Raw genomic sequence first — 121,896 nt, 5'->3', positions numbered from 1 at the left:
ATCAGAAATCACACATGCTCCAGGCACGAGTTCAGGTCGGTCACAGATAGGCTGACAGATCCAGATCACGAGGGATAGTCTAGCCCAGCAGGCAGCCCACGCATGCAACCTCACTGCGCATGCTCGAGCAAGGCAGTAAACATGTGGGGTTCACGGGGCCTGGCAATGGACCAGGGCACCATCTTGGCCCATGCAGCTGCACCCACTTCCCACATGTGTATATTCACATGTGTGTAAGTTCTGAGTATGGTCATATATCAGAACATATATACACATTAATACATTTGCAGTTTGACATATGGTCATATGTCATGTGCATGTTCACATATGTTCAGGTTCTAAGTGTTACTGCCTGTGTGCAATGTGCATATATTTATAGGTATTCAGTTCCAAGTATGGTTACATTTTGGTGCATATACTCATGTTCACACGCATGCAATTTCCAAGCTCAGTAAATTCTTAGCACATATATTTATGATCATACACATATAGTTCCCAATCTTAGTCATGTCAGTGCATATGTGCATGTCACCTGTGTGCAGTTCTGAGTGTGCTCAGGTGTCAGCATATATGTGCATATTCATATATGCAGTTCCAAGAGTGGTCACATGTTGGCACAAATACACACATCACAAGCATACAAGTTCCAAGCTGAGACAAATGTACATGCATACTCATGTGTTTACACAGTGCATTTCTCAAGGGTGGTTATATATAGGCTCATATGCATGGGTTCACATATGTGTAGTTCCTGAGCATGGTTACATGTCATCACCTGCAGGTATGCTCACATACATACAATTCCCTAGCATGTAGTTAGTGCATATGCATAAGTTCACACAGGTGCATTTTCTGAGCTTAGTCACATATTGCCACACATGTACATGTTCACATGTGTACAGTCCCAATAACAGTCCCATGTTAGTGCCTATGCATGTGTCATACACATGCAAGTTTCACACTGTTTCATCTAAGCATATATAATGTGTTAACATATGAGTTTCCCCATGTATTGGCACATATTAGGGCATATGCATGTGTTCACATGAATGGAATTTCTGAATGAGGTCACATTTTGGCACATATGCACATGTTTCACACATGTTCAATTTCTGAACAGAGTAACATGTTGGGACATATTCACATGTTCACACATGCAGTTTTGTTTGGGGATACATGTTAGCATGTATATGCATGCTCACAAATGGAGTTCTGAGCTCAGTCACATGTCACTACATACACATAGGTTTATATGTATGCATATCCCAAATGCATCACCTGTCTGCCCACACAATGAGGTTGACAGGTATACAACTCCTATCAAATGTAGGCATATATCCATATGTCCATATGAATCTAATTCTGAATCCAGACCATATGTTCACACACATGCAGTTCTAATCACAACTAAATATCAGCAAATATGCACACATTCACATGTGTGTGTTAATTTTGAACACAGTCATATTGGCACAGATATTCAAGTCCGATGACATGCAATTTCTGAGGCTGGTGACATAGTGATACACTTGTGCATATTCACATGAACAAATTTTGAATCCAGTCACTTGTTGGCATGTATGCCCTTCACCTACATGCAGTGTTTGAGTACAGTCACATATCAGAACATATATGAGTGTTGAGCTGCATCTAAGTTCTGAGCACAGTCACAAGCCAATGCATATGCTCATATTCACACATATACAGTTCCAAGTGTGATAACATAGCAGAGCATATGTATGTGTTTATATGCATTCAGTTTCAAATGTGTTCACATGTTGGTGTCCACAAATATGTAATATCTGAACTCAGTCAGTTGTTGACACATATGTGCACATCTACATATAGGCAACTCCTAGAATGGTCAAACATCAGCACATCGATGTGTTCACCTATTTGCAATTCCAAGCACAATCACATATCAGCACAAATGCATATGTTGTCAAACATAGTTTTTAACTTAGTCACATGTTAGTTTATATGTTCATGTCACCTTTACTTGTCCATTCATGGTCAAGTATCTGCACATATGCCTGTGTTCATACATTTCCAGTTTCAAGGGCAGTCACATGTTGTACATATGCCTGTGTCACAGGTGCACAGGCACTGCTCTTAGTCATACATAGTTACTCATGCATGAGTTTACATATGTTCAGTTCCCAAGTATAGTCACATGTCAGCGTAAATACATATTTACAAAGATGTAGTTCCCTAGAATGATCAGATGTTGGCACATGTGTGTCATCTGCTAATCAGGTGAGCAATGTGAACCTAGGAGAATGGGGCCTAAAAAATGAGCCAGATTAAAGTCTGATGCAATAGCCAACTTTATTTGGAGCATCAGACAGTTTATACTAGGAGGGCTAAAGGGTCACCTGAGTGAAGTATTCAATCACAAGGACAAGACACACATGGCAAAAAAATAATTTTCCATATAAGCATAGTAACAAGTAATAGCCAGCTGTAATGAGCAGTCTGAAGTAAACTCACTCCTATCCTCTGACCTTGGGGTGGGCATGAAAACACATTCCAAGAATAATTCCATGTTTTTGTAGAAACTGAGGCCACAAGATTCTTATCTTGGTCTTGTTGTTGTTGGTGGTGGTGGTGGTTGGTTGGTTTTGCTTTTGGTTTTGATTTTTTTTTGGATTTTTCTCACAAGCATTTAGAAATCCTCTCACAGGACTCCATTCAATAATGTTATGTGTCACAAGTGTGCAAGTTCTGAACCTGGTCATTTGTTGTCATATACAAGCTTGTTCACATATATAAAGTTCCTAAATATGATCATATGTCTTCCAAATGTCACAAAAGTCACACATATGCAGTTCCTATCAGAGTCACATGTTGGTGTATATGTGCATGTTTACACATGAGCAAGTTTCACATGGTCACATGTTGAAATATGTACATTTGTTCACACACATGAAATTTCAGAACAAAGTCACACTTCAGTCTTATGTGCATGTGTGATGGTTTGCATATGCTCAGCCCAGGGAATGGCACTATTAGAAGGTGTGGCCCTGTTGGAGTAGGTGTGGCCTTGTTGGAGTAGATGTGTCACTGTTGGTGTAAGCTATCAGACCCACTTCCTAGCTGCCTAGAAATCAATCTTCTTCTAGAGGCGAGCAGATGAAGATGTAGAACACTCAGCTCCATGGATGCTGCCATACTCCTGTCTTGATGATAATGCACTGAACCTCTGAAATTGTAACTCAGTCCCAACTAAATATTGTCCTTATAATGTTGCCTTGGTCATGGTGTTTGTTCACAGTAGTAAAACCCTAAGACAGCATGTCCAGGTGCATTTAATTTCCAACATTGTCATATATCAGGGCATATCAACATGTTCACATACAGGTAGTTCAAACAATAGTCACATCTGAGCATATACACTAAGGTTCACATATGTGCAGTTCCTAAGCATGATTACATTTTAACACATGTGAACCTTTTCACACATGTTCAAATTCTAAGTGTGGTCACATGTCAACACAAATGTTTGTATTTGTATGTTTGAAGTTCTTGATCATGTTCATATATTGGACTCAACACGCATGTTCATGTATGTGCTATTACAAGCATAGTCACATATGTGAGCATTCACAAACATGCAGTTCCTGAGCATGCTCACATATCAGCACATATGCACATGTTCACCACTGTATAGGTCCAAGCATAGTCATATGATGTATATCCACATGTTTACACACATATAATTTCTGAGAAGAGTTGGCTGTTAGTGAATATTCACATGTCCACATATATGCAATTTCTAAGACTGCCAGGTATTGGCCCATATGCATGTGTTCACACATGCATTTCAGAGGATTATCATATATCAGTGCATATGCATAAGTTGACACATGTGCATTTGCCAAGCTTAACCAATGCCAGTGCATATATACTTCACCTATATGCAGTGATCATGTGTTGGTACTTACTATGCATGTACATGCTTGAAGTTCCTGAGTGTGGTCACATATTGGTGCTTATGCCCATGTTCACATGTGTCCTGTCACATATGTATATGTTCACATGCATGCAAATTCTGAATGCAGTCACAGGTTAGCACATATATGTATGTTCACGCACTTGTAGTTCCTGAACATGGTCCTGTGTTTATGCACATGCATATGTTCACACACATGCATTTCCCATACACATTTGGACAAACATGTATATGTTCACACGTGTGCAAGTTTAGATCAGGGTCACATGGAGGCACATAAGCACATGCTTATACATGTGTAGATCTGGGTGCAATGTAAATGAATATGTAGGTGCATATGCATTTGTTTATATGTGTATTAGCTCTGGATGTGGTCAATCACCAGTATAGTTCAAAACATGGACACATGTCAGCACCTGTGAATTTCTCAAGGATGGACACATATTGATGCATATGTGCATGTTCACACACATGCTTTCCAGAGCATAGTCATGGTTGGCATATATATACATGTGCACATTGGTGCAGTTCCTAAGCACAGCCACATTTCAGCACACAGGAACCTCTTCACATGTGCAGTTCCTAAATGTGACCACATTGTGGTGTCCATGCATATGTTTACATTCATGTGCATTTTGAGATTAGTCACATGATCACACATATGCATGTGTTCACATATGTGCAGACCCAAATGTGGGTGCATATGTACATGCTCACATTTATAAAAGTTCTAAGCATAGTTACATGTGTACACAAAGGAGTATACTCCCATGTGTACAAGTTCCAAGCACAGTCACATATTCGTGTATATTCTGATTTGCAAATGTTCCAACCAAGGTCACTGTGATGGTTTGAATGAGGATGGGCCCCACAGGTTCATGTGTTTGAACACTTGGCCCCCAGTTGGTGGAACTGTTTGGGAAGGATTGGGGTGTGGCCTCACTGGAGGAGGAGTCACCAGGAGTAGGCTTTGGTGTTTCAAAGACCCATGCCAGGCTCTGCTACTGCTCCAGCTCCATGTCTGCTTGCCTGCTACCATGTTCTCCACCATGATGGTCATGGACTCACACTCTGAAACTCTAAGCAAGCCCTCAGTTAAATGTTTTGTTTTATAAGTTGACTTACATCCCCATGGTTGTCTCTTCACAGCAACAGAAAAGTAACTGAGATGGTCATCTTTCAACATGTGTGTGCATTCTCACATGCATGAAATTTCTGTGTGTTATCACATATATATTCAATCACACACAAATACATAGTAAGTTTTGAGTTTAATCATGTGTTGAAGCATCACATGTGAAACGTTTTATATGGTTGCATGTTTTCTCATATGTACATAACCACATGCTTGAAAGTTTTGATTATGGTCAGATGTATTCCATATACATGTGTTCATAGGTGTTCAACTCAATAGCATTATCATGTGTTATATAACATATTGAAGTTCCTGAGCATGGACATGTATTTGCTCATATTCATGTGTTCACATGAGTACAGTTTCCTGAGCATGGACATAAGCATGTGTTGACATGTGTACAAATTCTGAGTTCAGTTATGTGTCAGTACATATGCATGTGTTCATACACCAAAGTTCCAAGCACAATCACTTCTTAGCATATATGTCCATGTTTACACAAATGCAAGCACTGGGTGCAGTCTCATGTTAGCCCAAACATGTACATTCACATACATGCAGTCTTGAGTATAGTCACATTTTACTGTTTCCAAGCACAGTCACATATCAACATATATGTGCATGTTCACACACATGCAGTTTACAAGAACAATCACATGTTGGCAAATATACACATTTTCACACATATGAAGTTTTCATTTACTGAGATATATCATCATGATGCACATATTCCCATGCATGCAGTTTCTAAGTATTATCATATGAGAGCTTCATATAGGTGATTATATGCATATAACCTCTGGGCACAGATGTCAATGTATGCACACATGTTCACACGCATATAGTTTTGAACATAATCAAATGCATGCACATTTTCTCACAAACCAGCTTCTATGTGAAGTCCTAAATCTTTGTGTACATGTATGATCATATGCATGCAGTTTTCAAAAACAATCACATTTTGCCATGTATGTGCATTTTCACATGTATATAGTTTCAACAAGGCATACATATACATTTCAAATACATGCAGTTTCTGAGATAAGACAAATATAGGTATGTATTTGTATGTTCACACATGTGCAGTTTCAGAGCACAATGCATGTTGGCCTGTTCATGCATGTGTAGATACATCAAAATTTTGACTGTGGTCACATGTCACAGGATATGCATATGTTCATAAGAATGCAGCTATAGAGCAAAGTCACATGGTGTTGTATATGCACATGCTGACACTCATGCATGTACTAACTGCAATTGCATATAATCATGTACCCACATGTTTTCACACATAAAATCTCTGAGCCTTATCATATGTCAATGTGCATGTGCCTGTTCACACACATGCAATTTCCAAGTACTCTGTTATGCTGGCATGTAGTGATTTATTGACATCTGAGTAATTTTCAATAACTAACATATATCATTGTATGCATGCCCATTCATATGCATGAAGTTTCTGTGTGTTGTCAAATGTCATCATTCATATGCATATTCACACACATAAAAATTCTGAGCACTGTCATATGTCAGTATTTATGCATGTGTTTACACACATGCATTTTACAAGTGTAGTCACATGTCAGATTGTGTGTGTGTGTGTGTGTGTGTGTGTGTGTGTGTGTGTGCATTTCACATGCATACAATTTTCAAGTATGGTTATATTTTGGCATATATACACATGATCACATGCAATTTCCAAGAATGGCCATATTTTGGTATGTATTCACATTTTCACAGACATGAAAGTTTTAATGTATGATCATATATTAGCATGTTCACACATGTTCAAAAACATGCTATTTCTAAGCATGTTCATCTTCTAGTATGTCTGCACACATATACACATACATGCAGTTTTTTGGTTTTGGGATTTTGGGGGGTTTTTTTTGTTGTTTTTTCGAGACAAGGTTTCTCTGTGTAGCCCTGGCTGTCCTGGCACTCACTTCGTAGACCAAGCTGGCCTCGAACTCAGAAATCTGCCTGCCTCTGTCTCCCGAGTGCTGGGATTAAAGGCATGCACCACCACACCCAGCTATACATGCAGTTTTAATGTGGTAATATGTTGACATCTATGGGCATGTTCACATATACAAAGATACTAAGTGCTATCATATGTAAGTGTGTACATGCATATGCACACATGCAACTTCCTATCTGGATACTGTCATGCTTCCCACTATGATGATAATGGAATGAACCTCTAAAACATCATGATGATAATTGACTGAACTTCTGAAACTGTAAGCCAGCGCCCAGTTAAATATTTTCTTTTATAAGAATTGCCTTGGTCATGGTATCTCTTCACAGCAATAAAACCATAACTAAGACACCCCCATATGACCTGCTCAGAAACTACATGTAGGCAAAATTACACAATCATGCCACAATGTGACCAGGTTCAGAAACAGCATGTGGGTGAACATGGCCATACAGTTTCATGTGTGAACAGGATGAAAATAGGCATGTGGGCTAACAAACCCATACACCTCACTATATGACCAGGCTTGGAAATGACCTGAAGAAAAACATGCCGATACATTATTCCATTTGACCCACCTCAGAAATGGCTTGTGAGCCAAAATGCCCATACAGTCCTGCATAGAAATGTCTCAGAAATAGCACATGGGCCAGATTTCTCACATACTTGTTACAAATGGCACATGGACAAATGGCACCCACCCACAGGATAGGTCTCATAAATGGCTTTTGAGCCAGCATGCTTGTACAACTCCCATAGGACTAGTCAAAAAAAAATGGCATGTGGCTCAACATGAACATACACCCTTCCCATGTAACCAGGTTCAGAAACGACATGTAGTCCAATGTGCCCATACAACCACCACTGCCCCCATAGCATCAGTCCAGAAATGTCATGCAGGCCAACATGTACATACACACTCCCATCTGACAAATGTCAGAAATGGCACATGCTCCAAAATACCCACAAATCCCCATATGATCTGCTCAATAATCACATGTGGGAGGAATTGCACAATTATTTGTTGTGGATAGCCCTGGGGTTGCTTGTTATTTGATGCTAATTCACTCTCCTGAGAGGGGCTTAGAACGAGGAATGAGTCACTCACTGTATTCAGGTGACTTCTTGTGAACCATCCCCTAATGAATAAAGGAGCCAATCACTGGGCAAGTAGGGGGGACTTCAGGGTTGGATAGGGGAAGAGAGAAAGGAGCAGAGAGAGAGGGTCTTTTTGGACGGGGATAGCATGAGGACAAGATGTGGCTACTAGTGTCTCCCAGTTTCAATGGCAGATCCATCAGGATTCACCACCAAAGCATTTAGATTGAATAAGTCTTACAAGATTAGGATTTTAGTTGCTGTGCCCAACTATTGAATTACCATTGTTTCTGAACAAAGTTTGTGTTGTATTTTCCTTTATGAGGCGGCTCATCTGAGTTCAAGGGAGAAAAGTACCGTGGCAAAGCATGGGTTTGCCTGATGTGCACCACAAAGGTTGTGGGGGATTTGAAGCATGGGGCTGGCATGGTAGCAACCCATCAGTGGGAACTTAGCAAGCTGGATGGAGAGAATTTGGAGCTCTGAGTCAGAAAGTCCCCACAAGATAAGAACTGGCTGTAGAGACCACTGAGGCTGAGAGTAGCAGGGTGTAGCATGGGAACCTGCCAGTTCTTTTTATTATTTCCCTCAACAATTATTCCTCAATGTGACTAGTTCCGGAAATGGAATGTGGGCCAAAATGTTCAAATCCTCCCCCAAGTCTTAGTTAGGCTTTTACTGCTGTGAACAGACACCTTGACCAAAGCAAGTCTTATAAGGACAGCATTTATTTGGGACTGGCTTACAGGTTCAGAGGTTCAGCCCATTATCATTAAGGCAAGAACATGGCAGCAACAAGGCAGGCATGGTGCAGGAGGAGCTGGGAGCTCTACATCTTCATCTGCAGGCCATATATGACCATCACACCCCCATATATGACCAGCTTGGAAATGGCATGTGAGCCAAATGGTCCATATACAACCCCAAGTGATAGGGTCAGATATGATGTGTGGGCCTATAGAATATAGTTCCACATATCACAGGGCTCAAAACTGGCATCCAAATCAACATGTCCACACATTCCCCCATGTGACCAGACTAGTAAGTGGCATGTGGGCCAAAAGTCTACACACATTCTCATAGGACTGGGCTTGGAGCTAGTGTGTGGGACAACATATCCATATACTGCCCCCATATGGCCAGCCTCAGAAAGTTATGTGGGCCCACTGACCCATTCACTTCACATACTACAGGCTTGGAATTCACATATGATCCAACATCTCCATGCATTCCCCCCATGTGATAGCCCTCAAAACTGACATGTGAGAAAGCATGCAAATATACCCTTTCATAGGAAAATAACATGTGTGTCAAAATGCCTGTACATGCTCCTATATGACCTGCTTGTTGATGGTATGTGGGCAAAATTGCCCATACATGCCACAATGTGATCAGTTTCAGAAATAGCCTGTGAGCCAACATGCACATAACTATATGACTAGTCCTAGAAATGGAATGTGATTCAAAATGCCTATACATCACTCCATGCAAAGAGCTTCAAAATTGGCATGTGGACCAACATGCACATACAGACTCCCCCAAAGTGACCAAGCTTGAAAATGGCAAGTGACCTAACACACTCATACACCCCATATATGATCAGGCTCATAAATAGCATGTGAACCAGCAGAACCACACCCCTCCATATGGATGGTCTCAGAAATGACTTATAGGCCAAAATACCCATATATCACTGTATATGAAAGCTTTGGGAATGACATGTGCACCAAAATGCCCACACCCATCCCCATGTAACTGGATTAGATCTTCTTCCATGTCGGCCAAATACATATATACCCACCCACAGGATAAGGCTCAGAAATGGCTTATGATCCAACATATTCATTCAGCTTCCATAGGATCAAACTCGAAATCGCTTGTGGGTCAACATGACCATACCCCTCCCATGTGAACAGACTGGGCCAGCACACTCATAGAAGACATGATCATAGCCCACCAAATGAATAGGCCAATATGTCCATTCACCCACCAATATAACAATTCTAAAAAATTGGATGTGGTCCAGTACATTCATATTCTCTTCCATATGATCGAATGCCCTCTTCTGGCTTCCACAGGCACCCACACACATGTGTGCACAGACACACATATATGAATAAAATATAAAACATCTTTTTAAAAAGTAATGAATTTGAGGCTAGCCTGGGATACATGAGACTCTGTCTTAAAAATAAAAGTCAAGGGTAGAAAGATGACTGGCTGCTCTTCCAAAGATTTCCCACCACTACTTCTGGCCTATGGGGGAACTAGGCATGTATGTGGTGCACAGATATAAATGCATGCAGGCGAAACACATACCCATACCCATAATAGAAATCAGGTTTTAAAACTAGAAACTGCACAAAGTCTAAAGAACTGACAAACACCTGCATCTGACTTTCCTATGAATAACTGCACTTTACAAGTTTATTTTAATATATGCTGAATACATAAATATGTAAGTATTTTTTAAATAGATTTTGCCATAGATTACCATAATGTATTATATTTTCAATGTTGTTAATGCTAGGCAGAAAATAAAATTTTATATTCAGTCTGTTCCAATTATGAAACATGCTTGGATACAAGGCATGGTGGTACACACCTTTAATCCCAACCCTCAGGGGCAGTAGAGGCAGACAGTGCTTTTAGCCTCTGGGCCTTTCTCCAGTGCCTTCTTGATGTTTTCTATCTGAAATGTTTAGAGTAACATTTCTCTTCTCAAGGCTATTAAAGTACTCACACATTTTTTTCATGTTTTCCCATTTAAATCCCTGATCTGCAATATAATTTATTTCAGTGAAAGTGTGAAGAATACATTTGCTATTTAAAAAAAAAAATGCTAGCCAATCACATTGACATCATTTCTGAATTAATTATATATTTTCTACAGATTTTAAATACAACTTGTATCAGGTACTAAATTATCGTATCCCTGGGAAACAACTTGGAAGCTATTGTAGCAGTTCTATTTCTGGACTATTTTCTTTGGGCAAGAGCTAGGGTTAATAAAGATTCTTTAATGTAGGCTTAGGCTCAAGAGTAAAGCTAAAGAGTAAAGAGCTTTGAGAAAGAAAGACAATCCTGAGCGTAGGGTTACGGCTTCTCTAAAAGAATCACATGTTCTCTTGTTGTGGTACCAAGGTCAAAATATTTTAACTTTGTCATTTAACATCTAATAAGACATTTTATCTTCACTTTCTTTAAAATTTTCTTATTTATTACTCTTATTATTCATAGTTCAAATATTACTCATTGAACACCGACTCCTACGACACAGGAGACTCCCTCTCAAGTGCTGGAACAGGAGAAGTATGGGTCATGCCGGCAGAGTGCTTGAGTAGTCTGGAGGAGGATGTTGGCCATGAAACAATTTTAATGAAGGTTGTGATAAATTTGAAGAAAGAAAGAGGTAGGATGATGCAATAGAAGGCAATCCTGTAGGATGCTAATCAAAGAGCATCCTTCTGAGGAGGGGACATTTACCCTGCAGAGGAGCATGACCAACAGAAGGAAGAACAAGACATTTGAGGTGATAGAGGTGTGATGATACAATCCCATAATCCTCCACTCAAGAGACTGGCACAGAGCATCAGGAGTCAAGGTCCTTCTCAGCTATGTAGCAAGCTGAAGAGCATAAAACATACACTACATACAACCCACATGCATGCACACACACACACACCAAAGGAAGGAGAAGATTGACAGGCCCAAGTTTGCATAAAAGAAAGGGTCATGAGGTTGCTGCAGCATGGAAACCAAAGGTGAACATCTTTGATTTCCTTCTTGCCCACACTCACTGTCTATCTCTCTCTGTGCTACAAAGGTTCACTACTGGGGCTGCATAGATACCCTTCAGTTTCCCATTGAGTCCTGTCACCTTGCACCACCAGTAGAAGCTGAGAAGACAAGTGGAGAGTGGAATTGGGTTTCTTCAAAGCCCTCCCTGAGGGTTGCAACATCTACTGAAGGCTATAGCTCTGCCTACTGTGTGGATCTGTCACTATGCTCGGGCCTTAACTGGTAATGTCTCCACCCTTGGTGGCTGTAACTTCTCACATTTTTTGATCTAAAATACACCCTTACCTTTAAACAAACTTCTGTCTTTGAAACACATATTCTTTGAGATATTTGAAGTTTCGGTGTTTTGATTCTTTGATTGTTTCATTCTGTGGTGCTGGGGTGGAGCCGAAGACCCTGAGCAGTCTAGGCTGCACTTTACCCAGAGCCATATCCCCAGGACTTCAGGGTTTTGTTTTAAAGATCAAACTGGTTGCTGTGAACTATAAAATGAAGGTCACACAGAGAGAGAGAGAGAGATCTTGCTAGCAATGAGCTTGAATCCAGGGCTGACCTGGAGGAAACATGAACGATTGGACACAGGGAATCACATGTCTGAGCTTCATTCATTTGCTCATTAATGTTTTCAGCAAGTATTTATATAACCAGTATTATTATTATTATTATTGGAATAATACTATTCTTCTAGGAACTCTGGAGAGACAGATAAATTATACAATATGCTTAAAAGAGACAAAGGGCAAGGTAAAAAGATAAAGAGTTAAGGAACAGGGTAGAAAAGAGGGCAGAATTTTAACTGACCCATCACTGAGGTGAGATTTGACTTTATGTTTGGAGAAAGAAACAGATGAGACATTGGAGACTCTTTCAAGCAGTAAACTCGACCTCAGTGACAGCTTCTATGTGTGGCCATGGCAAACACATCAGAGGCTGATAGGGCTGGAGCTCTGGAGCCTGGGAAGAGTGGGAGAGAGTGAGGCCAGAGAGCCCACAGAAGCACTCACAGAAGCTCCTCTTGACCAATTGCTCTTTGTCACAGGGGTGGGAAGAAACAATAGGCATTAGTTCTACCTAATTACACCTAGGCACTGTCTAGAAAGGAAAGATGGGCTAATTTCCCAAGTGCTTTGGAAATTACAGGGAGTTGGCAGCTAAAATACTTTGGGTCATCACGGGAATGGATGAAGGATGGGCTTTGAATCATCAAAGCAAAGACATTGATTTCCATTTCCACTAAGGGAAATGTTTAATTGTCTTCTCAGAACACCTCTGGGAGAACAAAAGAGAAAGAAAAGTTATCCCTCTCTCTCCACCCATGAGCAGTTGTCCTAAAACTGCCTGATGTATCTGTGGCATGAACACTGCACACATACACACAAAATATAAATAAGTGTAATTTTTAACAGAACTTGGATTTTTCTTACAATGAACAGAGGACTTAAAAACTTCATAAGAAGGGAGCTGGAGAGATGATTCAGTTGACAAAGTGCTTGCTTACACAAGTGAGAGGACCCAAGTTCAAACCTTAGCAACTATGTTTTTAAAAGATAAGCAGGGCTGAGCATGCTAGTGCATGCCTTTAATCCCAGCACTCAGGATGCAGAGAGACAACTCACAGATGGACCGCTGAGTCCAAGGCCAGTCTGGTCTCTAAATCAGGCCCAGGTCAGCTAGGGCTCTGCTAAACAAAGAAGCCCTGTGTTTAAAAACTAGAGATGGGGAGAAGGAAAGAAGGAAGGAAAAAGAAACAAAAACAAAGAAACAAAGGAAAATAAGAGAAAGAAAAACAAGAGAGAGAAGGGAGGGGAGGGGAGGGGAGGGGAGGGGAGGGGAGGGGAGGGGAGGGGAGGGGAGGGGAGGGGAGGGGAGGGAAGGGGAGGGGAGGGGAGGGGAGGGGAGGGAAAGAGGGCAGGCACTTGTAATCCCAGCACTGGAAAGAATACAGGTTGATCTACAGATCTTACTGGCCCAGCAGCTTAGCCTCTTGGTGAGATCTTGGTCCCAGTGAGAGACACTATCTCAAAAAACAATGTGGACAACACCTGAGGAACATCTGAAGTTGGATCCTGACCTCCATATATATGTACATACACACCCATACATTGAACAAGCACACACACAGCTGTATATGCACAGACATGTACGTGTGTGAATATAGACACACATACAAAGAAAGAGGCGGGGGGGGGATGGGAGAGAGAAAGAGAAAGATAATTTCCTGAAAGATTGCTGCTATCCCCTTTGCTCTCCAAATGGCCTCAGCACCTTAGACAAGGTCTCCAGGTGTTCTCCAGTTCCTTCCAGTTCCTGAAGGCAGTAAATGGATGAAATCCACATGTAACAGGAAGAGCTCAGACCAAAGTTGAAAGGCTCCTAATCTACCACTGCCAGCCACTGAGGAGCTCAGCTCTAGGCAACCCTCTAATTCTGCTGGGTCAGGGTCTCATCCACCTCCACAGGATCATTTTTCTTTGAAAGAAGATTCGGGAGGCCACCTCCAGGGTAACCAAACATGGAACTAAGCAAAGAACTACCTGTTACTTTGGTCTGCTGGAGGCTCTCTGTGCCTGAACACTGGCCCTTCAGTCCCTAGTTTGGTTCATTGTCAAATAAGGCAGATGTAATTAGATTGGAGTTGCCACCTGCTGTCTGTGCTTTGGTTGACCTCAAAAGAGATGTGTTCTTTGAGTCACTTCCTGAATCTGACTTAGAGGATATTTCTCCCCTAGAGTCAAAACATTAGAAACTTTAGACCCTTTCAAGAACCATAGATTTGAACGTAAACCGAGAACCCTGTGGACACTTTCATCCTAAATAAAAGAAGCAAGTGAAATGTTCTTCTTGGGGTATGGCCACTGCACCCATGAATACAGTGCAGCTCGGATAACCTACATAAGATCAGTCAACAATATCATTCAACATCCAACAGGCAGCACTAATCGGATTCAGTGGGTTATTAACAAAAAGAGAGATAAGAGAAGAAGTAGGGAGGGGGAGGTTTAGGGGGTTTCTAGTAGGAATGGCAAAGAGAAGTTGGAAGTTCCTGAGGCGGTTGAGGCTGCGTATGATCAAGATGCATACTTTACATATATGTAACTGTCAAAGGATAAATAAAATATATTCTCTCTGCTCCTCCCTGTTCCAGAGACAGCCGAATCTTCTTGTGCAGTGCCAGCCTCTTCTCATAGACAAAATGGTGAAGGTCGGTGTGAACAGATTTGGCTGTATTGGGCGCCTGGTCACCAGGGCTGCCTTCTGCTCTCCACATGGCAAAGTGGAGATTGTTGCCATCAACGACCCCTTCATTGACCTCAACTACATGGTCTACATGTTCCAGTATGCCACCCACGGCAAATTCAACGGCACAGTCAAGGCCGAGAATGGGGAGCTTGTCATCAACGGGAAGCCCATCACCATCTTCCAGGAGCGAGGCCCTGCTAACATCAAATGGGGTGAGGCCGGTGCTGAGTATGTCGTGGGGTCTACTGGTGTCTTCACCACCATGGAGAAGGCCGGGGCCCACTTGAAGGGTGGAGCCAAAAGGGTCATCTCTGCCCCTTCTGCCGATGCCCCCATGTTTGTGATGGGTGTGAACCACGAGAAATATGACAACTCACTCAAGATTGTCAGCAATGCATCCTGCACCACCAACTGCTTAGCCCCCCTGGCCAAGGTCATCCATGACAACTTTGGCATTGTGGAAGGGCTCATGACCACAGTTCATGCCATCACTGCCACCCAGAAGACTCTGGATGGCCCCTCTGGAAAGCTGTGGTGTGATGGTCGTGGGGCTGCCCAGAACATCATCCCTGCATCCACTGGTGCTGCCAAGGCTGTGGGCAAGGTCATCCCATAGCTGAATGGGAAGCTCACTGGCATGGCCTTCCGTGTTCCTACCCCAATGTGTCCACCGTGGATCTGATGTGCTGCCTGGAGAAACCTGCCAAGTATGATGGCATCAAAAAGGTGGTGAAACAGGCATCTGAGGGCCCACAGAAGGGCATCTTGGGCTACACTGAGGACCAGGTTGTCTCCTGCTACTTCAACAGTAACTCCCACTCTTCCACCTTGGATGCCGGGGCTGTCATTGCTCTCAATGACAACTTTGTCAAGCTCATTTCCTGGTATAACAATGAATACGGCTACAGCAACAGGGTGGTGGACCTCATGGCCTACATGGCCTCCAAGGAGTAAGAAACCCTGGACCACCCACCCCAGCAAGGACACTTAGAGCAAGAGAGAGGCCCTCTGGTTGCTGAGGAGTCCCTATCCCAACTTGGCCCCCAACACTGAGCATCTCCCTCACAATTTCCATCCCAGACCCCCATAATAACAGAAGGGGCCTAGGGAGCCCTCCCTACTCTCTTGAATACCATCAATAAAGTTCGCTGCACCCACAAAAAAAATAAAATAAAATAAACTATATTCTCTTAAAAACTGAAATAGAGCCGGGCGATGGTGGTGCACACCTTTAATCCCAGCACTTGGGAGGCAGAGGCAGGCAGATTTCTGAGTTCGAGGCCAGCCTGGTCTACAAAGTGAGTTCCAGGACAGCCAGGGCTATACAGAGAAACCCTGTCTCAAAAAAACAAAAAACAAACAAAACAAAACAAAAAAAAAAAAAAACCTGAAATAGAAGAGAAGCAGATTAAGATCTGGCAGACATGCTGATATATGTCTGTAATCCTACTACTTGGGCGGCTGAGGCAGGAAGATCATGAGTTTGAAGTTAGCCTGGGCTACATATCCAGACCCTTTATCAAAAATGGATAAGGAAAGGGTGAGGAAGAGGGACAGAGGAAGAGAGGCAGAGGGGTAAGCAGCTAAGATCTGCCATGAGTTTTGTGAGCATTTAAAGACTCATGCCTATTTCTATGTATCCCTGACTACTCCATTTCCATCCCATTGATTAGGTGAGGCCCAATCAGGCAGACTAGAAGAACTGTGTAAAGAGCCATTGCAGATGTCTACATAACACATCAGAAACTCTTCTAGACTGGCCTCCATTCTGGTTCTCAGAGTTTCCCTTCCCTTTCAATTCTAAACTCTAATTCTTAGTTTTAGACTCCTGATAGCTAGTTACTGTAAATCTAGGCATGCTCATCTTTGGATTTTGATAATTGCTACTTGTCAATCACTCCAACTCATTGTAACCATGAATTAGAAATGACCCATGTTCCACAACTGTGTCACCTGGATCATGTCACATGAGGCCCAGAAAACAATGTTTTCTTTGGGCTCTTACATTTAGTTAGTTAGTTAGTTAGTTAGTTATGTGTGTCTGAGATGAAAACTCATGTAGAGTCTCTCTCTCTCTCTCTCTCTCTCTCTCTCTCTCTCTCTCTCTCTCTCTCTCTCTCTCTCTCTCTCTCTCTCCCATGTGGATCTGAGGAATTAAACTCAGGTCATTAGTCTTGGTGGCAAGTGCCTTTACCTACTGAGACATTTTGATGGCTCTCTAAAGCCCTTATTTGGGATAAACTGTTAGCCTTGTCACACTCTAGGGTTACTAACCAATCCACCTGGACATGAATAATCTGTGTGTATCCATCTCTACCTTGTCCTCTGCTTGACCTCAGATGAGGAAGTAGGCTTAGGAAAGATGACCTCAGTGTAGCAGCTATTCTTTCAGTTTTTCACAGACCTGAGTGTAGTGCTTTCCTGCCAAGTCCTGCTTAGCCATGTAAGGGACAAAATGACATGGTTCCCGCCCCCAGAACAGAGCAAGCAAGGCTTGGGCCTCCATGAGTGCTGGCAGTTGCTATGGCTAGAAGGCTTGTTTGTATAATAAATCATGTACATATTTTCATGCTCCTCCTTCGAGGAAGGTCCTCTCCACCAAGGTTAACGACTCCATGATAATCAGAGACAGCAGGAGTCTAGGGTGCAAGGGCATGTCTAATGTCTCAACAAAATGGTAGAGCAGTGTGACCTTCAGGACAGGACTTAAGGCTTTGGGAATGAACTCTGAAAACATGAGTTCAAAAATATATAATTTCTCAACTATGCAAAATATAAGGATGTAATATTAATTGTATAAGGAGGGTCACAGATCTAAAAGAACAGAGGCAGTTGCACTATGAGTCAGCTTGTCAGGAAAGTACTAAGGAAGGAGATAAAGGGACTTAGGATTTGGTGATCACAAGTCAAGATCCCACCCAGCTAAGGTTTTTTATTTATGCTTACAAAGGCAGGCAGGTTCCTGAGCTCAAGGTCAACCTGGGACAGTTTAGGTTCAGGCCCATGTGTAGTAATAATGGTAATTTCAGGGTGAGGTCCCACCCATCTGACCTATTGTCTGTGTTTGTGCTTGCTGTCTCTTTCTAAGAATCAAGGGGCTGGGGTCATGAGATGCTGATTCATGGGATAATCAAAAGTGAACTTGGGGGAATGACTGAATTGACAATTGACGTAAATAAAAGACTGGGCTTTTGATCTGCAAAAGATGGACTATCCAGAAAGGTTTTAGAATGTCAAGAAAAAATCTGCTAGAACAGAACACAGAGACAGCATTCTGGAAAGCTGTCATGAGCAGAACATAAATCGTCAGCTTGGATCCACAATTTGACTTCTAGTTGTTTCTTGGTTCCCAGACACCCCTTCTTTCAATCCCTCTCCAAGCTGAGGCTGGTCCTTGGCACTATCCAGCATCAAGAGGTCAAGTTCTGATGCATTCTTTCACAACAGAAAACCACAGGAACCTAAACTTACAAACTGATACACTTTGCTGGGCCAATGTCTTGTACAGTTCCACAAGAGAACACTGCCCTCATTAGTCATGTACTGCCTTAAAAACTCCTTGGTCGAAAGAGGATTTCAGAAGATGATGGTCCCATACGATTATAAAGCATAGTAACAACATCACCTCCTTGGTTTAAAGAATTATATTCAATGGTGATCACCCTGTGACATAATTCTCAGGACCTATCTTGTCATTAAGTAACATATAACTGTGCTTTACCAGATTCTCCAAGGCTAAGTCAGGGTTCTATAGAGGAACAGAACTTATAGAATGAATATGAAGAGAGAGAGAGAGGGAGAGAGAGAGAGAGAAAGAGAGAGAGAGAGAGAGAGAGAGAGAGAGAGAGAGAACAATGGCTGTCTACCAATGGAAAGTCCAAAAATCCAGTAGTTGTTCAGTCCACAAGGTTGGATGTCTCAGCTGGTCTTCAGTATATGCCAGAATCCCAAATAAGCAGGCTCTAATGCTAGAGAAAGAATGGTCTTACCACTGAGATTGAAAGCAAGCTGGCAAAGAGATCAAGCTTCTTTTTTCATGTCTTTTATTTTAGAGTGCTAAAAAAGTATAACATAAAAACAAAAATTCTAGGCCTTTAGGCCCAGGCTTGAGAATGTGACCTTTGAGACTCAATGCTCCAAGGCATGCTAATCGTAAAACAGATAGTGACATTCCTCCACCCACCCGATTCCTGGGTTCAGGGGGTGTTCATTCAAAGAAAGTCACCCTGACCGCTCCTGGAACCCACTATGCAAATGTGGTATTGTTAGGGGCTCATAGAAACTGTCTTGAGAAATAACCCACACAATTACCAGGTATTCCTTGTGACTCTTGTGACTTCCACTCCCTCGTGACTCTTAACTGGTATTTTTGGTATTTTCTAACAATGCCCTCCCCACCCCCTTGAGTTGTGGTTTATTCCTTTAAATACCCCCTTACCCAGCTACTCGGGCCCACAGTCCTCTACCCCTGCGTGGTGTATGACTGTGGGCCCCAGAGCGCACCTGGAATAAAAGTCCTCTTGCAGTTTGCATCAAGACCGTTTCTCGTGAGTGATTTGGGGTGTCGCCTCTCCTGAGTCAGAACATGGGGGAGTCCTCACGTTGTGGGTCTTTCAGTGCCAGCAGAATGTATAGCCCTGATTAAACATTGAGCCCTCCTCAAAAGAATTGGATTAAAAGTGAGTCTTCCCAGTCAGGTAGTGGTGGTGCAAGACTTTAACCTAGCACAGATTAAAGGAGGTCTGAGAGGTAGGCAGGTCTCTGAGTTTGATGTAAGCTTGATCTACAGAGTAAGGTCCCAGGACAGCCAGGGCTACACAGAGAAACCCTGTCTCAATAGGTAGGTAGGTAGGTAGATAGATAGATAGATAGATAGATAGATAGATAGATAGATAGATTATCAAATTATTTAAATTGGAAAAATCCCCACAGGTATACCCAGACGCTTGGGTTCTAGTTAATTCTAGATGTAGACAAGTCGTCATCCAACAAGGCATCACACCTAGTACTTTATTTCTCATTCACTCCAAGTCCCACTGAACTGGAATCATTCCCTAAGTCCAGTCCTAGCCACAAGTGCACAGCAGGGCTTCAACCTCAGGGCATTTGAGAAGCTTTAGCCTACTCTTAGGCATACCAGTAACTACTTAGCAACTTCTTCCCTGGAAGCAAAAGACAGGGTTGATGGGAAGCTGGGCAGTTTGGCCACTTAAGGTGGAATAATAGCTTAACAAAATGCCAAGTCCTTTTTGCTGCTGTGAGTAGATTCATACAATGGTAAGGCTCCATCAACAAGCATGTATCAGTGTCTCTATTGTATGCTAGGCCCTAAGATAAGTAAATGAGTCTGGATTAACCCCTCCCATCAAGAATGTAACAATAATAAAGAAATATTATGTGAAAACAACATGTTTTGGAAATAGTTTCTAGTAGCATTCACATAGTAGCTGCATGTCAGGGAAGACCAAGTACCGGTCTACTGGGCTTTAATTTCCCTTCTACTGATGTGATCATAAAGTATCTCTACATGTCAGAAAAAAAATAGTTTACAGCTGTCGAAATGTAAGAATATGAAACATTGTGGTATATAAACATATTTACATAGACTATACTGCCTTACTTTCTTGCTATAAAGTTACTGCATGCTCCTGTTAAAAATTCAAGGTTTTCTAAATGACAAAGGAAGTAGAATCCCAACCAGGCACCCACCAGAAATATGATGAAAAATAGAGTTTATGTTCAATCTCTGTGCATAATTGGGCATACACAAATACAGAAAAGAAGGCATACTCTATAATAAAAATCAGTGATAATAGGCAACCTATTTTACTCAGTTCTGCTAGATGTTTTAACATTGTATTGTATATGTGTTTTAAATGATATGATCTTAGAGATTCCACTAGAAATCAGACAGCGAGCACCCTGTCTGATGTTTTGTTTGCCTGTCAGCACACCCTGACTCATTCTGGGAAACCTTTCTTCCTTGTGGTTCTAGAGGGAGTGTCCAGTGTCTCACTTCTTCCTCCCACAGTCCTGAGCTGGACCATTAGCTTAATGTCATTCAACCGCGGTACAAAATAAGGGAACCAGAAACGTTTTCTGTGCATCTACCGTCCCCAGCCACCCACTCTCAGATTCAGTTCTGGAACCTTCCGCATGTAGGTAGCCTATGATGTTTAGCATTTGAGCTAGTTTATTTGTTTCTATTCTTTTTCCATGTCCCTTTTCTTGGCTGCATTAGTCATGCTCTTTGCGGCATTATGCTTGGTTATTGCGTCTCTCCTCTGATGGTACGCTGCCAGATTCCACATTTACTTCTGCTCTGGACCATTAGCCATCTCAAGTATGAGCGCTAGGGTCATTTCCTCTCACTGCAACCAATCCATTCTCATCACTCTGCAGAACTGAGCCTTATCAGCTCAGACTTTGGCCTTTCATGAATACCTCTTTGACAAGAATGCTCATTCTTAATGAAAATGCCAAGCAGAGAACCATCCTGACAGGGGGCATGACCCTCTGAACTGGGACAGACAGCATAGTTTCAGCATCTGGAAACCAGAAATAAGCAGCCAACCCTCTACCACTTTATTACTTTATTTAAACAAGTGGACTTTCACATACTGTGTAAATGGCTGGGAAATCACCAATAACTTCAACAGGATCTTTTCTCTTTATAAATTCATAGGCAGGACCCAGATTTACAAAATATTCACACAAAATATTTTCTTAGAAAAAAAAAAAAAAACATGTCCTAGTTACCTATTGTTATCACTATCAGATGAATGGATGACCACGTGTTTTTCTTTTTCTTGCCCCCGTTTTCTGCTTTTTTGTAGTTTTAGAAATTTTACCCTATCACATGAAGTCAAAGTCAGTAAATAATCTTGTTTGCATCCTGGTCCAAGCAAACCAACTGTACTGGTTGGTTTTGTGTGTCAACTTGACACAAACTGGAGTTATCACAGAGAAAGGAGCCTCCATGAGATCCAGCTGTGGGGCATTTTCTCAGTTGGTGATCAAGGGAGGAGGGCCCATTGTGGGTGGTGCCATCCCTGGGCTGGTAGTCTTGGGTTCTATAAGAAACCAAACTGAGCAAGCCAAGGGAAGAAAGCCTATAAGTAACATCCCTCCATGGCCTCTGCATCAGCTCCTGCTTCCTGACCTGCTTGAGTTCCAGTCCTGACTTCCTTTAGTGATGTACAGCAGTGTGGAAGTATAAACTGAATAAACCCTTTCCTCCCCAACTTGCTTCTTGGTCATGATGTTTTGTGCAGGAATAGAAACCCTGACTAAGATACCATCTGTGAAAATATTTATAAGAAAAGTCAGGAAATTTAAACTTTGGAGATTTGGTGATACTAAAACAGTACTATTCTTATTAGGTTTGTTTAAAATGCTACAGTATCATTAAAAAATAATTCTCATCTTTTAGATAAATGCACTGACATATTTAGAGATGGAATTAAGTCTATGGATTTATGGGTAATTAGTTCATTATGGGGTAATAACTGGCTGGAAATTTAAATACCAGGAATCTGCTGGTTTATAATTGTTGAAGTTGGACAACAGGTTCATGGTGCTCATTTCCATGTACTCTTTACTTTTATATTTGAAATCTCCTGTAATAAAATATGTAATGATGGTAAATATAACAATCACTTATTAATATTAATTAATACTATGCCTTCTTATAATAAGTAGGCAGGCATATCTTCTAATTATCTCTACCTATGTTTATGCTGTTTGTTTACTTTTTGAGACAAGGTCTCATGTAATCTAGGCTAGCCTTGAATTCACAGTGTAATAAAACTAGCCTTGAACTCCTGATCTACTATCTCCACCTCCTGAGTGTTGGAATCAGAGGTGTGAGCCACCAGACTGGGTAGATATCTCCATCTTCAAGACTCTCAGCTCAAAAGGTACTTTTTTAGGTAGGTACCAGCTGATGTACTTGTGTGCTGAAAGCCACATGGGCCACAGTGACAGGCTATGTGTCCCACTGTTCTCACCATATCTTTTGTGTTCATCTGTGTCACTGCTACTACTCTCTTGTAAAGTCAACATGCTTTAAAAATATTTACTATTTACTTTGCATATAAGAATAAAATATTTTAACTCTTTTTAATATTAATGATTTTTCTAAACCTTGTGTCTTAGTTAGAGTTTCTACTGCTGTGAAGAGACACCATGACCACAGAAACTCTTATAAAGGAAAACATCTCATTGGAGCTGGCTTACAGTTTCAGAGGTTTAGTCCATTATAGTCATGGCAGGGGAAACATGGCACCATGCACCATGCACCATGCACCATGCACCATGTAGGCAGACATGGAGAGGTAGCTGAGAGTTCTACATCTGGATCAGCAGGCAGCAGAAAAAGCATGAGCCACTAAGTCTGGCTTTTGTTTTTTAACATCAATGCCCATGCCCTAATGACACACCTACTCCAATAAGGCCTCACCTCTTTAGAGTGACACTCCCTATAGGTCTATGGCGGCCATTTTTATTCAACTACTATACCTTGCCTGGTCATTAATTCCATTATTTGGACTCCATTTGAACTCTGCACATACAAAGGAGATAAACAAACCTCGGTGATTATTTACTCTCCTATACTTAACTAAGAACATCATGTTGCATGTGAACCTTATATACTATATAGTTGTTTTGATGTTGGTTTCATACAGTTTTTTTTTTTTCGCTTTACTAGGCACAAGACCAGCAGTGACCAATGTCATCTTGTCTTTTTTTTATTATTATTATTATATGTAGGTACACTGTAGCTGTCCTCAGACACTCCAGAAGAGGGAGTCAGATCTCTTTACGGATGGTTGTGAGCCACCATGTGGTTGCTGGGATTTGAACTCCAGACCTTCGGAAGAGCAGTCAGGTGCTCTTACCCACTGAGCCATCTCACCAGCCCCCATCTTGTCTTTTTATACAAGCAATTATGTTAGGACCTGGTACATTTCAAATGCTCAGTATATATCTGTTCAATTAAATTAAGATTATTCCATTTATAAATCTATGCTTTTGTCCAGTATGATCACATATAATAAGACTAAAGAACATGAACTTATTCATATTCTATTCTTTATGCCACATTCTATTCTATTCATATTCCTTCCTGCTCCATAAGTCAGCTGATCTAAAACATTACTCGTTCCATAGTTCAGTTTCTATCTAAGGCAATAACAAGTGGCATCTATACGTCAGCTGATAGAGCTGTCATTTATGTTTTAAGGAACAGAGATCTAAAGAAATTTCCCTTAGCACAGATGTGATTTTAAAATATGACCCAATTTTTTTTTAATTTTTAAACACAATTTTAATAATTATATGGATGTGTGTCTGTGTTGGGGTATGTGCACATGTGTTGCTCACAGAGGCCAGAAGAGGATTGGAGTTGCAATTACAAACAATTGTGAGCTACATTCATGTAGGTTCTGGGTCCTCTGCAAACCCACTGAACTATTGCTTTAGCCCATGAGTTAATTTTTAAGACTGCAGCATACCAGGTTAATGATACTGTGCTACCCACCATTGAGAAAGATCTATTCGGTTTGAAGTAACTGCTAGATTTGAAGTACTCTGTAACAGATTTTAATGTATCAATTTTAAAAACAGATTCACATGGAAACAAAAGGACTTTTAGATTCTTAACTGAAATACTTGCATGACTATTAAACTCAAAACCTCCTGAAAGGGAAATCTGTTTGTCAGTGGGTTTGTTTGTTTGTTTGTTTTCATGTATTTAAATAAGTAACTTGGTCCATGAGAGGGAGGAGCCAGAAATCAAAGGCCTGATTGTGCTGGGTCCTTCTTTGTGGCCATTCTTCAGCTGGGTTCTCACTCAGCAGGCTGCAGTTGAAAGGAAAAGATCCAAGTTCTGCTTAAAAATCAGACTAAAGAGCTTGCTCAGCACCCCGCTCACATTATGCTATCTGCATTCACCACTTAAAAGTCTTTGGATAGTAAATTGTATGCAATGACCTCAGTCTTCCAGGATATTCTCGGATTATAGGAAGCACCCCTCTGGCTTGCTTATGAGGAGAGGAGTATTTTTCATGGCTTTCCCTTTTCTTGAAAGACTCTCAGAACATCAAGATCTTCAGGTATAAATTAGACCCGGGGAAGAATGTCACAAAAGCGCACTATTTTTCCTACTTGGTTAGAAGAAAGAGAACAAAACTGAATATTTCTGGTGACGACTCTCGCTCCAAGAGGGACAAACGGGTTGTTTTGTTTTGTTTTGTTTCCTTCTCTAACTATGTGAGAGTGAAGTTTTATGCACAATGTATTTGAAATAATATTCGTGCGCTTTCCTAATCAAAAGACTTCTGTGGAGCTGAGATGCAAGAGCATCAAAAGACTGTCAACACAGATCAATAAAGGCAGGTCTTTATAAGGTTTGATAGAATTATATCTTTTGTTTATAATAGAATTTTGATTATAATAGAATATAAAGGTATAACAGAATTTTGAGTATAGCAGGAAGGGATTTTGGAGTAGAGACTGCAGATGAATCACAATCAAAATTAGACAAAGATTACCCATGTCTCCTTGACAAGTTCACGGGTAGAGAGGGCATTTAGCCCTTGAGGTACAGCAACCATGCCTATCGTCCAGCAATCCTACAATCCGGCCCGACTCCGACGTAGAAACATACCCAAGACTGCGGCAAGGAAAATACGCGAGCAAGCCTGTCTCCCCTCCCCCGCTCCGTTCCCGCGGGATTGGAGTAGCGCTGGGTCGCTGACGCCATCCTCACGCCTCTGGTTTGCATGGAGCATGCGCCTCCTCCTCATTTCCTCTCCTGGAGCTAGTGGAGTAAAGCTACGCCCAGGCCCGCGTCCGCTGGCGGCGCAGGAACTTCAGCACCCGCGGAGCGGACAGCGCCCGCCGCACCTGCTCACCTGCTCTGGGCGCAGGAAGAGCCTGCATCCTCCTGCCAGCCCAGAGCAACTGCGCCGGAGGCTCCCAGACCCTCTCCCTTCCCGCACCCAGGCTCCTGTCCCTTCCAGCTTCTAAACTCCCCTTCTCATTCATAACAAAAGCTACAGCTCAGGGGCCCAGCGCCAGGCTCTTTCCAGCAGAGCACAGAGGAGCAAGAAAGAATGGGGTTCCTTTGGACCGGCTCTTGGATACTGGTGTTGGTGCTCAACAGCGGCCCAATTCAAGCTTTCCCCAAACCCGAAGGCAGCCAAGGTATGTGGACATTGCTCTGCTTTAGAGTTCTCTTTCATTTGGCCCAGCCAAGATAAAGCTTGATGTGACCCGTGAGCTCTAAATCGCCCTGCCTAGTTTTTCTCAGCAGATCTCGTATCCGTGCATATTGACAGAATATGCACGGTTTTGACTTCAGAGAACGAAGATGGATTTTTCTTTCTCCTTTACTTTAAAATAATAGAGCGATAACATGGTCTTATTTTGAAAAGGGGAGCGAGTACCTGTGCTTAAAGTGGCTAGGATTTTTTTTGCTCATTACACATGCAGGATATGATGATCTCTTTTAATGTACCAGCAATGATAATCCAAATAGTATATTTCCAATTGAAAAGAGCTAATAAGCTAAGAATTAGAACTATATGTTAAATTTCTGATCAGAAAAGTGTAATTGCATTTAATTCAGGATATGCAATAATATAATAAGCATACCAACTTTGATACTCACCATGTATACAATTGATAATCTTTGCTAATATAAATTTTATTTTGTAACCATTCAGAATTATTTCTCCAAAAAAATCTTTTTTCATTGTGTTTTTTATTTTAATAGGAAACATATTTGACCACCCAAATGCACAATTAAATTTATATTTATGTGTATTTATTCTAGACAAATCCCTGCATAATAGAGAATTAAGTGCAGAAAGACCTTTGAATGAACAGGTAGGTCAGATGTAAAATTATAACTCCTATGTTATCTTATTCACTGTTGTCACTTACTGTAGTTTCCTTGTGATATTTTAGCCATTTTACATTTATAAACTCCAAGACATTAATAATAAATTGACAAAAACTAAGATGATAAATCTAGTTCTACTAATTCTGTGTTCTCACAATTAGTGCACTGAGTTCTTATAGCACATGGGCTGAGGCATGATGATAACCCAGTGAGATCAATACTGTAGCTACTCTTATAAGACTGTCTAGTTTACCAAAGTGTGTGCATGGCTTGTTTTGTTTTCTTTGAGACAGAGCCTTGCTCGGTAGCTTTGATTGCCCTACAACTCTTGATCTTTCTGCCCCTTCCTCTTGAGTGCTGGGATTGTAGGCACATGCTACCACACTTGGTTGAAGATTTGTCTTTTGTCAGTATCACAGGAAAAAGGAATTAATTGATTAAAGCATATCAGCCCTTTGTTTTGTCTCATTTAATCCTTACAACAGTGCTTTCTGCCTGCATTTTACAAACAGAACTAAATCACATAGAGAGTAAATCATGTGGCATTGATAAGAAGTGAAGCAAGGATTTAAAAGCAGATCTGTCTCCTGTTTGTCTCACAGATCGCTGAGGCAGAGGCAGACAAGATTAAAAAGGCATACCCTTCAGGTAAAAAAGAAACCACACTGCTGTTCAGTTAAATATGTGGGTCACAGAATTCTAAACTAAAATGCATGTGTTGGGCTTGGAACTTTCCTTCCAGAAAGCAAGCCGAGTGGAAGCAATTATTCTTCTGTCGATAACTTGAATCTGCTGAGGGCAATAACAGAAAAGGAAACCGTTGAGAAAGAGAAACAATCCATAAGAAGCCCCCCGTTTGATAACCAACTGAATGTGGAAGACGCTGATTCAACCAAAAATCGGAAACTGATCGATGAGTACGATTCTACCAAGAGCGGACTGGACCACAAGTTTCAAGGTAAATGATTAACCAGGGGCTTTGCTGCCTTCTCTTCTCACTCTGAGTTTCTCATTACATATTAAGAAAAGGTCACATGCTTTCAAAATGTATTGAATGCACGTATAACCTTTTATTCATCAAGTCCAAAGCTGAGGTCAAACCAAAGTTGACCTATAACATACAAAAACCTAGAGTCCCAATTTTCCCCTTTAAAGATCCCTTTACCAAAACAGGTATGGTGGCTCAGGCCTGGAATTCCGATCAACACTCAGGATGCTGAAGCAAGAGAGTTGTCACAAGGTTGGGTTCAGTCTGAGCTACATAGGATACCAGGCCATCCAGTCCCTGACTCAGAAAAAGCGAGAAAGGCAGAGATGGTAATTGGTTTTCCTTACTGATGCTTTAAAAAAAAAAAAAAGTTAAAACATGATATCTGCATTTTACATTATTGAACTCATTTTGCTATTTCTGTTTATTTTTAATAACTAGTACAAATTAAAAGATGATTTCCTCAAATAATTAGATCAATTAAAATACCCCCCCATGGTAAAGTGTCCACTATTTAATTATTAAAAGTTTCCTCCTCTTGCCTTTGGTCATCTAGCCAGTCCACACCTGCATTTTAACCTGGACTCCTTTGAGCTATAGACCGACTTTCTTCCTACCTAACATCTTGCTTTGGGAGTTTCAGATGCACTGAAAACTGAGCATATCCCAGAGTCAGCTCATGAGCTCTGTCCTCCTCACAAGTCCCCTTTAAGAGGTGGGGACTGGAAGGGGAGGTCAGCAACCAGGATGTAAAGTGAATGAATGAATGGGAAATAAAAGAGATCTTTCCTTAGGAACTGTGCTGATATTTATCCTTTTTTTTTCCATGACAGAAATCTAGGATTAAACTATTTTTCCTTTTTTCTTACCTCTTCAATTCTATTCTTCCAAAGCTTACTCATTTTGTTTCTCATGTTATCTCCCAACTTTGGTTTTTTTTACAAACAAACAAACAAACAACAACAAAAAAAAAAAAAACTACTGTTCTCAATCACGACCAGCTTTACCCAATGCCCAATCGTGTCTCACTTGAAGTACAGCAAAATCTTTTACAGATCTCCCAGCAACCACTCCAGCTTTTTTCAACCTATTCCTGATGTGACAGCTGGCGTGGGTGTTTTAGTTTACAAATCTGACTTACTGCAATATGTGCATGCCGTTCTCTGTAGAGGGGGATCAATATCAAACTCAGGGCCTCGTGCATGCTAGGAAATCACTCCACTACTGAGCTCAACCACAGAACCTTTGAGATAGAGTCTAAGCTAATTTTAAACCCAAGATCCTCCTGCCTCTGTTTTCTGACTGCTAGGACTGCAAACATATGCCGCCATGGCCAGCATGCCCTGGTAGTTTGGTTCATTTGTTTTGAGTCAAGATCTTTCATGTAGCTCAAGCTACCCTGGATCTTAAGGCTCCCATACCTCTACATTCAGATGCTGGGACTACAAGCATTCAATGAACACGCCTTCTTTACTTTCCATACATCTCTTTAGTAGGTTCTCATTTCTCTTGGGACCGAAACTAAAATCCTTCCTATAGTCCCTGCCCTCAGAATGACTGTCAAGCACTTCTAGTTAGGTTGGTCTAGCACACATGCCTTGATCGATACCTTGCCCCTTGCCTTCACTGCACTTCTTGTAGTTTGAACGTTTATGTTTGTAGCTTTAGCCAGTTATGATTGTCTTTATCCAAAACTACATTGACAATCTCACAAGAACAGAGACCTGTATTAGGGCCAGTGCCTGAATAATCATTAATTTGTTGTATGAGTCTATAAATAAGTGAAGAAATGAGAGAGTGTGTAAGGTAATGAGTGAGTTGGCATAAGTAGGCCCTGAAAAAAAAAAAAAGAGAGAGAATTTCCATTCTGCAGTCCAGCTTAGAAGTGAGTCCAGGCTTTCTTCTCTGTCATTATTTTGTTTCATGGCAACGAGAGAATTATGCTGATTATCTCTGGGGTGGGGATTCCAGTTAAATGGGACTTTCACAGAACATCATGGTCTGAGGGGAGCTTAGAAGTGTATTATATGTATTGGGTGGATAGAGGCCATGATTTATGTTTTGCTACTTGGGGAATTTAAATCTTGAGTTCTATTTCTTAACCTAAGGTATGTGGACCAGAACCACAGACATTAGGCATAACTGCATCAAAAACAAGTTTAATCACTCTAGTTGAACAGAACATTTAGTGTAATAAAGTATAAAAAGAATGCAGTGTGTGTTTGGCTCGATTAGTCACCCTGGCTGTAGGCGCCAGCAGAGACACGGATTGTTTGTGACTTGACCACTAACGTAAGCAGCTCCTTCCTAAATTATTCATTTTACTGCCAGCTCGAAGGCTTTAAACCATAAAGCTACAACTCCTTCCGATCCTAGAGATCCTATGATCAAGGGTCCTAGAGAGAAGGTTCTGTGGGCGAAGGTCTCATGTCCTTTGGTAGTCTACAAATCCTACAGGCAGAGGGTTTGAACCCACACAGCACTTGAGTAGGACACTAGAGAAGTGCAGACTTCATCCCAGAAGGCAGAGAAGCGGAGATTCTCTTTGGCAGGCTATATCCTCAGCCCTAAGGCCGTCTGTAAGGAAGCTCCAAATTCAAGACTCTTGCCAGTTTCTTCTGATGTGCTTATGCTCTAGGCTTCTTTGTGTGTTCACTGGGAAAACAAAAACCTAATAGTGTAATTCCTATCTTGCAAGCTAGATAATAATCTCAGTGCATCCAGGGAGCATGCTCAGCCCAATCATCACTCTTCCAGGGCTTGGCAGAGAGTAGGACTTGAATTCAATTTGACTGAAGAGATGAATTCCGGGTATTCAATGAAATACTAGATACAGCCATCACCCTCCTTCCAGTGTCTGGCACATATGAAGACATTAATTTAATTTTACCAGAGAAATGAATTCCAGGTATTAAGTGAGATGCTAGAGATATAAGATGTACATGGGAAGATAATGACAGGGCACAGTCCTTTGATGTGTGTAGAGAACTCTGTAACTGCCTAAAGGCTTAAAAATTGAATCCATGCTGACTTCTTTCAGAGGCTTCGCCCAAGGAGCATAAAATACCCCTCTGTGCACAGTAGGAAAGTGACTGTGAGATAGTCTGTCTATTTTCAAAGAGCTTAGAAGAAACTGATGGAAGCTAAGGGCAGTGGCCAAGTGCTTCACTTTTAACTGCAGCGAGCAAAGTTCTACTGTGGGAGACCTGAGTTCCGGGCTCAAGAGCCTGCAGTGGTGGCGCAGAAGAGGAAGATATTTCTTCTGAGTTACCAGGCTTCTCCCCATTGGGAAGTAAATGAGCTGAAAAACAGTCATCTGGGTTATTTTCCAGCTTCAGCAGGCAGCCAACATTCTTTCTTTCTCAGATCCTGAGGGACAAGTGGGGAGGGAAGTAAATTCTTCCACCTCTGCATAGATTATTCCCCAGCGCCCGACTTGCAACCCACAAATGGAAAATTCAGACCAAAGTGATAGAAGCCATGCTCCTGAGAAATAGAAGTCAACTTTCAACCAGCCAAGGGGGGAAACTTATTTTGTGATTCTTGTCATTCTGACATTTGGGTCTCAAAGGCCTCACCGCTGAACAAGAGCTGGGCCTCTGTGTTCAATCACCACTCGTCATAATAAGCTTGTTTCCAAGAGAGGGAAAAGGAGACTGCCTGAGGTGGTAGATGCCACCATCCCCACCATCTAGAAGAAAGGCCACGCCATGGGAGAAATTAGAGTCCCCGAGGGCCTCCGGAGAAAAGGGCAGAATTGAGATAGAAATTAAGTTGTTCTTTCTTTGAGTGAAAGTGATAAAGATTATTCATTGTGCTGGGCGTAATGGCGCATGCGTTTAATGTCAGCACTCTGGAGGCAGAAGCAGGCAAATCTCTGTGAGTTCAAAGCTAACCGATGATACCATTTCTCCAAAAATAAAAAAATTAAAAAGGCATTATTCCTAGCATATCTGGAGAGGAATTCAATTTCCATTTTCTCCAGAAAATAATCACAGTCCCTTTAATTAAAAAAAAAAAATCTGAATCTGCTGTGCATTTCACAGTAATGCACTCTTCCATACACAACTATGTGACTCAAAAGGCACGTTTAGCATCTTGTTTCATCTGCTCCTTATAACAACTTCATGAAAGTTGCACTAAATAGATAGCCTTATTATTCATATTCACTTGTGTTATTGTTTTGTTTTATTGTTTTGTTTTGTTTTCAGTACTGGGGCTTTACAAATGCTAGACAAAGCACTCTACCACTGAGCTAACCACGCAGCCTGATACTCTTATTATTTCATACAGTGGTCCAATGTTGTATAAATAACAAGAGATATCACTGGCCTAAACTACTAACCTTTCCCATCTGCCTGCCTCTATGTGACAGAGAGAGGGAAACACTGACTTCAGTCTACTCGATGTGGTACAGATTTCCAGGATTCTTGCGAGGGCGATATGGAGCTTCATTGCCTTCATCTTCTTTCTTTCTCATGTTACGAGTCATTATCATCATTGTTTAGAGTTTGGGTTTGTTTTGTTTTCTTTGAGACAGGAGCTCCCTCTGTAGCCCAGGCTAGCCTCAAACTCAAGGCAAACCTCTTGCCTCCAGCTCTCAAGTGCTAGAATTGCAGAAGTGATCCATCACAGTGAGCCCCTTTCCCTCCCTCAGAATGGTCCCTTCCTTTAGTCTGAAATTATGCTGCATTCCCAAGAAAACTAAGGACATATATTCATAGGTGTCTCTGCAAAGATTTGCATATTGTTTGTGCAGATCTCTCACCTTGTATTAAAGTTTTGATTCCAAGCTCATAAAATAAGTTCCCTGTCTTTTGTCGACTGATTTATCACATCAAATTTTTTTACATAGAGGGTTCTCCAGTAGCCAGGCATGGCAGTACACACCCATGATTTCAGCACTCAAGAGGTAGAGGCTGGAGGATGGCTCCAAGTTCCAGTCCAGCCAGGCTGACATAGTAGGATGCTATCTCTAAATAGATGGATGATAAATTAATTAATTAAATGCAATGAAAAAGTTAAGTATTTCAAAAAGGGATAGGTTATAAAATGATGTGTGGACTAGATCTGCTCTCACCAAGATGCAAAGCTGTCCTTGCTCTGTCTAGATGACCCAGACGGCCTTCATCAATTGGATGGAACTCCTTTAACTGCTGAAGACATCGTCCATAAGATTGCCACCAGGATTTATGAGGAGAACGACAGAGGAGTGTTTGACAAAATTGTTTCTAAACTGCTGAATCTTGGCCTGGTAAGTTGTGTGCAGAAGAATACAGTCTGCAGTGTCCTAAGTCAAGTCTCCTAATTAAAGTAACGGGATGCCACAGATGCTTTGTACTAGACTCCAAAGAATTCCCTGGAGGTTTTCAGAAGAGCCAGATAAGCACACACACACCCATCACACAAGCTGCTTGAGAGTCAGAGGAGCTGTGCAGCTTGCCAGGGAATGTCTTATGCCCAGCTGGAAGTCAGGAAAGACTTCAGAGGGAGAGGTGTTGAAAATGAGCTTAGAAGGAAGTGATATAACCTGCTGGATATAGCCAGCAGAGACTGAGGATGCGTGTGGCAAAACCAGAAATAGCAGGAGCTGAGACTTGCACTGTATGCCTAAGGAACTCTGAGCAATCGAATCAACCCCAGTCTCAGCTTGGCTGTTCAACCCTGACACATACCACCAGCAGACTATACCATGGTTCTTACTGTACAGTTACAAGGAACATGTAACTGACCGTGTGACCTACAGATTTAGAGCAGCCCCCCCCCCACACACACACACACACACACTTACTCTCTAAGGAAGCATCCATAAGGTTTCAGAAAATAGCACTGACAGCCTGCATGAATAGCCTAAAGACACTTCTTCCTGGAGTGCTGGGCAGTCAGGGTCACAGCCTACGTAAGACAGGATTGTCTGTTGCAAAGAGAATTTTCCTTGATCAGGTTTGAAGATGCACTTACCTGTGAAAATAAGGACAAATGTTTAGATTGCTGTTAGAAATGGTGCTGGCATAGTAAAGTAGTGGTTGTAGATTGTCCGTGACTTCACTATCACTGAGTAGCTAGGTTTCCAGCACCATGCACGTTTTCACTTTCGTTGAGCAGGCTTTAAGTCTGATTAGAAAGCTGTTGGTTATGTGAAGGCATGTGTGCTGCTCCTGCATCCTAGGGTACTCAGGCCAGGCTGGTCCTTGATGGAGATCATAGAAGTCCTAGGTGAGTAGGGCTCTCTGCAGCTTGGACTTTGGATGCCTGTGTAGCGCCTACATGTTCACCCGGGGTTTACATTTGATCTTAACCAAAAGGACAAGAAGTGATTCAACTAGAGTTCAGATGTTTGTTTGTTTGTGCCCAGAAATAGGAATAGCAGTTACACATGCTTTGTCTAAATCTTTATAACAGATCACTGAAAGCCAGGCACATACTCTGGAAGATGAAGTAGCAGAAGCTTTACAAAAACTGATTTCAAAAGAGGCCAACAATTATGAGGAGACCCTGGATAAACCCACAAGCAGGACCGAGAATCAGGATGGGAAAATACCAGAGAAAGTGGTATGTACATGTGTGTTAAGAATGGGTGCACAGGGCTGGTGAGATGGCTCAGTGGGTAAGAGCACCCGACTGCTCTTCTGAAGGTCCAGAGTTCAAATCCCAGCAACCACATGGTGGCTCACAACCATCCGTAATGAGATCTGGCGCCCTCTTCTGGAGTGTCTGAAGACAGCTACAGTGTACTTACATATAATAAATAAATCTTTAAAAAAAAAAAAAAAGAATGGGTGCACAACATGTGTGTGTGTGTGTGTGTGTGTGTGTGTGTGTGTGTGTGTGTGTGTGTGCTTTTGTATCTCTGTACAATTAGTGCCTTGGCTGATGCCAGAGAATATTTGGAGAGTATAGCATTTTTAGCATACTGAAAATATGTATCATATGATACAACTACTTATATACCACCAGTGTGCTGGAACTAGTACTCCATAGCATTTTTTGGTATTCAATTTCCATTAACAATGAACATTATCATATATTCCCAGTGCATGTTTATGCACGCACAGGTACACACACACACACACACACACACACAGAGGGAAGTAGATAGATCAATCAGGCCTCTGCATAGCAGCCTCATAACCCCTGTCTTATACTGTTCCTCTGTTCTAGGCTGTGTTCTTCCACCTGACCCTTCCCCCTTTTCACTAGTTCAAAAGCCTATCACCTTTCTAGCCATTTGTCTTTGTTAGGATTTCCTTGTTGTGAAGAGACACCGTGACCATGGCAACTCTTATAAAGGAAAACGTTTCCTTGAGGCTGGCTTACAGTTCAGAGGTTTAGTCCATTATCATCATAGAGGGACATATGACATCTTGATCCACAGGCATCAGAAGGAGACTGTGTGTCATACTGGGTATGGCTGGAGCATAGGAGACCTCGAAGTCTACCCCCACAGTTACACACTTCCTCTAACAAGGCCATACTTTCCTCCAACAAGCCCATACCTACTCTAACCAGGACCATACCTCCTAATAGCACCACTCCTTGGTGACCAAGCATTCAGACCCATGAGCCTATGGGGCCATTCCTACTCAAACCACCACACCACTCATCATTACCTCCTTGTTCCTGGACTCCTCTCTGCATTTTCCTCTTGGAATCAACAAAGCTACTGTAATCTTTCTCCCTTTCATCAGTTCTCTTTATACTTCTGAAGAAATAAACCATAGGAGGGTGTCAGATTCCTTGCCTTGCCAGAGTACCCAGAGCTAAAGCTCCCTCTTTATCACCTCCAGCATCCTTTTCAATACAAAATAAGGGTTTATAGGATATAATGCTTCTGTTGTTTAGTTTGGGTTTTCTTGGAAGGTGGTTGTTTCTGTGGAAAATCTGCCTTCTGACCTTCTAAGTGCTCAGTTATAAGCATGAAACAGCCATGTGCATTATGGTAATGTTTGTGTGGGTTTAGGTGTGTGTGTGTGTGTGTGTGTGTGTGTGTGTGTGTGTGTGTGTGATATAATCCAAGCGAGCCTTGAACTTTCTGTATAGCCCAAGTTGCCTTTGAACTCTAGATCAAATCCTTCTGTCCCCACCTCCCAGGTTCCCAAGTGCTTGTATTAATTACAGACGTGAACCACCAGGGCCAGAACATAAAATTAGTTCTAGATTTCTGTCTTGATAACCTAGAGGCTCTCCCTTTCTCTTCTTGATAACTATTTCTAGGAGCTGGCGCCTATTTAAATATCTTTTAACAATACTACTTGCTCTTAAAATAAAAAAAAATGCTTTCTGTCTTAGTTAGGGTTTCTGTTGCTGTGAAGAGACGCTGTGACCATAGTAACTCTTATAAAGGCAAACATTTAATTGGGACTGGCTTACAGGTTCAGAGATTCAGTTCATTATCATCATGGAGGGAAGCATGGTGGCATGCAGGCAGACATGGTACTGGAGAGGTAGCTGAGAGTTCTACATCTGGATTGGCAGGCAGCAGGAAGAACAAGAGGCACTGGACCTGACTTGAGCATTTGAGACCTCAAAGCCCACCCCCAGTGACACAGTTCCTCCAACAAGGCCATACCCTCTCCAACCAGGACACTCTTCCTAATAAGTGCCACTCCCTGGCAACCAAGTATTCAAATCTATGAGTGTATGGAGCCCATTGTGATTCAAACCACCACACTTTCCATATTCTTAAAAGAACAAATGTACAGGTCTGAACTGAAACAGTTGTGGTGATTTTCAAAAGCCTTCATTGTTAATTTGTTCATTTATAAAATGCCCATATGCTTGGCTTGTTGTTCATGCCATCTAAATGCACCAATGCAAATAAAAGATTCTTTTAGAGTACCAAATGTTATGCTAAGAATACCTTGCTCATTTAAAAAAGACATGGTGTCTGCTCCCACAAAGGCTAAGTTCCAGTGGAAGACATAAACTGTCTCCAACAGTGGTCATTTTAAAGGCAAACGGGATGACGTGCTTTGAGGAAAGGTCCCTGTTCTGCACTTAGGCTGAAAGAAGGCTTCCCTAAGGAAGCAATTTGAGCTGAGAACTAAATGTCAGATAGGATTCTCTTGTAAACAGGAGAGGCCACACGTGTGGAGTACCCAGGCAACTAAAACAATGACGTGGCTGGCACAGAAAGACAGAGGAGTGTTGTGAGACTGGGGAGGAGACCCAGCCCAGACCATGCAGAGCCATACTGTAAAAGCCAAGGGACCATACTGAAGGATTTTTACCTTCATCCACTTCCTGTTACTACAACAGACTGAATGCCTGGGACTGGATATGTCATAAAGAAAAGAAATAGGAGCAGGAAGGATGATGTGGCATCCTTCTCTACCAGAACATTGCCTTCTCTACCAGAAGATGCAGATTTGATTCCCAGCACTCATGGAATGGCTCACAGCCTTCTGTAATTCCATTCTCAGGGGATCCAAGGTCCTCTTCTGACCTCCACCTTTATCAGCCATACAAATGGCACAGAGACATGTGTAAGCAAAACACCTATACACATGAAAATAATGGGTTTTTTAAGGAAAAGGAATGTATTTAGCTCACAGCTTTGGAGGGTGGAAAGCCGATGGGACAGCTTCTGGGGAGGCCATGTGTTGAGAAGAGAAAGTGAAGGACAAGCAGGTGTGTCTGTGTAAGGGGGGATGGGTGCCAGTGGTGAGTGTGTAAGGGGGAGGGGTGCCAGTGGTGAGTGTGTAAGGGGGAGGGGTGCCAGTGGTGAGTGTGTAAGGGGGAGGGGTGCCAGTGGTGAGTGTGTAAGGGGGAGGGGTGCCAGTGGTGAGTGTGTGAGGGGAGGGGTGCCAGCGGTGAATGTGTAAGGGGGAGGGGTGCCAGTCACTTTTTTTTTTTTTTTTTTTTTTTGGTTTTTCGAGACAGGGTTTCTCTGTATAGCTCTGGCTGTCCTGGAACTCACTTTGTAGACCAGGCTGGCCTCGAACTCAGAAATCCGCCTGCCTCTGCCTCCCGAGTGCTGGGATTAAAGGCGTGCGCCACCTCGGCCCGGCGCCAGTCACTTTTTAACAACTCACCCTCTCCCACATAATAGCTAGGCTGCCACAACTAACCCAGCCTTGTCAACAGTTGAGAGACATAGCCTAGCAGAGCCACCAATACTCTTTCAGCTAGGGACACCACTCAGGTAAAGCCAGATCCTTTACCACAGCTCAAAAAAGAATCCTAAGACAAACCAAGGTGAGACAAAGTCAGCAACTGTCTGAACTGTTGAGACAGAAAGTCACAGGAAAAAAGAAAGTCCACAGCCAGGCGGTGGTGGCACACGCCTTTAATCCCAGCACTCACAAGGCAGAGGCAGGCAGATTTCTGAGTTCGAGGCCAGCCTGGTCTACAGAGTGAGTTCCAGGACAGCCAAGGCTACACAGAGAAACCCTGTCTTGGAAAAAAGAAAAAAAAAAAAAAAAAAGAAAGAGAGAGTCTGCATGGAAGGCATGGGTGCAGGCTCCCTGAGAGGCACACTCATACATCCTTACAATGGCTGTCTCTATGACCCTGTGATCTTAAGTTAGATTGCACAAGAATGCAATTTTCATGTTTAAAAGGTTAGGCAAGCTGAAGCATAAGATGGCTCAGCATATAAAGACAGTTAACTGCCAAGCACAGTGATCTAAAAGGCCTGTATGGTGGAAAGGGCACCAAGTGGCTAAAGTTGCCCTCTGATCTCCATCCCATGACTGGATACCCCCACACACACACACACACACACACTAAAGTGTTATTTTAAAAAGACTAATCAAGCTTATAATTAAGTTTAAAACTAAAGTAAAATATGTAAGTTGGTTTCCTTTTGTAAAAAAAAATGCAAGGTGGTTTATAAGGTACATTGTTTAGATTTAGGAATGAGAGAGGTGCTAATTTGACAAAATGATAGCCCTAAGTAAGTACAGAGCATTTGTGGCTTTGACACCCCTGTTTGGGAGGTCATTAACATGCCATCATCTCTGTAGGCAGTTTGGGTTTTATCTGCTATGTACAAGTGTCTTGACTGGGTCAGCCAGAAAGGCAAAGTAGATTCCAGAGTGAGGCATTTCCTTCCCTTCTCATGTCCCATTAATTTTCAGTCTTCAGTCCTGCTTCAGTCTCTCAGGAAAGACATGGTATCAGTTACTTTTCTATTGCTGTCATAAAAACATTATGACAAAGGCTACTTACAAAAAGAGTTTATTTGGACTATGTTTCCAAAGTGATAAGAGTCCATCACCATCACCACCATCACCATCACCATGGCAACAGGAAGGCATGATGGCTGGAGCAGCAAGCTGAAAGTTTATAGCTTAAACTGTAATCAGGAAGTGGAGAGCAAATTGGGAATGGTGTGTAGCTTTAAAACCTCAAAGCTAGCTCCGAATGACACACTTCCTCCAACAGCGCCATACCTCCTAAACCTCCCTGGAAGGCACCATCACCTGGGGAAACATATATTCAAATGTCCAAGATTATGGGAGACATCTCATTCCAACCAACACATTATTATTAATTTATTCCTGAAGGTGAAGCCTACATAAACTTGCTATATCTCAAAGGGCCTACCTTAAAAGCCTTTTCATTGGCAATTTAAACTTCAGTGTGATTTTTGACAGGTATATAAACCATATTGGAACCATAGCAAGGGTGTGTGTGTGTGTGTGTGTGTGTGTGTGTGTGTGTGTGTGTGTGTACATGTACATATGTGAATGTAAGACATATGTACATGTGTACATGTGGATATAAGTGCATATGTACATGTGTACATGAGGGCATGTTGAAATTCATGCATGTGCCTGTGAAGTCCAGGGACCACATCAGGCATTATTCCTTAGCCACCAACCACCTTGAGTTTTAAAACAAGCTCTCCCATTGACCTGGTACTCACCAACCCATATAAGTTAGCAGGTCATCAAGCCAAAGAAGTATGCCTATTTCCATCTTCCTAACGTTGGGATTACAAGTATGTGCCACTGAGTTCAACTATTACTTTTAATAGTTCAAACTTGACCAAACTTGGTTCAGGGATCAAAGTTGAGTACTTATACCCATAAAGCAAGCAGTTTACCAACCCAGCTATGTCTCTGGCCTCCTTGTAGGAGATTTTAAGCAAAAGAGCTGTAAGATCGGATTTCTAGAAAGATACCTTGGCCATCAGGATATAAGATACTGAATTGAGAAGAGATTTGAGATGTGTGGTGTATCAGTTAGAAAGTGGGGTGAAGTGCACTTGAACTAACATGGGCTACTAGAGAAAGATATACAAAAGGCCCTAAGATTTACAAGTAGAGCCAACAAGGTACTGGTGTATCAGATGTGGGGAAATCAAGCGGAAGTGGGGGTGGAGAGAAGGTAAGAGGAGCTCCTAGATTTTTGTCTCATCTACTGAATGACAAATGAGCTTTCACCAACAGAGGAACAAAGATCAGGTCTAGGAAGGGGAAAAAAACAAAACATTAAGCATCATCCAGACACAAATGCCCCCTGAAAGTTCCAGAGTGTGAGTACTCTGTTACTGATAGACACTCAGAAAAAGCCTTTTCCCTCTAATGACCTGGTCTATCACACCCACCCCATCCCTGTCCACTGTACAAATCAAAACTCTCTCCTTCCCAATGAAAGATTCCTGATGGGGGACTTGGCCAAAGCAGATCTGTAGAAATCCCCAGGCTAGTCTCTCCTGAGGCACACGAAGACACTTTTCTTTCTCAAGGTGCCTTCCACTGAGAACCTGTAGGATCTTGTGAAGAACGAAGAACTCTGAGACTTCACATTCTAGGTCACCAGAAAGGAGAGGATTGAACTGGAAGTCGTGTTACTACTCAACACTGTTTATTTTTCTATTGTTCTTCCCCCCCCCCACTGAAGACTCCGGTGGCAGCGGTCCAAGATGGCTTTCCTAACCGTGAAAACGATGAGACAGTGTCTAACACCTTGACCTTGTCCAATGGCTTGGAAAGGAGAACTAACCCCCACAGGGAAGATGACTTTGAGGAACTCCAGTATTTCCCCAACTTCTATGCACTACTGACAAGCATTGACTCAGGTAACTGCCACTGTACGACCACGCGGAAGGGAAATGAGACGGTAATTCTTGGAAGTGTGTGGGTGGCTTTCTTCCTGTTCATGGTTCCCAACGGCAGTCCTCCGTGACATGCACGGTTGGCTGGGAAAAACATTTCACATCATCTTGTTTTTCAGAAGCACTGTACTAGTCATGGAAAGAGTAATCAGGGAATGTGAGGTTTCTGGATAATTTAATCTTGTTAGCAGACAGTTTGTTTATTTGTTCAATCAACAGTTATGGAGCATCTGCTGTGTACAGGTACTCAAATCTGTCACATGCTGAGATGTTATCATCCTGCCCTGTCATAGCCCAGCCTTCACATTTTAGTATGGCTGCTTTTTTATCACCCTTTTTTTAATTTATTCATTCATTTTGTGTGTGGGTATGTGTGCCACAGTGCACATGTGAATACTGGAGGACAATTTCCAGGAATCAGTTTTGTTCTGTCTGCTGCAAGGATCCTATGGATGGGATACAGGTCATCAGGCTTGGCAGCGAGTGCTCTTAGCAACTATGTCATCTCTCTGGTCCTGGAGCTTTTTTAATGCTTTGTTCTCAGCTTTATTGGGGTATAATTTACACACACACACACACACACACACACACACACACACACACACCTATAATCCTAGCTCTTGGGAGGCTGAGGTGAGCATGAGTCCAGCCTGGTCTATATGGTGAGCTTGAAGCTAGCCTTAGCTACATAGCAAGATTCATTCTCTCTCTCTCTCTCTCTCTCTCTCTCTCTCTCTCTCTCTCTCTCTCTCTCTCTCTCTCTCTCTCTCTCTCTTTCTCACACACACACACACACACACACACACACACACTCCCACTCATACCACACCAAATTGTATACAATATGTAAATAGTATGGTGTTTTGTTCACAATCTACATTGTGAAATGAACATCATTGCTAACGATTGTAGTCTATCACCCATACTCATAGTTGACATTGTCTATTTATTCATTTTCTTTTTGTTATTGTAACACTCTGCCCTCTTAGCAAATTTCAAGTATATAATCCGGTGATGTCAGCCATAGCTACCAAGCTGCATAGTGTCCAGACTTCTTCACAATACAGAACAGAAACTTGACCCCTTTGACCAGCATCTCCTTGTTTTAGCCTCTCTACCCAGTCTTAGGCAATGCCATTCTACTCTCTACTTCTATGACCTTGGCTATTTTAAATTCCATATACAGTTGTCCCTCCATAAATGTAAAGGAGATGTCTGGACCTCCTGCAGTTACCAAAATCCACAGCTAATCAAGTCCTTTATAGGAAATGGTACTCGTACCGTGGCTGAAGCTCGGAGGTAGAGCGCTTACCTAGCATGTCCAAGGGCTTGGATGTGGTTACTTGTAACATACATGCGTGCACAGAGAGAAGGGGGAGGGTAGAATATAGTATTTTCATATAATGATCAAACACATCCTCCATGATCTTTAAATCATCTCTGCATTACTTACGATGCCTACCACAGTGGAAGTGCTCTGGAAATAGTTGTTGTTCTGAATTGCTTGGAGAATTATGACAAGAAAATTACCTGTCTGTGCTCACTAAATATTTCTTTCTTCCTTCTTCTTCTTCTTTAGTATTTTTGATCCTCGGTTAGTTGCATCCATGGGTAATGAGACCTCGGGTTCAGAACTGAGAGAATGCACTATCCGTCTCTGTTTTGTTTTACCTAGTGTGTTTTCTAGGCACATTGTCAAAAACAAAACAAAAACACCAAGAGGAAATCCTGCCAGTTGTATTAAATCTGTTTGGAAAGCTTTCTTCATTTTCCTCTCTTAGTGAGAACCTTACTTGTCCTTCTCTGAATTATTCAGGACATTACTAGACATTTGCAGCTTGGATTGTTTGGTTTTTTTTTTTTTTTTTCGAGTGAATTCAAATGAGCACTGGAGGAAAGGAAGTCAGGAGCACACATGCATTTGGGGAGATTGTTCATTTTTAAACAAATCCTACCCCAATCTCGTCAGTCACATATGTCTGCAGGATTTGGCTCCTGCTTGTTTCTGGTTAATCTGCGGAGGATGCTAGTCTCCAGGTCTCCTGTTACTGTTCAGGCAGATGCCCTGCATGGCCCCAGTGGCTTTCCCTGACCCTGTTACTGTCCTTAAGTGAGCAATTGTGTAAAAATTTCCAGAACTCTAATCTGTTTCCTCCATAAGTGATCTTGGAATGAGCTTCCGCTCCCAGAGAGTTCTGTTTGTCCTTCAGGTCCAGACACTGACCAGATGGCTCCGGCCTCTCTGCTTGAATCTGCCAGGCTGTCTGTCTGGGGGATCTGTTCTGCACCATTTTGCCCCATTGGTTGGCAAGTGACCAGCTCAGAACCTCTGTCATTCGAATGAGTCACTGCTCATCGGTGAGGAGCATCACCATAATGCTAAATATACACACGTGCCCTTGATCTGGTACCGTGATGGCTAAAGTCGCCTGTCACCTCTTATTCAGGATCCTCCTAACTCATCTCTCTCCCAACCTGTGAGCTTTGTGGGTTTCTTGAAAATCCTGCTGCAGTCTTTATTTGTTTATCTTTCAGGCAGCTTGGTTTGTGTGTTTCATTGATTGTTTTAAGACAGTATCATAATATCCTAGGCTGACCTCAAACTCTGTATCCAAGGATGACATTGAATTTCTAATCCTCCTGCCCAGATGCTAGGATTGTGGGCATGTATCATCACATCCGGTTTATTCTGCGCTGGAGCATAAACCTCAGAACTTTGTATACACTAAGCAAGCACTGTACCAACTAAGCTAAAATCCCAGCACCAGATGCTATCTCTTTACTGTCAACTTTACTACTACAGTAGTTCAGATGTAATTAAAGCCCTGTGGAAAAGTTAATCTGTACTCATTTCTAAAAGCAGTTTTGTAAAACTATAGACTGCCTTATATTCCAGTCATGTGTTAGTTTTGGGTTTTTTTTTTGGGGGGGGGGTTGTATATGTTTTTTATTTCAGTTAAATATATGTGGATTTAGTAATAAATAAACAGGGAGATATTTCAATACTTAAAATGTTATACTTCATAAATTGACAATGAAAGATAAAACTATTTTCTACCAGTTCTCTTTAAATTATTTTTGTTCTCATGGGGACAGGAGAGACATTAAGAACAGTTGAGAGCACTAACTGCTCTTCCAGAAGACCCAAGTTCAAATTCTAGCATGCACACTGTGGCTCATAGCCTTCTGTAACTCCAGTTCCAGGGGGTCTGTCCCCTTCTTCTGACCTCTACAGGCAAAGCACATAAAATAATATGAATTTTTTAAAAAAATTAATGGATTATTTTTGCTCGTTTTCCATAGAAAAAGAAGCAAAAGAGAAAGAAACCCTGATCACCATCATGAAGACATTGATTGACTTTGTGAAAATGATGGTGAAATATGGTACAATATCTCCAGAGGAAGGCGTGTCCTACCTTGGTGAGAACCCTGCTTTATTTTTACCACGGCCATTTCCATTGTTCAGAGCAAACTAAGGATCTGGCAATAATCACCGCACTAAGTTGATGATTTATGCCAGAGCAGCCCAGATCTCCAGGGTAACAGAATTGCTTGGGTTGGTGATGCATACAAATAAAATTAATTAGACAGTCTCTACTTTTCCTCTTAATAAATACAGCTTGAAGGGAAGTCTCCCACATTTTTATATTAAATCTTACTAGTGCTTTATAATAATCCCCAGGGAGTGATTTTATTTCAAATTTAACGCATTAATTTTTTTTTAACTTGTGTTTAGAAGTCTGGATTAAGTCTTGATTTTCCCCCCTCTGAGTTTGTTTGTACATGGCAAACAGAAAGAGTACTAGATAGGCAATCAGGATCCTCCCTCCGCTCTGCTGAGAAGGAAGGCCCTGCACCATGCAAGGCTTCACTTCTTACAGCTGTAAAATGAAGGGTGAGACAACTCTCAGGTTACCCCATCATTAGGGAAGTCAAGACAGGAACCTGGAGGTGGCACCTGATGCAGAGGGCCATGGAGGAACACTGCTTGCTGGCTTGCTCCTTCTGTCTGCTTTCTTACAGCACCCAGTACCACTGACTCAGGGGTAGCACCAGTCACCATGATCTGGGCACTTCCATATCGCTCATTACTCAAGAAAATGCATCACAGGCTTGCCCACAGACTTGCCCACAGGCCAGTGTGTTGGGGGCATCTTTGCAATTGAAAGTCCCTCTTCCTAAATGACTCTAGCTTATGTCAAATTGGCATAATACTAGCCAGCACACACATGATGCACATACATACATAAAGACAAAATATTCGTATGCATAAAATGAATAAATCTTTAAAAATTAAAATATGGTTTCTCAGTTATGCATTGTGAGTGCTCAATTGTTGGTTTTGGGTTTTTTTAAGAAGTTTTGTTTCCCTGAGTGCTTTTTACCACTCAGGTGGTTTTGTCAAGATGGCCTCAGAGTCTCTTACTCTGCAGGGCAAAGAGAAATAAATAGATAAGGAAATGCCATTGGTCAGCAGGATCCCAGGATGTTCTCATAAAAATGTCCTTCCCGGTTTCATTTTGATTATAAAAAGAACATCTTTCTTGTAAAAAGCCATTCAAGGCAAAAGAAAAAAGAATGAATGAATGAATGAGTGAATGGAAAGGAATGTCAAAGAAAGTTAAAATCACTCCCGATACCAATCCCCTCATAACGTTTTGATTTACAAACTTCCAGATGTCTTATCTGTGAAGTATATATGTGTACATACCTATGTTCTTTACCTTAAAAGAAACCGTGTTCACGTTACAGTTGGTGCTGTCCAGCCAACTCTATTCCTCTAACACAGTGGTTCTCAACCTTCTACAGCTTTGACCCTTTAATACAGGTCCTCATGTTGTGGTGACCCCCAGCCATAAAATTACTTTCATTACTACCTCATAACTGCAATTTTGCTACTGTTATGGATCATAATATAAACATCTGTGTTTTCTGATGGTCTTAGGTGACCTCTGTGAAAGGGTCATTTGACACCCAACATGGTCACGACCCACAAGTTGAGAACCTCTACGGCTATGTATCTTTATCTAAATATCTGATATGCAGGATAGCTGATATGTGACCCCCCCCAAAGGGGTCATGGCCCACAGATGTTATTCAGGACCATGTCAACAGTGAGACCTGGTGCTTTGATATTTTTCCTGTGAAAATATGTCAAGATACTGGAAAAACTTACGTGTAAGGAGTTGTTCCTAAAGCTACCTGATGCTAAGTGTCTAAACCACAAGTTGCTACTTACATGAAAAGCCATTAACGTTAAGTACTTCCTAAACTAAGCCAGCTGGCCAGGCAGGCAAGGCGGCTCAGCCTATAATCCCAGCACTAGGAAAGCTAAGGTAGGAGGATTAAAAAGGACTGGGAAGCCACCCTTGGCTGCAGCCAAAGTCTCAGGTCAGCCTAGGGTAGAATGAGGCTCTACTTTAAAGGAAATTAAAAATAAAAATGAATGAATAAATAAAATCTAAGACATGAATTGCAGTGCACGCCTATAATCACCACCTATGGGAGTAAACAATTAATATTATTTCTCAGGAAATTAAAGCATATTTCTTCTCTTCTCTCTAGAAAACTTGGATGAAACAATTGCTCTGCAGACCAAGAACAAGCTAGAAAAAAATACTACTGACAGCAAAAGTAAGCTTTTCCCAGGTAGGATTTACTTAACTGTGGGCTGGTTTTGCTTTGTTTTGTTTTGTTTTTCTTCTAGCTGTTAAAAACTGTTTTCAGAGGTAAATAACGGGTTTCGATAGACATTAATAAAGCATTGCAGATTTCAAAACATTTAAAAATCTTAAGTTCAACCATAGGAATAGCCACATGTAACCTTGGCTATTTTATAGCCTGTCGTGGCACAGAAATCTTACCACCAAAAATACAAAACAGTTCTTTCTCTTAGGGGCTTCTTTTGTTGGCTTTCCTGGACCGGGAATTGAACACAGGGCCCCAGTGTGAAAGGCTAACATCCTACCATAAGGCCAGGCCTCTAGCACTGGGCTAAAACAGTGTGGGTATTTAACAAAGACTCTTTGGAGGTGACTGGTTACAAAACAGTCAGTCTTCCATGAAAGCCTCCATCCATGTCTTTCTCTTACCACTTCTTGAAGCCACCATCCCAAGGCCCCCACAGCTCCTCAAGAGGCTCTGTGCACTCCACAATATGCCCCTTTTCTGTGTTTCTCTTCTACCCACATCCCAACTCTGCCCAGTAAACACCACGGCACTGAGCTGTGTGAAGAATCCTCCTCTCAAGGAGGGCGGGGGGGAGAACAGAAAGAAAAGATTGCACGGTGTGGGTTTCTGTGCTTCAGCTATCTTGCCCCCAGCACAGAAATTACGTACATGTTGGTAATGCTGTAGTGTGCCCCTAAATGATGTTCTCATGCAAGGTTTTTATTTAGTTCCTATGCTAAGGCTCAAAGGCAGCCCCCTCATTCTTGCTAGGCAGATACTCTACCACTTAGCTACATGGTTAGCCTTCAAATAGGTTTTTTTTTAATATTTATTTTATGTTTTATGTGTATGAGTGTGTGTGTATGAGTGTGTGTGTGTGAGTGTGTGTGTGTGTGTGTGTGTGTGTGTGTGTGTGTGTGTGTTCGTTCGGAAACCAGAAGTCAACATCAAGTGGCATCCTATTGTTCTCCTTTTTTTTTTTTTTTTGAGACACAATCTTTCCCTAAACCTAGAACTCACAGATTTGGCTACATTAACTGACCAGCAAATCCAGCAATCCTCCTGTCTTTGCCTCTCCAGTACTAGAAACTCAAGAGGCCAGAGATGGCCACAAGAGGATAGGGAGGTAGTTTAAGGCCAGACTAGGCTGGCTACATGAGAACTTGTCTCAAAAATAACAAAACTAGTCTCATTTGTAACCAAAACCTACAGAGCACACCCCAGTTGACTGACAGCACCAACTAAACTAAGATAAATAAGAATGAGGGTGTAACTCAGGGGTAGAGCACTTGCCTAGCATTCATGACACGCTGGGTTTGATCTCCAGCTAGGTCCTCCTTAGATAGGAAGGGAAGGAGGAACGGAAGTAAAAACAGTTTTGATTACACATGCCAGATCTTCTGGAGGCTGAGGCAGGAGGATTGCTTGAGTCAGGAGCTCAAAGATAACAGTGAAAGCCAATCTCTAATAGAATAATAAAAAAGCAAGACAAGCAGTGGCTCTCGGATGGCAGTGTGGCTGAAGGAAGTGCCCATGCAGAATTTGGAGTGCTGGGGTCTGGGCCTAGCTTCTTATTAACTCTTGGGTGGCCCTAAGCATCTCTTTCTGCCTGGGGCCTCCGTTTCCTCTTCTGTGAAATGAGGACTGAGGGTTGGATAACCACTGAAACCCCTTTCAGTCCAAAAAATATAACATGACCTCAAACTATCTTTTCAACAAAGTTTGTCCTCATTGAGAACTAAAGAAAGTTTGGAATGGTGTTTTAACCACGGTGCACTATCTGATCACAGCTCCACCAGAGAAGAGTCAGGAAGAAACAGACAGTACCAAGGAAGAAGCCGCCAAGATGGAAAAGGAATACGGAAGCCTAAAAGACTCTACAAAAGATGATAACTCCAACCTAGGAGGAAAGACAGATGAAGCCACAGGTCTGGATCTAACAGCTCTGGGGTGGGCAGTGAAGCTGGGGGAGCAGAGGTTTTTAACACGCGAGTAAAGCAGTCCAAAATCAAACACCCCCCCACAGCACAATCTGTGCCGTTAAGATTAGCGGAGTGGGGAGATCCGACATCAAGTCCCCTACAGCACAATCTGTGCTGCTAAGATTAGCAGAGTGGGGCAGTCACGTAGTTAAGCCCACACGGTACAGTCTGTGAGGTTAAGATTGGCATGCTGCACCTTTGCTGGAATAACAGTGTGTTTTCATAGTCTTGAGTCTTCTGGGATGGCAAGTTGCTTTCATTCTTTAATGGCTGGTGGCTTTTGGGCTTGGGGAGAGATATTCATGGTTGAGAGAATATTCATAGTCATTTATGTTTTATATCTTTAATGTCCTGTTTATTATCCCAATTTATTGAGAAATGTTTGTTTATAGGAGGTTTTACAATTCTACATTTTTATCTATAGCAATAGTTACTGTTTTAGACTTTATTTAGTCAGTTGAGTTGAGTTTTGAGACAGAATAGTTCAGGTTGGTCTAGAGCTCTCTGTGTAACCCAGGCTGGCCTCAAACTCATGGCAACCCTCCTGCCTCTGGCTCCCATGTGTTAGAAATACAGGCATGAGCAACATTTCTTTAAGTTGTTTAATAGTCCTCCAGATAATCGCCTGGTTGCTCTAGTGAATGAGATTAACAAAGCTAAGTCCTCACTCAAGTGGTGATACAGCGTAAAAATGCCTTTAAGAGCTTGAGAAAAACCACCAATTCAGTGCATCCGTTTGCTTGGTGCCGCACACCTTTAATCCCAGCACTTGGGAGGCAGAAGCAGGCAGATTTCTGAGTTCGAGGCCAGCCTGGTCTACAGAATGAGTTCCAGGACAGCCAGGGCTATACAGAGAAACCCTGTCTCAAAAAAAAAAAAAAAAAAAAAATGTATCTATGGTCTACAAAACTCACACCTTCCTAGGATTTTACAAGTTTTCCCAGAAACCGCCCTCCCTTCAAGAAAAAGACTTGATGAGGCATTAAGTTCTAAATTATGAGATCCTTTGGTTGAGGGCAGTATGCTCGTGGTTTGAACCCCTTGTAGTACAAGCTTCATAGGTACATCAGAGAAAACCTACATCCCTGTGTCTCAAGATACCTTGTTTGAAACAGAGTCTTTATTAGAAGCTGGGCAGAGATGTTTGGTCCCGCTTTAAGTTTCTGTCTTCAGGAAATGTTGACCTCTTTGGTATAACCGAAGCCCACTAAGTCTTACCAATGTCTCAGTAGGAGGTTCATCTGGATATTTAACTCCTCAGGAGGAGAGAAGGGAGTGGGAGTGGATCAGTGCTCTCTCCTGAGGGAGGGGAAATGGTTCTCCGCTAAGCTGTCATCTGAGAACATGGCACTGGGCCCTTTCCACTGGTTTTGTATGTAATGGCTGCCCATGGTAATGAGTAGATGGACTTTGCTTTCTCTTTGTTATGCTATGGTAAAATATGATTACTGGGACCCACAGGCTCATGCCTTAACTTTCTTTTATATTTATTTACTTGCTTATTTATTATTTATTTATTTATATATTGATTTATTGATTTATATATTTAGTGTGTGCATGCATGAGTGTGTGTGTGTGTGTGTGTGTCTGCGCACTTGCACACACACTAACACTCATGCACAGGTACAAACGTCATAGCACACATGGTCGGTCAGGGGATAGCTTGTTCTCTCCTCCCACCATGTGAGATCTAAGGTTCAAACTCCGGTTGTATGTCTTGGCAGCAAGCTCCTTTACCTACTGAGTCATCTCACTGACTCCATATTGGTCAACATTTTGTTTTTCAAATTTTTCCAGAATCTCACTATGTAACCTTGGCTAGCCTGGAGCTCACCATGTAGACCAAGCCAGCCTCAAATTCACAAAGATCCACCTACCTCAGTCTCCCCAAGAGGCTGAAATTAAAGGAATGTGTTACCATGCTTGGCTGATATTTGTCTATTACGTTTTTCCATTCTTGTCAGTGAGTGGTAGTTTCATGGAGAGATGGGTACAGGGTGGTAGTAGGAACCCCTTACTTAATCCCACCATTGTCCTTTTAGCACCCCATCTTCACTTCCTACCGACAAGATATTCTAGATCCACTCCAAATCTTCTTCTCACAAGACTTGGAACCAGTTTCTTCAGGGAATTGTTTCTTTCCTCCCTTCTTTCCTTCCCTTTTTCCTTTCTGTGCAAAGGCCGTACTCCTCAGGAGCACAGCAGCCACACAGTAAGCCTTTAGCCTGCCTAGGTAGCATGCTGAGTGTTGGGGATGACGCCTTATTTTGCTGGGCAAGCATCCCCAGGCATGGGTGTAACATATCTCAGCTTTTCTAATTTTTAAAAGAAAACATTGTGAAAACAGAGCATGAAGGGGGAGATGGTGCTGCTTACATAAAATGTGAGCGTTAGTCACCTTTCTCTCACAAGAACACAACACCTGAGACTCCTAAAGAGAAAGGTTGATTTTTGACTCAGAGTTTGGCTCATCTGTTGCTCTCGTCCCTTTGGGCCCATGGTAGGTGGCACATTGTAGGAGGGACACTGCTAGAGCAAAATCACTCACTTCAATAGCCAGCAGGGAAAAGAGAGCAGCAAGGTAGAGGCTGAAGTCTTGCCATGCTTGTTGAAAGTATGCCCCGCCCCATGGCCTGGAAGCCCCACCCCTTAAAGGTTCCATCCTGGGAACAAAGCTGATAACACTTGGACATGCAGGGATATTCCAGATCTGAACTACAGCAGAGCATTTGGAAACTGATGCTGGCGGGATAGCTCACCCTCTGTAGGGTTTCCATCTGACAGTAATGCTCTGTCTTTCTAGTGTTACTTCTTATATTAAAACTCCTAAAGGTGTTAGAGACTCGAGGCTTAAATTAGCTCCCTACTCCCCACAACCCTTGATTACATTGCTCTATGGCAAGAACAAATGAGTCTAACATAGTTTAGAAAACACCACACTGAACATAAGTTAAGTCCCAACATGTCCAACTCCCTTCCCCCCCAAAAAAAAAATTGCCTTTAATTAATCCTCAAAAAACAAGCATTTGCTTGTTCTTAATTGTTACTCATTTGCACAATTTTTAAAGGTGATTTTGCTTCTGTTATAAAATCCAGTGAGGAACAACACCCATTGGCTCCATACAGAAATTAAGTGCATTTGTGGCTGAAGGCTAGACTGACTGGGTTTCTTTTTCTTTTTCTTTTCCTTTTTCTTTCTTTATTTAAAGGCAGTGTCTTTAACCCTGGCTGGCTTGGAACTCACTGTGTAGCCCAGTCTGGATGTGAATTTGTGGCAGTCCTTTTGACTCAGCCTTCTGAGAATTAGGGCAAAAGACCTGAGCCACCATGGCTGGCAGAGATGGTTCTCACGCTCTACATAGGCAAGCAAGAGCCATGCACATATATCCTACTTATTGGTGAGCAGGCAGGTGGAGCACAGGCTTTCTTCAGGAGGGAGTTAGAGACTCTTCTGAATAGAGCATAGAATAAGGTAATGGCCCAGCTAATTCGAAGGAGGAGGAGGAGGAGGAGGAAGAGGAAGAGGAAGAGGAAGAGGAGGAAGGGGGGAGGAGGAAGAGGAGGAGGAGGAAGGGGAGGAGGAGGAAGGGGAGGAGGAGGAAGAGGAAGAGATGGTTGTAAGGAGGACACACTGGCAAGAATGAGGTCTTGGAGGATGAGGTGATGGTGTCAAGTAACCACAGTTAATATTTCTTAGCTAGGCAAGCAGAAGCCAGACCTGCGTGCAATAAATGTGGGAATTAGAGTAACAACAACAATAATATCCTAAGGCTTATATCACTTCACTTTACAAAATATAGTCTGCATACATTTTGTTTCCCCCAAAAAATCTAGTATAGGGGCTGGAGAGCTGGCTCAGTGGTAAAGAACACTTGCTACTCTTGCAGAGGACCTGAGTCGAATTCCCAACAACCAAATCAGTGGCTCAGCACCAACTGTAACTATAGCCCCAGAGGGTCCAATGCTCTCTTCAGACACCTCAGGCACCAACACATATGTGTTCATCACAGAGACACACATAAACAAAAATTAAACCTTTACATCAAATTTAATTTTTAATACAAAAAAATAACACATTTTATTTAAAAGATAATGTTTGAATTTAATTTAGACTATTTAAAATATTGATTTCTACAAGGACTCATTTTTTTTTACTTATTTGTATTTACTTATTTTGGCTTTATAAGGCAGGGTTTCAAGTAAGTCTGGCTTTATAAGTCTAGTTTCAAGTCCAGACTCAACTTGAATTCACTATGTAGCTGAAAGCTGTCCTTAAACTCTTGATCCTCCTGCCTCAACCTCCCAAATGCTAAGACTACAGATTTGAGCCACCTCACCTGGCACAGATTAACAGTCTTTTTTTTTTTTTGTACATGATGACTTCTAATTAGTAAAGTTATTTGAATGATTCAATAGTAATTTCTAAATTTAGAAATTTACTAATAGTGAAATTTTTATTCTAATTCTAACCATATCCAGAAACTTGCTTAATTTTCTCTAGAGACCAGGGGAATGTTCTTTGTAACGTTCCATTATGTAAGTGCTGCCTCGTTGCCAGTTGGACACTTACTTTACTCACTTTTGATGTATGAGTCACTGAAAATGTTCTTTTAATTAATTGATTGATTTTTATGGGTGTTCTGCCTCTGTGTGTGTGTGTGTGTGTGTGTGTGTGTGTGTGTGTGTGTAGTGCCCATGGTGGCCAGAAGAGGGCATCTGATTCCGGGGACTGGAATTTCAGATTGCTGTCAACCAACATCTGGATGCCAGCAATGGAGCCGGAGTCCTCTGGAAAAGCAACCCGTGTTCCTAACCACTGAGCAACCTCTCCAGTTTGAAAACGTTTTGAAAATGGTTTCAAAACTCATCCAAGGAATGAGATGAGCATTGTAGCGCCATAGGCTCATTCTGGTGCCATCACTTGTCATGTTGGCAACTAGATAATGACGTTATAATGGAAAAGGTGACTTTCACTGAACATCTTCTCATTCCCTTCCCTTTTTTATAGAAGCCAGAAAAGTCAGCCTATTGAGTTCCTAAAATGATAGCTCCTAAGGATGTTCTTTCTTAAGCAACCTAAGAACAGACCATTGTACACCTCAGGTCCCAAGGCCTTCTGTTAGACACATCCAGACACGGTCTAGGCTTCTCTGAGCCAGCAAGTGAGGTGGGAGCCCAAACACACTTGGGAGGTTTTATATCAACCCACATTGTTGAAAGATATCGAAAGTGTCTCCTCCTTTGTAAAACTATAAACTGCCTTTCCAGAACTCACCCCTTGACAAGCCAGAAAGCAACATACAAGAAATAAATTGACTGACATAAAAGCTCATGATCAGAGAGTAGTAATGCTGGGCCTTGAACCCATGACCCCTGACTCCTAATCCAGGGCCTATCGGTGTTTGTAACTGCATTTTGTGGGCATGTAAAATACTGTGGATAAATCATATTCTTTCTCCTTTTCCTGTTCCTCCTCCTTCTTCTTTCTTCCTCTTTCTTCCTCCTCCTCCTCCTTCTTTTCTTAAGGCAATGTCTCATGTATCTCTAGATTGCTTCAAACTCCCTATGTAACTGCAGATGACCTTGAACTCCTGCGTGCTGGAACTATAGCCATACATCACCATTTCAGTGTGTGTGGTGCTAGGGATCAAACCCAGTTTTCACACATGGCATGAACTCTACCAACTGAGTTCCATTCTCAATGAGTGGTTTTGTGCCCCTTTGTGGTGTTCACACCGTGGCTACCCATGTAACTCACACTGCAGTCATGTAATATTGACATAGTTTTAAGCATTACATACAAAAAAAAGTCTTATAAACACCTGGGGTTTTTATCATTCACTTATTTATTTGATGACAGGAGCACACACCACAGCAGGCCCATAGAGGTCAAAGAATAACTTTCATAGTCAGGTCTCTTCTTTCCACCATGTGTGTCTGGGGAGGATTGAACTCAAGTTGTTAGACTTGACAGCAAGTGCCCTTATTTGCTGGCCCATATTGTATGTTGGGAGGGGAGGATTCTTTGTGTTGTTTGTGTTGTTGTTATAAATGTTCTTGAAGCTCTAATGTCTTTAGGGTCTGTTGCCCTCAGTAGAGAAGTCTTATGGATTTTGCTTTTCTTTGGGACAGGAGGATGTCAGGATCGCATATTAGGGCCAGCAAGACCATGAGCAAGAAGGGGTATTTCTCTTATAGTATTGAAGACTAGAACAGCCAGAGAAGCTGGCTGAGTCTTGACTCTGGCTCTCTTCCATCTACTTCAGCATGTGTTTTAAGGCTCATGTCATATTACCTCAGCCGTGAGCTATTTTTTTCCAAAGACTGCTGAAATAAATTGAAAAAAAAATAGCCCAGTGTTCCAAAGTGGACTCTCATGGGCTTTCAGTGAACACTGCATAAATAAAAGATTTACTTTCCAGCTCAAGGAAGAGAAAATGTAAATAAAAGCCAGCTGCTCCTCTTCAAGAGCAGAGGACACCTGACTCCGTTCCTGCTCTAACCCATGTCCCAGGAAACATGTGGCAGGCTCAGCACTGGTGGCACCGGCTGCCAGACTTTGACACTCATTAGAACCACCTCAGGATTATTTGTTAATAATTCTGATGCTTCATTCCTCGCCCCGGGTATGTTAATTATCAGTATTTGTCAGTGGACAGCAAAGCGTACCACCCAGGGGTCTGTGTAAACACGCCTGAGGAAGCTGAAGTATTGATGTCATTTTGTTCTCTATCAGCTGAGGGCTGTCCTGTTATGTTACATGAATAAAGGGAGGAATGAGGGCTCAGCAGTTAAGAGCATTCTCTGCTCTTTCGGAATACCCAGAGGCCATGCAAGGCAGTTCATAGCCATGATTGTAACTCCACTTCCATTGAGTCCTGCACCGTCCTCTGGCTTCCTCTGGCACCAGGCCCTTAGTGCACTCAAATCCATCTAGGAAACCACTCAATACACGTAAAGTAAAAACTTATCTGTAAAAGGGGGGGCCAAAGGAAAAGAATGTATGCTGTGTGTGTGTGTGTGTGTGTGTTTAAGTGGAATATCACTAGGAAGTTCTGGCTGTCCAGGAACTCAACATGTAGACCAGTCTGGCCTCAGATTCACAGAGATTATCAACCCCACCCCCAATCCCACCCTCTCCTCCACCTCCTCATGCTGTTATTAAAGTTGTGAATCATCAAACCCATCTTCCCCTCCCCCCTCCAGAGTCTCATATTTGTCGGGCTGGCTTTGAACTCAGTAGGAAACTGAGACTAACCTTGAATTCCAGATCCTCCTGCCTCCACCTCCCAAATGCTAAGATTACAGGTATGGGCTACCAAACTTGGCTTGTGTGGTACTGTGGGTAGAACCTAGGGCTTTGTACATGCTAAGCATACATTCTGTGAACTGAACTACATTCTCAGGCCCTCAAACTATTTTTAACCTTTCTAATCCAGCATTTTTAATGTAGTATTTAAGTAGCAAGCATTGATTTTCTTTTTCTCACATAAGCTTTCCCCATTGTAATATGGTATCCAACGAATGCTTTAAATTATTATTAAAAAACTATTTAAAGAAGAATGTATTAAGATACACCCAAAAGTTTCAGAAGTTCTAATTGTCTAACATGCTAATGATAAACTGTTATCTAATTATTAAAATAAGTCATATGAGGATCAGTAACTTGATTTAAAGACCTTACCAAAAAAAAAAAAAAAAAAAAAAGCTTGAAATAGTCTACACTGCACTAAAATTTCTTTCCTTGTTCAAAATGCCTCATTTAGGGGAAAATGATATAGAGATCACTGTATTACTAAGTCCAGAAGGAGGCATGGTGGCTCATACCATAATCGAAATACACAAAAGGCAGAGGCAGGAGGATAGCCACACATTGAAGACCAATCTTATCTATTTAGAAAGTTCCAGGGAGCAATCAGAAAACATGAAGAGAACTTGTCTTAAATTTTCCAAATCCTTTTGGTTATCTCGCCAACAAGAGACAGGCAGTGGCAGTATCCATGAAGAGTATACCAAATGGTTAACACTAACCAGGGGACATTGTTTTATACATGGTCTGACTCTTTTACTTGATTTTTAATGTGTTATTATTGTATTTATGAGAGAGGGTGTGGCGTGGGCATCTGTGTGGCGGTCAGAGAAAACTTTTCAAGCACCAGTCTCCCCTACCTACTTCCCATGGACTCTTGGGATCAAACTCCAGTCATTGGGTTTTTAAAGAAAGTGCCTATAACCCCATGAGCCATCTGGCCATCCCCATTATCTTACATCCATGAAAACAAGCCATTGAAACCAAAGCCCCCTCTTCGTAGGTAAAGATGGTGAATAGGGGCTGAAAATTGTGGCAGATCTCTTTTATGGTTTATTTATCCCTTTCCATAGATGTTTCTCAGCACTTCATTGGAAACCTGATAGCATGAAGTCATACTAGTGAAGTCTGCATGGGCTTCAGGCCAGGAAGAAAGCTCTTCAGAGTCCTCTTAAATGCTGTTGTAGAAACTCGAATCCTGACGGATCTTAAGGCAGTGATACATTGTGCATGAACTGTCATCAGATTCCCCCAAGCTCAGTCCTGGCTCTAGAATGAACTAGCTGTGTGCATGTACGTTTATGCATGCATATGTATGTATGTATGCGTGTATGTATGTATACATAGATATGTGTATATATGATATTGCTTTATTTTCTCTCTATGTGCCTCAGCTTCTTCATCTGTGAAATAAAGGATGATAATATGGCTGCCTGAAAAGGTTGTTGACCAAACCAAAAGCCTGGTCACACCTTCTCATCCAAGTATTGATTTATTGCCTCTCAAAACTGGGCTTAGGGTTGTAAAAGGTACTTAAACTAAAGCCAGGGATTGTGAATCTTCAAAAGCTGGAGGTGGTAAATATCTGCCATTCTAACTCATCCCTTGACTTAAGACTGCTCCTCAGAGGAATCCCTAACCTGAAATCACCCAATCTAAGAATCACAGGGATCCACCTATCTGGCAAATGAAATCAAAATGTCTAAGCAGAGGCTGAAGAGATTACCCAGCGGTTATGAGCACATAGTACTCTTGGCAGAGAACCTGAGTTCAGTTCCCAGCACCCACATCTTTTAAGAGCCTAAGCAGACATCAAACTAAATTTGTGTGGGATGTAACTAACCATCCGTGATCCTTTACCAACTGTCTGTGTCTGAAATCTTATGCAAAAGCATTCTCATTAAAAACTCCCTACACACAAGCACATGTGTGCACACGTGTTCTAGAAAGAGGTACAGGGAAATTTTCTGTGTGTTTGATCTGACTCTCTCTCCTTTTTCCAGGAAAGACAGAAGCCTACTTGGAAGCCATTAGAAAAAACATCGAATGGCTGAAGAAACATAACAAGAAGGGAAACAAAGAAGGTAGGGGCTGGCTGTGGTCATGCATCACAAACTCTACCCAGTTCCCCAGAGTTCTTCTTGCCTACAATCCTTAAGGTCAGAAAGACTGAGTTAAAGTCTCTTCTCAAACTCAAAAACTCTCAGGTGTCAAGGCCGTTATAACCCCCACTTCTCTTTCAGTTAGTTTTTGGTTGTTGTTGTTTTTCTTTTTTTAACCTTACTGTAGAGAGAAATGATTTTGTCTGCTTGTTTGTTTTGTTTTTAAGATGAGGTCCCATGGTGCAGCCTTGACTAGTGCAGAATTTTCTGAGTAGACCATACTGGCCTCAAACTCACAGAGTCTCACCTGCCTCTGCATCCCTAGTTCTGACATTAAAAGCATGTCACACATCACCACACCAACCCCAGTAATGGAGTTTATCATAGCATTTTCAAAATGCTTTGTTCTTATTGATCTCTCTCCCTACCTCATCCATCGCTTCCCTCTCCCCACCCTCCTGCTGGTCCTTTCCTTTGGCAGCTCCACCCTATTCTCTTGTCATATATATTCCATTACCCTTGTCTCCCATAAGATCTCTTCTTCCCCTTTCATAGTCCCCTTTCTAGCTTCAAACCCTTACACACATACACACATACACACACACACACACACACACACACACACACACACACACACACACGAGACATATATATAATCAAGAACATGCATCTGAGAGAAAAACATGCTACTTAACTTCCTAGGTCTGGTTTATTTCACTTAACACAATGATCTCCAGTTTCATTCTTTTTCCTGCCATTCTCATAATTTCATTTTTCTTTATGGCTGAATAAAATGTCATCATGCATGTGAACCACATTTTTACCCACTCATTTGTTAATGGGCACCTAGACTGATTACACGTGGTACAATAATAAACATGGATGTACACATATCCCTGTGGCAGGACTTAGGACCACCACATGACCCATCCATATCACTGTTGGATTTATAGTCAACGGACATTATTTGCAGGCTTCTGAGAAAGCACCACACTGGTTTCCATGGTGACACAAAGGTTTATGTTTCCCTCAGCAATGCATAACTTCTTCCCTGACATCCTCAAACGTTTTCTGTTTCTTTTCATTGTTAGACACTCTGACCGGGGAGAGATGGCTAAAGATGTAAAACATATTGTCAAGTAGTCATTAGCCATTTGTGTTCCTTCTTTTAAGAATTGCCTGTTTGGATCTCTGGGTGTTTGAAGCCAGCCTGGTCTAAGTAGTGGGTTCCAGGACAACCAGAGTTAAATAGTGAAACTCTGTCTCAAAAAAAGCAAACAAGCAAGCAAAAAAGAAAAACTGACTGTTCAGCCCGTTTGCCCATTTATCGACAGAATGATTTTGACTTGTGTGGGTGGATTTACACACGTGTATGTGTGGGAGGCCAGAGGTAGCATCAAGTATCTCCTTCAATTGCTTTCCACTTTTTTTTTTTTTTTAATAAACTTAAGGGAGTCTACATGCCTACCATGGTCAGAGGACAGCTTGTAGGAGTCAGTTCCCTCCTGCCACTGTGAAGTCCTGGGGATCAAGTAGCCAAGCTTGACAGCAAGCACCTTTACCTGCTGAGCCATCTCACTGAGAGAGAGTCTCTCACTGACCCTGAACCTAGCCAGTTGGCAAGACTGGTTGACCCGTGAGCTTCAAGAAGCTGTCTATCTCAGCCAGGTCTGAAGGCACACAATTTTAATCTCAGCACTCGGGAGGCAAGATGGGTGAATCTCTGTGTTTGAGGTCAGCCTGATCTTTATAGTTAGTTCCAAGACACTTAGATCCACATGGTGAGACCCTGTCTCAAAACAAAACAAAACAAAACAAAACAAAACAAAACAAAACAAAACAAAACAAAACAGAACCCCACTCACCTCCCCAATGCTGGGATCACAGATGTGCTTCAATCAGGTGTGTGAGCTCTAAACTCAGGTCCTCATGCCTGCTTAGCCAGCACTTTACCAACTGATCCATCTCCCAGATTTAGATTTTTGACATTCAACTTTTGTAGCTCCTTCTATAGTCTAGGTATTAACTTCCCATCTGATGTATAGTTGACAAAGACTTCCTCCCATCCTGTGTGTCTCTGCACCCTAGTGATCACTTTATAGAATTCCACGTGATCCCCCTGTCATGTCCGGGAGGAGTTTCTTGTAGCATTGGAATTCTTTCCAGAAAGTTCTTGCATACGCCTGTATCTGGAAATGCTCTCGCTGTTTTTCCCTGGCAGTTGCAATGGTTTAGCTTTTATATTAAGGTCTTTGATCTGGGGACTAGAGAAATGACTCAGTACTTAAAAGCACTTCTTTTAAGTCCCAGGTCCAATTCCCAGCATCCCCATGCCAGCTCTCAACTATCTGTAACTCCACTCTAAGTGATCCAATGGCCTCCAGTGATACAGACCTACAAGCCGGCAAAACATCCATACACCTAAAGTAGTTGTAGTAGAAGATCTGTCAAAAGATCTTTGATCATTTTGAATTGATATTTGTGCAAGGTTAGAAGTGTACAAATAGTTTCATTCCTCTGTGGAAATCCAGTTGTTGTTTTTTTTTTTTTTCAGCACCATTTGTTGAAACGGGTTATCTTCTCCACCATGTATGTTTTGAATGCCTTTATCAAAAACTTGGCTGGAGCTGTAGCAGTTATATCTGGGCTTTGTATTCTATTCTATTTGTCTCCATCTCTCTCTTTGTATTGACACCACACCATGTTTGCCATTATGGCTCTATAATATAATAGGTCAGGTATTATATTTCCAGCATTAGTCTCTCTGCTTGTTTTTCGGGGGCTTTTGAGTTTCCGTGTGAGATTTAAGATTTTCCTCTAGTTCTGTGAAGACTGTCACTGGAATCTGGTGGGATTACATTGACTCTGTACACTGCCTTTGGTAGCATAGCCATGTTCACCGTACCAATTCTTCTAGTCCATGAACAGGAGACGCCTTCCCATCTTCTGGTTTCTATCACTTCCTTGGTGACTTAGGCTGTTTAGGTTTACTCCTAAGTGGGACTTCTGTCTGTTTCTTTTGTTATTGTCTTTAGGGTGTTTGTTTGTATGTTTGTTTAGACAAAGTATCAAAATATCCCTGACTGACATACCCCACTATGTAGACCAGGCTGTCCTTGAACTTACAGAAAGCTGCTTGCTCTGCCCCTCTCATGCTGGGATGGAAGGTGTGTGTCAGCATGCCTCCCTTGGTAGCTTCTTTAGTTGGTTGGTCTTTTGAGGCTATTATGAATGGGATACTTTCCTAGTCTCCTTCTCAGTAAGGCTGTTATGTTATAGACAGGCTACTTTCCTAGTCTCCTTCTCAGTAAGGCTGTTATGTTATAGACAGGCTACTGCTTTGTGCATTGTGAGTTTGCATCCTACCACTTTGCTGGAATGTTTATCAGATCTAACAGTAATGGTACGGTGTTTATGGTGTCCTCTGAAATAGGGATAATTTCACTTCTATCTTTTCTGGCTTTTGTTGCTTTTCTTTATCTTGCTTTATTGTTCTGTGATTATAAAAAAAAAACTATATTGAATAAAAGTACATAGAGTATTCACCCTATCTCATTTTAGATGTTAGAAGAAATGTTTTTCAGGTTTTCTCTGTTTAATATAAGGTTGACTATCAATTTTGTCTGTATAGTTTTTATTGTGTTGAGATATGAAACTTCACTTCTTTCTATTCAAATCAGCTTTTCAGAGCATTTTCTATTTTATTATCAAAATAAATGTCAAATAAAGGTAAAGTGAACAATGTAACAGCCCCGTGTTTCCAGCACCCATCTTGATAGAGATCAGATTTTGATACTTTGTCTATCCTATCTTACCTCTACACCCAAGTCCTTCAGTTTGTTGTTGTTATTTGGTTTTGTTTGTTTATTTTGAGATAGGGTCTTGCTTTATATAGCAGGCTGTTGTCAAAACCACAGCAATCCTCCTACCTCGGTTTCCTCAGTGCTAGAATTATAGGTATGAGATACCTCACCTGACTCTTAGAGTATTTTAAACAGATATTTTGTGAGTACATGCTAGGTTATATTCTCTGGTCACAGAGGAAAGTCCCTCACTTATTAAGACCCAGACCCTATTCAGAGTTTCAAAGATGAAAAGGAAGAAGATGTAACACCCACCACCATCACCCCCTACACACACAAAGGCAGCATCCCATGTGTCATGGGGCCCTGATATCATGGCTTTGCTCAGTATATGTCCTCAGTATTACGCATAGAAGCACTGAAGGGCCAAGAGGATAGAGTGGGTCATCCTGGCAGCAGAGATGGTTGGGGGTAGGGCTGCAGGGAGGAAGAAACTCCTGGAAAGAGGTGGGGAGAAGCAATAGGTACAATAAATGAGTGGGCAGGAGGCTATTGTGTTCCCAGAACTAGATCTGTGTATTTCTCCAGGACCCTGCATGCCTGTGGGGAGGGGAAGCTGACAGGTATAGGCCAGGAGAAGGCTTGTACACTCCAAAATGGAAGAAGACAGTTTTAGCAACAGGAACCTAAATTAAAAGCTAATTTGTTCTCAAAAGAAAAGTAGTGTGGCTACAGACTGAAAAATCAGGCCCTGGAGAGCAAGAAGAGGCCAAGATCTGAAGCAGAAAAGACGAGACTGAAATACCAGCAAGCAGAAGAAATGAAGAGGGAGGAGAAGCCCTCGGGCTGTGAGGAGAGGGAGCAGTTGGGGGGATGCCCAGGGGGTGTTCAGCCAGTGCAGATGCTGAGCAGTGCCTCTCAAGCTTTGCAGTCATTTAGATCACAGTGGGCTTCCAAGTGCTCGTAAGCCAGTCTGTATATGTTCAGAGAAATGTGCTATTAGGGGGTGTTGTCATCATGCAACATCACAGACTGCAGAACAAACTCAAACCTAGCACCGACCAGTCACTCCATGGGACCTCTTGATGTAGTCAGATGATGCACTGTGCCTGCTATGAGAGCTTATATCCCAGCCAACACTTGGGAGTAGGAGGCAGGAGGACCACCATGAGTTCTAGGTCAGACTAGGCTACATAGTGAGTTCAAGACTAGTCCTGGCCACGGTTTGTGACCCTGTCTCAAAACAGACAAACCAACAAAAAACAGCTAGGGACATTGGGATATAGCTTCCTGGTAAGCAGACAGGCATGGGTTTAATCACTTGTACCACAACACAGATAAGTGAATTAACAAAGGTGTGGACCAAAGGAAATGCTCATTCTAAATGAAGACAGCAAGGAAAAACAAACAAAACAGCCAACATCAGCCTCTGACTTCCACATACATACATGTATGTACACTCCACACACACATGCAAGCATGCATACACATATGCACTCCACACACATGTGCAAACATGCATACACATATGCACACTCCACACACACACATACAAACATGAATATACATATATACATACGAAAACTTTACATGAGCAATACTTCATCAAATCTCTCACTGCTTAAAAATGCATCTTTTGATGTGCCACTAAAGTCACCAAGGACTGTGGAGACTCTAAAAGTAAAATGTTTCTTTTCATATCAGAGAAATTCATCACGTACCAAACTGCATTCCAAAGCAAGTGCAAATTGCAGACAGGTTTGCTGCATCGCATCACGTTTGTATCAGACTTCTGGTCCTAGCCCAGCACTTTGCTATTCCCATCCTGTCCCGTTCCAGGGTGACCCACCCAGTGAAGCCTGGAACCCTGGTATTTGCAGAGGGAAGGGCCTGGAAGAAATCATCACAAAGAGTGTATTGTCTCTGGTGCTTTCCTCTGCCTCCAAGAAGTAAGGGCACCGTGTGGTAGTGAGCTCTGCCTCCTCAGCTTCCATATATGTTCTGCTTGGCGTGCATGGGGTGGGTGCCTCTCAGTGCCTATGGAGGTCTAGGTGCTTCGGTCATGCCACGGCTGCAGCTGTGTAAACAGGAAGACTTACTATAGTTCAGACCTTTAGCCTCTGCTGCTTCCCTGTTTGTGAGGGAGGGGCCTGGTTGACCTAAATCTCATTCTAAAACCCAAGAAAAGAAAACTCTGTGTGATGTGGTAAGGAGGATGGAAAGATCTGATGTAACTGTGTTGTTGACTTTTCTGTTGCTGGGTTAAAATACCGCCACCAAAAGCAACTTACAGAAGGAGCTAATTTAGGCTTACAGCCCCAGAGGAAGAGTCTGTAATGTCAAGAGATGCATGGTAGCAGACAGCTAAAGCAGGAAGCTGGTTAATCACATTTTATCCACTCATAGTGTCTTAGTCAGGGTTTGTATTCCTGCACAAACATCATGACCAAGAAGCAAGTTGGGGAGGAAAGGGTTTATTCAGCTTACACTTCCACATTGCTGTTCATCACCAAAGGAAGTCAGGACTGGAACTCAAGCAGGTCAGGAAGCAGGAGCTGATGCAGAAGTCATGGAGGGATGTTCTTTACTGACTTGCTTCCCCTGGCTTGCTCAGTTTGCTTTCTTATAGAACCCAAGACTACCAGCCCAGGGATAGCATCACCCACAATGGGCCCTCCCACTCTTGATCACTAATTGAGAGGCTCCTTTCTCTGTGATAGCTCCAGTTTGTGTCAAGTTGACACACAAAACCAGCCAGTACACGTAGAAAACAGAAAATGAATAAGGAGCTCAAGTAAGGCAAGGCGATCAACACTGAAAACCCACCCCAGTGATACACTCCCTCTAGCGAGGCTACTTCTCCTAAGGGTTTAATGATCTAAGCACCACCAACCGGGGATCAAGTGCTGAAATACATGAGCTTCTGGTGGGCATTTAAACCACACAGCTCTTGGTTTTTGTTTTTCAAAACAGGGCCTCAAGTAGCCAAAGCTGGCCTTGAACTTACTAAATAGTAGAAGATGACATCGAACTTCTCCTCCTGGGTGCTGAGATCTAGAAAGTTCTAAAGAAAAAAGAAAAAAGAGGTGTGCTTTTGAAAAATTAAATCACAGACTAGGCCCTGTGTCTGTGATGGTTTGAATGAAAATGACCCCCCCCCCTAGGTTCCTAGGGAGTTGCACTATTGGAGGTGTGGCCTTGTTGGAGTAGGTGCGGTCTTATTGGAGGAAGTGTGTCACTGGAGGTCAGGCTTTGAGGGTCCCTAGTGCTTAAGCTCTGCCCCCTGTGGGAGGCAGTATCTTTCCTGGTTGCCTTCTGATCAAGATGTAGAATTCCCAGCTCTTCCAGTACCATATCTGCCTGCATGCTGCCATGCTTCCTGCCATGATGATAATGGACTGAACCTCTGAACCTGTAAGCCAGCCCCAATTAAATGTTACCCTTTATAAGAGTTGCTTTGGTCATGGTGTCTCTTCACAGCCATGGAAACCCTAAGACATTGACCATTCCTAACTCAGCAGCAACAACTCCTGAGTGTGAACAACTCTCCAGGAGCCTCAGGGGCTGCACATACACTAAAATTTGCTAAGTCCTGATCTATGAACTTTTTTTCCTCTGTTGGTCACATGCGAGGATACATTCCCTAGGGTTGTGGTGGGGAGATAATACAGTACCCAGAAACACTTTAAATAGCACAGTATGGCCCAAACCCAGAAGAACTTCCTGTCCTTCAATGTAACCTCTTACTACATAAAATGTCTCTCAATGATAAACATTGTGATGGGATTTTTCTTTTCTTGATCTTTGCTCACAATACTCTAATGATATTTTCTAGATTACGACCTTTCAAAGATGAGGGACTTTATCAACCAACAAGCTGACGCTTATGTGGAGAAGGGCATCCTCGATAAGGAAGAAGCCAACGCCATCAAACGCATCTACAGCAGCCTGTGAAAATGGCAGGCAGCTTGAGCCTTCCTGTTGTTCCAGCAAAAACAATATAGCTTACAAACTAATTCGGCAGTTAAAGAGTTACCAGCCCAGGAGTATTAGGATGTGCTGAATTTATAGTAGTTAATCCCTTAGAAATGAGTAAAATAGAGCTCTCTTGCCATAAATACCTTATGAAAAGCAAAGCTGTAGAGAAGCCAAGGTTTTTCTATATAGAATCCTTATTTCCTCTTGGATTTACATTTTGTAATTAGAGATGTGCTGCTCTGGAAATGACTCTAATGGGTTGAACATAAATCTGAACCTACTTCCCACTGTCTTATGCCCCCTGAAGATCTGAGAGGCCCTGTTTCGGCATGCTAGACACCTGAGCACCTCATTGGATGTTTGTCATATGATATTGTTTCCACTAGTAGATCTCTGTTGGGCACGGAAATAAACCCACGTCTCTTCATATCCTTGACGCTCTGAGAAACAGCTGCTTTTTAAATAAGATTTTAATTGAAATAGAATTATACATACCACTTTCTCCCCTCCCTTTCCCCACCCTGTAAGACCCAATGTCACAAAAAAAAAAAAAAAAAAAAAAAAGAGGTTGAAAGGGGTATAAGAGTCACTGAGTTTAGCCTGGGAGTATAGCAGTGGCAAAATGCTGGCATAATACACCTGGATTTAATCCTTGGGATCAGGTGTACACACACACACAAACACACTCACACACACAAAAACACATACACTCACACACACATACACATGAACACAGACATACACATGCACACACACATACATACACTCACACACTCACATACACACACATACTCATATACACACTCACACAGACAGACACAGAGTAAATGTCACTTTCATTTCCTCAGATGAAGTGATGAGATGAGAGCCAAACCCAGGCAGTGTGAATATGTGGCTGGGGCAGAACCCAGAGTGCTTCCTTCTCTGTTCTAACTATCTCTAAGCCTAAGCCTGCAAACTTCTAGCCTTTGTAAAAATCTAATCTTCCAAGATGACTGACTCAATTTGGCTTCTCTTGGCTTCTGACTCAATTGCTCTGCCTGGCTTCATACTAACTTTGGCAATCTGTTCTAATCTTCTGGCTCCTTCTCATTCTCTGGCTTCTTCTGTCTTCACTTGTGTCTAGTTATTCACTCTGTAACCTGTCTCTGTAAAACTGTCCCAGTAAAATACACACATACGCATACACACTACACCACCCCTTTTTTCCTCCCTCTCTTGCTGCTCTTAAGTAGCTTCTCTTCCTTCATCCTGTGAGTGTGGAATTTCCTATCTCTGACTCATTCTATCAAATCTTTTTCTGATTCCTCACTTTGTAGACCCCTCAATTTGATGTCACTTTCAAACATGGCTGCTTCCTTCTACAAACTAACCTTACCTTCACTGTTAGAGATTAAAGGTGCCCAGCCAGATCATACTGTAATCCAGGGCATGTCTGCATTCCAGCCATGTCATATCTTTGGATGTAATCACTTGCCAGAGCAGCCAAGTTGCTGGATTAAAATTCCTCTACAACAGACAGACAGACACAAACACACAAACATAGGCACACACAGATACACATACACATAAACACACATACACCCATACACACATACCCACAAATCCACAGAAACACAGGCATACACTTACACATAGATATACAAAACTCAGAGATATGTACATGCACAAACACACATACACCATACACACACCCATACTTACACATAGATACACAGACACACATATATAAGCAGACACACATACACATGCACGCACACAAACACATGCACTTACACAGACGAGATAAACACACAGAGATACATATACACCCATACACACCCACCCACAAATACACAGAAACAGACACACATACACACATACATGCACAAATTATCAACAATTTACTCCCTACTTATATCCCCCCCCTTTTTTTATTTTTTTGAGTTTTCAGACATCTATTGTTCACTCAATAAAGAGAAATATTCATATAGTTAAGCCAAATGAGTTCACACACTGTTCGAAAACAAGGTCAAAGTTTATGCTAGACTCCAGTTATCTAAACTGGATTTGACTTAGCCATGTTATCTTGCCAGAAAGCAAAGGACCAGGCAGCATGACAGAAGCTAAAAATTACCAGAAAGAAAAGGCTATGAACTTTAGATTCCTGCAACTTGTCTGTTTGCTGCTGCTGCTGCTGCTGCCACCACCACTGCCACCACAAACACAAGCCTGAAAACAGAGCCCAGTGGTGCTCTTAGGATGTAGGTGCTCCCAAGTTAAAGGTAGCATTGAAATACATTACTCAATTAATTGCATAAATATGTTATATATGCTCACCTGGAACCATAAACACAACAAGCTTTGTAATTTGGCTGTCCTTCCCTCTGGTGACCTGGTGATGCCTACACTGCCCTAGAGCCTCTCTCATACTCCCAGTAACGCTGGGTTTTCATAGTTAGAAGACAGTTCTTCCTGGAGAGGTCAGAGACAAGCAAAACACAAAACAGACTGGACACACAAACTAATCTCTCCACATGTTCTAGAGAAGCCAGGACCCAGCCACAGGTGAGTGTGGAGAAACACCTTTGAGAGAGTTCAAAACACCTTTGCCCAAACTGTATTTACCAAAGCACAATGACCCAAACTGTTTAATGAATCAACTGTGCTAGCTTGACTGACTCTGCTTTAACTGCGTCACAGAGGCTTTTTGGACGTCAGACAAAAAAAAACTGGTTAGGGCTGTATCATCTTAGCCAAACACTTTTTAAAAGCATACCTAAGTATCTATGTGGGATTTTTTTTTAAGAAATTTCTTTATTTTATTGTAGCCTTCTTTAGTATCTCTTGGTAACCAAGACAGAAGGAGCATGCTTGATTCTATTTTACAAACAAGAGCATCCTTTCACAGAGGGATCAGGAACACTGGATGAGCTCAAGTTCATGAGGTCAAGAAGTGGTGAAACGGTGGCAGAAGCAGGTCTGACCATCTAGGTGCTCTCTGTGGTAAGTCTGTGCCAAGATACCTCAGAACTCTAGCCATGAGGCAGATGCAGGGGGGATTCAACTTTGAGATAAAATTGGGCTACACAGCAAGCCCCTGTCACCAAAGAAAGCAAACAGAAGTGAACAAAAAAGAAAGCCCGAGACCCCCACTCTGACAGAGTGAGGCAGGAGGATTCCAATCCAGAGGCTGCCTGGAGTACATAGAAACTTCCAGTTCCAGGCAGCCTGGCCTAGTGTGGCATAACTCAGAAGGCTGAGGCAGGATTAGTGTGCATTTGAGGCCAAGCAGGGCTACATGGCAAGTTCTAAGCCAACCTTGAAGAGACCAGTTTTGGCTCAAGACACCCCTAGACCAAGTCCAAGCACAAAGGAGATTTAATTGCTCCAGAGGGACAAAGTGCAGGAAGCAAGAGACAAAGACAAGCAAGATAGAGGATGAGGGAGAAGGGGAGAGGAAGAAGGTAGAGGGGAAAGAGATATTTGTCAGGACGGGGACACACACACACACACACACACACACACACACACATGGGGCTGCTTCTGAATAGAGGAGACAGATGTAGCATGTAGGAAAATGACAGTTTGTGACAGTAAAGAGAGAAACCAGTGTTAGAATGTCCTATTTAATTTTGATTGGACAGGTTAATTAGGTGAGCCAAAAGGGACGTTTGACTGTGGAACTTCAATACTTCGATAGCTAGACCTTGGTAGTCAGCGTCAGGAGGAGGGAGTAGCCAAATAAGGGAATGGATGGACCTTGGTGGCTAGCTTTAAGACTGTAATCTAATAGTTTTTAGCAAGACAGAAGGGATGGGGGAGAAGGGCAAGGCCTGCCAGAGCCATGTTTGCCATGCTCAGGCTGGCCAGAGTCCCTTCGAGCCAGGGATATAGAACAAAAACCCTGTCAAAACAAATTCCTCTAGTCCAGAACAGTTAAACTATGGCTACAAAATTGCTGAATATTTGAAGATGATATTTTAGCTAGAAATTGCTGACAAGGAATTAAGAAATATATTTGAGCCTGTGGTCATAATTTAAATTTTGAGCTCCTCTGATATCATCCATCTTTGCCAAATTAAATCATTTTCTGTTGAGCATAACTGTATTTTTTTATTATTCCTATAGCCCACAGAAGCTTGCTTGGTCCTCTCCCGTTTTCCTTTTTGTTTTCTCCTTTTCCAATTAAACCTCCACAGCTCACATGACAACAAAAACAGAAACAACGAACTGTCTGGAGAACACCCCATTCTGAGCTGGGGAGATGGCCTCATGTGCAAGCGTGGGGAACTGAGGTCAGGGAGCATGAGAGCTGGGAACGTGGCTCGGTAGATCAATCTCTTTCTAAGCCAAGTTTGAGGACCAAGTTCAGATCCCCAAAATCCACATAAAACCCAAGCAGGGCATGCTGCCCACCTGTAATCCCAGCACTCGTGAGGCAGAAGCAGGGGGTCCCTGGGACAAACTGGCTGGCTAGACTAGGTGGAATTGGTGAGTTCCAGGTTCAGGGAGAGATGCTGAGTGGATAAATAAAATGGAAAGAGATAAAGGAAGATGTCAACCTCTGGACTCCACCTGAGCCTATGCAAGCACACATATGCTCACACAGAGGGGCCGGGGAGCGGAGAGACTCTTGAGTTAATAAATAAAGTGCAAAGAGATGGAGGAAAATGTTCAACCTCTGGACTCCACATGAGCATATGTAAGCGCACATACACACATGCAGAGAGAGAGAGAGAGAGAGAGAGAGAGAACACCCTGTTTCAAGGATTCAAGGAGAAACAAGGTGACATAAAGGATTATACTAAGTGAGAAACAAACAAACCAGCAAGACAAGGTGAGCTTCCACTTCCCATCATGGTGCCTGTGGGTCCCCTCAAGGCTGGGTCTATGATTGTGGTGGTTTGAATGAGCATCCCCACACACACACACCTCCAGAGGCTTATATATATATTTGAGCAAGTGGTCACCAGATGGTAGAACTCTTTGGGAAGGATTAGAAAGGATGGAGGAGGAAAGCCCACTGGGGGAGGGCTCTGAGGTTACAGAAACCCACGCCTTTCCCAGTGTGTGCTCTCTGCCTTGTGTTCGTGGATCACAGGTGGCCTCTCAGCACTGGTTCAGAACCATGTGGGCCGTGTTCCCCATCATAATGGTCATGGGTTCACCAACTCACACTGTAAGCCCTAAATAAGCTCTTTTTTTTTTCTCTCTCTCTCTAAGTAGGCTTGGCCATGATACCTTAGCACAGCAAGTGAAGAGTAGCTAAGACAATGATGTTCTGGTACCACAGGCTCTGCTACACTAACACCCGTGGGCTCCTGCTCCTCATGAGTACAGGGGCAAACAGCGAGGAAGAAAGTAATAGAGAAGAAGGAGGAGGGCAATGAAAACAGAGAAACACACTCCATTTACTCCACAGGTATCAGACTCTGGGGATGGTGAGGAGAGGTAATCAAGGGAAACTCCTGTGGAAGCCTAAAGACTTCTATGACCTGGTTAAAGGTATTTAACCCAGTAAGTGAGTAGATGTCAAGACTAAAACTATATCAACTGCCATTGGTATGTTACTTAAGGTTTGCTGCTGTCATTCATGGACATAATAAATGGCGAGATGAATTAGATGAGACAAAAGCCTAACTTTTAATTCAACGGGCACGGCAAGGATACACTGTTAATAAGCACACAGAGATACAATGTCAACAGAATTCTGCCTGTCTGGGGCTGGTGTGGTTTCATTGACTCTTCTGGAAACCCAGCACTTGGAAAGTAGAGAGGAGTGGATCGGGAGTTCAAGGTTGTTCTCAGATACACAGTGAGTCCAAGGTCAGCCTGCACTCCAGGACTCCGCGTCTTCTGAACAAAAACCACATCAAACTAAAGCAATCTTACTTGCCCATTTTGAATAAGAGAAATGAAGGCTCCTGTGTGAAAACATAGTTTATTTTCTCATCCAGACATCTGTAGTTTACTTTTACAAAATAGCAGACAAAATGGTTCTTTGCATTAGTACAGAATGTGTGAGATTGAAATATATACTATAGCACTTGAGTTATAAACACACAGCAAATGCATTATCACTCCGCAGTCATCATGGCTTCCACACATTTAGGATCTCATCAGGAAATAAACATAGCTTTTGGCTTAAATATATAGAGTCTCTGATGCTTTCTGTATCTACAAAAGCCGGTCTAAAACTACCACCATCTACAAAAGTGAAAGGCGTTAGAATAAATACAGTTTTGCTATCATGCCGTAATAAGACTTAACTATAGAAAGCCAGGAGCTGATCACTTCAGGCAAGCTACAGTAGAGCCTACTTAACTGCGGCTCGAAGGTGCGCTACGGGAGTCCAGGGGCAGCGCTGCCTCTGAACCAGAGCCGGCGGGTTCTTTAGGGTCCAGCCATTCTGTGATCTGGATCAGTCCGCTGGCCAGTCACTAACTATGATAAAGAGAGGCAGCATAGGGACTCTCTTCATCCCTGAAAAAGAGAAACAGTGTTTACAACTGTAGTCAGAAACAGACACATATAACTTATTAGCCACGTGCCAAAAAAGAGCAAAACAATACAACAGAACACTAAATGTGCCTGGAAGCCAGGTGAACAGGCACACATGTTCAGGTGTAGCTTCCGTCTATGGGGCTCTCAGTTACCAGATAAGAAGTAGCATCTGCTTACATAATATTTAAATATATTAAAGATACAATAAATTATATTTTTATTCTATTATTTATTATTCTATTAAATTATATTTATTATTAAATTATATATGCCAGATGGGAGGCTGAAGCAGAGGAATGATAAGACTTTGAAGCCAGCTGAACTACAGTGAGACACTGACTCAAAATAAATGAATAAATAAAAGTTAAAAGGATTTGAGGTCCATAGAACAAATGGTATATATTATAAAATAGAAATTTAAAAATGAAGACTAAGAAATCAATATATTAACCATTAAAAAAAAAAAAGACAGTGGTTGAGCCTTGGCATCAATTCTATTCACAAAAAAATAGCAAACAAGATAAAAGGGAAACAGGGGTTTGTGTCCCTTCATGAAATCAAATAGGAAGAAGGACACACTTATACATAGAGAGAAAGGTTTACCCTAGTGTCAAAGTTAAAGGGCTCACGAAGAATCTTAACATAAGGGAATTCTGGGTAACAAAGAGTTACCCAGTAACAAACAGTGTTGCAAGTATCTGTATTTTATGTCTTCTCCTTGAAGATGGCATGAGCCGTTCTAGTTCCAGCAGCTACCTCACACTACTAGCTGGACAGTAACACTAGGCAGAGAAGCAAACCCTTTATGCTAAATAACAGAGACAGACCAGACAACAGGAAAAGCCTTGTGTATCGTGAAGCAACTCTGTTTAGATTTCATGTTAACAAAGAAGCCTTCCTAGGGCTGAGGAGATGGCTGCCCATAAAGTACTTACACTGTCATGGGGACCTGAGCTCAAGCCCCAGAACCGACAAAAAGCCAATCACAGGAACAAATTCATAATAATCCCAGTGCTGGTAAGGCCAAGTCTAGGGGGATCCCTAGACACCCAACCAGACCTACTTAGCAATCCCAGGAGACTCAGTCTCAAAAAAACAAGGTGTACAGGATCCTGAAGAAAAGCACCCATCGCTGACCTCTGGCCATCACACTCCCATGCACACACACAGCCACACACACACAGGCACCTGTACACACACACACATACACTTTCTACAATTAAAACAGGTTTTTAAAAAGGGCATCTTAAGAGTATTGGTCCAGACACTGACACCTATATCAGGAACCTTCACCTGCTCTCTTCTTTGAGTTTCCTGGCTGCCTGTGTTGAGAGTTTAATCTGTAAGTCAAGTCTTTGCAGGAAATCTCTGGCAGACACTTCCTCGGGTTGCGCAGGCTTGGGGTCCGGGTCCTGAGGACTGGGAGGGGGCAGTTCTTCCTCAGACACTACAGGCTCCTCTTCTTGACAAAAGCTGCTGTCAACAGTTTCATTTTCCGGAGAATCAATGGAGTTAAGTCCATTAAACAGCAAAGGCTTCTCTGACAGGATTGGGATGCTCAGCGTCTTCTTCAGAAATATACAGTCATTGGTAAACAGTTTGTTGGCCCTTTTGATCTGTTCCATCTAAAACACACACACAAAAAGAAATGCAGGGTTATATACAACCATGTTCCAGAGTTGAAATTATTATAACCGTTGAATAGTACATATTCGTGAACAATTGCGTGCAATGCTGTGCTGGCTTGTGTTACAGCAACTTGACACACACTAGACAGAGGGACTCTCAATCGAGAAAATGCTTCCGTAGATTTGCCTGTAGACAAACCAGGAGTGCATTTACTTGATTAGTGACTGACTGATGGAGGTGGACCCATCCCACAGGGGTGGTGCCACCCCTTTGCAGGCAGTCCTGGGTAACAGAAAGAAAAGCAAGCTAAGGTAGTGATGAGAACAAGCTAGTAAGCAGCACGCCTTCATGCCCCTGCATAAGCTCCGGCCTTAAGTTCCTGGCCTGAACTCCTTTGATGACAGACAATAAACTGAATTAAATACTTTCCTCCCCAAGTTGCCTTCCCCCAAAAAACATAATATTTTTATTAATTACTTAGGAATTACACACCATGCACTTTGGTCACTCACTTCCCAGTCTTCCCTGGCCCACCCTCCCACCCTTGCCCCACCCTCTACAAAACAAAATAAGTCCAACTTATGTTGCCCATATACTCACTTGGAACATAGTCAAACTCCCAGTGGCCACCCCCTTAAAGAAAACTGAGTTGATCCATCCCTGTGTGTCCAGTCCCATCCCCTGTCCCAGGTTCTCCCCAACCCCATCATCAGTCAGGACTCTTCAATAGCTTCCTGTCTAGACTGTTTCTTTAGCTGGCAGTTTGGGAGAGGTTGTCCCAGAGGCCTTCCATGTCTCTCCTTCTCAGTTATGAGTCTGCGGGCATCGATACCACTGCAAAAGAGGCTTCTGTGCCCAAAGCAGCTGATGGCAGCAGGGATCACGGACTTCCACATGGTTTTCTGCAGTAGCATGGATCGTGCACATAGACTCAGCCTCTGGTGGCAGCATGGAGCTCAGACCTCAGCATCGCCTCTGGCATGCATCCATGGTCCTGCAGCACAATCATGGAAGTCTTTTGAGGAGACTGTATTGGCTGGTGTTGTGTATCAACTAGATACAAGGGTCCTCAGAGAGGAAGGAGCCTCAGTTGAGAAAAATGCTTCCATGAGATTCAGCTGTAAGGCATTTTCTCAATTGGCGATCAACAGGGGCAGGCTCAGCCCATGGTGAGTGATGCCATCCCAGGGCTGGAGGTCCTTGATTCTATAAGAAAGCAGGCTGAGCAAGCCAATAAGCTGCACCTTTCCTGGCCTCTGCATCAGCTCCTGCCTCCAGGTTCCTGCTCTGCTTGCGTTCCTGTCCTGACTTGCTCCAGTGACAAACTATGATCTGGAGTGTAAGCCACTGAATAAACCCTTTCCTCCCCGACTTGCTTTTTGGTCATGATGTTTCGTCGAGGCAATAGAAACCCTGACTAAGACAGAGACTTGATCCAGAAAATGAGCAGTTCTTCATCTCAGATATCTTGTTGCTCAGGGTGATCATGGGCATTGCATTTGGAGATAGAACTTGCGTGAGCTCCAGGTTGCAATACACCATCCTGCCCTCTGCACTAGCCACACACTCTGAACAAATCCATGCTTGCAGTCTTCGGACCCCAGTAGTATCACTTCCCTCCTCAACCGCAAGTTACCTTTGATCATGGTCTTTTATGAGAGCGATAAAAACTCTACCTAAGACAAACGCATTCACTACATTCAAGGGTCTTTCCCTCTGCAAATAACTCCTATTTCAAGAATTAGCATGAAAGTCATTTCCTGCTATACAAGCAGGTTTATTTTGTTTGTTTTGTTGTGGGCTTTTTGTTGTTGGTTAGGTTGGGTGTTTGTCTGTTTGTGACAGGGTCTCACATCACACAGTTTGGCCTTGTCACTATGTAGCCAAGGATGACTCTGAACTTCTGACCTTTGTATCCACCTCCCTAATGCTGACATTATGTGACACCATACCTGGGGATCAAATGTGGAGTTTCATGAATACTAGGCAAGTTCTCTACCAACTGAGCAACATCCCTGCCCTCTATAGGCAACTTCTAACATATATTATCTCCTCTACAAGGCACCTTTTACCATCAGTAGTCCTAAATCACTGGTGTACAAGGATGTGGAATTGTATCCCTTATTTATTTTTATTTAAAATACATTTTTATTATTTTATTATGAGTATGGCTGTTTGGCCTGTGTGCATGTCTGTGTACCACATTCATGCAGTTCCCTTGGAGGCCAGAAGAGGGCATTAGATCCTGTGAAACTAACATTACAGGGGTGGTTAGCCACCACTTGGATGCTGGGAATCAAACCCAGGCCTCTGGAGGAACAGAGCTCTTAGCTGCTGATTCATCTCTCCAGCCCCTTTATACTCACTTCTTTCTAATCTGGACATTTCTGTTACCTGGCTTTTCAAAACAAATAAGTCTACTGATAAGTCTATCTTACTTGTTGAGGGATCCCTCTATCTCTGGAACTCTGCTTGGTGAATTAATAGACCCAGGAGGTGGTAGAGGCTTGTGTATAAACAGAATGTCAAAGCCTGCTGAGCTATTGAGGCGGCTTCCTAGAGAAAGTAGAATCTGCTTCCGATCCTTCTGACTTCAGACGGGCCTTAAAGAATCGGCATCCGAGGGCCGGGCAAGAACAGGAGATAGGAGACATTTCACTAGGACCGTGTCACTTTTTATCGTACAGAGAGTGAATACTCACTCTGGGGTTCCCAGAAGTTGTGCACACGGGAATGGCAGGTAGACAAAGGTTTACTATCTCCAACCCTCACAGCCTATGGAGGCCTTACCCTACCCACTGAGGGGTAATGGAAGTGAATGCAGACTAGAGCATACATATCTCCCACAACCCTCACAACAGCTCTGCAAGCCAGATCTCTTTACAATTGAGAAGACAGGAGAACGTGGCCTAAGCCCACGGTGAGGGCTCACACTCATTGGCTCACGGCACTGTAGAGTACATCTCTTGCTACTCTCCTCTGTTGTGGGTGCCTATACTTTCCCATACTAACCTGTGAACTTGCACCATGACTGGTACCCCGCAAGCACCATGTGGTTCATTTATGCAAAATCGTTCTAGTGAGTTAAAGATGCAAAGTTTAGTGAGATAACGAAACACCCTGACTGGCCTGGTTCAAGCCTTTACATTGATTCTGGGTGCAGAAGAAAAACAAAACACATTCCTGCTTCAAAGAGTCTAAAGAAACAACAGTCAAATAAATGGCCCCCATCCCTCCTGCCTTGCTTTGTTTTGTAAGAGGGTTTTACTACATAGCCCTAGCGTTCCTTGAACTGGGGAGATGGCAAAGGTGAGAAAGAGAGACCATGATGGATGGGTGGGGACATTTTAGAGACAAAATTAAAATCTAAATAGCCCAAGTACCTCTCTGGTTAGCAGGCTCAGATTTGAGAGAATTAAATAAGGTGAAAACTTTGCCCATGTAGACTGAGGTATGTCCCACTCTACCCACTTCTGGGTCCCGAATGTCCAGATCTTCCCATCTCCCTCGGTACACAAGCTTGCAAAGGCGGACTGGGACCACTCCAGAATGCATGGGAGCTTGTGCTCACCTCCACCCCTGCAGTACCCCAGCACCTCGGCTTCACGACACACCACTTCCATCCTAGAAGGAATGTCCAAGGCAATGTGCTCTCTTTCCTGCAGGAAGAAGGGCTGAGCCACTGCCAGTCACCCTGCTACCATGTGTAACCTGCCACTGATGCTACCTGGAGGATGGCGTGTGGGTCGCAGCCTGAGGCCAGACTGAAAATAAAGCCCACTTTTCACTTGGCTTGGTGTTTCGTTTTGGTTGTTTTTATGTTGTTTGTTAGTTAAAAACAAATCTTTACCTAGTGTCAAAGAAGGACGCCAGCCACGCAGAGAACAACAACTGCACGGCAGAGGAGGAAAATTGTGGCAAACCTGGGGGACAATAAGCTTCCAGAATCTATTGCCTCCCTGTCTTGTGGCCAAGATCAAGTGTAGAAGCCAGAGTTTACTTTGAATGTTATAAGAAGCCCTTGGACAGGTATAGATACAAGCCTGTAATTTCAATGCTAGGAAGACAAGGAAGGGAGACCCCTGCAACTTCAAGGCTAGCTATGAGCGGCATACACAGGAAGGCAGAGGCTAGCCTAGGATACATGGTGAAACTCTTGCTTCAGAAAAGGGTGGGAATGGGATGCGAAGGTGAGAATGTAGTTCAGCTAGTAGTTTTTGTTAGTATGCTTAAGATCCTCCAACAATGGTGGCTCACATGTTTAATCCCAGGATCGGCATAGTAGCACATAACTCTAATCCAAGGATGAGTATGGTAGCACATGTCTATAATCCCAGGTCAGGCATGGTAGTACATGACTGTAATCCCAAGACACGTGTATCTGCAATCTCAGCACTTGGGAGGTGAAGGCAAAAGGACTGGGAGTTCAAGCCCACAGAAGCTCCAGAAAACACAGTTGACTTTGAGGCCAGCCTGGGACACATGAGACCCTGTCTCAAAAACAAACAAACAAAAAACAAAACAAAACAAAACAAAATGGTAGTTCTTGCAGGATAAAGGAAAGAAGAGATGTGATCTAATTATAGTCAAAGATCACTAACTTATAAACAAAAATCAAAAATCAACTACCCAGGAACTGTGGGGTACGTCGTCTGAAAGAAAGACTGATGGAGCCGGTGAGGAACAGAAGGCCAGTTACAGAGGAAGCAGCAGAAGCCATGTAACTAGATAATCCAGGACACAGAGGACATTTTATCTTGTGAGGAGTGCTTTCTATTTCCATCCAAACACAGGTATGGAAATTTCACCTCACAAGAAAAAAGGCCAGCTCATGATCCACGCAAGGAAAAACTGGAAAATGCATTTCCATGGGCCCTCTGCTCATCCTGACAGCCACTCAACCCTGAGGACAGAAAGTGTAACCTTTCAGAGTAACTCGGAATGCCTTGCTGTTTCTCAGGAGTCGGAGGTTTAGCAATCGAACAGCTCCATCCTCTCTAGCCAGGCAGGAGCAGCCTGACCCAGTGAAACCCGCCTGCCATCTGGTCGCTAAGAAACAGACTCTAGATGGCAAGTAAGAACCCTCAGGCAGAAGGAGGCAGAACAAGAGGAGCTGTCACTGAAGTGGCTCTCCTGTAAATACATTTTGTGAAAAGGAATTTAAACTGGAGGGAGTTCACAAGACTTAGCCCCAAATGTTATCTCACAGCGGCAGCTAGATTGGCTTGTGGAATAATTTCATATCCATGTACAACTACCATTATTTTGACAGGAAACAGTAAATGGCTCTCTTAATGCACCATGTCTCTGTGACCTATTCCATTCAGGTGTTAGTGGTAACCAGACCCTTCCATCACCATGCACTCATGGGGAATGGGATGCTTTTTCTCTTTTTACATTCTCAAAAGAATTTGTGAAATCCACTTACAGGAAATGTCCCCAAAACGTAAATGTGTGGTGTGTGTGCGTGTATTATTTTAATTATAATATAGAATTATAACTTAACTATACACACACACACACACACATATACACATATGTCAGAAGGTATAGTATCTGTCTCCTGGAACTGGAGACAGTGAGTAAAATGGCTCTGAAGGTAGCTTCAGGGAAAAGAAACTTTCTGAAATTGAACTGTGACAAGGAAGTCACAATTGTAAGCTTATTAAACATCACTGAACCATAACACTTAAGGCAGGGTAAACCCATGCTCCATACTTATTCCTCAGCGACAGTGTTGGGGGGCAGGGGGGTGGGAACACATAAAAACTACTAAAACCTGAAATCACAAATGACCCTGTCATCCCTTTCACTCTGGGTGACACTGTGACAATCAACAACCCCCAGCAGCCTCAGTGGTTACCATTAAGAACAGCCCAGAAGTCACAGAATTAACTCTAACTCCCAGGACCCTTCCTCCCTCAACAGGAAGACCACTTTCTCCCAGCAAGGTGTCTTTAATGTGGGGGAAGCGTGCAGCAACTCGGCTTAGTAGCTAAATGGAAGAGGAAGAGCAGACCTAAGACCTGAACTCTGTCCCAGCACTCAGCCGGTATAAGCATTTCTCTGATACACAGTGAGTCTAGACTGTGTCAAAGAAAGAGGGGGGAGGAAGCAGAGTTTATGCAAATCTGTCTCCTTTGCTGTCTCCTTCCTATTTGCAGCTTTTGTGCTGTTCTCTAGTTTTTCCAAGGTTTCCAAATAAACTATTCTTAAGTGGCAATTTCGAGCTGTGACCAATTTCCCCCAGTGGCTTGGATACAACAGGGAGAGGCCAGGATGCTGGAATCAAACAATAGTTAAATCAAGAGCCAGAGCTAAAGGGGCCTTAATGTCTCAGTAGAGATAAACATTGCAGGGACATTCCAGCAAGTTTACGTCTGAGGTTTGAACTTCAGTCAATGGTTTTCTCAACCCGACCCAAATGGTTTCAGTTTCCCAGAACCACTTCCTCAAACTCTAGCAGAGATGCTCCAACCTAACCCTGTGTGTAACTGAGTGTTAGACTCACAGCTGGAGGAGGCGAGGGCACCAACAGCACCCACCAGCAACTGTGGCTGGCACACAGAACTGGCCTTACCTGGGGAATGGCAGAGTCTATAATCCCAAGTTCTGAAATGGAGGCTGGAGAACCAGGAGCCCTAGACTAGTGTGTGCTAGACAGTGACTTCAAGGCTACATGAAACCTTGTCTCAAAAGAAGTAAGAAAGGAGGGCCTAGAAAATGGCTCAGCAAAAGCGCTTGCCACCATGTCAGATGACCTGAAATGGGTCTCGGGGCCCCACAGGGTGGAGAGAGAGAACTGACTCCTGTAAGGTGACCTCTAACTTCTACTCACATCCTGAGGTGCATGTCACAGCTATCCCCAACCTGAGGAAAGGGGTCATTTTTAAAATGTTCTTATTTATTTCATGTGTATGGCCTACATGTATGTGCCTGGTACCCAAGGAGGTCAGAAGAAGGAATCAGATCCCCTAGATTTAGATATAGATGGTTGTAAGTCATGTGGGTGCTGAGAACCAAACCCAGGTCCTCTGAAAGAGCAGCAAGTGCTCTTAACCACTGAGCCATCTCTCCAACCCCACTTTAATTTCTTTTTGTTTTTGTTTTTAAGAAAAGAAATAGGCTTCCAATCAATTCTTGCATTTCATATCTTCAGCAGGTTGTGCATCCTCACTCAGTCCCAGCCTAGGATCCTCCCTTCTAGAGCCTGCTCCACTTCACAGGCTACAATCCCTTACCGCCCAGACGTTTTATGGATTGAGTTCACACACACATGAAGGACCTGCTAGAAAGAGAGGACATTGTATCGTGTAACCTTGGTGTTTAACATAGGCCTTAAGTAACCCAGGTCCAATACAAGTAGAGGAAGAAAGGATGAGAATGAGTTATTGGTGAGTTACTGAAGAAAGGACACTGTGGAAATATCATATTTTCCAATTCACTGGAGAAAGATCTGGGGCCAATCGACCTGGCTCAATTCTTTTTTTTTTGGGGGGGGGGGAGGGTGCAGGGGGGTCGAGACAGGGTTTCTCTGTATAGCCCTGGCTGTCCTGGAACTCACTCTGTAGACCAGGCTGGCCTCGAACTCAGAGATCCGCCTGCCTCTGCCTCCCAAGTGCTGGGATTAAGGCATGCACTAGCCACCACTGCCTGGCAGTCTGGCTCAATTCTTGAACAGAATTCTTCTTCTTATAGAGAGGCCCCCCGGGTCTCCAGGCAGATGTCTAAGTCAGATATACTCAATGGAAACAGTAAACAAGTAAGCAGAGCAGGCAGACACAGTCTTTTTTACATTGTGAAGGACACAAGAAAAGAAAGTTCCTAGGTGAGAACCCTGCAATCAAGTTGCCAAAATACAGATTCACAATGTGTCAAGTGAGTTTATAACTGTATTCCTACATCACATTCCCAGCTGGTTCCTGTGTGGCCCCTGGGTTACAGTTCAGACATAGCTGATGGGATCAGCAGAGGACCCAGCCCCAGCCATGTCTCACCACATCTTCCCTTCTTTACTGCTGTTATCCTAGTTACTCTTCTAGTTCACTGCATCACTACAAAGCCTTCATCCTATCTTGTTTCCCTTGGTCCTGGTCCATACAGTCTATCGTCATAGCAGCAGCCAGAATAATCCTTTACGGGCAGGCATGGCGATGCATACCAGCACTCCAGAGGCTGAGGCAGGATTACAAATTCAAAGTCAGACTGGGATTATACAGGGAAACCTTATCTCAAGACAAAACAAAACAAAACAGAGACAGAGACAGAGACAGAGACAGAGACAGAGGCAGGTGAACCTCTGTGAGTTGGAGGCTAGCCTGGTCTACAAAGTGAGTTCCAGGACAGGCAAGGCTAAGAGAAATCCTGTCTTGAAAGGCCAAAAACAAATAAGGAAGAAACAAAAAACAGGTGTGATGTTGCCTTTAGAAGAACATCCAGCCATGTGCAGACGAGAATAGAAGGGTTTGTGTCTGGTGGGAAGAGCTGGGTACTGTGAAATACCCTACAATGCTTAGGACAGCCTCCTGAAACACAGAATCTTCCCATCTGTATGAACAGAATGTCACACGGAATGCACACCTTACTCCAGCAGGTGAAAGCAGAAAGATCTGGACTTCAAAGTCACCCTTACCTACATGGGGAGTTCAAGGCCAACCTGGATTACATGAGACCCTGGCTTGAAAAAACTAAAAAATTTTTAAAATGTATTAAGAATAGTGTTGAAGTTGAGAAATCACATTTGTGACCAGAGATTGAGTCCCTAATTCTTTACATCTGAATTTACGTTAGAATCAGAAGTTGGGGCTGGCAAGACACTTTAGCAGTTAAGCGCACTGATTGCTCTACCCTGGACCAAGTTTTTATTTTCAGCACCCATGGGGTGATGGCTCACAACAGACTTTGACTCCAGTCCCAAGGATTTGCCCTCTTCTGACCTCCACAGGCACCAGGCACACATGTGGTACACAGACATACATGCAGGCAAAACACCCCTGCACATAAAATGAATAACCTTTTAAAAAATAAAATAAGATCAGAAGCCTTTATAAAAGTAAGGACAATCTGATTTATACTTTAATAGGGAAGGATAATAAAGTTAAAAGTAACACAATCCGCTTTAGACAAATCACAGGTTAGAAAGCATTTGAACAAAAGTCTACATCACACTAAGTATGCGTTTAGCAGAAGCAAGCAATTCCAGAAGAGCATGTGTCACATGGGAGAGAACAGAAAAATGGCCTCTTTTGGATATCACAGATTCATAAGTATACACATACTAGCCTAGTAGCTAAGATGCACAGAAACCAGACAAAAGTGACCCTCCTCCTTCAGTGAGCAGGATGCCGAAAGCTCTGGCTAAGAATGCAAACCGGAAGTTTAATATTTAGAGCAAAGAAGATCCTTTATCCTTGTGTCAACTCAAGCCAGTCTTGGTAATAACCATATTTGGAAGTACCCTGACCACTTATCTACCTTCTCATCTGCAGAAAGATGAGCCACACCTGTCTCCCCTTAGGCTTCTTATGAAAGCCAAATTAAGTAAGAAAAACGCGGAAACAAACAGAAGCGGGAGAGGTGGCTCAGGCTCACAACCATCCGTAACGAGATCTGGTGCCCTCTTTTGGAGTGTCTGAAGACAGCTACAGTGTACTTACATATAATAAATAAATAAATAAATAAATAAATAAATAAATAAATAAATAAATAAATGGGAAAAAAAGAATTAAAAAAAAGCACAGGATGCTCTTTCAGAGAACCAGGGTTCAATTCCCAGAACATGCATGATGAGTTACAAAATCTGTAACTTCATTACCAGGGTAACTGACACCCTCTTCTGGCCTTTCTGGGCACCAGGCACACAGAAGGTGCACATACATTAATTCAGGCAAAACACTCATACACTTAGATTTTTTTCAGTTCTGTTTTTCCTAGGCTCTGACCCAAACCAGCCCCCAGTGAATGCATGAAGGCAGGCTGTAAGTATATGTTCACATTTAGAACTGTGGATAAGGGTCTCAAAATGGTTTGATCAAGCTCTCAAAACGCTTAAATGATAGATGGAAAGACATGCTGGTAAACAAACACCTGGTTAAATATGCAAAATAGGTTACTCTGAAGATACAGGCGAGATCATCTTTCTTCTGACTGATGCCCACGAAGCTTCAGGAAAGATCACTGAAAACGGATACTGAGCTCCAATGTAAAAAGGCCATCACACAGCTCACAGTTAATTATAAGTAATTTTAATGAAACAATTTGTTCCCTCGGGTTTCCGTGATCTTCCCCAAGGTGTAATGCAATATACCCAAGACGCACACCCTTATAAATTCGTAAAACACGGCCCTCCAGCTCACCTAGACCACAGTTCCTGGCTGCTGTTTAGCGACAGGTGTCACGTTCAGGGTCGCCAGTGAGCACAGGGGTGTAATTTCACTTCTAAATAAAGAAGCAGAATCGATTGAACCAGAACCATCCACGGGAAGAACTGTACATCCTGACTCATCACAGCTTGTTTACACAGCGCAGAATTCGTTTCGGTGTGGCTTTGAGTAAATAGGTAGTGAGCTCCGGGGAGGAAAACGGGGAAAGGTGGCTGTGGGTAGTGCCCAAAACGCGGGCCTCCTTGGTGTTTCTCGCCGACAGATAGGAGCTGAGACTGGCAGGGCACTGGGAAGGCCATGCACTAGCTGGTCAGGGGAGCTCTGGCGGGCCGCCCCTCTCCGCAGTAGCAGCAGCAGCAGCAGCAGCAGCAGCTTAGGCGCCCATTGCAGTTGCGGCAGCGCGCGCTGGGATGCGGCGCGGGGACGCGGGGACGCACGGCCTGCTCCCCACCCTCCGCTCCCATCCCCGACCCCGCCCGGGGACCGCAGGCCCGGGGCCGCGGCGGCGCGCCCTGCTCACCGTGACTCCGTACTTGAGCGCGATGCCCTGAAGCGTGTCCCCAGCGCGGACTCGGTGCTCCACATGGCGCTCGATGACGCCGGCGCCCAGAGGCGCCCGCACGCTGGCCGTGCTGCCGTACGAGCGGGTCTTGGTGCGGGCCAGGCTCAGCGACAGCTCGGCCTCCTCGGGCTCCGAGGTGGAGCGAGAGCGCGGCGGAGGGGAGGGTGCCGAGGGCCGGTGCGCACGAGGGCCGCCTTCCCGCAGGGCCGGCGCAGGCGAGAGATCCGCCATGGGTCCTGCCAAGGCCGCCGGGGCGCCGAGCTCGCCAAGGGGGCGGCGCCTCCTCCTCCGCCTCTTCCTCCTCACTGGGGCTGCGGCTGGCCGTGCCGCGGGGGCGGCAGGCGCGAGGCCGAGGCGGGGAGCTGCGGGACCTGCATGGCGCGCGCCGCCCTCCGCGGCCGGCTTCTCCACGGCCCCAGAAGTCCGCGTGCTGGTGGGGATAAAGGCGCTGAGCCCCGGCTGCAGTGTGCGGGTCCTGCCGGAGAAGGCCCTGCGGAAGCGGGAGAGCTCCGAGGCCTGTGAGCCGACAGAGGCCCAAGGAGGAGTCCTGGGACCCATGTGGACCCCAGAACCGTGCAGACAAGAAAGAGTCCGCCCAAAGCCTGCCCTGGCCACAGTACACCCCCACCAAGCTTTGCTTGCCTTTACAGATTCCTTATTGGGCAGCCTGCTTGCTAAGTGGTACCCCCTTAATGACATCAAAATCTTGGTGGCAGGAAACCTTAAGATCACTGAACATAGATAGCTTCTTCAGGTCCCTGTCCACCTGGGTGGTACAGGTCTTCTGACATCCTCCCAACACACACACACACAACACACACGCACGCCCTTGACAAGGTACTGACCTCAGTCACACACTAAGCCAGTGCTCTTATCACCGACCTATGTATACTAATTCTTTCTGTTTGGTACTCAGGCCTGCTGGGTAGCCTCTGACTGCCCTGCAATTGTTGGTAGTCCATTCCTCTTTGAAGACCAGTGCCAGTTTCAGGGCTAGGCTTGTGCAAAGTTAACTGGTATCTTCTGCCCTAGCTCTTGAGAGATGCCCCACACACACACACCCGTTCATCCATCCTTCCCTCATCCCCACCCCAACCCCCTACCCCCCCCCCACACACACACACACCCGACTCTAGGTAGAAGAAAAGAGTTGTCTCTTGTTTCATTGGTTTTCTGAAGTTTGGTATGTTGCTGTGCCCACAAAAACAAAAGAAACCGTTTAGGACACACTGGAGGAAGAAGAGCGGCAGCAGTAGTCCCCAGTATCACCCACCCCTTAAAGATTCTTCAGTTGTTCCCTGAATATAAACCCACATTGGCACCCAAGTCAGTAGTTTTTACTTTTCACATATGTACCGCATCCTGACCAGAGCCACTTAACCTCCTTCCTTACTCCCACCTTCATTTTGCCTGTGTTGTTCCCTCCATCAGCAACAGTATTCTCCCAAAACCCTGTCTACTGCTCATTTGTCCATTTTTAGGTTTATTTTTTATCTATGTGTGTGTTCTGTATGTGTTTGGGTGATCGCGGAGGCCAGAAAAGGCTGACAGATCCGCTGGAGCTGGGATTGCAGGTGGTTGTGAGCCGCCCGATGTAATCGCTAAAAAAACCAAATCCATGTCTTCTAAATGAACAAGACGCTCTCTTAAGTGCTGAGCTATCTCTCCAGCTCTGTTTTGAAAAAAAAAAAAAAGGTTTCGTGTAGCCTGGATCTCTTGGTTCCTGCCACCGCTTCTGTGTACTAGGATTACAGACTGTACCATCACAAGTGGCCGTGCTGTGGGCTGAACCCTGGCAAGCTCTCTACCAGATGAGCTACACCTCTGGCCCCAGCATTTTAGTGTTCTTTTTCTGAAACTCGGTCTGACCTGTGTAGGCCAGGGTGGCCTTAAACTCAAAATCCTCCTGCCTGAACCTCCAGAGTGCTGGGATTACCTGCGTTTCACTACATCCAATTTGTTTATTTGTGTTTGTTGCCTGGGACTCATGCTGCCAAAACTGGTCTAGAGCTCCCGAGCTCGGGTGATCCCACAAGCACAGTAAATGCTGTAAGTAGATTCCCAATCCATTGTTCCCAGATTTCTTCCATCTTTAAGGTCCTTTTTCAAATAGTGCTCTTGAGCAGTGCATAGGCTAGAATCAAAGGCTATATTCTCCATGGGATTCTTTTTCTGATTCTCCCCAAATTGTCCCTAGCCCAGCCTGCCCAGCTGTTATTATTTCCCCCTTAGACCCTCCAGGGTGGTTTGTGCCTCTTGTTCAGTTTTGAACTGTTTTCTTTGAAACATTTGTGCGTTTACCTTATCTCCTCCACCAGATGCATACTCCCGGAGGCATCACTGGTTCTCTCCCAATATTTTTTTTTAAGCTCCAGCAATGCCTACTTCAATAGAATAAAAAATACACATTATTACATGTACCTGAAGTTCAATAGAAAAATATTAAGGTCTGAATTGGTTCCGTGTGCACTCCCAGCTGTGATAAATCTCTGCTATAAGAACAAAGGCAATAGGGCAGACAGGCTGTCCTGAGATTCCTGAAGTTAAAAACTGAAACTAACTTTCCACTTCTTTGTAGTTTGATTACCTCGACACTTTGTCTCAGTGACTGGAGTCCGAATAATTCAACAGGCAATTCTGAAACGTTTACAAGCAAGGCTGATAATAGCTGGAGTAGAACTGTTCTAACTAGTAAGTGTTCATCAAGACTTAGGTCAATGCGCTGAGCACTGTAGTGGACTCCCAAAACCCAAGCATTTAGAGCAGAAGCAAGAACTTTCTGCAAGTTTGGGGCCAAGATGCTCTGTAAAGCAAGATCCAGATCTGTATCAACAACATAGTAAGGGAGATTCTGTATCAATAAAACAAAACAATGATAAAATAAAACGTTTTCAAACGATTTGTACAGTGAGCTGGACTGCTACTTCTGTTCACTGAAAAGATTTTGTGTTAGATCAGTTTGATATGAACCTTGAAAGGTTGGTAGAATATACCAATAAAATATTTTCTTTCCTGGAATATTTTATATGTTATGTAGTTGGATTTATACAGTATATAGCCTTCAGACTAATTTCACATATCTAGCCATATGTGTATATGCATATATAATGTTATATATATACATATACACATAAAATATACATATATTATGCAGTTATGTATATATACATGTATTTGTAGCTTAAATCTTGTCTCTAAAATACATTTATTTAATTTAAACAAAAAATGGGGTGCTGTTAACATAGTTCAGTGGGTAAAGTCATTTGCTGCAAAAAGCTGGCAACGTGAGATTGTTCCTGAGCCCATATAAAGGTGAAAGGGGAGAACCAACTCCATAAAGTTGTCCTCTGGCCTCCACATGCATGCGATGACACTGGTGTACTACACACACACACTATTACACCTCATTTCCTCTCACTACTTGGCAATGTTTTATTGTTTATCTATTCACTAATTGAAAGACGTCTCTTTTGCTTCCAATTTTTGGCCAGTGTGAACGTCTGTGTACAGGTTGATGTGTGATCATAAACTTGAACTCATACAGGAGCAGATTTGCTAGATCTTACACGTGTTTGGCTCTGTGAGAGACTGACAGACAGACTGACTGTTGGAGTGGCCGTGACATTTTCCGTCCACAGCTGCACTAGCACTTGGGGCAGCCCCTGTTTAGAATTGTAGCCTGAACCTTGAGGCAATCCTTTTGCTTCTGACCCCACCCCAACTCCCACTTCCCCACCTATCTCCAGCTCTTCTCCCTCATACCCCGCTTTTAGATCTTACTGCATCAGCTAGTACTGTGATGTTAGTTAGAAATACTGAGGGAGGAGATCCTTGCCTTGTTTATGGAGTGAAGGGAACACGTTGTTTCTCATGGCTGGGTTATGTTAGCTGTAAAGTTGTTTTCTTTCTTGCTTTTTCTCTTTCCTTTTAAAGGCCCTCTTTCTTAAATCAAAGGAGTCTCCTTTAATTCCAAGTTTGCTGAGAGCTTTTTATCACAAATACACATTAAATTCTGTCAAAACCTTTACACATGCATATATTGGTATGGTCATCTTTTTTCTTCTTTCCGCTGTTGATGTAATCAGTTAAACTGGCCTCTGAGAATCAAAGCACTTGATCGTGGTGTATAATTTATTTTATATATGGTTTAACCCAATTCACTAACACTTTGTTAGGCTTTTTTGTGTCTGTGGGAGTTACTGATCTATGAGTCTCTTTTCTTGTAATATCTTAGGTTTGGGATTAGGGTAATGTTGGCTTCACCTGATGAAATCAAATATTGTGGCTGCTTTAGCTTTCTATTAAAGATTGTATAAAACTGATAGAATTTCTTTCTTAAATATGTGGATAAATTCATCCTGAAACCCTGTTTAATCTAACAAATGTTAGAGTAAAATGAAAGACTAGATTAGAAATATTTAGGAAAATCAACAAAACAAAAAGGTAGTTCTTTGATAAATGAACAGAACGCATGAACTTTTCTATGGCCTGACCAAAGCCAGTGGTTAGGGTCTCATTGCTGTGAAGAGACACCACACCCAAGACAACTCTTATAAAGGGAAACATTTCATTGGAGCTGGCTTACAGTTTCAGAGGTTTAATCCCTTATCATCATGGTGAGACACATGGCAGTGTCCAGGCAGACACCATGGTGGAGGAGAATTCTACAACTTGATTTGAAGGCATCCAGGAGACTGTGTGACACACTGGGTGTAGCTTAAGCATATATGAGTCCCCAAATCCCGCCTCCACAGTGACACACTTCCTCCAACAAAGCCACACCTGCTCTAACAAGGCCACATCTCCTAACAGTGCCACATCCTACAGGCCAAGCATTCAAACACATGAGGATATGAGGGCCAATCCTGTTCAAACGACCACAGGGAGAGCGACTGAACACAGGGATTCACACTGAAGAGATTATAATTGGCAATAAAGGAACATCAATACTTACCTTATTGAAATAAAAGGAATAATAAAGGTATATTATGAGCAACTATGCTAATAAATCACATAACTTTAATGGAGTGGGAAAACTATCAGAAAGATGCAAGCCAACAAAACTAATCCAAACTGTGCAAGGCTGCGATACCCATGGTCCAGCACCTGAGCGAGATAGGCATGCAAGGCTAATCTCAGCAAGTTTCCAGGCTAGCCTGACATACATGACACTCTGTCCAAAAAAAAGAAAAAGAAAAAGAAAAAGAAAAAGAAAAAGGAAAAGAAAAAGGAAAAGAAAAAGGAAAAGAAAAGACCTATTTAGTCATTTTAAAACTTTGGGGGCTGGCGAGATGGCTCAGCAGGTAAGAGCACTGACTGCTCTTCCGAAGGTCCTGAGTTCAATTTCCAACAACCACAGGGTGGCTCACCACCACCCATAATGAGATCTTACACCCTTTTCTGGTGCATCTGAAGTCAGCTACAGTGTACTTATGTATAATAATAAATAAATCTTTTGGGCCAGAGGGAGCAGGGACTGAACGAGTGGGGGATGGGGGGGCGGGGGGGAAGGGGGCGGCATTGACCAGACTGAGCAGAGGTCCTAAAAATTCAATTCCCAACAACCACACAAAGGCTCACAACCATCTCTACTGCTACAGTGTACTCACATACATAAAATAAATAAATAAATCTTAAAAAAAAAAAAACCCAAACTTTGAATAGATCCAGAAATCTTCCCACTTACCATGCTGTGCAGACAGACAGAGGACACCAGAGACCAGCCTGCCACCACACCACACAGTATGGGCAAAGGAAGGTACCCAGGGACTCACCCACTGCCAAGCCACATGAGACTAGCAGAAGAGGACACCAGAGACCTGCCCTCAGCAGGAGCCACTACAATGTGCAAGTATGTGGTGGACAGATTGGAGAGAAAGAAGCACACAGTATGAGCATTATGAAGAGAGATGGAACTGGAGACTTAAGGGTCGAAAGGAATAGCCTTTTGTGAGTAGCCGACCGACCCTGTCACCTGAGGTCATGGTGAAGTCCCAGCCCATGCTGCCACTGAGGGCCATGTGTGGGTCCATGGCATGTCTGTGCCAATGAGTCTCAGATTACCACTAAAAACCTCCCTGCAGACATTCCTGGTCTGGGCTACCACCTGGAACCACATAAATGTCCAGGGGTTGTGGAGAGCTGGTCCCACCCCTCACTGACTGTCGCTCTAGAGAGCTGGCTCTGGCTACAGCACTTGGTAGAGAGGGCCCTGCATGTCCCTGGGCAGCAGAGTAGAGCTGGCCCTGGTGGGGAAGTGCAGTACATGTAAGCTGGTCCCACCCCTCATCTGCAGTCAGTGGCATAGGTGCAGGGATGATCCCCCCACCCCTCACCACCTATGGCAGTCGGAAGATCTGGCCCCAGGGTCGAGAGAATGGGAGAGCTGGCCCTGCCCCTCACCAGCTGCAACACTCAGGAGAGTGAACCTACACCTTGACTGAGCTGAATAGTGGAACTGGCTCTAGCTACATGGGTGGGTGAGCTGGCCCCTTGCCAGCTGAAGCATCGGGTGAGTTAGCCAGGGCAGTCCTAGAGAGCTCATCCTGTGGCACAGAGGTGGGAAGTTTACCAACATAGCTACCACCCAGGCCCAGATCCCGCCTAAAATCTACCTCATCTATGACTGCTGGAGCATGTGACTGGGTAGGTCCAGCAGATAATGGAGAGGAGTCCTGGTGAGGACCCAGGATTGATAATGTACAGTAGCCAGAGGCCTCAAACCAGACCAATGACTCATTGCCATGAACATTTTTGCAAGTACAGATGTGTAGACAAAAGGAGTGCTATGGGACACCCTGTGACAAACTACAGTTTCCACAAGATTTTCTATGCTTCGCTTTATTTTATTTATTTTTGTTGGTTTTATTTTGTTTAGGAGGATGCAAAGGCAGAAGGCAGATACAAAAGGGACAGGGAGGTGAGTGAGATTCAGGTACACGATGTGAAACTCCCAAAGAACCAATGCAACGTTTAAAAGAAAACAAAACCTTTGAATAAAGAAAAGCCAAAGCCAGGCCTGTGGGTGCATGCTTATAACCTGAGTCATTAGAAGACCTGCGGTTGAAGGTTGCAAGTCAGAAGCCATTGTGGACCATACAGTGACATTCTGCCTCAAAACAAGGACAAAGAAGAGCAACCAAAAAGATAAGAATCCTAGCACATACCTTTATGCCAGCACTCTGGAATGTTGAGTTAAGATCAGAAATTTGAGGCTAGCATCGGGCTACGTTGTGAGACGCTTTCTCAGAAACAAAATGACTCTACCAAGACCCAGAGAGCTTTGCCAGCAAATTCTACCAAATATTTAGAGAAAAATTAATGCCATGCTTTCACAAACATTTCCAATGGATAGAAGACAAGAAAACACTAACATTATTCTATAATACTAGACTAATACCAAAACCATTCAAAGCCATGAAAAGAAAACCTCAGACCAATATAACCGGTGACGCACAGTGGAACTTTGTCCAGAAAGAAAGAAAGAAAGAAAGAAAGAAAGAAAGAAAGAAAGAAAGAAAGAAAGAAAGAAAGAAAGGAAGGAAGGAAGGAAGGAAGGAAGGAAGAAAGAAGAAAGAAAGAAAGAAAGAAAGAAAGAAAGAAAGAAAGAAAGAAAGAAAGAAAGAAAGAAAGAAAGAAAGGGCCACAGGCCTCATCCGGCCGGATCAGCGCCGGGGTAGCGGGAGCGCAGGGTTGCCTGACACCGGCCAGCTACCCACGACCCCCGCCGCAGGATTTTGGGACTGCTGGTGAGTGGAACACAGCTTCTGCTCCAATCCAATTGCGCAGGACCTGAGACTGCATTAGTTAGGGAAGCAGAAACCGCCCTGAGTAGGACCACAGGCCTCATCCGGCCAGATCAGCGCCAGGGTAGCAGGAGCGCAGGGTTGTCTGACACCCGCCAGCTACCCACGACCCCCGCCGCAGGATTTTGGGACTGCTGGTGAGTGGAACACAGCTTCTGCTCCAGTCCAATCACGCGGGACCTGAGACTGCTCTGGTTGGGGAGAGAGAAATCCGGCCTACATAGGGCCACAACCCTCTTCCGGTCAGAAAAGCACCGGGGCAGCTGGGGCACAGGGTCGGCTGACACTCACCAGCTACCCACAACACCCACCACAGGATCTTAAGACTTCTGGAGAGTGGAACACAGCTTCTGCTCCAATCCAATTGCACGCGGGACCAGAGACTGCATTAGTTAGGGAAGCAGAAACCGGCCTGAGTAGGACCACAGGCCTCTTCCGGCTGGACCAGCACCGGGGTACCGTCAGCTACCCACGAACCCCGCCGCAGGATTTAGAGACTGCTGGTGAGTGGAACACAGCTTCTGCTCCAATCTTTAAACAGTGACAACGATAACAACTAACCCCAGAGATTACCAGATGGCGAAAGGTAAACGTAATAATCTTACTAACAGAAACCAAGACCACTCACCATCATCAGAACCCAGCACCCCCACTTCGCCCAGTCCAGGGCACCCCAACACACCGGAAAAACTAGACACGGATTTAAAAGCATATCTCCTGATGATGATAGAGGACTTCAAGAAGGACTTTAATAACACACTTAAAGAAATGCAGGAGAACACTGCTAAACAGGCAGAAGACAATAAAGAGGAAGCACAAAAATCCCTTAAAGAATTGCAGGAGAACACTGCTAAAGAGTTACAAATCCTTAAAGAAAAACAGGATAACATAATCAAACAGGTAGAAGTCCTTACAGAAAAACAGGAAAACACATCCAAACAGATGATGGAAATGAACAAAACCATACTAGACCTAAAAAGGGAAGTAGACACAATAAAGAAAACCCAAAATGAGGCAACACTGGAGATAGAAACCCTAGGAAAGAAATCTGGAACCATAGATACCAGCATCAGCAACAGAATACAAGAGATGGAAGAGAGAATCTCAGGTGCAGAAGATTCCATAGAGAAAATCGGCACAACAATCAAAGAAAATGAAAAATGCAAAAAGATCCTAACTCAAAACATCCAAGAAATACAGGACACAATGAGAAGACCAAACCTACGGATAATAGGAGTGGATGAGAATGAAGATTTTCAACTCAAAGGACCAGCAAACATCTTCAACAAAATTATAGAAGAAAACTTCCCAAATCTAAAGAAAGAGATGCCCATGAACATACAAGAAGCCTACAGAACTCCAAATAGACTGGACCAGAAAAGAAATACCTCCCGACACATAATAATCAGAGCAACAAATACTCTAAATAAAGATAGAATACTAAAAGCAGTAAGAGAAAAAGGCCAAGTAACATATAAAGGCAAGCCTATCAGAATTACACCAGATTTTTCACCAGAGACTATGAAAGCCAGAAGATCCTGGACGGATGTTATACAGACACTAAAAGAACACAAATTCCAGCCCAGGCTACTATACCCAGCCAAACTCTCAATTAACATAGATGGAGAAACCAAAGTATTCCACGACAAAACCAAATTCACACATTATCTCTCCACGAATCCAGCCCTTCAAAGGATAATAACAGAAAAAAACCAATACAAGGACAGGAACCACGCCCTAGAAACAACAAGAAGGTAATCCCTCAACAAACCTAAAAGAAGACAGCCACAAGAACAAAATGCCAACTTTAACAACAAAAATAACAGGAAACAACAATTACTTTTCCTTAATATCTCTTAATATCAATGGACTCAACTCCCCGATAAAAAGACATAGACTAACAAACTGGCTACACAAACAAGACCCAACATTTTGCTGCTTACAGGAAACTCATCTCAGTGAAAAGGATAGACACTACCTCAGAATGAAAGGCTGGAAAACAATTTTCCAAGCAAATGATATGAAGAAACAAGCTGGAGTAGCCATTCTAATATCTGATAAGGTTGACTTCCAACCCAAAGTCATTAAAAAAGACAGGGAGGGACACTTCATACTCATCAAAGGTAAAATCCTCCAAGAGGAACTATCAATCCTGAATATCTATGCTCCAAATACAAAGGCAGCCACATTCATTAAAGAAACTTTAGTAAATCTCAAAGCACACATTGCACCTCATACAATAATAGTGGGAGACTTCAACACACCACTTTCACCAATGGACAGATCATGGAAACAGAAACTAAACAGGGACACAGTGAAACTAACAGAAATTATGAATCAAATGGATCTGGCAGATATCTACAGAACATTCTATCCTAAAACAAAAGGATATACCTTCTTCTCAGCACCTCATGGTACCTTCTCCAAAATTGACCACATAATTGGTCACAAAGCAGGCCTCAACAGATATAAAAATATTGAAATTGTCCCATGCATCCTATCAGATCACCATGGACTAAGGCTGATCTTCAATAACAAAATAAATAATAGAAAGCCAACCTTCACGTGGAAACTGAACAACACTCTTCTCAATGATACCTTGGTCAAGGAAGGAATAAAGAAAGAAATTAAGGACTTTTTAGAGTTCAATGAAAATGAAGCCACAACATACCCAAACTTATGGGACGCAATGAAAGCATTTCTAAGAGGAAAACTCATAGCTCTGAGTGCCTCCAAAAGGAAACTAGAGAGAGCACACATTAGCAGCTTGACAACACACCTAAAAGCACTAGAACAAAAGGAAGCAAATTCACCCAAGAGGAGTAGAGGGCAGGAAATAATCAAACTCAGGGGTGAAATCAACCAAGTGGAAACAAGAAAAACTATTCAAAGAATCAACCAATCAAGGAGCTGGTTCTTTGAGAAAATCAACAAGATAGATAAACCCTTAGCCAGACTCACTAGAGGGCACAGGGAAAGCATCCTAATTAACAAAATCAGAAATGAAAAAGGAGACATAACAACAGATCCTGAAGACATCCAAAACACCATCAGATCCTTCTACCAAAGGCTATACTCAACAAAACTGGAGAACCTGGATGAAATGGAGAAGTTCCTAGACAGATACCAGGTACCAAAGTTGAATCAAGATCAGGTTAATGATCTAAACAGCCCTATATCCCCCAAAGAAATAGAAGCAGTCATTAATAGTCTCCCAACTAAAAAAAGCCGAGGACCAGATGGGTTTAGTGCAGAGTTCTATCAGACCTTCAAAGAAGATCTAATCCCAGTTCTTCACAAACTATTCCACAAAATAGAAACAGAAGGTACTCTACCCAACTCATTCTATGAAGCCACAATTACTCTGATACCTAAACCACAAAAAGACCCAACAAAGATAGAAAACTTCAGACCAATATCCCTTATGAATATCGATGCAAAAATCCTCAATAAAGTTCTTGCTAACCGAATCCAAGAACACATCAAAACAATCATCCATCCTGACCAAGTAGGTTTCATCCCAGGGATGCAGGGATGGTTCAATATACGGAAATCCATCAACGTAATCCAGTATATAAACAAACTCAAAGACAAAAACCACATGGTCATCTCCTTAGATGCGGAAAAAGCATTTGACAAGATCCAACACCCATTCATGATAAAAGTCTTGGAAAGATCAGGAATTCAAGGCCCATACCTAAACATGATAAAAGCAATCTACAGCAAACCAGTAGCCAACATCAAAGTAAATGGTCAGAAGCTTGAAGCAATCCCTCTAAAATCAGGGACTAGACAAGGCTGTCCACTTTCTCCATACCTATTCAACATTGTACTTGAAGTCCTAGCCAGAGCAATTCGACAACAAAAGGAGATCAAAGGGATACAAATTGGAAAAGATGAAGTCAAAATATCACTTTTTGCAGATGATATGATAGTATATATAAGTGACCCTAAGAATTCCACCAGAGAACTCCTAAGCCTGATGAACAGCTTCGGTGAAGTAGCTGGATATAAAATTAACTCAAACAAATCAATGGCCTTTCTCTACACAAAGAATAAACAGGCTGAGAAAGAAAGTAGGGAAACAACACCCTTCTCAATAGTCACAAATAATATAAAATATCTTGGCGTGACTCTAACTAAGGAAGTGAAAGATCTGTATAATAAAAACTTCAAGTCTCTGAAGAAAGAAATTATAGAAGATCTCAGAAGATGGAAAGATCTCCCATGCTCATGGATTGGCAGGATCAACATTGTAAAAATGGCTATCTTGCCAAAAGCAATCTACAGATTCAATGCAATCCCCATCAAAATTCCAAATCAATTCTTCAACGAATTAGAAAGTGCAATCTGCAAATTCATCTGGAATAACAAAAAACCTAGGATAGCAAAAACTCTTCTCAAGGATAAAAGAACCTCTGGTGGAATCACCATGCCGGACCTAAAGCTCTACTACAGAGCAATTGTGATAAAAACTGCATGGTACTGGTATAGTGACAGACAAATAGACCAATGGAATAGAATTGAAGACCCAGAAATGAACCCACACACCTATGGTCACTTGATCTTCGACAAGGGAGCTAAAAACATCCAGTGGAAGAAAGACAGCATTTTCAACAAATGGTGCTGGCACAACTGGTTGTTAACATGTAGAAGAATGCGAATCGATCCATTCCTATCTCCTTGTACTAAGGTCAAGTCTAAGTGGATCAAGGAACTTCACATAAAACCAGAGACACTGAAACTTATAGAGGAGAAAGTGGGGAAAAGCCTTGAAGATATGGGCACAGGGGAAAAATTCCTGAATAGAACAGTAATGGCTTGTGCTGTAAGATCGAGAATTGACAAGTGGGACCTCATGAAACTACAAAGCTTCTGCAAGGCTAAAGACACCATCAATAAGACAAAAAAACCACCAACAGATTGGGAAAGGATCTTCACCTATCCTAAATCAGATAAGGGACTAATATCCAATATATATAAAGAACTCAAGAAGGTGGACTCCAGAAAGTCAAATAACCCCATTAAAAAATGGGGCTCAGAACTGAACAAAGAATTCTCACCTGAGGAATACCGAATGGCAGAGAAGCACCTGAAAAAATGTTCAACATCCTTAATCATCAGGGAAATGCAAATCAAAACAACCCTGAGATTCCACCTCACACCAGTCAGAATGGCTAAGATCAAAAATTCAGGTGACAGTAGATGCTGGCGAGGATGTGGAGAAAGAGGAACACTCCTCCATTGTTGGTGGGATTGCAAGCTTGTACAACCACTCTGGAAATCAGTCTGGCGGTTCCTCAGAAAATTGGACATAGTACTACCGGAGGATCCAGCAATACCTCTCCTGGGCATATATCCAGAAGATGTCCCAACCGGTAAAAAGGACACATGCTCCACTATGTTCATAGCAGCCCTATTTATAATAGCCAGAAGCTGGAAAGAACCCAGATGTCCCTCAACAGAGGAATGGATACAGAAATTATGGTACATTTACACAATGGAGTACTACTCAGCTATTAAAAAGAATGAATTTATGAAATTCCTAGCCAAATGGATGGACCTGGAGGGCATCATCTTGAGTGAAGTAACACAATCACAAAAGAACTCACACAATATGTATTCATTGATAAGTGGATATTAGCCCAAAACTTAGGATACCCAAGATATAAGATACAATTTGATAAACGCATGAAACTCAAGAAGAATGAAGACCAAAGTGTGGACACTGTGCACCTTCTTAGAATTGGGAACAAAACACCCAGGGAAGGAGTTACAGAGACAAAGTTCGTAGCTGTGATGAAAGGATGGACCATTTAGAGACTGCTGTATCCAGGGATCCGTCCCATAATCAGCTTCTAAACGCTGACACCATTGCATACACTAGCAAGATTTTGCTGAAAGGACCCAAATATAGCTGTCTCTTGTGAGACGATGCCGGGGCCTAGCAAACACAGGAGTGGATGTTCACAGTCAGCTATTGGATGTATCACAGGGCTCCCAATGGAGAAGCTAGAGAAAGTACCCAAGGAGCTAAAGGGATCTGCAACCCTATTGTTGGAACAACATGATGTACTAACCAGAACCCTGGAGCTCTTGTCTCTAGCTGCATATGTATCGAAAGATGGCCTAGTCGGCCATCAATGGAAAGAGAGGCCCATTGGACTTGCAAACTTTATATGCCCCAATATAGGGGAATGCCAGGGCCAAAAGAATGGGAATGGGTGGGTAGGGAAGTGGGGGGCGCTATGGGGGACTTTTGGGATAGCATTGGAAATGTAATTGAGGAAAATATGTAATAAAAATATTAAAAAAAAATTCCTCTCTTGCAAAGAAAAAAAAAAGAAAGAAAGAAAGAGAAAGGAAAAGAAAAGAAAAGAAAAGAAAAGAAAAGAAAAGAAAAGAAAAGAAAAGAAAAGAAAAGAAAAGAAAAGAAAAGAAAAGAAGGCTACACATTATAGTTCATATCTGCAATCCTAGCACTTGGGAGGCAGAGGCAGGAGGATTAGAAGTTCAAGATCAGCTTCAGCTATATAGTGAGTCAGAGGGTAGCCTGACCTATTTGATGCACTGTTTTAAAACAAAACATCCTAAACCAGAAAACAATATTATGGGGGCTTCAACAACTATCAACTCACAACCAGTCCTATTTCATTTATGCTCCTTTAGAGAAAGAAAGAGCAAGAGAGCAAGAGAGAGAGACAGAGACAGAGACAGAGAGAGAAAAGAGAGAACATTATTTTAAAAACAAACCCCTATTTCTTTGGTAAATATGTTTATACTCTGAAAGATAAGGGTTCAAAATAACCATGATCATGATACCATTATTACTACCCCAAATGTTTAAATAGTATCTTAATATAATAATAAAATATCCTGAGTTTGCCACTCAGTGTTTGTCATTTGCATGCGAGTGTGTGTGTGTGTGTGTGTGTGTGTGTGTAGGACTCTAAGTCTTGTCTTGAACTTGCTCTGTATCTGAAGGGACCTTGAACTCCTGGGCTTTCTGTCTCTACCTCCCAAATACAGGAATTACAGATACACACCACATGGTCAGATACTGCTGTAACTTTTGAATAACTGTTTTGTTTTGTTCAAACCAATACCCACACATTCTGCTTGGCTGTCTATTAAATTTCCACGGGTTTCCAAGCTTCTCCTTTCTCATTTGTTTTTTATTCCAGTTTACTGAAGGGAGGCTGCAGTGTTAGGCATGTAGCTTGCTACTTCCTGGACTTTGCTGGTAGAAGTATGGTTGTGGTGTTTAACATGTTCACTATAACACAGTGACTCTCTTTTAATTGCTTTCTGCCAAATCTGCTATAAATATGATTGAGTCCATCTGTCAGCAGCATGCTGTTGCTCTTGTAGTCCTTACTAACCACTGCATCCTTTGTATCACACATAGAGCTAGTGATCTCAGCTGATCTTCCTAAAAGCCCTATATGGTGCATATGGTCCTCCCCGACCTAGAGATAAAGAACACAGAGCTTGAAGAGGTTCATCCACCAGTAAATACCTGGGCTCAGACTTGGGTCTGTCTGATGTTAAAATCCGTATCATTAGGGCTGGAGAGATGGCTCAGTGGTTAACAGCACTGAGGGCTCTTCTAGAGGTTCTCAGTTCAATCCCCAGCAACCACATGGTGGCTCACAACCATCTGTAATGGGATCTGATGCCCTCTTCTGGTGTGTCTGAAGAGAGTGACAGTGTATTCATATACATAAAATAAATAAATCTTTTTTTAAAAATCCATATTGTTATCCATTGTGAGATAATGTCCTCTTGCACCCCTTTGCCTGAGGCTTGTAGTGGCTGGCTGTTTTAGTCAGCTCCAGGATGGAGCCTTTCAATCTATCTAAAGAACTTTCACAAGTCACCTCCTAAGTAACACATAGGATGCTTCCAGCCCCACATAATAAAAAACCTCATCTCAAATGGACTCAACAATAAGGATATTTACTATCTCACATAACAAGAAAGCCAGAAGTAGGATGACACCAGGGCTGGTTGGTTGGTTTCATGGTCAACAACAGCAGTACATATTGAGTTTATTCTATGTCTTCCCTTGGACATCATTAGTGTGGTTTTCCCTTCAGCTGGAACCTCTGATGGTTTTCAGACAGCCATCCCAATTTCAAGCCACACAGCCTCATGAAACAACATCCATCGTGAATTGTGGTATGCAACTCCATGCATCTCTGTTTGAGAGCAAGCAGTTCCTTCGCAAGGGAGAGGATGCAGAACCAGTATTAAGAGCCAGAGAGTGGGGAGGGGCTCTGTGAAATGAAAGCTGATTGTTTTCATGAACTCACTGTACTTATTATTTCTTATGTTAGATCGAGCCAACAAAATCAGTCAATATTTCAGCAGATCATTAACTGAATTCAATTATGGTAGGTCCATAATAGTGAGACGGGGGGACATGTTGGAAGGTATCTGGAAAGAGTAGAAGGAAGAATAGGGGTAGGCAAACACATGAAATTATCAAAGAATAAATTAAGGGTAAAAGAGAGGTTTCTTCAGCAGACCTTGCCACAGGTGCCACTGGCCAGAATATGTCATGTGCCCACTCCCTGGACTATAATGTCATATAGCCCAGAAAAGGATACTGTTCCCCATGGGCATAATAGGGTTAGAAGCATATCCCTAAGATGATATCAGGGCACCCTTCCCTAATGGATGGATTCTACTGCAAAGAAGAATATGAAAGAGCCAGGCAGTGGTGGCATGCCTTTAATCCAGGCACTCAGGAGGCAGAGAGAGGCAGATCTCCAAATCTGAAGCTAACATGACCTACAGAGTAAGTTCCAGGACAACCAGGATTACACAAAGAACCCCTGTCTCAAAAGGAAGAGGAGGAAAATAGATGTGGAACAGGCAAACAATAATCCTGCTACCCACTTCCACTGGGGTGTGCTGCACTTTCTGTCATAAATAAGTAAATCACTTCATTGTAACTATTGCATTTTAATTTTCTGCCATCTGACATTTTCTGCCAAGGTGTCAGTTTCTTTACTTGCATGAGGCTACACCAGATGATCTGCAATCTAGCAGCTCTGGTTTAATTCTATGTCTTCACAGTCCAAAATGCAAGTGGAGGTGCTGGAGAATCGACTCGTTGGTAAAGTGCTTGGTGCGAGAGTGTGAGGGCCTGAGTTCAATCCCTAGCGCCCATGTTAACGAGAGCCGTGGTGGTGAGTGTCTGTAACTCCAGGGACAGAAAGGCAGAAACAGGGGCTCACTCATCAACCCAGCCCCAAAAGAAAAAGATAGACAACACCTGAAGAATGACACCCAGGATTGACCTCTGGCCTCCATATACATATACAGATATGAGCATGTGTATGTGCACAAATGGGGGCTGGGGGATGCAAAACTAGCATGCTGGTACAGGCCTGTAATACCAAACGTAGAAGGTGGATACAAGGTCAGGAGTTCAAGGTTACCTTTAGCTAAAAACCAAGTTGGAAGGCAGTCTGAGTTACATAAGATCTTGTCTCAAAATAAAGTGTTTTTTTTTTTTAACTATGGTCTAGAAATTCTGACAGGTTTAACTTAAGTCAGAGGTATGACTGTATTCTTAAAAATAAAAAAGGGCATAAACAATAATAAATTTGAAGAATAACACAAACTGGAACTGGTACTATTCTTCATTTATTTTGTTTGTTTGTTTGTTAGATGGTTGGCTGTTGTTGATATTTTTAAATACAGTCTTTCCAATAGACAAGGCTGGCCCTGACGACTTGACCTGCTCCTGCCTCTGCCTCCCAAGTTCCCAAACTAAAGGTACACACCATTTTACCCACAATTTGCTTTATTGTTGTTGCTTGTTTTGTGGTTTGTTTGGTTGTTCTGTTTTGTTTGAGACAGGGTCTCACTATGTAGCCCTGAATTTCTGGGAGCTCACTATGTAGAATAGACTAGACTTAAGCTCACTGATATTGTCCTGCCTCTGCCTCTTGATTTCTGGGATTAAAAGCATGTGCCACCACATGGAGCTAGTATTTTCATTTTTGAAATAGCATCTCACACTGTCACCCAGCCTATCCTATAATTTAATGTGTAAGCCAGGTCAGCCTTAATTTCTCAGCAATGCCCCTGCTTCAGCTACCAAGTGCTGGAATTACAGAAGTCCACTTCCAGGCCAAACTTCTTATTAATGTCTGTCTATCTGCTTGTTTGTGGTTCTGAGACAGGATCTCTACAGCCCAGGTTGACCTTAAACTTACTATGTAGCTGAGGGTAAACTTGATCTTTTGATCTTCCCACTTCCATTTCCCTAACATTGGAATTATAGGTGTGTGCCACCATGCCTGCTTATTGATTGCTAATATTAAAAATAGGAAAGTTAGGGGAGACAGGAGGCATCTATCAGGATGTAAAATGAATAGATAAATAAATTAATGGAGAAAAGCAGGAAAGTTAAGTATCCGACTTCCCACATTTGTCTATCCATTTGGCATCTACTCACTTCTAGCCCTTGTGAGACACACAGGTTGACCAGATGTCCTTTTTTCTCAACTGTCTTTAGTGTAATTTCAATATCTTTCTAGAGCCCCTATGTGGCTCTTGATCTCTGCTTGGGCTTCCAACTATGACGGCAGTATAAGAAATCACTTCTGTGTCTTCTTCATTCCATAGACTGCTCCTGAAGTCATGATCCATTCATTGTATCACATTCAGCCCTTTCTTTATGAAGGACCAGGACATAGCCACAGAAGGTAGTCGGCTACCAGGTATCTTTGTCTCTCTTTCCTCCAATCTGAACGAAGGTGCTTCGATATCTTTAGATCGTGCCTTTCTCTAGTAAAATTGTTGATCTGATCTGTAAACAGCCCCATTTTTATTTATTAAAAGGCTATGATTTGTGATGAATGTACAACATAGAAAGGTCAGATTATCCTGTCTGTTATACAGACCATTTGGCATAATAAAAGCATAGGAAAACTCGAGAACATTATTTAAACTGGTTTGATCACACCTCCAGTTCTTTTCATTCTGACAAGGGGGTGCAGGGTTATAGTTGACCATGGAAACTCTGTTGTCTCTCAGCAGCCATGGTGTACCTGTGTTCACCACCCTAGTTTCCAGAGCCTTAAAAGGCCAGCTTTTATTTTCTGACTCAGCCACCCACTGGCCTGATTTTTGTTTATTTATGTTAATGTTCATGTTACTTGTGTGGGGATGCCCTGGGAGGGCAGAAAAGTGCATAGACTACCCCAAAGTTAGAGTCACAAGCTGTTGCAGTCTGTCTTGTGTAGGTGCTGGGAACCACACTGGTGTTCCCTGGAGAATGATGTCCTTAATGACTAGAGAAGCTGGATAAACCTATCCTACCACCTCTCTTTCTTGAATGACTCTGAACTCCCATAAGAACTCCCTTTGTTCATCCCATGGGACTGTTACAAAATTTTAAAAAAATACAGGAATAGGAAGGCATATTTTTCACATGCATGCAAAGTTGCTGCTATTATTTTCGACTTTAGGATTTCTTCTACAGCATGTTTTTTTATTTCAGCCATGTGACTATTGCATACCTCACCCCAGATAGCAGCCATTCAAGTTCACCCTCACCCATCCTTGGTCTACTATAGATCCAGTCAGCCCTGAGGCATCCATCTCTTTAGTTCATGTTCCTGCACTAATCCCAACATAACACAAATCCCACCATACAGTGAAATACTGCATGGAGCAACTTGGAAACAACAACAACTCAGAACAGCTATAACTGTCAAGTACTCTTCAAAGGTTATATACTCAGTGTACCCAACAAGGAGTCAAATGGAGAGCAACCTTATCGAATAGAAAATGCCCCTATTGTGTGTATGGTGGTACATACCTGTAGTCCCAGGCCTCAGGAAACAAAATCAAGAAGACTAGGAGTTAAAAGATCAGCCTAGGCTACATGATAGGACTCGTTCTCAAAAGTAAGTTTCTGGAAGGAACCCATTATGCTATGCACTTCCACAATCAGGGATGCGTCCCATTCCACTTTCATGCCCCAGAAACAAGATAATATTCTGTAGTTCCTAAGAACCAGACAGAGAGAAAGGACATTTCAGTACATCTTCGTTGGTGGGGATGGAGGTTAGACTGCTAAACGACCCACAGAAATACTCAGGGAGTTTTAACTTCTACCCAGGCCAGAGACGCAGCTATCTTTTGCATAGCACTTTTTGTAGGACTTTCCCATCAGAGACTGCATCCAAAGAATGTCTTCTGTAACCACAATGAAGGACTCCGGAGTGTGTGTGCTCTTAGTACAGACAGACCTGCGGTTGTTGACTCCCACACCGCATCTTTAAGCTGTAAACATTTTACAGGGAATGAGTCTCGAATCCAGTGTCCAGTGTGAAGCCAGTGTGTAGGTGTCAGCTCCCCAGCACTCCCAAACCAAAACTTCTATCCCGCTCCCCAAACCCCAGTTAGTTTTCCAACCCCTCTTAAGCAATTAACCCATCTAGTTCTTCCCACACCTACACCTAGCCAGTAAATCCTAGGGCAGGCCTGGTCTGTTCCTATACTTGGCCCGAAGTGGGCCTTCATGAGGCTGCCCAGAAAGATGCTCAGCTGTCCACAATCTTGTCAAGCTTCTGCCACCCATGGCGTCAATGATCCTGAGCCAGTCCACAGAGCCTACCCAGCTTCCCCCAAGTCCAGGCTCCACCTGCCTCGCAGCGTGCTGGCGCACGTAGCTCTAGATTCTACCGGAGGACCCTGCGAGGCCATCGCGTCATTGGGAGACGCAGCTGCGGCCCGGGCAAAGGGTCCTGTCTCGGTGTGGCCACCGCGCGCCGCCGGAACTACGCTTCCCAGGCTGCCCCGCTGCAGCCGCGCGCCGCGCGCCCCGCGCCCCGCGCCGCGCCCGGCCGGGAGCCGCCTGCCTGTTGATCGCAGCTCCAGCCTGGGGCCACGGCGCCGCCCCTGCTGGTCCGACCCGCTCACTCCGGGCTCTAAGGCTGCTGGGCAGGACCTTCCGTTTCGGGATGGGCACAAGCAAAGGTGAGAACCTGGGGCAGGAGGGCACTGTCGGGACAGCCTGTCTGAAGCACCCCTGTCCGCCGCTTAGCTTGTCCGCGGGAGGATGCTCCATAGCGTGGCGCGCGGCCAAGCGCAACCCGCAGCGGCTTGCACCAGAGCTGCTGGTGCGCCTGGTGGCAGGGGACCGAGCCGGGCGGCCGGGGATGAGTGTGGGTACAGGTTGCACTGTGCCCTGCAGTCCCGCAGACCCTCGGCGCTGCAGTCCACGCGCAGATGCAGAGAGGGCGCGGTCTCCAGTCGTTCCGGGCTACGGAACTGGGGTTTTCCACCTTAGGCTTTGTTTCCCATTTTCTCTTCTCCCGTGGACCTGTGTGTGATAAGCTTTCTGAGTCTTCGGCATCTCATGGCCTCATTTGAGCAAGAGCCTGGGAAGGGAGGAGTCGGGCCGGCATCTTTTCTGAGATCCCGGGAGCTGTCACAAGGACGCATCTGCCTTCAGAAAGCCTCTCTGAGCAGGTCCCAGAGAATCTTTTCTTATTCTTCCTGGTTAAAATCATGCTGGTTTGTGTCTTTCCGAGGACTTGTCTTCGTTGCTTTAACCTGTTAACCTGCAAAAAAAAAAAAAAAAAAAAAAAAAAATGAAGGTCTTTTTTTTTTTTTTTTTTTGGTGGGGAGAGGGGGAGAATGATTTTTTAAAAGGCTCTGGGAATTTTTATTTTAAAATATTAGAAGGTGGGAAGGTAATGCGGCTAAAATGCAAATTACAGGAAAGAGGCCGAGAACGCCATCGTTTCTCCGGCGCCTATTAAATATCTGATTCACCATGCGCTTGGGAAGGGAGAAAAAAGAACATCAGAGAACGAGAACGTATTACAAAAGCATGGTTTCCATAGCAGCTCCACCATCTAGGCGCTGATGGATGCTGGGCCAGACCCCCTCTCCTCTCTAAGCTGCGATCGCCGATCGCCTTGTAAAATGAGATATTTGGTGAGATGGTTTCTGAACCTCTTTTCGTCCTAGATTCTTATATCAAGGTACTGAAATGGCCAGAGTGTTTAACACTTTTACAAAAACGCTTGATGGGAACAGAGCGAAGAGTTTTCCCTTGAAGAAACAGGAGGATTTTTCAGGGCTTAGCCAATCCAGTTTTGGTTTTTTGTTTGTTTATTTGTTTGTTTGCTTGCTTGCTTTAAATATGCCTGATTCCCTCTGTTTTCTTCAGTATAGCTCAATAAATATCTCAAAGGTTTGGTTTTTATGTTAATATAAATTGGCAGGCCACAATGTGGTGGTTTTGTTTGCAGAAGGCACTGCGATCAGCTGATAAAGGTTAGTGGCTCCCTAGGGCTGAGCCTGAGCTGTCAAATGTGCTCAGCAAAAAGGTGGGGGAGGAGACTCCAACAAGCAATAGCCAGAGAGAACATACAGTGAGGAGAGAGAGAGAGAGGTACTGATAGGTTATCGTGGGAAAAGTGAATTCACAATAGAAGGTCTGAGAAACACACTGTACAACACTGACCTAACTCCCCAGCTGGTACAAAACCAATGAGTGAACGAGGAGTGTGAGCAGGATTTCATATTATTTCAGAGCATCATACTGAGGGAGCACGTGTCTTTACAATGCAGAGATTAGGAACTTCCCAGTGTCCTCCCAAGGTCAAGGTGGTACCTCTTATGGGTATCCTGCTATAAGAAGACCATCTATATTTCACCTGTATAGTATTCCAGCCTATATAATGCAGGGGTAGGGAACAGCTATCATAGGTGGGAATGCAGGTGACTGTGGATTGATGTATGTGGACTTTGACTCTGACATGAGAAAACAATAGTTGTAAAAGATCATTTGGGGGGACAGGATGTGATAGGGCCTGACTTAATCCGAGCACATAGAACTTTCTGATCTGCATAAGGAGTTCCAGGGCAGCCCAGCAACATGTAATGAGACCCTGTCTCAACCTTGCATCCAAAATAAAGAAGTAAAGAGAGATAATTTGGAGATGTCCAAGATAACCTGAATATGCACTGTGTGTTAGACAATATGGAATTACTGTTCTTAGATACAGTAAAGGTATTGTAGTAGATAGGAGATTGTTCTAATTTTTTTGAATTTTAAATATTTTTAAATACCTTTACTTATTTGACAAAGTGTATCTTGATCCTATCCATTCCTCCTTAGCTCCCAATATGCCCCCTTCCAATCTTCATGCCTTTGCTGCTGCTGCTGCTGCTGCTGCTGCTGGTGGTAACCTACTAAATTCAAAGTTAAGTGATCTTGTTGGGTTGATGTGCAGATGGTGCGTTAGTAACCACAGCGGCTGTGGGTTCATGAGTGCAGTCGCTGTCCTGTCTAGAAGACTGTTTCACTGCACTCCTCCCCATCCTCCGGCTCTTTCCGCTTCCTCCCATGATGCTCCCTGAGCTTCCGTGTGGTTGATATAGATGGTCCATTTAAGGGTGCACATTCACAAGTCACTTATTCTCAGCACTTCAGTCATTATGAGTCTGCACTAACTGCTGCCCACTGTTGAGGAATCTTCTCTGGCCCTAGTTGAGAACAGCACTAATGTAGACGCATAGCCGTATGTATTTAGAAGACAGTTTGATGGCATGTCCATTTAGCAGAACAGCAGTCGTAGGTTCCCCTCATGTAGGGCCTATAACCTCGCAAGCCATGGTCTTTTGACCAGGCATGAATTCCCTTAATCCAGTTGGGAACTGGTTGGTTGTCCCCATAACTGCATGCCACCATTGTGCCAGTCAGCACACCTTGGCTGGTAGGTCAGTATGAAAGCATTAGGGTCCACTGTTTGGGTAACCCATTGGTGACAGCACAGAGAGCACCTTCTGAGACTATGAAAGCTTCGGATTTTAGAGATGAAGCACATTAGCATCTAGAACACTCAACAGATCGGTCTGTGGTTGTAGAGCAAGTTGAGGACAGTGATGAGAGTCGTGAACCAAGAATGGCAGTGTACAGCTGGATTTTGCTCCACTCTTTTGTAGATTTGGACCTTTTTCTTTTTTTCTTCCTTCCTTCCTTCCTTCCTTCCTTCCTTCCTTCCTTCCTTCCTTTCTTTTTCTTTCTTTCTTTCTTTCTTCCTTCCTTCCTTCCTCTCTCTCTCTCTCTCTCTCTCTCTCTCTCTCTCTCTCTCTCTCTCTCTCTCTCTGTCTCTCTCTGTCTCTTTCTTTCTTTCCTTCTTTCTTTCTTTTTTTCCTTTAGGAGACAAGAGTGTAAACCGGGCTGCCCTGGAAATAGCTGTTAGACCAGGCTGACCTTGAACTTAGAGATCCACCTGCCTCTGCCTCCCAAGTCCTAGGACTAAAGGTGTGCGCCACCACCACCACCTGGCTTAGATTTGAACTTTTTAAATAAGAAATTGGAGGTGAATTTTAAGAAAACAAAAACAAAACAAACAAATAGAAAAGGCTGTAGAAGACTTTGTGGATATGGACAGGGTGCTGGATGAGTCTGACAGGAATTTCTTAACTCCAAGTTCCCAAGCAAGACATAAAATCTTCCCAGAGATGTTAGTGGAGTCAGGAAAACGTTGCTTTCTTTGGTTCTTCTAGATCATTTATACTTAAGAGACGAATCTTCTAGCTTTAACTCAAAATGCCATTAAATACTTGGTGTCTGTGGGAAACTTGTCATAGAAAACCACCCCCCATCAAGTCCTTTTTAGAAACTATCACAGTATTTGCATGTAACCAGAGGTATTCTCCTAGGATGTTTAAAGCCTCCCTGAGCTACTTATACCTAATATACTGTCATTCTGTAACCTCGTGTGCCTCTTTTTTTGGATTGACAACAAAAAGGAACGCACAGTAGAGGCGCTCTAGGAATGAACCCAGAGTCTTGCTGGGAAAGCCCTCTACCACTGAACTATAGCCTCAGACATTTTTTTAAAGATAATTTGACCTGCAGTTGGTTAAAGTAGTGATGTAGAAATTCCAGTTATTAGTGTAGCCTTTGTGTTAGTTCATTCTCAACCCTCAATAGTTCTTGCCCTAGCTAAGAACTACCCTGAAAGAATTCCCTCCTTTCCACCCATGTAGGATTGGAGATTGAAGATGAGGCCCACACAACCTAGGCGAGTGTTCCACCACTGAGTCACAGCTGAAACCATCTTTTATTCGGTTGGTTGGTTGGTTGGTTCACAGGTTGGTTGGTTGTTTTTTTTTTTTTTTTTTTTTTTTTTTCTATTAGTGGTGGTAATGTTTTGTTGGTTGGTTGGTTGGTTTGTTTTCTTTGGGGGCAGGTGTTGAGATGGGGTTTCTCTGGGTAGTCCTTGCTGTCCTGGAACTCAATCTGTAGGTCAGGCTAGCCTTGAACTCACAGTTCTGCCTGCCTCTGCCTCCTAAGTGCTGTGATGGAAGGTGTGTACCACCATGCCCGGCCTCAGCCTTCTTTTGTTTTTTATTTTGAGTTAAGGTCTCAACAAGTTGTCCAGGCAAACCTTGAACTCTTGATCCTTTTGCCTCACCCTCCTGCGTGGCTTGGGTGACTGGTCCCAGGGTCCAGCTGTCTTTTCCCTTTCATGTCTGGGATCTGTGACAGTATGTAAAAAAGTCTGAGAATGTAAATTCTAGCCAGCATCAAATGGTAGTTCATTTTACTTTGGGTTAGAAAATGCTGAGGAAGTAACTGGTTTAGTTTCTGATAGAACTTAAATAGTGGAGTTCCCTCTTTGTCCTTTTGCAAGTAAATCACATGTAACCGTATGTGAAAAGTTATGTGGACTTATAGACTAAACCTGTTTCAGAGAAAATTCTAGAAGGTATGTGCAGAAGGCTTTCTACTGCAGACTAAAAATAAAATAAAATAAAAAACAAAACAAAACAAAAAACCCAATGAACTCTTAAGATACAACGAGGTACAATGGCTCATGCCCCTAATCCTAGCATTCAGGAAGCAGAGATGGGAGACTCATCACAAGTTCCAGGCTAGCCTGGTCTACATAGTGAGTTCCAAGCTAGTTAAGGCTACAGGGTGAGGCCTGGTCTAAACTTAATTACACACACACACACACACAAGATACTGCATTTTGTCTCTGATACAGACCCCTTTTGTTCAAGATTAATTTTTCTATAACTAGATCTTGGGTATGTGTGTGTGTGTGTGTGTGTGTGTGAGAGAGAGAGAGAGAGAGAGAGAGAGAGAGAGAGAGAGAGAGAGAGAGAGAGAGAGAGAGGTTTACTTGGATATGTGTTGGTAGTGGCATATGTTAGTGTTCTGTGACTCTCTCAGCTGTTGTGCTTCCAAACACTTAGAATATTGTTACTGTTACAAGTTGGTTTATTCTTCATGGTCAGAGCTTTTTATGGGTTAGTGACCACTGAGTTATTGGATCTGGAAGTAGGGAGGGAAATTCTGTAGAACGTGGTACACAATGTCTTCCAAGCTATGTGAAAAGTATATTAATATGTGTATTTCACACACACACATATATATGTGTGCGTATAGATATATATATAGATATATTTATTTGAAAAACTGGCATTGAGTAGAACCCACTTTGGGAAATTCTACCTTCAATATACTTTTGAGTGGATGGCCAGAATATTCTTGTTAGTAAGAATAGATCATAATATTGTCATCTGTGTTTCTCATTACTTAGGTTAGAATTCAGACTTCAGTTTCTAGTTTTCGTGAATCATTTGACCCCAATATTCTTTCCTAACCTTAATTTCCTCTGTTTCTTCCTATAAACTCTTCTGATTATCTTTTATCATCAATAAGTTTTACTTTAAATACACCAAAAAGTCAATTATATTGCTGAATGTGGTGGTGCACGCCTTTAATCCCAGGACCCAGGAAGCAGAGGCAGGTGGGTCTCTTGTGAGTTCCAGGCCAGCCTGGTCTAAGTAATGAATCTTAGGCCAGCCAAGACTCCATAGTGAAACCTTGTCCTTAAAAAGCAATAAACAACAACAAAACCATTGGGTTATATCTACAACTTTGAAGGCTTTGTGGCTGTGTAAAGGGAGAGGCATTTCTGGCTCGTCAATGGAGCTGAAACTGTGTCTTCTCCCTCTACAGCCAGTTTGAGTTCCTTGAACTAGGCCCTGTATTTCAGCACGTCTCTGAGAATTATAATTGATTATTTTTTTTGCTCTTATATTTTCAACCTTCCTGTTCAAGTATCAATATTACCCTATCACTTGGGTATGGTGGCACATCCCAACACTCAGGAAACTGATACAGGAGGATCACGATATCAAGGTCTACCTGGGCTGAATAGCAAGTTCCAGGCCAGCCTCTGCATAGTAGGATCTGCTTTAACTCTGCCCTTCACCCTGCTAGAAAGAAAGAGAGGAGGTTGGAGGGAAGGAAAGGAAAGGAAGAAAGGTTTTCCTAGTGATTATTTCTTTCATGTATATTACCTGGTTCCCTGAAGGACAGCTAGGTTGGTGAAAAGGTTGCTGCTAGGACTGTGAGCGACAGGAGTTCCTGAGCACAATGTAAGACCAACTCTGCCAAGCCTGAACATGAAAATATCTCCAAGTTGGCACCCCAGCTCTGAGGAAGAACCAAAATGCCCTTCATCAGATCACTTGGAGGATTCTGGAGTCTCATGAGCATGGCTATCATGTAGCCAGTGTGGGTGGGTATGGACCGTACTTTTGTTTATAGAAGCCATCCTGATTGGCAGTACCATTGCACATCAGTCTCCACATGGCTTGCCTATCATCCTGAGTCAAGTGGTACATAAGACCCATGGGTCCTAACATTGCATAAATCAAAACTTAGCTGATCGGTGCCAAAGAAAAAGAGATAGGTAGATCAAAGACCACAAGAACAGGCAGAATCCAGGAAAACAGATGAATCAAAGGACAGAAACGGGAAACCCATGGTGTTAGTAAGTTAGAAGTTTTTAAATTCCCAACAACTGGATGAGGGACCTTCTAAAACCTACATAAAACTGGAGCTGGTGAGACAAGAGGATCAGGCCCTCAAGGACAGCAAGGGACATGTGATACCCTGTCTTGATGACGATAAAAACAATGATAAAGCTGGAAAAATAGCTCAGCAATTAAGAGCACTTTTTGCTCTTGCAGAGGACCTGGGTTTGATTCCCAGCACCCACATGGCAGCTAACAACTGTCTGTAACTCCAGTTCCAGAGGATCCAACACCTTCTGGTGTCCTCAGACTATCTATCTATCTACCTAACTATATATATATATATATACCTGCAGGCAGATATACTTATATACACAAATAAATTAATATTTAAAATAATGATAACAGTAATAACAACGTCAGGCAGTTAAAAACCAGAAAGGCCGAAATACAAGGTAAAGAAGTAGATACAGATCTGGAAACGGGAACTCAGCAAGGCATGGTGGTCTACATTATATAGTCACCAGTACTAACAAAGAAAAAGCTAACCTGGTCTTCAAGGAGTTCCAGCCCTCCAGGACTCCATGGCAAAACCTTGACTCAGTAGAAGGAAAGAACGGCATAATAGCAAAAAGAATGGGAACACCTCAGAGTAGAACTCAACCAAGAGGGAGATGCTGCAGCAGGACGTAGGACCCATGGAGAGAATTAGAAATCAAGCGGTAGCCTAGGAAAGGAGGCATAAGGCTTCTAAGTGAAAGAGCTTCTGCCCCAGCTGGAAAGTCTTGGCTATCTCCTGTTCAGGTGGAAATCTACATCAGTTTGGGCGACTACCAACCATGGAGGCTTGCTACATGTGGCAGTGCTAATTTGAGACCCTGGTATGATGCTTCTTCTCCAATATTTAGTCTTAATAAGGAAAACAAGGGAAAAGATACTTCCAAAAAAAAACTGCTCTCAAACCAAAGAGAGAATCATCAGTGAGAACTTGCACATACTAGGCACTGTACGTCACAATACCGTAATGCCCCAAGTATCACCTGCATCCCATGAGACAAAGTCATGTGATGATGTCTCAGCGGTAGATCTCGTGCACGAAAGGGGTTCTATGGATTACATCACCTGATTCAATTTAGCTATTTTAAGACTCAAATATTGTGCTTGATATATGTTAGCACAATACAAATTGCCTGAGGATGCATTTCTCCAAATACTGCCCTGAGGTAAAGGGATGTGTGGCTGCAGAGGGCCGGTCATCAGTTCCATGTGCATCTTCATCTTGAGGCCCTGGGCTAGTTACCTCCAAGGTCATGCACTTGGCTGTGACTACAAGACCTTCTGTGCTTTCTAAAGTAGAAAGGAACCTTCTTTTGTGGGTCCGTTGTTATGAGAGAGAGAGAACTATTTTCAAGCTGGAAACCTCTTGACAGTTTTTGTGCTATAAAATTAGGAAACAAGAATAAATAAGGGCTGAAGAGATAGATGGCTCAGCAGGTAAGAGCACTGACTGCTCTTCCAAAGGTCCTGAGTTCAAATTTCAGCAACCACATGGTGGCTCACAACACTGTACAGCTACAGTCTACTCATATACATAAAATAAATAAATAAATCTTTTTTTAAAAAATAAAAATAAATCTTTTTTTGCAGGGCAATGGTGGCACATGCCTTTAATCCCAGCACTTGGGAGGCAGGGGCAGGCAAATTTCTGAGTTCAAGACCAGCCTGGTCTATAGACTGAGTTCCAGGACAGCAAGGGCTATATAGAAAAACCCTGACTCGAAAAACCAAAACATGAATGAATGAGTGATTGAATGAATGAATAAAATTTTTTTAAAAACAATAAATAGTTTCGGCTAGAAGCACTTTGTGACTCTGCCAGGATCAGGTTCTCCCTGCCCTTTCAGCCTGCTCAGTCCCTTTGCTTTGCTATAATTTTTTTTTTAATAGAAAATTTCCCTTGAAGTTTCTGTGTCTTTCATCCTCTGACAGTTATTTCTCAGAGAAAGACAGTCTTGTATAATCCAGGTTGTCCCCCAACTCACTCTGTACCTGAGTCTAGCCCCAAACTTCCAGTCTTTTGCCTCCACCTCTGAGTGCTCGGGTATCAAGCCTGCGCATTCATGCCTAGCTCCATTTGGCAGTTTATAACAACCACCACAAAAGATTTCACCGACCTGTCTTCAAATAGCTAGGTGTCAGAACCCAGGCTATAATCGTCACATCTTTATATTTGTCTAGCATCTAGAGATTAATTAAAGTATGTGTCACCCGTGCCTTTAAGACCAGCACTCTGGAGACAGAGGCAGGAGGATCTCTATGAGTTTGGGGCCAGCCTGGTCTACAGAGTGAGTTCCAAAGGCCAGCCTAGGCTATATAGCGAGATCCTGTCTCACCCCAACCCAGAAAAAAAAAGAGAGATGAATTAAGTATGCAGGAATAGTGTGTGTCTTTTTGGAGGACTTTGATAAACTCATGATATTCTGATTATTAGTTTTAGAAAGTGTGGCTTGACTCTTGTGCAAATCTATTCATGATTTTTTTTCAAGTCTTGTGAAATAATGAAGGTATATTAAACAACTGAAGATATATCATCATTTACTGATTCAGAAATTCAGTGGCTTGGGTTTGGGTCTCTCTGTGTAGAGAACATAAAAGGCTGGGCCCTTCGTATTGTTGCTGATTTTCCTCTTTCATAGCATAGTTGTATTAACAAAACAATGGAAAAAGAAGCAAAGAAGAGCGTGCTCATAACTTTCCTTCCCAGGGCTCATGTTTCTGGGTAACAGGAAGAGGCACTTCCTGCAGCTCGCTGTAACTCCCAGTTTCCAGTTTGCTAATGGACTCTGTGTTTGCCCACCTGGACTCCTGGAAGCCTGGGGGGGGGGGCACGTGCTCCATCCCAGGGTGTGATTTAGGATCCTGTTGCATGTTGAATGTTTGCTATGGGATAGACACCGGCTGGAGGAGAGGCTGCGGGAGGACTTTGCAAACTTTCCACTGTCTCATCACTCCGGGGAGGGGAAACAGATGTGAGCCCAGCAGGGACTTCGTGGCTACAGCAGGCCAGCCAAGCACTGGGAAATCAGAGATTTGACGTTAGGAGCGAATATTCTTCTCTACAGCATACCTGTGTTTAAGAGTTTAGTTTGGTTTTGAGATGGGACTTTTACTGTATTAGACCAGGCTGGCCTCAAACTTCTATCAGTCCTCCTGCCTCTGTCCCAAAAATGATTAAAAATAATAATGATGATGATGATAAAATAATAATAATAATAATAATAATAATAATAATAATAATGTAGCCAGGTTTGGTTGTGTGTACCTGTAGTTAACAACCCAGACTGAGGAAGAATTGCTGTAAGTTTGAAGCCAGTTCTAGAAGAATTGCTATAAGTTTGAGGCTACACAATGAATTCCAGGCTAACTTAGGCTATAATGCAAAGAGCTTGGTTCAAACAAAACCAAACCAACTATTCACTAGTAATTCAAGGTTCTCTTTGAACCTTCAGATCAGTTCTGTGCTCTAAACAGATAGAATTCTCCTTTCCCCTTTGGCTCTGAGCCCCCCTGGCACCTTGCTATAGTCTATGAAGTTTGCGTTGATGGACACTGTTGGTGGTTTAATTGTGACTGTCATTGCTTGGTCTTCTTTCCCTTGTGGATTACAGTTAGCACCCAGTACAATCTGTTTGGTCCGCTACTGAGTCCCAGCAGCGTTTGGAGAAGGTGGGCCTTCCGTAGACGTTTGTTGAATGAATATGCAAGCCTGAACTTTAGAAATCTGGAATCACTGAGAATAACAGTGTGGCCCCTGCATCTTGGGAGGTTGTGGTATCTGGAGAGATAACACTATAGTAACAATCATGAAAGGTAGCGAGTGATGGATGTTAAATGGGCAGCTTGAACAAAGCAGATCTGGGGAGAGAAGCGAGTCCTGTGTGCTTAGATGATCCCAGCAGGCTCCATGGAGGGGTAGGGTGAGGGGAAAGATCTCTGGACCCATGTCCACCTCACTAGTATGAGCTCATTTCCTTCATTTGACATCAATATTTATTGGATGTCTACTGTGGGTCAAGGTCTGTACTGGGAGCCAAGATCTTATATAGATTGTTATATCATCTCCACCCTCCCAGAAATTAGCAAATAACTGTGCTGAAGCCAAGTTGTAGTCAAGGGGGCCCAGCAAGTAACCCAGATTTTGACTCAGGGTCTGATCTGATGGAAGAAATAAAGCTCACATTGACACTGGAAGATGAGTCTGGCAGAGTCAGCCAGGGGTGGGATGTGAGGAGGGGTTCTGAGCAGAGGGAACATGCATTTCTGTTCCAGGGATTGGAAATGGTCCAGGAGGCTGGATCCAGGAGGACATTAGGGAAGCCGTGCAGGAGGAGGTAGAACTGCAGAGGCCAGAGTGACTTCATCCTCAGGGCAACAGGAAGCCACTAGGAGATTTCAAAAAAGATCCCTTTGAGCACTGTGTGTAGAATGATCAGAAGGTGAAGGGCTGGGTCTGGGCATGGATGGAGATGGAGATGCAGCTCCTGATCATTCTGTAAGGATGGGATTTCCAAGTGATGCCTGGAAGCGAGAGGAAGGGGAAATGGCCAGGATGACACCCTGGCTTCGGAAACAACTTCTTGAGATTCTAGAGGAGGAAAGGGCACGTGAAGGCTTTTCTGGTGTATTTTCAGGGTCTGAGGTAGCCAAGGGAAGATTTTGGTCAGATAACTCAGATCTGGTCCTTAGGGACAAAACCTAGAATACAGATAGAGACTTTAAAGTTAGCAGAATGTAGATAATAATTAAAACTTCAAGGCAAGTAAACACCCTGGGTGACCTTGAAGACAAAACTACCGAGGCCAGAGTGAGAATTTGAACTTCATCCTTGGGGCAGTGAGAGGCCACTCAAAAGTATGTAACTCCTAAGGTGAGACCCTGAAGGATACCAGTATTTAAGGCAGAGGGAGAGAAACTTGAAGAAAGACAGAGAAGAGTGATGACAGAGAGCCCAGAGCTGCCTGTGTGGTTGGGCTCAGTGGCCCACAGCCTCCCTCCCTCAATCCTGTGGTCCTGCAGAGCTTGGGATCTTAGCCAGGCCTCAGAGGCAGTGCACAAAGAGAAGTGGACATTCCAAGCCAGGGTGCCACATCTGCCAACTTCCCGACAAGAAACAGAGGGTGGGCTCAGACCGAATAACTTGAGGAGATTTCAATAAAGAGGCTATTTACAAAGATTTAGGGAGCTTTAGAGAATCAACAAGGCAGAAATCTGGCAAGAGTCATCACAGAGACCCTTTACCACCCCGAGGCCTGAAGCCAGCAAGAGGGTGGCCTTGGGAGACATGGTCTTCTGAAACAACCTCTCCCCACCCCCACTGTGTCCTCCTCTTTGCCGCTGGTGCCTCCTGTTGGTCAAACAGAAGGCAGAAAGGGCAGTCTGAATCGCATAGTACTCCTGAGGCGCAGCGCAGAGTGGCCAGCAGAAATGAAGGACAAACCAAGGATTCTAGAACAGTTACCCTGGAGATGAGAACATTTGGGAGGGAGTATATTAGTTCATGCTGTCATGACAAAGAACAAATTCAGTTGCTTAAAACAGTATGAATGTGTCATCCCTTCAGAAGTTAAAGAGAAGTTTGTTGGTGTCCGAGAGACCTTATGCCTCTCTAAAGGCTGTAGGGGGACAGTCCTAACTTATTTCAACTTCCAGAGTCCTCACGTTCCTCTTCTCCTGGCCCTTCCTGCATCTTCGGAGCTCCAGATCATGATGTTCTGACCTTCTGTTCCAGCCATGACCACTTGGCTTTCTCTTCTATCACCTGAATACTTTGGAGTAAATTGGGACCACCCAGACAATACTCAGAATACTTCCCTGTGAGAGGTCGTTAATTTAGAGCTAGAGAGATAGCTCAGTTGGTAAGATCCAGGTCCCCTAGGCATAGTACATAGCTTTCACCAATATCCCATTTCTCCCAGTCAACCAATCCTCCTCCCCCTAGCCACCCCAACCCATTCCACCAACTCATGGTGTACTTTCCTACCCCGTGTTTCTATGTATGCCCTGCTCTATCTAGGTGACTCTTGCACAAGTATGTCCTCCTTAGGACCTCTTCCTTCAAAGCTCGATGACAGTCTCTTTTTCGGATGACTCTCAAACCTTCCCCTTCCCTTATCCAACAATTTTCAGCCAACTTCAGACATTATTGTAACACTTACGGCACGGCATTGTTGCGGTCTGTGTGTCTGTCTCACTACACTCTGACCTTCCTAGAGGGAACTTTGCTAGAATTGTACTTGGTAATAGCAGGTATATGACAAACCCTTACTGCCCTGGAAGAGCTGACTGAACATAGAACTCTGAGTTGTCTTGCTAAGGAAGATCTGTAGAATTTTCTGCCAGGGGCTGAGAAAAACTTGCATTGGCTATGAAAGTTCAAGAAGGAGGCATTTCAGAGGAGTGGAAGACTGGAAGAGAATGTCTTAGCAGTATAAAGAAAGAGCAATTAGGAAGAATAATTGCAGAGATGATAGCAACCTAAATAAAAAGGATGTGAATCTGGGAGGGAGACAGGGTGGGGCACTAGAAGGCATTGGAGGGAGGTGGTAGTGGATAGGTGTGATGAAGGTCATTATTTAAAGGTAGGAACTTTCAAGTGAATTTTAAAAAAACTATTAAAATACTCTCAACGACATCATTAAAAATGGAAGATAAGAAAAGAAGACAAGAGAGAGTAACTGTGTGACCAGAGCTTTAGAATGTCTCTTGGTTTCATTGTGTGGACTTAAGGGACAATGTGTTCTCACCCAGAGCCTCTAAACTCTTTCCTGAATGAGTCCCATTCTGTGTTCTCCACAGCGCTCTCTACCCTGAAAGGGCACAAGTGTGCTGCTTACAACTGCCATACAATTGGTCATTGTTCTTCACTGTTCTCAGTGGAAAGCTAGGAGGGGAAAGCTACTTCCATTGTAGTAGAATGGAAAAGCACTCACTACCCTGGGAACCAGAAGCCAGTAGCAAAGTCTCTGGTCACCATCGTCTCAGTCTCGGTCTGTAAAACCCAGTGATGGCATCTTGCAGTCTTCCTTACAGGGCTGCTCTACTCAGGGAAATGGTTGGGATAATGTGCTCTGTGTGAAAATCCTGCAAGCTATGGTCGGCTCTGGAAATTAGGGTAATGCTGCCTTTCGGGTCAATTGTCTGTGCAGTAGATTCCATTGCGAGCCTGGCACAGTCTGTTACTAATTTTTTTCAGTGTACAGTAAGGAGATGACGGTGTTTCTCTTTGTCAGTGGTAGTGTGAAGTCTCAGGAAGCTGGCCCGCTCGAAGGTGTGTGAGAAAGGTGTATCCTGGAAACCATGGCGCTCCCCTTTCAAAAAGGGCTGGAGAAATACAAGAACATCGACGAAGACGAGCTTCTTGGCAAACTCTCAGAAGAGGAACTGAAACAGTTGGAAAATGTTCTAGATGACCTAGATCCCGAGGTTTGTGGCGTAGGACTGGAGTGGGGTGCTTAATGAGCGCACAGGAGAAAGGGGGCGGGCGGCTCTCTCCTTCGGTGGTTGCTGACCTCCCCACAGCCCCACTGCACAGTTCTGCGTTCTTCTCCATTGCTGCTGAGCCATTTTTACAAGTTCACAGTGAGCCCAAGGGCCACTGCAGTGAGAAAAGTCAAGTGTGTTTCTCAAAAACTGGTTCACTGTAGATGCGCAAAAGTGCTTTCCACTGGGAAGGAACAGTCTGATTTAGCCTGCGGCTTGGGGGAGCAAAGAGAACAAATCTTACTAAGTATTTTCCAAGTGTCAGATCCCTTGCTGGGCCCGAGAGTCCTTGGGGAAATGGCATTAACTCGGTTTTATAAATAGAAGGCACACTAGCCAGAGTGACCCACACAAAATCCCACACTGGTAAATGTCTGAGGTGCTGTTGCAAACACTTGTGAAGTGTAGAGTTTCTTTTGGTTTTATTTTTTGAGACAGGGTCTCGTGTACTCCAGGCTGGCCTGGAACTCATCGTGTAGCTGAGGATGACCCACACTTCTGATCTTCTGGCCTCCTCCTCCCAGGTGCTGGGATTACAGACGTTTCAGCATGTTAGGGATTTAACCCAGGGGCTTCTGTGTGTGAGGCAAGCACTCTGCCAACTAAGCCATAGCCTCAGACTGTTGTTTGGGTTTATTGACACAGGGTCTTTTAGCCTTGATGGGCTGCAAGCTCACTACATAGGTGAGGATGACCTTGAATCCCTCTGGTCTTTACCTCCCAAGTGTCGGAATAGCAGGCATGAGACACCACACTGGTTAGACTTTTTTTTTTTTTTTTTTTAAAGGCAGATCTCACTATATAGTCTTGTTTGGCCTGAAACTCACTATGTAGCCTACGGTAGTCTCAAACTCATAGACATCCACCTGCCTCTGCCTCCCAATTTCTGGGATTAAATATATGTAACACTATAACCAGCCCATTCTTTTTAAGATGGAGTCACACTGTGTAGCTAAGGCTGGCCTGGAACTTATTATGTAGCCCAAGTTGGCCTCTTAGGTGTTGACTACAAGCATGCAACACCATGCCTGGTTTTATAGCATTTTTTTCTCTTTCTGGTTTATTTTTGTTTTGTTGTTGTTTGGGGTTTTTTTGTTTTGTTTTGTTTTTTTTGAGACAGGGTCTCACATAGGAGAGACTGGCTTCAAGCTCATTATGTATGCAAGGAGAACCTTGAAATTTCAATCATTTTACCTTCACCTGTAAAGTACAGAGATTGTATGTACTACCACAACTGGTATAATTTTATTCAAATATACAAAGAATTTGAAATTCTATGACAATGTATAGATGATCATCATCATAATATCAATTTCTAATATTTTTGTCAGTTCTTGAAAAGCTGAGTAGCTCTAAAGCATTTCATTTGCAAATATCTTCTTCAGCCCTAATAACGTTATCTTAAACTTAAAGTTGGAGGCATCCAAAATAGTGATTTAACTCTAGAGATGTAAGCAAATAAAATTATTTATATGGCATTTTGCTGTACCAGATACTTTGGATATTTAGTTTATTTTTTAACTTAAGTACAAATTATATATAATATATATATATATATGGAATGTTGGGGCTTAATCAGAGCAGATGAGCATAACGCCATCACTTGGGTGGGGGAAGAAGATTATGAGTTTGGGTCGAACCTGGGCAAAATAG

The 121,896-nt window shown here is 43.0% G+C and overlaps 3 protein-coding genes and 1 pseudogene across 8 annotated transcripts in view; 3 read left to right on the top strand and 1 right to left on the bottom strand.

Moving 5' to 3' along the window:
* Window positions 1-15,160: 15,160 nt before the first annotated feature.
* LOC110302368 (glyceraldehyde-3-phosphate dehydrogenase pseudogene) lies at window positions 15,161-16,208 on the top strand (annotated as a pseudogene).
* A 9,812-nt stretch (window positions 16,209-26,020) lies between these two features.
* Window positions 26,021-66,442, top strand: Scg3 (secretogranin III). Of its 2 annotated transcripts, none has more exons than XM_021172675.2 (12): window positions 26,021-26,415; window positions 27,047-27,099; window positions 27,718-27,763; window positions 27,858-28,073; window positions 33,215-33,357; window positions 34,506-34,655; window positions 40,956-41,133; window positions 44,473-44,589; window positions 46,735-46,803; window positions 48,630-48,767; window positions 58,134-58,214; window positions 65,871-66,442. In XM_021172675.2, exons 1-12 carry the CDS (start codon window positions 26,325-26,327, stop codon window positions 65,987-65,989), a joined length of 1,401 nt encoding a protein of 466 aa, XP_021028334.1. In that variant the 5' UTR covers window positions 26,021-26,324; the 3' UTR covers window positions 65,990-66,442. The 2 variants fall into 2 exon arrangements, with proteins under 2 accessions (XP_021028334.1, XP_021028333.1); XM_021172674.3 differs by having other exon boundaries at window positions 46,735-46,818.
* Window positions 66,443-71,917: 5,475 nt separating this feature from the next.
* On the bottom strand, window positions 71,918-85,886 carry Lysmd2 (LysM domain containing 2). 2 transcript variants are annotated; one of them, XM_021172634.3, is made up of 4 exons: window positions 85,031-85,201; window positions 84,484-84,565; window positions 73,793-74,124; window positions 71,918-72,478 (listed from the first exon to the last, which is right to left on the bottom strand). In XM_021172634.3, the coding sequence occupies exons 3-4, from the start codon at window positions 74,122-74,124 to the stop codon at window positions 72,436-72,438; spliced, it is 375 nt and encodes a 124-aa protein (XP_021028293.1). In that variant the 5' UTR covers window positions 84,484-84,565; window positions 85,031-85,201; the 3' UTR covers window positions 71,918-72,435. The 2 variants fall into 2 exon arrangements, with proteins under 2 accessions (XP_021028293.1, XP_085700924.1); XM_085844798.1 differs by lacking the exon at window positions 71,918-72,478 and having other exon boundaries at window positions 74,091-74,124; window positions 85,031-85,886.
* A 19,749-nt stretch (window positions 85,887-105,635) lies between these two features.
* Window positions 105,636-121,896, top strand: part of Tmod2 (tropomodulin 2) — a 46,418-nt gene continuing 30,157 nt past the window's right edge. For 2 of the 4 annotated variants that reach the window (XM_021172055.3, XM_085844795.1), the window contains exons 1-2: window positions 105,636-105,882; window positions 119,994-120,186. In XM_021172055.3, the coding sequence (XP_021027714.1) occupies window positions 120,061-120,186 (126 nt within the window). In that variant the 5' untranslated portion in view covers window positions 105,636-105,882; window positions 119,994-120,060. Of the gene's footprint in view, window positions 105,883-109,927; window positions 110,023-118,282; window positions 118,620-119,993; window positions 120,187-121,896 lie in introns of those variants that run through there. The other 2 variants (XM_085844797.1, XM_085844796.1) reach the window with 2 other exon arrangements.

The sequence above is a fragment of the Mus caroli genome, unplaced genomic scaffold, assembly GCF_978045245.1.
Source record: "Mus caroli unplaced genomic scaffold, Mus_caroli_1 scaffold_11, whole genome shotgun sequence".
Lineage (NCBI taxonomy): Eukaryota > Metazoa > Chordata > Mammalia > Rodentia > Muridae > Mus > Mus caroli.
Note: the sequence above shows the minus strand (reverse complement) of the source record. Positions and strands in the feature narration are given on the sequence as shown.

Excerpts from the sequence above, each read along its gene's own strand:
- Scg3 (XM_021172674.3), top strand. The coding sequence starts at position 26,325 with ATGGGGTTCCTTTGGACCGGCTCTTGGATACTGGTGTTGGTGCTCAAC. Across the intron at positions 26,416-27,046 it reads CAAACCCGAAGGCAGCCAAG|ACAAATCCCTGCATAATAGA; the intron begins GTATGTGGACAT and ends TATTTATTCTAG. Across the intron at positions 27,100-27,717 it reads AAAGACCTTTGAATGAACAG|ATCGCTGAGGCAGAGGCAGA; the intron begins GTAGGTCAGATG and ends TTTGTCTCACAG.
- Lysmd2 (XM_085844798.1), bottom strand. The coding sequence starts at position 85,771 with ATGTCATTAAGGGGGTACCACTTAGCAAGCAGGCTGCCCAATAAGGAA.